This window comes from Dasypus novemcinctus, chromosome 3 (assembly GCF_030445035.2).
Source record: "Dasypus novemcinctus isolate mDasNov1 chromosome 3, mDasNov1.1.hap2, whole genome shotgun sequence".
Taxonomy (NCBI): Eukaryota; Metazoa; Chordata; class Mammalia; order Cingulata; family Dasypodidae; genus Dasypus; species Dasypus novemcinctus.
In genome coordinates, this window is record NC_080675.1 from 92367579 (window position 1) to 92508212 (window position 140634).

The 140634-nt window shown below is 47.2% G+C and overlaps 5 protein-coding genes and 1 pseudogene across 21 annotated transcripts; 3 read left to right on the plus strand and 3 right to left on the minus strand.

Annotated features, from left to right (window-relative positions):
- Nucleotides 1-5798: 5798 nt before the first annotated feature.
- Nucleotides 5799-6432, minus strand: LOC101436549 (large ribosomal subunit protein uL16-like; annotated as a pseudogene).
- A 16225-nt stretch (nt 6433-22657) lies between these two features.
- JPH4 (junctophilin 4) lies at nt 22658-32553 on the plus strand. 2 transcript variants are annotated; one of them, XM_004456354.5, is made up of 6 exons: nt 22658-23282; nt 23793-24342; nt 25217-25988; nt 28993-29111; nt 29434-29966; nt 30928-32553. In XM_004456354.5, the coding sequence occupies exons 2-6, from the start codon at nt 23964-23966 to the stop codon at nt 31009-31011; spliced, it is 1887 nt and encodes a 628-aa protein (XP_004456411.2). In that variant the 5' UTR covers nt 22658-23282; nt 23793-23963; the 3' UTR covers nt 31012-32553. The 2 variants fall into 2 exon arrangements, with proteins under 2 accessions (XP_004456411.2, XP_058149684.1); XM_058293701.2 differs by having other exon boundaries at nt 23187-23282; nt 23432-24342.
- Nucleotides 32554-32820: 267 nt separating this feature from the next.
- AP1G2 (adaptor related protein complex 1 subunit gamma 2) lies at nt 32821-40537 on the plus strand. Of its 2 annotated transcripts, XM_023588198.3 has the most exons (22): nt 32889-32999; nt 33294-33498; nt 33893-34017; nt 34166-34307; nt 34428-34524; nt 34700-34776; nt 34892-34987; nt 35382-35462; nt 35785-35883; nt 36060-36115; nt 36277-36390; nt 36563-36703; nt 36788-36842; nt 36930-37052; nt 37710-37799; nt 37888-38015; nt 38250-38354; nt 38635-38755; nt 38834-38969; nt 39661-39824; nt 40043-40141; nt 40228-40537. In XM_023588198.3, exons 1-22 carry the CDS (start codon nt 32977-32979, stop codon nt 40327-40329), a joined length of 2379 nt encoding a protein of 792 aa, XP_023443966.2. In that variant the 5' UTR covers nt 32889-32976; the 3' UTR covers nt 40330-40537. The 2 variants fall into 2 exon arrangements, with proteins under 2 accessions (XP_058149683.1, XP_023443966.2); XM_058293700.2 differs by lacking the exons at nt 32889-32999; nt 33294-33498; nt 33893-34017 and adding an exon at nt 32821-32877.
- On the minus strand, nt 37334-83117 carry THTPA (thiamine triphosphatase). 9 transcript variants are annotated; one of them, XM_071214011.1, is made up of 8 exons: nt 82835-83078; nt 81263-82491; nt 79741-79825; nt 59257-59635; nt 57424-57473; nt 56137-56211; nt 42399-42947; nt 37334-41319 (listed from the first exon to the last, which is right to left on the minus strand). In XM_071214011.1, exons 7-8 carry the CDS (start codon nt 42940-42942, stop codon nt 41174-41176), a joined length of 690 nt encoding a protein of 229 aa, XP_071070112.1. In that variant the 5' UTR covers nt 42943-42947; nt 56137-56211; nt 57424-57473; nt 59257-59635; nt 79741-79825; nt 81263-82491; nt 82835-83078; the 3' UTR covers nt 37334-41173. The 9 variants fall into 9 exon arrangements, with proteins under 9 accessions (XP_071070112.1, XP_058149686.1, XP_058149687.1 ...); XM_058293703.2 differs by lacking the exon at nt 57424-57473 and having other exon boundaries at nt 82835-83084; XM_058293704.2 differs by lacking the exon at nt 57424-57473 and having other exon boundaries at nt 82825-83056.
- On the plus strand, nt 46186-74972 carry ZFHX2 (zinc finger homeobox 2). 6 transcript variants are annotated; one of them, XM_012524373.3, is made up of 10 exons: nt 46204-46511; nt 61202-63291; nt 63512-64029; nt 64591-64831; nt 66112-66186; nt 66594-66652; nt 68229-68429; nt 68930-69056; nt 69195-72665; nt 72928-74972. In XM_012524373.3, the coding sequence occupies exons 2-10, from the start codon at nt 61251-61253 to the stop codon at nt 73905-73907; spliced, it is 7713 nt and encodes a 2570-aa protein (XP_012379827.2). In that variant the 5' UTR covers nt 46204-46511; nt 61202-61250; the 3' UTR covers nt 73908-74972. The 6 variants fall into 6 exon arrangements, with proteins under 6 accessions (XP_058149681.1, XP_012379827.2, XP_058149680.1 ...); XM_058293697.2 differs by lacking the exon at nt 46204-46511 and adding an exon at nt 49450-49532; XM_071214009.1 differs by lacking the exon at nt 46204-46511 and adding an exon at nt 49450-49532 and having other exon boundaries at nt 64666-64831.
- A 27848-nt stretch (nt 83118-110965) lies between the features above and the next one.
- On the minus strand, nt 110966-118923 carry NGDN (neuroguidin). Of its 2 annotated transcripts, none has more exons than XM_004456353.5 (11): nt 118847-118923; nt 118441-118500; nt 117713-117784; nt 113772-113909; nt 113445-113529; nt 113309-113361; nt 112938-113061; nt 112682-112850; nt 111734-111890; nt 111546-111603; nt 110966-111150 (listed from the first exon to the last, which is right to left on the minus strand). In XM_004456353.5, exons 1-11 carry the CDS (start codon nt 118856-118858, stop codon nt 111131-111133), a joined length of 948 nt encoding a protein of 315 aa, XP_004456410.1. In that variant the 5' UTR covers nt 118859-118923; the 3' UTR covers nt 110966-111130. The 2 variants fall into 2 exon arrangements, with proteins under 2 accessions (XP_004456410.1, XP_004456409.1); XM_004456352.5 differs by having other exon boundaries at nt 118592-118880.
- Nucleotides 118924-140634: the final 21711 nt, after the last annotated feature.

Here is a 140634-nt window from a genome sequence, read left to right on the forward strand (position 1 = left end):
AAACAGTGGGGTGGGAGAGAAGGGGAAAAAAAGCCCATTGTATTAATCAGCAAAAGGGTGCTGATGCAAAATACCAGAAATTGGTTGGTTTTTATAAAGGGTATTTATTTGGGGTAGGAGCTTACAGATACCAGGCCATAAAGCATACTTTACTTCCCTCACCAAAGTCTATTTTCATGTGTTAGAGCAAGAGGACTGCGGACGTCTGCAAGGGTTCAGGCTTCCTGGGTTCCTCTGGGCTCAGCTCCTCTGTTTTCTCCACAAGATCAGCTGTAGACTATCAGGCGAATGTCTCAGTCTCTCTCCCCGGGGCTCCAGCTTAGACCAGCATCAATCTCCAACGTCAAAACTCCAACCAACATTAAGAATCCCCAACTCTGTCCTTTGCCATGCCTTTTATCTGTGAGTCCATACCCACTAAGGGGCGGGTACTCAATGCCATACTGACACAAGAGGTTTACTTAAGTAATCAAGTAAACCTCTGAATCCAATATAATCTCATATGCCCAGAGGAAAAGACCAGTTTACAAACATAATACAATATTTCTTTTTGGAATTCATCAATAATATCAAACTGCTTCCCTGGTTTGAAGGGCTTCCATCTTCACTAAAGTTTTAGTGCCTGAAACTTCCCAAACTCACTCCCCACCAACCTTCCTGCCCCTTGCCATCAAGATCTGAAGAGCCTGTTCTGCAACCTGGGGGACAGAGAAGGAGGCTCTATACTTCCCCGGGGAACATCCAGGGCTGGACACCCCACACAGAGGAGGACAAATGGCCAGGTCGCTTGGCAGAGCTTTCCTTAGATTCCTGTCAGCCAGTTCCTGTGTCAGGAGAAATTACTCAGAGTGCAGGCTCCCCAAACAGCCACCTACCTCCTCCCATGGGATAAAGCTCCACCCTCCAGGAGATGGTATCCTGAGGGTCTATCAATCCCTGCCTGCCCACAAGACCTCACCAGGTGAGTACAGGTCAGGCTCCTGGAAATTACCATGGAAAGATTGATGGCATGCCCTCCAAGGCTGGTATAACAAGTACCCTCAGAAGCTGTTCACCCTATTCCCTTCTTCCCTGCTAATATAGTCCCCTGTCAATCCCAGCTTTTGACACAATAAGCCATTGTCAGGTCATAAATTATTTAGTTAAAACCACTCTGCTGCTCCCTCCAACATTCCCAGCTCCAGGTGTGTTGATTAAGTCAACCTTGACCTACACCTCACAACATATACAGAAAGTACCTCAAAATGGAGGACACACTCTCTTAGCCAAACTCAGCATGTAAATGTATTACCTTCCCCCCAGCATGGGACATGACTCCCAGGGACAAGCCTCCCTGGTGCCAAGGGATTACTACCAAGCACCAGCTGGTGATGCAAATAGAAAAAGACCTTGAATAAAAAGGTCAACTCAGACCAACAGAATATCTAGCCCACATGTAGGATCATGTGTTGAAAACTGCTTTTTGACCTTGAATAAAAGGAGAAAATGGCAAAGGCAAATGAGTTTATATAGCTAAGAGCCTTCAAAAAAGAGTCAGGAGGTCATCAGAGGGGTCACGCTTATGTACTCCTCAGGAGGACCCCAGAAACAGCCAAAGTGGACAACCCCAGGTACTGGTTCTCCTGAGGGCTACAGAGGCCCACAGGGATATGGTCATGGCAGATAGCTCTGGAGCTCAGTACCACGTCAGTGGGCCCTACTTTGGAATTTGTGTCCCTGAGTGTGATAGAGTTAGACTCAGATGTGACCTTTCTACACATGCCTCTTCTGTCACTTTTATTGAACCTTTGGTTGGCACTAGCATTGGTGTAGACTCAGGAGACTTGAATCTTTAGACTGTCCATGTGCCAACTGGGTGCTGAGCCTCAGCAGAGTTGCAACTTCTACTCTCTGGTTCATTGGACTTATGCAGGTCAGCTAACAGGGAGATGAAGATGGTCAATCACCAAACCAGGGAACTGAGAGTGCCTATGACAGCAAGCAGGAGAATTGCATTCATCATCCAAGTAGAATCTAAGCCCCCTCTAGATACAGAGGTGGAGTGGACATCACCATCCAAGGGCCCACAGAATGGAGGAATAAAATATGGATTAGAGTGGACTTACTGATATTCTACTACAAAACTTTTGTGACTACTCATAGAAGAAATTATATCATTGACAGGGAGAAAGTGGCCACAGTAGTTGCTGAGGGCAGGGAGTGGGAAGAAGAGATGTGATGAGGGGGCATTTTTGGGACTTTGGAGTCATCCTAAATGATATTGCAGGGTCGGATGCTGGATATTATATATCCTGCCATAATCCACTGAATGTACTGGGGGAGAGGTGTGAACTACAGAATAAACTATTATCCACATGGTGCAGCAGTGCCCCAAAATGTGTTCGCTGCGTGCGACGAGTGTGCCACAATGGTGGGGACATTGTTGGTGTGGGAGGAGTGGGGTAGGGAAATGGGGACTGTACAGGAACCTTTTATGTTTTTTTTAATGTAAACTTTTTTGTGATGTATGTATCTTCAAAAAAATACAATTTACAAAAATGATGGGGGTGGGGGGTGGGGTGTAGGTTATATGGGAACCTCTTATATATTTTTTTTCAAGATTTATTATTTTTTTTTATTTCTCTCCCCTTCCTCCCACCCCCTTGTCTGCTCTCTGTGTCCATTTGCTGTATGTTCTTCCATAACCATTTCTATCCTTATCAGCGGCACTGGGAATCTGTGTTTCTTTTTGTTGCGTCATCTTGCTGTGTCAGCTTTCCATGTCTGTAGCGCCATTCTTGGGCAGGCTGCACTCTTTTTCGTGCTGGGCAGCTCTCGTTATGGGGCGCACTCCTTGCACATGGGGCTCCCCTACACGGGGGACACCCCCGTGTGGCAGGGCACTCCTTGTGCGCATCAGCACTGCGCATGGGCCAGCTCCACACGGGTCAAGGAGGCCTGGGGTTTGAACCGGGGACCTCCCATGAGGTAGGTGGATGCCCTATCCATTGGGCCAAGTCCACTTCCCTCTTATGTTTTTTTAATGTAACATTCTATGTGATCTATTAACTTTAACAGATCTATTAACTTTAATTTTAAAAAATGGAGGACAGACTTAAACGTAAAACAAAACTATAAAACTTTTAGAAGAAAACATAAACAAATCTTCTTTAACCTGTGAATATAGTGGATTACATTAATTGATTTTTTTAAAGATTTATTTTTTTGTTTATTTATTTAGGCCCTGGGCATCAAATCCTGGACCTCCTATATAGTAGATGGGAGCCCAATTGCTTGAACCACGTCCGCTTCCTTGATTGATTTTTAAGTATTGAATGAACCTTGTGTCCCTGGAATAAACCTCACTGGGTCATAGTGCATAGTGTATGGTTATTTTTATATATCACTGAATTCTATTTGCTAACATTTTGTAAGGATTTTTGCATCAGTATTCATGAAGGATATTGGTCTTGTTTCTTCTTCCTCTTTTTTTTTGCTTTCCCTGGCTTTAGTATCAGGTGTTACTGACTTCATAAAATGAATTGGGAAGTGTTCTCTCCTTTTCCATTTTTTGGAAGAAAATGTATAAAATTGGGAAAATCTATCTAGGATAATCAGAGGGAATAGGTGTTTGTTTAACAATGGTTAACACTTATCCTGAAGAGACTAATCAATTTTTTAATATAAGATTCAATTCTACCCGATTGTGGGCCAGGCACTGTTCTAAGCATTTTGTCAATGTTAAATGGTTTAACCTCATACAAGTCATATAGCTTGTAAGTGGCAGTAGAGATTTAAACCCAATCATCTTTTCCCTCAAACACATGTTCTTCTGCTTGTGAGAACATTATTATTGTTCTCATCCTCTATATGAGGAAACTGAAGCTCAGAGAGCTGAAGTAATGGTCCCAACCGAACATAGGCTAAAGTAGAATTCTTTTTTTTTTTTTGTTTTACCTATTATATATATATATATATATATATTTAATTAGATAAGTTGTGGTTACAGAAATATCAGGAATAAAATACAGGGTTCCCATATACCACTCTATTATTAACACCTTTCATTGGTGTGGTACATTAGTTACAATTGATGGAAGCATATTTTTATAACTGTCCATGATTTAACATAAGAGTTCATGGTGTTATGCAGTCCCAAGGATTTTTAAATCCCAAGGATAATACAAGTATAATCCCAAGGATTATATGACCTAAAATTTTTCCTTTTTAGCCACAGTCAAATACATTTTTCTAATGCTGTCATATCAGTGAAATCATATAATATTTGTCCTTTTGTGTCTGGCTTGTTTCACTCAACATGATGTCTCAAGATTCATCCATGTTATATGTACCAGTTTCATTTCTTCTCACTGTAATATAGTATTCCATCACATGTATCTATGAAATTTTGTTTACCCATTCATTGGTTGATAGGCACTTGGGTTGCTTCCACCTTTGGGTAATTGGGAATAATTCCACTGTCAACCAATAAAAGCCCAGGACCAGATGGTTTCACAGAGGAATTCTACCAAGCATTCTAAGAAAACAACTCAAATGTTGTTCAAACTCTTCCAAAAAATCAAAGAGGAAAGAACACCCCTTAATTTATTCTCTAAGGCCAGCATCACCCTAATACCAAAATCGGATGAAGATATCGCAATAAAAGAAAACTGCAATACCTATGGGTATATACCTAGAAGTGGAATTGCCAGGTAATATGGTAATTCTATGGTTAACTTTCTGAGGAATTACCAAACTGTCTCCACAGCAGTTGCACCATTTTCACATTCCCACCAGCAATGAATAAATATTCTGATTTCTCCACATCCACTCCAGTACTTATGTTTTTTCTTTCTTTCTTCTTTTAACAGTAACCTCTCTAATAAGTTTGGAAAGATGTCTCATTATGGTTTTGATTTGTATTTCCCTAATGGCTAATGATGTTGAGCATCTTTTCATATGCTTTTTGGCCATTTGTGTATCTTTGGAGAAATGTGTATTCAAGTCTTTTGCCAATTTTTAAATTGGGTTGTTCATCTTTTTGTTATTAAGTTGAAGGATTTCTTTATATACTCTGGATATTAAACCCTTATTAGATATGTGGTTTCCAAATATCTTCTCCCATTTGGTAGGTTATTGTTTTACTTTCATGATAAAGTCCTTTGATGCACAAAAATTTTTAATTTTGATGAGGTCCCTTTATTTTTTCTTTTGTTGCTTGTGCTTTGGGTTTAAATTCTAAGAAACCATTGCCTAACACAAGATCCTGAAGACACTTCCCTATATTTTTTATAGGATTTTATAGTCCTAGTTTTTATATTTAGGTATTTGATCCATTTTGAGTTGATTTTATGTAAGGTGTGAGGTAGGGTTCACCTTCATTCTTTTGCAAATGGAAATCCAGTTTTCCCAGCACCATTTGTTGAAGAGACTATTCTTTATACCTTGTCAAAAATCAGTTGGCCATAAATGTGAGGGTTGATTCCTAAATTTTCAATTCAATTCCATTTGTCTATATGTCTGTCCTCCTGCCAGTACCATATTGGGGTTTTTTTAAACAAAACAATTTTATTGATACATATTAATAAAGCATACAGTTCATCCACAGCGTATAATCACTGGTATTTATAGGTATAATGACATAGTTGTGCATTCATCACCTCAATCATCATTAGAGTATTTTCGTTATTTCAATAATAATAATAATAACAAAAAAACAGAAAAGCAAGGAAATTCTTCACCTCTTTTTTTTTTCCAGGCAGGCAGGAAGTCATTTATTGGAGAGCACGAGTTGGGCAAGGGCAGTGCTGGCAAAGCCCTCACAAGTGCAGGGCCTGCCACTTGTCCAAGGGGTCACGGTTGGGGATGTATTTCACCCCACAGCCTTCCAGGATGAGGTGCTTCTTGGCCACCATGTCTTCAAATTCGTCAGCATTGAAATTCGTGAAGCACAATTTCTTGGAGATGTGGATTTTCGGGTGGCCAGGGACCTTGAACTTGGCCCTGCGCAGCACCTCAATCACATGCTCCTTGTTCTGCAGATTGGTGCAGATGGACATGATGACCTGGCCAATGTGGACCCGGGCCACTGTCCCCCGAGGCTTTCCAAAGGCACCTCGCATACCCGCCTGGAGCCTGTCAGCCCCAGCACAGGACAACATCTTGTTGATGGGGATGACATGGAAGGGGTGGAACTGCACTCGGATGTGAAAGCCACCTTTGCCACAACTTTTCACCATGCACTTGTTGGCACAAATATGGGCAGCCTCCAGGATTCAGCTCATATTCGTCTGACACCATGTGGCCCCAGAGTGGGAACTCATCCACTTCGGCCTTCTTCCAATCCAGGTCAAAAATGCGGGTCTTGGCATCAGGGACACCTGGGCAGAAGCGAGACTTTGAGTAGAGCTTGTTCTTACACTACCGGTAACACTGGGCAGGGCGGCAGCCCATAGCAACACCAGGATCTTCTCCCGTGTCATGCGCCTAAAGGAAAGTGCGAAATTCTTCACCTCTTGATCTCTCTGTTTCCCCTGCTGTACATAGCTGCTATTTCTGGTATTCTTGCACAATTATTTATTTATTTATTAAGCAGTTTTATTGAGATATATATCATATGCCATATGATCTATCCAAACTGTATAATCAATGGCTTTTTTAAAAGATTTATTTCTTTATTCCCCACCCCTCATTGTTTTGAGCTCACTGCTTTCTGTGTCCATTTGCTGTGTATTCTTCTTTGTCTGCTTGTCTTCTCTTTAGGCAATACCAGGGACTGATCTTGGGACCTTCCAGAGTGGGAGAGAGTGGCTCAATCTCTTGTGCCACCTCAGCTCCCTGGTGTGCTACATCTCTTACTGTCTCTCCTCTGTGCCTCATTTTGTTGCACCATCTTGCTCACCAGTTCTCTGTGTGGACCAGGACTCCACATGGACCAGCTTGCCTTCACCAGGAGGCCCTGGGAATTGAACCCTGGACCTCCTATATGGTAGACAGAAGCCTAATTGCTTGAGCCACATCTGCTTCCCATCAAAGGCTTTTAGTAAGATCAAAGTATTGTGTATTCATAACCACAAAAAATTTTAGAACAATTTCATTACTCCAAAAAGAAAAACTCCACACCCCTTAGCAGTTCTTCCTCAACCCTACATACCCACTAATCTACTTTTGTCTTTATAAATATGTAGTACTTCGTGTCTGGTTTCTTTCACTAATATAATGTGGTTTCTTTTCTCATATTAACGTTTTTTAGTATTTACATACATTCATTCAGCTTCAAAGAAAAATGGTCTTATCCATGCTGTTTGTTTGTTTTTTGTTTTTAAGAGGTACCAGAGATTGAACCTGGGACCTCATGCATATAAAGCAGACATTCAATCACTGAGCTATACCCGCTCCCTACCATGCTGTTTTTGATTACTATGGCTTTGTAATAAGTTTTAAGATCAGGAAGTGTGAGTCCTCCAACTTCATTCTTCTTTTTCAAGATGGCTTTGGCTATTTGGGGCTCCTTGTTCTTCCATATAAATTTGATGATTGACTTTTTCATTTATACAAAGAAGGCTGTTGGATTTTCATTGGAACAGTGTTGAATCTGTAAATCACTTTGGGTAGAATTGACATTTTAACAATATTTAGTCTTCCAATCCATAACCATGGAATTACCTTCCATTTATTTGTCTTCTTCGATTTCTTTTAGCATGTTTTGTAGTTTTCTGTGTACAAGTTCTTTACATCCTGGTTATATTTTTTCCTAGATATTTGATTCTTTTAGTTGCTACTGTAAAATGGAATTTTTTCTTTGATTTCTTCTTCTGATTATTCTTTGCTAATTTATAGAAGCCCTACTAACTTTTCGGTGTTGATCTTGTACTATGACTTTGCTGAATTCATAATTCATTTATTAGCTCTTGGAGCTTTGTTGTGGATTTGTCAGAATTTTCTGTATATGGGATCATGTCATCTGCAAATAGACAAAGTTTTACTTCTTCCTTTCCAATTTGGATGGCTTTTATTTCTTTTTCTTGCCTAATTGCTCTGGCTAGAATTTCCAGAACAATGTTGAATAACTGTGACAGTGGGCATCCTTGGATTGTTCCCAGTCTTAGAGGGAGAGTTTTCAGTCTTTCACCATTAAGTATGATGTTAGTTGTGGGGTTTTTCACTTATGCCTTTTATCATGTTGAGGAATTTTCCTTCCATTCCCAATTTTCTAAGTCCTTTCATCAAGATGGGGTGCTGGATTTTGTCAAGTGCCTTTTCTGTGTCAGTTAAGATGATCATGTGTTTGTCTGTTTTTTCCTTCCCCTTTGTTAATATGGCATATGACATTAATTGATTTTCTTATGTTGAACCAACCTTATACATTTGGGGTAATTCCCACTTGATCATGGTATATAATTCTTTCAATGTGCTGTTGGAGTCTATTTTGTTGATGATTTTTTGTATCTATGTTCATAAGAACTATTGATCTGAAATTTTCTTTTCTTGGAGTAACTTTATCTCACTTTGGTATGAGGGTAAAGGAGACCTTGTAGAATGAATTAAGAGAGTTCTATCCAATTTTTTGGAAGATTTTGAGCAGGATTCGTGTTAATTCTGGAATGTTTGGTAAATTCTTAGTTATTGGTTTGTTGACATCTTCTATTTCTCCTTGAGTCAGTGTAGAAAGTTCGTGTGTTCCTAGGAATTTGTCCATTTCTTCAAGATTATCTAATTTGTCGGCATCCAGTTGTTTATAGCATCCTCTTACATTTCTTTAAATTTCAGTAGGGTTGGTAGTAATGTTCCCCTTTTCATTTCTGGTTTTTATTATTTGTGTCCTCTCTCTTTTTTCTTCATCAGTCTAACTAAAGGCTTGTCAATTTTATTAATCATTTCAAAGAACCAAGTTTTGATTTTGTTGATTCTCTTTATTGTTTTTATTTTCTATTTCATTTATCTCAGTCCATCTTTGTAATTGCTTTCCTTCTGTTTGTTTTGTCTTTAGTTTGCTCTTCTTTTCTTAGTTCTTCTAGTTTTGAGATTAGGTATCCTATTTGAAATCTTTCTTCTTTTTAATGTCAGCATTTAGAGCTATAAATTTCCCTCTCAGCGCAGCTTTTGCTGCAGCCAATAAGTTTTGGTATGCTATATCCACCTCAAGATATTTCCTAATTTCCCTTGTGATTTCCTCCTTGGCCCATTAATTGTTTAATTTCCACAGACCTGTGAATTTTCCATTTGTCAGTTTGTTAGTGATTTCTTTTCTTTTTTTTTTAGGTGCCAGGGAATGAACTTGGGACTTTGTATGTGGGAAGCCATCACTCAATCACTGAGCCACATCAGGCTCTATGAGTTGTTGTTTATTTTCTTGTTCGTTTTGCTTGTTGTTTTTGTTTTTTGAGGAGGCACCAGGAACCAAACCTGGGACCTCCCATGTGAGAGATGGGTGCTCAATTGCTTGAGCCTCATCCACTCCCTTTATTGACTTCTAGCTTCATTCCATTGTGATTGGAGAAGATACACTGTATGATTTTCAATTTTATTGAGACTTGTTTTATGACCTAAGATATGGTCTATCCTGGAGAATGATCCATGTGTACTTGCAAGGAATGTGTAATCTGTTATTGTTGGGCAAAGAATTTATATATGTCTGTTAGGTCTAGTTGGTTTAGAGCAGGGGTTCTTAACAAGGGGCTCATGAACTTGAATTGAAATTCAAAAAAACACATTATTCTTGTGGAAACATGTTGGTGCAGATGTGATATATTTATTAAATAATACACTGTATAGTGTGGACTTAGTAAGGGATCCATGGTTTTCACCTGACTGGCAAAGTGGTCTGTGGAACAAAAAAGGTTTTTTAGGAAACCCTGGTTTAGAGTTTTGTTCAAATCTTTTCATTCTTTATTGATCTTTCTAGATGTTCTCTCCATTATTGAAAGTCATGTATTAAGTCCCCTACTACTAATGTAGAATCGTCTATTTTCTCCTTCATTTCTGTCAGTATTTGTTTACATTTTGGGGGGGTTCTCCTGTTTGGTGCACATATATTTATAATTGTTACTTCTTGTTGATTATCATATGTAATGATCGTCTTTGTCTCTCAATTCTAAAGTAGACTTCTTGATTCACGGTCACCCCAAAACCCATCTTTCCATGTCTCCCCATCTCAGGAAAGAGTTCAAAACAAAAACTGGGGAGTTTCCCGTGTGTTTTCTCTTAATTTGACTTCCTGCCTCCAATCTATCAGCAAGTCCTATTAGTTTTTCCTACAAAACATCTATCAAATTCTCCACTTCCCTCCATCTCTATCAACATCTCTATCATCCATTCCTCTGTTAAACCCTCAAAAGACATTCTCCCTCTACCTTGCATTTAAAATCGTAAATCTCTTCTGCTTACAACCCTCCAGTGGCTTCCACCACACTTAGAATCAAATCTAAATTCTTTCCCTGGTTAACGAAGTCCCACAAGACCTGACCCCCATGTCTCTCCCAGACCATCTCACATGTGTGCCTTCTCCACATGCTCCAGCTGAGGCTTCTTTCTGCCTCACACTGGCCTAGTCACACCTTTGCCTTCACAGCCTTTGTGTTTCTTTGCATTTGCAGTTTCCTTGAAAACTCTTTTCCCATTTATTTCATGGCTGTCTCCTTCTTGTCCTTCAGGTCTCTGTTTAACATCACCTCCTCAGAGAGACTTTCCCTGGCCCCCTGGTACGAGGTGACTCCTCAGCCATACTCCCTCCTGTTGTCCTCTTTTGTTTTCTTCCTAACACTTACGACTGCATTTATCACATAAACTTTATTTATGGACAACAGTGTTTAAAATTTCTTATAATTTTCACATCACAAGGTATTATTTTCCACCACCACCACCCCAACCATTTAGAAATATAAAAAACATTTTAGCTCATGGACCACACAAAAAGAGATGACAGGCAGATTTGGCCTGTGGTCTGTAATTTGCCAACCACTGCTCTAGTCCCTCACCCCACCCCTTAGGCACTGCCAGCACTGGCCAGAATTCTCAGGATTAGGGAATGAACAATGGACTAGAGTTGACTTACTGGTATTCTGGTATAGACTTATTGTGATTCTAGCAATGTAAGACCTTATATAATTGATGTGGAGGCAGTGGTCTCTGGAGATTCTGAGGGCAGGGAGAGGGAAAAATAGGTGTAATATGGGGGCATTTTGGGGACTTGGAAATTGTCCTGAATGACATTGCAATGACAGATATAGGCCATTATATAGCTTGTCATAACCTACAAAACTGTGAGGGAGAGAATGTAAACTACAATGTAAACTATAATCCATGCTCAGTGGCAGTGTTCCAAAATGCATTCATCAATTGTAACAAATGTACCACACCAATGAAGGGTATTGTCAATGTGGGAAAATGTTGAAGGTGTGGGGAGCAGGGCATATGAGAATTCCCTCTATTTTTTTTTTAAGATTTATTTTTATTTATTTATTTCCCCTCTCCCTTGCCACTTGCTTGCTGTGTGCTCTCTGTGTCCATTCACTGCACATTCTTCTGTGTCTGCTTGTCTTCCTTTGTTGCATCATCTTCTGCGCCAGCTCTCCACGGGTGCTGGCCGTCAGCCTCCGGGGCACGGGCCGTCAGGTCTCCGCGGACACAGGCCAGCTTGCCTTCACAAGGAGGTCCTGAGAAGCGAACCCAGGGCCTCCCATATGGTAGACAGGAGCCCAATCAATTGAGCCACATCCGCTTCCCATCCCCTCTATTTTTTTATGTAACATTTAGGTAATCTAAATATCTTTAAAAATATATACATATATATTTTTTTAAAAAGAGGGTCAGAAAGTTGAACCCCATAAATATAGGCCGGGTGCTCAACTGGCTGGATATGAGAAAACAGAAGAAAAGCTGTGAATCAGAATTGGCCACAACCAAAACTCCAATCAGTAGGGTCATGCCTTGGGAAAAACCCTAAAGCCAGACAACCCTGGAAGAGATCAATAGGTGTCTGACACACAAAGACCAGGGCACTGACTTTTTGCCATGTTTGGCATCTATGGGGCTCCCTGCCATGCCATTGCCTTATGTGTGCAGTGCTTCCCACAGGCCCATGCAGGCCAGGCTGCAACAGGCCTTTTTCACTCCAGAAATCCTTTATCTCTGTGTTTTTCCTTCTCTTCTGGCTGTGCCATCCATGCTGCTCATTCATTCAGCAACTACCATGTGTAAAACGTAATGAAGAGGGCCATAGAAGAGTCTCTGGTAAGTGCTTAAAGCTTGACTCCTTTGTTAATTGAGCCTAGATAGTTATGTGTGCTGTTGGCACAAATCTATTTTGTTAGCCTCTTCTGGCTTATCCATGAAATGAGGGTTGTTCTCCATCCCTCACAGCTGCACTCTGGGTGAATCTCCCTATTTGTAAGGCTGCGTGGAACATGCGCCTGCCAACAAAGGTCTTCTCTAGAGCTCACTGGGCTCGGTCTGGGTCTGGAGCCACAGCCTAGCCTCGGTCTGTACACAGATAAAGATGACTGGGGCTAGGGTTAGGCAAAATTGTGCATGGAAAAGTGTGTCCAAGCAAGCTGGAGGCCTACAAGGAGCAGAACAAGGCCAAAGCTTGAGGGATCAGCAGCAAAGTCCACCCCATCCCTTCCCCCATTCCCAGCCTGGGTCCAGAAAGAATGAAACGTTGAAGCTGAAGCTTTTAAGTGGCCGAGTCAGGGGAGGGGGCCAGGGCTGAGCCAGGTTCCCATCCTGAGGGGAGATTGCCAGGTGCCCCTCTCCCTCCTGAGCTTTGAGGATCCCAAGGGCTCTGCATACAGTCCCCTGTTCAGAGGCCCAGGCAGAGTCCAGGAAGCCACCAGCTGAAGGCTCTGAGAGACGGCAGGGGCTAGGCATCAAGGCTCCTGCCCAGCCATTTGGCCAGAGCCTCCAACTACCTGACGCTGGAGGAAAGGATGCAGAGGAAGGCCAAGTGCAAGAACTGCAGGACCTGGTGGAACACACTCTAGCCAGGCACTTTCCTATGTTTGCAGTTTAATTCTCTTAACCTGTGATGCATGACTGTGCCCATTTTAAAAGGTAAGAAAACTGAGCCTTGGAGAGGTTTCACAACTTCCCCCAAAACATCCAAGCTAAAGCCTGGCAGACACCTGCCTGACTCCAGACGCTGCTCAAACATGCCATGCAGCCTGGGAAGAACCCTCTGCAGCTCCTTCAGAGCCCCCGCTGCCAGCCAGGAGCCAGTGGGAAGATTCAGGCCGAACATCGAGGTCCTGTTTACAGAGAGAGGCTACTGTGCAGAGGAAAAGATGAATTGCGAAAAAAAAAAACAAAAAAAAAAGTTGGAAGTTAATTGGTTCTCACTCTTGCTTCCCTCTCCTTCATGTGACCCGGACCTTCTGACCTTCCCACCCTGAGGCCCACCAAATCCAAAACCCACCTGAGGTTGCTACTTAATTAGCACAAATGGGGCTGCCAGGGGCCTCTTTGCTGGTAACTGCTGGAGCCTGAAGCTCTGGGTTCCCCACTTGTCCCAGTCCCTGGTGCTTGGGCCTCTCTGGCCCCACCCACCAATGTTTCCTCTCCTTTCTGCATCCAGTTTCCCATCACCAGAGCCAGCAGAGGAACCATTTGTCAGCACCCACCACCATTCTGCAGGCTCCCCACAGCCCACCTCCCCTCTCCCTGCCTTCTCCACCCCTCCCAGGGTGGTGATTTGGCTGGAGAAGCTTGAGCTCTGAATCTCAGAATGAATCCAGAAAACCAGGGTTAGTGCCGTACACTTGGACTTGGGCAGCCCAAATGGGGCCTGGGGAGGAGACTGGAGCCCCAGGGGCCTGTGACAGCCTTTGGCTTCTTGCTCTTCTCTGTCAAGCGTTGCTTAGCATCGGGAGTCAGGCTCCTTCCCTCTAGGACCTGGACCAGGAAGGGGAGGAGGGTGGACAGCACAACCACAGACCACACAATGTAAGAAACTCCAGAGCTGCCGAAAGGAGCTGAGTCCTATGGAATTCCAGAGAAGAGAACAGCTAGTTATGCTTGGATGGGGGACAGTGATCCAGACCCTGATGGGAATGTGATGGGGCAGTGTTCGCAGGTCAGCTCCTGGACACGAAAGACCAGAAATCAAATCTGAACCAAGGGCAAGGGTCATGCAGCTGAGGTGAAAACTCTCAGAAGTTTTTCCAAAGTCCTGCAGGAGGCTCCCGGGTAGGGTTTGGGACCCTTCCCACTGCTGTCAACCCTGAAACAATCCTTCCTGTCCAGAATCTGAGGTCATCACTGCCACTGATGTCTGAAGGCCAGAAATAGAAATGAGTCACTTGGCCTTCAAACATGCTTAATCTAATGCTTAATTTATTAAAGATGAAACCGAGGCTTTTTGCAGTGGGAGACTTACTAGGCACTGGAGCTGCTGGATGTGGTGTCTGGAGTCCAGCATTTGTATTACCCCTACACGATGCTTTCTGCTTTCTGCTCTCCCTCCACCCCAAGACTTTGCTCTGGCAGGAGAGGGGCAATATTAGTGCAATGAAAGTTACCTTATGCTCCTTTTCTTGTAGCTTATCAGCAATGGGACAAAATGGTGATTGGAGGTGAAGGCAAACTCATCTCCAAGGATAGGATTATGACTTTGGAAATGTACCCCTGGGGGATGAATGCCCATAGTCACTCAGAACATATTCAGGACAGCTCCTCTCCCAGCATAAACAGGCTGTTGGTCCAAGCAGAAGGGGCCTCCCAAGATATCACCAAGCAGGAGGTCAGTACCAGAGACGTCTGGCTGGTGTTGATGTCAGGGGGCCAGCTGTTGAAGCCTGGCATCAGGGGCAGGATCCTAGTTGCTCTGTGGTCCAGGGCAGGAAGCCGAAAGGTCATACCTTGGAAGCGCAGAGGAGCCCGGAAGCAGCAGGGTCACCTCGCAGCAGCCAAGCTAGCAAATTGCCACTGTCAGCCCCTCCCACTTGCTGGGTAGGACCTGCAGGCCTCTGAGACTAAAGAGTCACAAAATTGAAGGCAGAGGAGACCGTGGAGTGGTATTAGGAAGATATTCCTGATTGAAGGACAGAGCCACACAGAAAGAGAGCCTGCAGGCTAGGACAGGTCTTTACAGTGGAGAGAAGGCTCTGGGTGTGATTAGGGTGGGTTGGGTGAGCCTAGCTGCCTGCTTCACCTAGTTCATTCCCCCATGGACTGCAGGATTTAAGGGAATCTCCAAGGAAAAGTCTACAAGAAATGGTGTGTGCAGGGCTTTGAAAAAAACATACTTAGGATAAAAAAAGAATTGCTGTAAAGTCATGGCTCCCCACTTAGTATGGAAGGGCCTAAGACAGTGGTTCTCATAGTTTGATCCCTGGTCCAGCAGCAGCCCTGCTATTGGGGACTTCTTAAAATGTAAATTCTCAGGTCCCACCCCAGGCTGCTGAATCACACTCAGTAGTGGGTGGGGCAAGATAACCAGATCTTAACTAGCCCTCCAGGTGATTCTGTTGCATGCTGAAGTTTGAGAACCACTGACCTAGGACATGGCTTCCAACCACTCGAATTGACAGTGTGCTCTCATCTATAAAATGAAGATAATAATAGTGCTAACCTCTTAGGGTTATTGTGAAGATTAAGTGATATACTGTGAGTACAAATTAGCACAGGACTTGGTACATAGTCAGCCCTCGGTGAATGTCAGTTATTATTATTATTTTATCCCGTATTTAATCTGCAATAGGAAGAATCCAGGGCCTAGCGGTGCCCTCTTCCTCTGCCTCTTTACCAGTGTCATTTGTCAAGCACCCTATAGCACTGACCTACAGGACACCTGGTGCACCCACCTTGCCTGTCCCCAACTCTCCCACCTCTACTTGCACAGCATTCATGGTGCATTGAGAGAGTGAGTGCTGCTGGGAGGTGCGCTGGTTCAGGGCCCAGCTCTGGAGCTACCAGCTGGGTGAAGCAAGACCTATCAGGTGTCATAACTCAGTTGTACAGCTGCCCTTTGTATTTCCCACAAGACTGAACATGAGACATACTGGCTGCTCAGTCCTTGCAGAATAGTGAAATTGACCTTGATTCCTCCATGCTTCACAGCCTGCAGACACCACCTATTCCTATGTATTAGAAAGAGACATAATCAAAAACAGAAATTGAAAAGGCAAATATGCAAGTATAAAAAAAGACTTCCCTAGGGAAGTGTGTGGATGGGGGCTAACCTCATGGTGTGAACACCCTTATTCTCCCACCTAACACTTGTGCAAGGGTAAATTCCGGTCTCTATGGTTTCCAGGAGTGGCCTTACCAGGAGGACCTGGAGAATAAACAGCAGGAACTGAGTCAGTGGCTGCCATGTCCCATAAGAACAAAAGGGAGGAAAGAGGTGGGGCACCTGCTGATTACATGGGACAAAAGGAAGAGTCTCTTTACCTTGGAGACAGATTTCACAGACACAGAAATCTCCCCCAAATTTATTTTTTATTAGAGAAGTTGTAGGTTACAGAAAAATCATGTCCGAAATGCAGAGTTCCCATATACTACCCTATTATGAATACCTTGCATTCATGTGGTACATTTGTGACAATTTATGAAAGACATTTTTATAAATGTACTATTAACTGTAGCCCATTTGTTTACAATAGGGTTGACTGTGTTGTATTACCCTATGATTTTTTTTCATTCTGGTAATGTATATACAACCTAAAATTCCCCCCTTTTAACCACATTTAAATATACAATTCAGTGTTGTTAATTATGTTCACAATGTTGTGCCACTGTCACCTCCATCTTCCCTGCATTCATTCTTGGCATACAACAGTTCAGACAGTTGTTCCCCTTTGCCTTCAAAGATGTCCCATCTCAAGTATTTTTTCAATTTTTCTATTTTCATAAGAAAGGGTCAACCAGATGTTAACCTGTCTTTAACACTTATTAATTTCCCTTTTAATAAGAGTTCTGGAAGCAGATGTGGCTCAAACCATTGAACACCTGCTTCCCACATGGGAGGTCCCAGGTTCGGTTCCTGGTGCCTCCTTAATAAAACAAAAAAAGAAACAAAAGAAACATGGGAAGTGGATGTGGCTCAAGCAATTGGGCTCCCATCTACCATATGGGAGGCCCGGATTCAATTCCCAAGCCCTCCTGGTGAAGGCAAGCTGGCCCACACCAGGGAGAGCTGACAGCCCACACTGTGGAGAGCTGGCACAGCAAGATGACACAACAAAGGGAGACACAGAGGAGAGACAGTGAGACACGCTGCAGACTAAGGAGATGAGGTAGCACAGAGAATGGACACAGAGAACAGACAGCAAGCACAAAAACAACAAGGGGGGAGGGAATAAAGTAGAGTAAAAAAAAAACTTTAAAAAAAGAGAGAAAAAATCAACTCAGGCTAGTGAATGTGGCTCAGTGGCTGAGCACTAGCTTCCCACATACAAGGTCCCAGGTTCAATCCTCAGCCCTGGTACCTCAAAAAATAAAAATAAAATAATAATAAGAGTTCTGAAAGAAGTGGCAGTTGTAGCAGAAAGAGAAAAAAAAATCCACCTAAGAAATAAGTTGGGTGAACAACTGAGTCCAGAGTACACATCAGAAACTTAAGAATCCTAAAAGAGAACTTTCTGTATTCACACATGTATGCCTCTTCCTCCTCATGCAGCCACCAAGCAGGGATTTGGGTGATGATCACAATTTACTGTATCCTCAGGCTCTCTTTTGTATACCTATAAGCCATTATTATGAGACAAAATGGGGCACTTGGATGGGATTTAGGAATCATCAGGTTTTTGTCTTCACGTCTGATATGCTGGGTGGCTCTGCCCTTGACCATTTTCCTCTCGACCACCCCAGCTCCTGCCATAGGACAATCCTACATTGTTCTGAGACTCTCATGGCTCTGGCCCCACCTCTACGCAGACATACACATGGATTAAGACTTAAAAGGAAGTTGTGCTGAAAATAAGACTTAGAGCAGTATCCGAGTAGAGATCTTCCTGGCTGGTTTCTCTACTTCTTGGACAAAATGCCCCTGCCACCATCCAGGACTCAGAGGGAGGTACTGGCTCCAAGGACCCCTGGCCTGGGACTCAGCCTTCCTTCCCCTGATCATCTGCTCCCCACGCCCAGTCATCAGAAGCACACAAACACACGCACCTCAGTGTGCGGCAGGGCACCGCGACTGCCCGTGTGGTTAGAGCAGTGCCCACATTCCCTTTCCCACCCCACCCAGCCCAGGGCAAATGCAGGCTCTTCTTCTCAGTTCCACTGAGCAATGCAGAAGGTCCAACTCCTTGACCCAAGACCACACCTGTTTCCAGCATAAAGCTGCTCCTGTTACAGCCACTCAGGGAGCAAATGGGTTAAGAAGGGAAGGTGGGGAGGGCAGGAGTGTCAGAAGATGCTGGATTGGGGAGGCATGGGTCCCCCTTTCAGAATCTCACAAAAGCTACTCTTCCTCATTTGCTTGATTTCTGGGGGCTCACAGTCCCTGAGGACCATCCTTGGGTCCCTCAGTTCAGGGACCTTGGGTTAAAAAATCCCTGCTCCACAGTTAACCCATTCCCATAGAGACAAGTAGAGAAGGAAGCAGAAGCGCTAAAGCCCTTCCCCTTTTCAGCAAGCAAAACCTAGGAGCAGTGAGAGGCTAGTGGTGGTCAGACAGGAAAGGACAGCCATGCAGAACGCTGTGGAATTATGATCTGAGGAGACCTGGGAGGTTGTGTGTCCAGCTGGCAGTGGCCAGACAGGAAATGCAGTGTCTGGCTGCTGGCCAGGCTTACCTTCTCCCTGCATCAGGATCTCTAGCCACATCCTGACCCCTGGTGGCTGGCCATGGGATGAGAACGGAGTTTCCCAAGTTCCTCCTTGCCCTGGGAGGAGCAGCTGGGGGGTGGGGGTGGGTAGCTGGTCCCAGCATAGCTGGAAAGATGTATCCCAAGCCCAAAGGCTCTGGCTGGGGTCCACAGGAGGGGTCCTGCCCAAGGGTTTGCTCCATTGGAGTCACTAGGTGCCCTCTCAATGTAAGCCCAGCAAGGAATCAAACAAAAGCGAAAAAAGACAGCATTTTTCACCTGTCAGATTGGCAAAAGGTGCGTGTGTGTGTGTGTGTTATAGCTAAAGGTCAGTGCTGATCAGGGTGCAATTTCACACTTGGTGGGAGTGTAAATTAATACGACCTTTCTGGAACTGATTCTGGCAAAATAAATCCAAAATCTTAAAAAGTGTTTCTCTCCTCTGGCCCAATAACTACTTTTAAGAGTCCAACTTCAAGAAATCAGTAGACTGAAATAACATATACCTGGAAATTGAAATAATGGAAAAGGAACCAAGACTAGCCAAGAGTGATAACTGCTGAAGCTGGGTGATTGGTAGATGGGCGTTCTTTATTTTATTTTGTGGACTTTTCTGAAAATTTTCCATAATAATAAACATTTGTTAAAGAAATCATCATAGATACAAAGACATATATACAAAGTTGTTAATTTTTAGTAGCAAATAAAATTACAAACAACATAGGGTGGGTTGGGGGAAAATACGACAAATGTAAGATATGGACTATAGTTAGTAGTAATATTTTGATGGTATTCTTTCATAATTTGTAACAAATGTTTCAATGCAAGGTGTTGGTGGTGGGGTGATGTATGGGACCCGTGTAAAATGTTATGCATGTTTGTTTTGTAAGTTCACAATTTTTACTATACAACTATTGTTTATGTCTGTTCATGTATGTATGATATACTTCAATAAAATTTTTTTAAAATTACAAACAATATAAAATTGCCATGCTAGAATGGTTAAATAAGTGATGGTACATCCAAACAGTGGAATATCGTGAAACCATTAAAAATTCAAGGGTATTTTAATGACGTGGTAAAACGCTTACAGTGCAAGGCTAAGTAAATAGTGGGTTGGAAAACTGTATATGCAGCATTTAACTAATTATGTGAACTAAAAAGTGCATAGAAAAGAAGACTATATGAAAATATACTAAAATGTTTGTTCCTGTGAGATTATTTTTATTTTATTTCTTAATACTGTGCTGTATTTTCCTAATTCTGTTTTACTTTTATAAACAAGCAAAAAATGCATTTGTTAAAAGCATGCTAATTTATGAGTCTGGTATATATTCAAATCCAGGGACTACCACTAGCTGTGCAACACTTAGAAAATTAATTAATTTCCAGATCTCAGATTCCTCACCTATAAAACTGGCATAATACCAACTTACTTTCAAGCTACCATTTTTGGGGTACTTACTATGTACTGGGCATTACGTCAAGAATTTTTCCCCTATATTTTATCAAACATATCATTCATACATGATCATTTCAACCCTCAAAATAAGCTATGGAGTAGGTTCTTTAATTCCCATTTTAGAGATACACAAACAGGCTCAGAAAAGTTAGGCAATGTGCTCAGATCTACCAAGTTAGTAAGAGTAAAGTCAGAATTCAAACCTAGGGCTGTCCATCTTGGGAAGCCCAGCTCGCTCGTGGCCTCCATCCTGGATGGCTCACCCTGGATGGCTCACAGAGCTGCTCCACTTAAGGTTAGCTCCCTTTCTGAGGCACCCAAAAATTGGTAGATTGTGGCAAAATGAACCAGCTCATCCAAGGAAAAAAGGTTTCCCTGCCTGAAAGGACAATGGGATATAAGAGGACAGACCAGAAAGGCCTGGAAGGCTTGCTCACCCAATGAGGGCTAGAAACATGTGTCCTACATGTTCCAGGGCAGCTCTGTCCATAGTATCTTCAGGACTTCTTCAGACCCTACACTCTAATGTGCAGTTCAGAATATAGAATCACTCTATCAACTAGGTATCTCTCACCCTCTTTCTGTTTTCCTGACACCCTGTCTCCCTAAAGAAAAAAGTGCAGTCTCCCCAGGCCCCTAGGTCTTTCCTTTTGTTTTCCCTCTTTCTTGGAGAAAAGGGGAATTTCATGGGCTGTGTGGGACAGAGCACCATGTGGAAAAGGAAGGATTAGATGAGCGATGTGGTTGGGCCTGCCCCAGAACTTCCTTCTGGATTCATCTTAATTGCCTCTTTCTTTGGGAAGCCAGCCTAAGTTAGGTTCCATCATTAATTCTCTATTTCCAACCCAATGAACCTGTCAAGGTACTAACCGCACTAGAATTTATTTACTCTGTCTTATTCACTAGATAGTAAGCTCCATGAGGGAACATGTAGCTGGCAATATGCCTGCTACACAGTAACTATGTAAACACTTGTGGAATGGAGAAATGGATGGATGGATGGATGAACTCACTACCAATAGTCATATCCAAAGTGGACTCCAAAGTGTCACCCACAGCTACCCTGCCCTGTGCTAGGTACTCAGAAAGCTTAATATGATGTTGACCAAACTTTAGGAAAACACAATGCATGGGAAATCCCTGCTTATTACAAATCTCATGCTCTTCATTTTACCAAAATACTCAAAATGGAGCTCCTGAGTCCAAGGGAAGTTTCCAAGTACATGGAATCCTGGGAAGAGCAGCAAAGGGGCTCAAAAGGTCTGGAGTGTAATGTTCTAATCCCGGTTTACTACCTCTGCTTTGTGATCTTTGGGTCTCAGTTCTCTTCTCTGTAAAATGAAGGGGATGGGCCAGACCATGGATGAAAATAAAAGCAAATGAACGTTTTTGACACTATCAAGTGTGTATAACTGGACAGAGCACCTTCCTCCCTAAATCCTTAGGAGCAGGGATAGAATGAGACATAGTCTGAGTAAGCTGAATGGGTAGGAGAACAGTGTGTGCCTGCTTCTGTAAACAGTAAGGCCAGGATGCGCTGCCCCTCTAGTGAGTGGTCAGGGAGGAGTGGTGAGCTGGAGAAGGCCTTGCCACAATAAGGACCCACCCAATCCTATCTGGTTATTTTTGTCTCTAGGTTTGCAAAGGGGAAAAAAAGGCTCCCAAACCCTGGGATTTTCATGGCACCACCAAACATGAACCCAGTTCCCCATTCAAAAGCAATACACCCCTCGTCTCACCCCTTTCCCTTCAGAGAGGGGGATCCCAGGGAGAAATAGTGGAGGGGGGGGAGTGGAGGGGTGATGTGTATGGTAAGGACTTGAAAAGCATTGGTGGGGACAGGGTTCCTGACAGGACCCCATTTCAGGCTTCCTCAGAAAGCCAAGCAGGTGAGCCTCTTGCCCTACCCCTTCCCCCGCCCCCCCAGCCCCCGCCCCCTGCTGCTTTCTTAGGGAGCACAGTGCACTGTGGACACAGGCATCCATCCCCAAAGGCATCCTGGCTTCAGTCCAAGCAGCTGGCAGGGCTCAAGCCCTAGGTTCCTCTTTCCTCCCCAGCACCCCATAAACGCCAAGTCCAGCCCTCCTGTCTGGATTTCTCTACCCACTCCTGCCCTTCTGCACGCAGAGCTGTCTCCCTCCCTTCGCAACTCTTATTTCGCCCTTTCGGTCTCCATATCTATTTCTTTTCCCGGACCGTTCCTCCTCCCCTGCTCCTCTCCTCCTTGCCCTCCCTTGCCAGCCCCAGAATGGCTCTCCCTCCCTTCTTCCCTCTGCCACTGTATCTCCCTGCTCCTTAGCTCTCACCCCTGCACCTCTTTCTTTGTATTCCTCACGCCCTCTCCCGGTCCCGCCAGCATCTCTCCTCCTCCGCCTGGCTTCGGCCTCCCCCTGCCTCCCCATCTTCAGCTCACTCCTCCCCCTTGCTCCTTTCAGCTTCACCCCCTCCCTGCCCCCATTCCAGGGTTTCTTTTCCACCCCAGGGGTCTCTGTGCCTCTCAATCCCCTCTTCTACCTGCCTCCTCCCTCTCTGCAGGGTTAGCGAACACCCATCTTTTTGTGCTTGGGTATCCCCCCACCCCGCCCCCATCATCGCCACAGACTCCTCTTCATCCATATCCTCTCCTCTCCTCTCTTCTCCCGGCCCCTTTAAATCTGCCTGGCCCAGCCTCCCCCGTGATGCTGGGATGGAGCAAACATTGATTTGTGCTGGGATGGAATCGGAATTTTGATATATTTTTTTCCTCCCCCAACCATAAGAAGAAAAAAAAAATAAAAACACCCCCTCTTGATTGCCCCCTCCCCCTTCCCATCTAGCTCCCAGCTCCTCTTCCCTATCTCCATCCAAGGCAGATTTTTTTCCCCTACACTATTCTCATCTCCCCCCACCACTACCCCACCCCGCCCCCCACCAGCCTGCTCCTGGAGCTGGGAAGAGAGGGGACTCGCGCGCGCGGCTCCCCCACCTTAGCTCTCAGGGTTGGAGCAGTCTCTCCGGAAGGGGAGAGGGCTTGGCTTGTCCGGGGTGAGGTGGGAGTGGAGGTATCCTGCCATGGATGCTGTGCCTGGGAAACAGCCTGAGCCCCAGCCCATCTGGTGAGTAGCCTGCTCTCTCCATCCGCCTGTCTGCCCATCCCCACCCTCGCCTTTCCCCTGCAGAGCCTCCCCAACCTTTCCCCACCAAACCCTCTGCCCACCTTGCTCCAATCCCTCCCCCGCCCTCCACCCCATTCTCTAATCCCCAGGGAAGCCAAAGAACCAGGACCGGGGGGCCCTGGCAGGAGCCAGGAAAGGGGGTGGTCTCTAGCCCCGCCCAGCCGCCTCTCGGGACCCCGCGAACTGCCATCCACTGTCGGCACCTTGGGCTTTTGGGTTCGAGAAACGGGGTTCTAGCTTGGCATTGAGGCCCAGTCCTGGGAGGGGCCCTCAACCAGGAGGGAGAGGTGGGGGAGCCCCCAAAGCTTGAGAGCTGCTGGAAGAAGCTGCTGGGGAGGGGGAGGCGGGTGTTTCGCTGATGCTGGGAGCCACCCGGCCAGCAAGCGGCGGACAAAGAGGAGGGGCCTCGCTCGCCACTTTTCCTCCCCACCCCCTCCCCTTTCTCCGCAGCCACTCAGGATGAGGGTCCGGCCCTGCCTGCCCGCCCTGGGGCTCTCCCGCCCGGCCCCGATCTAACTGCCCCCGCCCCCAGGCCTCGCCCGGCTCCCAGGCCCCCAGCCGGCTCCCCAGCCCCAGGATGCGTTGAGCCGCCGGGGGGCTGAGGCCGCGCCAACTACATGCATGTCCCCCGGGGGCAAGTTCGACTTTGACGACGGGGGCTGCTACGTGGGGGGCTGGGAGGCGGGGCGGGCACATGGCTACGGCGTGTGCACGGGGCCCGGCGCCCAGGGCGAGTACAGCGGCTGCTGGGCGCACGGCTTCGAATCACTCGGCGTCTTCACGGGGCCCGGCGGACACAGCTACCAGGGCCACTGGCAGCAGGGCAAGCGCGAAGGGCTGGGCGTGGAACGCAAGAGCCGCTGGACATACCGCGGCGAGTGGCTGGGCGGGCTGAAGGGGCGCAGCGGCGTGTGGGAGAGCGTGTCCGGCCTGCGCTACGCCGGGCTCTGGAAGGACGGCTTCCAGGACGGCTACGGCACCGAGACCTACTCCGACGGAGGTGCGAGGCACGGCCCACTGTCTGTCTGCCCGTCCGCGCCTCCCCGTCGGCCCTTCCGCGAGTCCCTTCCCCATCGTTGTGTCCCCGAGTCCCTGTCTGTCCCCCATATGCCTCTCCCAACGATATGCCCCCCAGCCCCCACCTTTCGGCCCCCCCACACACATGCCTTCCTCATTTGTCTGTCCCCAGGCCGCCTGCTTTTCTGTCTCCCCCATCGGCCTGTCCCCACCCCTTCCCTGCCTGCCTGTCCCTCACTCTTTCCTGTCTGCCTATCCATCATCCCCTGTCTGCCTGTTCCCCCTTCCCCGTCTGCCTGTCCCTCATCATCCCAGTCTCTCAGTCCCTTACCCCTCTGCTTGTCCACTCACACTTCCTCAGCCAGCTTGCCCCTCCTGGTCAGTCCTGTTTGCCTGCCACCTGCTTATATTATACACCACTGCCTGTGCCTCCCACCTCTGGCTTGCCTCTCTGCCTCTCTTTTTCGACAGCCTGGCACTCCCACTTCGCCTCTGTATCCCTCACACCTCTGTTTGCTGGCCTTGTGTGCCACTATCTGCCCAGTCCATGGCTCTCCTGGCTGCCTGCCCCTTACCCCCCTGGGGCTGCCTGTTCTTCACACACCCTAACCTGCCTGTCCCTTCCCTTTCCCCTGTCTACCCTCTCTGCCCCAATCCACTCATCTCCTGCTGCCTGCCTGTCTCCACTCGGCTCTTTCTCACACACCTTCAGATCCAGCCTGGCCTGTCCCCAGCTCCTACTGCCTTCCCCTGACCTCCCGCACCTAACACACTGGCTTCCGGGGACTCTTGGGGCCTGGAGTGCAGGGAGGGGCAGGTCCGTCCTGACTCTTTCTCCCACCCCACCCCGCCCGCAGGCACCTACCAGGGCCAGTGGCAGTCCGGGAAGCGCCACGGCTACGGGGTGCGCCAGAGTGTGCCCTACCATCAGGCGGCGCTGCTGCGCTCGCCCCGCCGCACCTCCCTGGACTCCGGCCACAGCGACCCCCCGACGCCGCCTCCGCCCCTGCCGCTGCCGGGCGACGAGGGCGGCAGCCCGGCCTCGGGCTCCCGGGGCGGCTTCGTGCTGGCGGGACCCGGGGACGCTGACGGCGCGACCTCCCGAAAGCGCACCGCCGCGGCCGGCGGGTTCTTCCGTCGCTCGTTGCTGCTCAGCGGGCTCCGGGCGGGCGGGCGCCGCAGCTCCCTGGGCAGCAAGCGGGGCTCCCTGCGCAGCGAGGTGAGCAGCGAAGTGGGCAGCACCGGGCCCCCGGGCTCCGAGGCCAGCGGGCCCCCGGCTCCAGCGCCGCCCGCCCTCATCGAGGGCTCGGCCACTGAGGTGTACGCGGGCGAATGGCGCGCAGACCGGCGCAGCGGCTACGGCGTGAGCCAGCGCTCCAACGGGCTGCGCTACGAGGGCGAGTGGCTAGGCAACCGACGGCACGGCTACGGGCGCACCACCCGCCCCGACGGCTCCCGCGAGGAGGGCAAGTACAAGCGCAACCGGCTGGTGCACGGGGGCCGCGTCCGCAGCCTCCTGCCTCTGGCCCTTCGGCGGGGCAAAGTCAAGGAGAAGGTGGACCGGGCTGTCGAGGGCGCCCGTCGAGCCGTGAGCGCTGCCCGCCAGCGCCAAGAGATCGCCGCTGCCAGGTGGGCGTCAGGGAGTGTGCAGAGGCCAAGGCTGCGCTGAGGGGAGAGGGAAGGCCGGGGCGGGGCTAAAGAAGGTCCTACACCCAAGGCCTAGGTCCGGGTGAGAAAGATCAGGCCTAGGGGCTTTGGTATTCGGAGGCCACAGGTGGATGTGGGTGTAACTGTGGGTGGCTGGGTATTTGAGGCAGTATGTGTCTCATTGTCTTTTATGGTGATGCTTGTCTTTGGAATCCACTTGTGTGGGAATAGCTGCCTTGGGTAGGCCCATAAATCTCTTAAAAAATAGGGACATGTCATTAGTCTTCCTCCTCTTGCACCTGATCGGCCTCCAGGCCTTAGGCTGGGAGCAACAGCCCTGTAGAAGCATCAACCAGGTGGAGGCGGAGCCAGGGCGTCCATTCCTAACCAGGTCCCAGCCTGATACCATTTGGGCCTTGGGCCTGGACTGGGTCTAGCTTGCATAGCTGATCTACCCAATTAAAAGATAGTCCCTTCCACCTTGCCTCTTCTACCTCCCTTTACCCAACTGATAAGATTCCTGGAAATCTGCTTGTAAAAGAAATTCCCTTTTTGTAGATCAGATGTCCATGCACCAAGAGCCTTGCTATCTAAAGCAGTGCTGCCCAAAAGAAACATAATGTGAGCCAATTATGTCAGTTTAAATCTTCTAGTAGCCACTAAAAGAAACAGTGAAATTAATTTTAATATTATAATTTTATTTCAGCCATAATATCCAAATGATTATTATTTCAACATGTAATCAATATATACTTATTAATGAGATAGTTTACATTCATGTGGGTTTTTTGCACTATATCTTTGAAATCTGGTGTGCATTTTACCCTCATAGCACATCACCTCAATTCAGAGTAGCCACATTTCAGATGCTTAATAGACGCATATAGCTAGTGACTACTGAATTAAGCAGTGCAGATCTAAAAGAAGCCAGAACTCCATTTGTAATGACATTCACAAGCCCCTGATTAATATTTACATTTGGATTTTTATATATTGGATTTTCTTTTTAAAAAGGGAGAGGGAACAGTTGAGGGATTTTGTGTTTAAATTTGAGACTGTTTCAGAGGGCTTGGGTCAAGATACATACAAATGTGCTTCAGTGAGTTTGTGTAATGGGTGACAGTGTGTGTGTGCGCACGCATGCAAGTGTGTGCATGTCTGTCTGTCCGTCTGAATATGAACATGCAAATCCAAAGTATGCACTTGAGCTAGAAAATGTACATCTGTAGATGTATTTGAGAATCTGAGTGGTTAGAATCCAGGGCCTTAAGCCAGGAAAGGGAGGGGGAGGCAGAGCACCAGGGAACACTTTAGGCTAGAAGGGAGGGGGTGTGTACAGGAAGAACTGATTTCAGTAGCTAGAGGCTCAGGCAGTAGGAGGAGGCTGTTTGGTCTCCCCAGCATCAGGCCTGGCAATGCTGATTGGCTGCTGGCTGCCATAGAAACAGCAGAGCCTCAGCAGCAGGTGCCTCTGCCAGGTAGCCAGAGCCTGGCTGGATGCTGGAGCACAGACTAAGTCTAATGCCTAGGACTTGACCATCCAACCCCTCTCTACACAAAAATACAGGTCCTTGTCCATGCACCAGTTTCATGGCCTCCAGGAGAACACAGTGCAACCCAAGACTATGATCTTTGTACCCTGACCCAAACTCTGAGGCCAACTCAATTTCAGGGCAAGCCTAGTCATATAGCATCTGAAAGCCCTAAGAGAGAACAGGATCACCTGAAGTCCCTTAACCCAGAGGAAACTGACCGTGTCTCCCCAAGGCACATAAATAAGAGGTGGCCCTAAGACTACAATGGACATCACCACCCCTCCTCCCATACCTAAGCCTACCTTCCCAAGCCAGAAGAAGCAGGTCTGGAACCAGAGGGGTTCATGGGCCTTAATCCATTCAAGCCCATGGCAAGCACATGTGATTCCCTCTATCTCTGCTCCTTTGTGCCCCGCCTTCATTTAGAATAACAGAACTAATTTAATAATTACATGGTATCTAGGATCAATAGTAGAGGGTGAAAGGGAAGGGGAAATCAAGGAAGCATCTGACATCAGAGAGAGAGGGGAGAAACAGCAATGGGGAGCTAAGAGCTTCCCCAGAAGGTATAATCACAATGGTGAGAAAGCATGCGTATTAGCAGGGAGAGGGGATAGCAGAAAAGGGAGAACCACTCTTTCTTCAGCCTCAGAGCTTAGAAAAGAATGAAATGGAGCGGGGCGGGGTGGGGAGGGGTGCAGTGGCAGTGATGGAGTGGGGAGAACAATGTGGTAACAGAAGAGACTGAAGAAAAGCAAGATGTGAAATTCTCATGTCAGGAAATCTGCACTGGAAGAGGCAGGCTTGAATAATGAGGGATGGCAGAGGTAAGGGGATGGGAGGCAAAGGCTCCTTCCACAGGGAAGAGGGTGATCCCGAGCAAAGGGGATGAGGGAAGGGCAAAGCTGCCAGGAGGGCCAGGTACAGGAAGATGTTCTGGACCCCACAGAGAGGTATGTGATCCCAAAGGGTCATGAGAGGAGTTGATAGCAACAGGAGGTACCGGCAGCCAAGAGGTCACCAAGCAGTTTGTGAGCACCAAGCAGGTGCGACTGCAGAAGGATGTGCTAAGAGAGTGAGGTCTCAGTTGTCCGTGAGAAGGAAACAAGACAGGATTAGAATAACAGAGGTGCGGCAAGGGCCTGGCCCCAGCAGCTAGAAGAAGTGTTACTACAGGATGCAATGGAAGAGGGGTGTGAGGGGAGCAGGAGGGTGTGAGGACAGACGGCACAGCCCAGGTTCAGGACAGGAAGCCAAAGGGAACTTGCCCTGGCCAGCCAGGGAAGGGGAGTGGCTGGCAGAGTATGAGGCAGGGTAAGGGCTCCAGAGGTGAGCTCAGATTATGAGAATGAGATGTGGTGGGGATGTGGGAGATGGGGCTAAGGCATCGGACCGGGGGTAAGTTGCAGTGGGGAAAAGTCTGCTAAGTTCCCATCCCTGGGACCCAACAGGGCAGCAGACGCCCTCCTAAAAGCGGTGGCAGCCAGCAGTGTCGCGGAGAAGGCTGTGGAGGCAGCGCGAATGGCCAAACTGATAGCCCAGGACCTGCAACCCATGTTAGATGTCCCAGGTGAGGTGTGGGCAGCCTTGGGAGGCGTTGGGGAGAGGCTCAGAAGTGGGGAAGGAGGTTACGGATCCCTCCAGGAGAACCGGGGATAGGAAAAACCAAGGTTTTGAGAGTCCAAGGGGACAGAGGGTAGGGGTCAAGCCTGGTTTGGGGAATGGAGCTAGGGATTTGTAAAAAAGGATAATAAGGACTGGGGGGATTAGTGAGAGGCTCTAGGCCTGGGAATAACAAAGTCCTGGGAGGTACCCAGTCAGGGGGATAAAGCTGTAGCTTCTCCAGCCCAAGGCCAGGTAGCCCCTCTGATTCTCAGCTCTTCCTGCCCCAGGCCGCAGACCCAGGCAGGATTCAGAAGGTTCCGACACAGAGCCTTTGGATGACGACAGCCCTGGGGTGTACGAGAATGGACTGACCCCCTCAGAGGGCTCCCCCGAATTGCCCAGCAGTCCTGCCTCCTCCCATCAACCCTGGCGACCCCCGGCCTGCCGGAGCCCACTGACCCCTGGAGGGGACCTGGGTCCATTCTCCAGCCCCAAAGCTTGGCCCGAGGAGTGGGGGGGGCCAGGTGAACAGGCAGAGGAACTAGCTGGCTATGAGGCTGAGGACGAGGCTGGGATGCAGGGACCAGGGCCCAGAGACGGTTCCCCACTCCTCGGGGGCTGCAGTGACAGTTCAGGGAGTCTTCGAGAGGAGGAAGGGGAAGATGAAGAGCCCTCGCCCCAGCTGAGAGCCCCAGGAGGTTGCGAGCCTGAGCCCACAGCCACTCCAGTCCTGAGAGGCACGTCCTTGAGGAGTCCCGAGGCTGGGCACCTGACAGAAGACCTCGAGGATCCTGCTGCCACTGAGAGGCCTGCCCAGCCGGTGAGACATCCTCTGTCACTGCTTTGTGAGCTTGAGTCTCAGCTCCCTTCTAGCCTCTCTCCTCCCGAAAGCCTTCCCTCCCAACCTTTCTGGACCTCTGTCTGATCCCCTGAGGGGCTTGAATTTGGACTCAGCTTCCTCTATGCCTGCCCTAGTCTTGGACCATAGGCCCACCTCAGAAAAAAATAGAGAGCGTTCAAGCTGGAAGAAACCTAGAGACCTTCAAGTCCAACTCCCTCATGTGAAAGAGGGGGAAACTGAGGCCCAGAGCACTTAAAGTAACTTATAGAAAGCTAACAAATTAATAACAGTAGCACCAGAACATCTTTCCCTGTTCTCCTTTCATACCATTTCCAGCTCCCAATTTCCTACTCCACCCCCACCCCCACCTCCGCACTTTCTCTCTTTGGTGTCCAGAAATAAAAAAGGAAAAGACTGTTCCCTCCCTACCATGATTCTCCCTCCCTCTCCTGGGAAGAAGGGAAATAGGAAAGAAGGCAGAAAACCAGGTGGGGTGGGGTTTCCCCAGAACTCTCTACTCTGATTGGACCCCAGGCCTGCTGCTGTTTCCTAGCAACCAGATCCTCACCCCTTCCTCCCTGTCTGCCTTACTGCAGTAAAGGCTGCGGCTGCCTGTGTCTGCTACTAGGGCCAGGCGCCTCCTGCCTAGGCCACGTGACCGTGAGGAGGGGGGCGTTGTGAGGGAGGAAAAGCTGTCCCTGCCTCGAGGGTGCCAGAGGGAAAGTGGCACCCTGCCCAGGAGAAGAGGGGGTGTTTTGCAATCCAAAATAAAGGCTGGAGGTCCCTCTGCTTTTGGCCTCTGGAGGAGGGACATGCTGCTTGGGACCCTTCAGCTTTGCCACCTCAGCCAGGGCCCTTGGGCTGACCAGCTTTACCCCCAGGAAGGTAGGACCTGGTTCCGAGGGACTGAGCCTGCTTCTCTCTCCCTCTGTCTCTCTAGGGAGCTGCCAACCCTCTGGTGGTGGGAGCCGTGGCCCTCCTGGACCTCAGCCTGGCGTTCCTGTTCTCCCAGCTCCTCACCTGAGGCTACTTCCTGGCCTAGTTCTGCCTTTGGTTGCTGCCTCTTCCCCCTTTGACCTGCCTTTTTCTCTTTTCCTCCTCCTGGTTGTTTTTTCTTTCTTTCTCTCCTCCCTTTCTTTTCTGTCCCCCTTTGTTTTTGTCTCTTGCTTTTTCTTTGTCCCTCTCTTCTTTCAGATTATCTCATTTATTCTGGATCTGTCTCTGTCTTCCTCACTCCCTTCCCCATCCAACCCCTCTCTTTCTCTAGATTGTTTACATATGAAGGGCTTTTCTCTCTCAGAGTTGTTCTCTCTGAGATACACAAATCTAAGTCAGACCATTGCCCCCATGCCCTCCCCACCTCTTCTTCAGACCTTAACTTCACTGAAGGTGGGAGTTTGGTGCCCTGAGGAGTTTCCTGGAAACTGAATTGAAAGGAGAAAGAAAGTAGAGAGTGACTGAATGTTGGGCCAGACCCTGGCTGGGCTGCTGTCACTCCCTGACCCAAGGGGCCTGGTGTCCCTCTGAGATCTAGTGAAAACCTGGAGGAGGTGCGGCCTCCACCACCTACCTTGGAGGATCTTATGTCCCCTTCAAGCGTTGAGTTAGGTTCTTAACTGGATCCTTCCCGGAAAGAGATACAGGAAGTGAAAACTAGAATGACTCCCTAGCATCTTCCTCTTTTTTTCCTCAATAGCCAGCCCGTCCTCCAACCCCACATTGCCAAGAACAATGTGTAAAGGAACAAAAAACATCCAATGCAACAAAGTTCACCCCCTCTCAAACTTTACCACTGGTGTTTCCCATTCTTCTATCCCCTAAAAGTTTATTTGGTTGGTCTGGACTCACTTGTGGCCTTTGATTAAATTCCTAAGGGGCCTGATGAAGGCACTTGTACTGCAGAGGGTGAGAGGCACTTGAGCAAGGGCTCCCCCACTCTGGTGGTAGGGGAGGGGCATTTCTGGGGGAGGGAACCAGTCAAAATAGCATGGAGCTCACAGGGCAGCAGAAGCTGTGACGCGTTTCATAGTCTCAAAATGGGTTACAGCCCTTCCCCCAGCACATCAGAATCTTGTGAAATGGGAAAAGAGGAGGGGACCAAAGGAAGCCAACCCCTCACATGCTTTCCACGCAGGGCAGAGATTGGAGTCAAACTCAGGGTCCCAGGTGGGAGAGCCCTGTTTGAGGCTGTGACTGATCCCTGGTACTAGCTTTTCCCCTGGGGGCCTGAAGACCTAGGAAGAGGGGACTGTAGGGTTCCCAGGGGATCTTTTCCTCCCTACCCTGCATGAGGCAGAGGCAAGCTGCCTGCCAACCCCCACCCTCAAGGAATGGCCTTGCCTGGGAATGCCCACCACACACCCCTCTTCTTTTTTCTAGTCAAACTATGTTTACTCCTTGGCCTGCCTCCTTCCTTCCTTCCTTCTCAATCTTTACTTCTAATTTCTATTTCATGGAATTTGGGATTGAAGTTAAAATACAACAGTGCCGCCAACAACAAGTCTTGCAGGAAAAAAAAATAAAAATAAATTTAACAAAAAAATATATTAATAAAAAAGTTCAAAAAGGGGGGTATTGTCATCTCCTTTGGGGTGCAATGGCTTCAAACCCAAGCTCTCTGAGGCTCTCCAGGCGGTGAGGATGTACGAGGGTCCTTCCTGGGACATCTTCGGCCTATTATAAGCCTCTATGTGGATGAGAGATTTTTCTCCTAAACTCCGAAGCCAGAGCCAGGTCAGGGGATTCAAGCAGCTTCTGCAGGCAGCCCTGGAGGGCGGGGTCCCGTGGTGGGGGCGGGGTGAGGAAGGAGCCGCTCAAAGCACCGCCCCCAGGCCGGCCCAGGACCAGGAAGCGCTGGATGGGAGAGGAACGGAGTTAGGAAAGGATTAAGGTGAGGCTGGCGTTGGGGCTGGCGTCCAAGGGTGGGGAAGCTAAGGCCGCCTGATATGGGAATGGGGTTGGGATCCCGCAGAAGAAAAAGCGCACGGCCATGGAGGGAAAGGAAAGGCTGAGGTAGGAATGAGAAACCAGGTGTGCAGGCGGTGAGGTGGGGGCAGGAATAGGCGGGCTTTGGCTCGTGCGCAGTAGAAACAAGACCCGGAGCGCATGCGTAGTGGATATCCCCTCGCGCGGTAGGAAAAGGGCGGAATCTGGATCCCCAAGAGGCGAAGTCTGAGTGTGGTGGATAGGGAAGCTGTGAAACCCGGGCCCTCAGAATCCTGGCCACGGGCGAGCCTGTCAGAAAGGCCAGGCACGCTCGGCCAGAGAGTGTTAAAAGCTCTCTCCTTTTCCGGGCTCTGCCCCCAGAATGGCGATAACTTCGCTGAAGCTTCAGGACCTAATCGAGGAGATTCGCGGGGCTAAGACCCAGGCCCAGGAGCGGGAGGTGATCCAGAAGGAGTGTGCCCATATCCGGGCCTCCTTCCGCGATGGGGATCCTCTGCACAGGCACCGACAGCTGGCCAAATTGCTCTACGTCCACATGCTGGGCTACCCCGCCCACTTTGGACAGGTACTGGGCAGGGACACCTCCCGCCTGAGTTTGATGAGGACGGCTAGTGGGGCAGGGTCTCAGACCGCCGTGACCTATCTGCCCCCTATTTTTTTTATTCTACAAAGAATTTCTGAGCCCTCACAGCCGACCCCGCAACCTTCCTGTTGGGCTGGTCTGAATCCTTCATTCTTTAGCCAGCGGCATTCAGGGCATCTCCTCCTCTCCCATCCTTCACTACTACCCACTAACGCCTGAATCTCCTAAGCCTCTGCTCTTGTTGAAGGGAGGGTGATGGGTTTTGGTGCCGCCCACGCACCCACCCACCCCTTAGTCTGGTGTTAAGAAGGAAGATGGAACTGGAGATGTTCTGGTTTCACCCCTGCCCCTTCCTGGTCTGCCCCCTTCCCTACAGATGGAGTGCCTGAAACTGATCGCCTCCCCCAGATTCACAGACAAGAGGGTGGGCTACCTGGGGGCAATGCTTCTACTGGATGAGAGGCAGGATGCCCACCTGCTCATTACAAACAGCATCAAGAAGTGAGAGAGCTGGGAGTGGTTCTGGGAAGCACTTGGAATCAGGGAGATGGGAAAATGGGGAACTGGGAAATCCTAGGGGGCTGCCTGGTATAGGTATTGAAGGACTGTTTCCTCAAAGGCCTGATTGAACCTTCTCCCAAACCTGCAGTGACCTGAGCCAGGGCATTCAGCCAGTACAAGGCCTGGCCCTGTGCACTCTGAGTACTGTGGGCTCCGCCGAGATGTGCCGGGACCTGGCCACTGAGGTGGAAAAACTGCTCTTGCAGCCCAGTCCCTACGTGCGCAAGAAGGTGAGGCAGCAGGACCTAGGCAGTTGGCCCTCCCGGAAACTGCACCCCATTTGCCATGTGGTAGAGGTGGGGGTCCATCCTGGTGGGCCTCTGCCCCCCTTAGCTCCATGACCTCTATAGGCTGTTCTAACTGCAGTACACATGATCCGGAAGGTTCCTGAGCTCTCCAACATCTTCCTCCCACCCTGTGCCCAACTGCTTCATGAGCGTCACCACGGTAAGGCCACAGGGCCCCCCATCCCCTGCCTCGGCCCTGGCTATGGGCCAAAGAGGTGAAAATTGGAACAGGAGCACCAGCTCGTAGGAGAAGGGTAGTGCATGCACGCACATGCAGTAGGCTGTCCCCTGCCCCTGCACTAGCCCACCATTCACTTCCCCAACCCTGACCCCAGGCGTCCTGCTGGGCACCATCACACTGATCACGGAGCTCTGCGATCGAAGCCCTGCAGCCCTCAGGCACTTTCGAAAGGTGGGCTGGTGAAGGGGCAGGCCCTGGGTCAGGAAAAGGAGCAGTGAGGGAGGGATGGGGTGGAGGTTGAGAAAACAAGGAAGAATGCCCAGTCAAGACTGTGCCATCCCCTCAGGTGGTACCCCAGCTGGTGCAGATCCTCCAGACTCTAGTGACGTTTGGATACTCCACAGAACACAGCATATCTGGAGTCGGTGACCCTTTCCTGCAGGTGGGCTGACCCTTCTCTGCTGCAGCCCTGAGACACAGCGAGCTTAGAAGTAAGACCATAGCCAGAGGCCATCTCCCAGAGAACACTTTGGCTCACACAGTGTTTTGGGCAGGAAGATGGCAGGCATAGGATTGCCCAGGTCATCCCAGGATGTTGGGGAAGGCATGCTGAAGGTCAGGAAATTCCATTTGGAAACAATAAATAAAGCCTGTCCCAAGCTCCCTGGACCTCACCCACCTCTGATCCCCTCTCAGCACCCAAGGGAACTGTGGAAGTAAGAGGGTGAGCAGGGAATTGAGAGGGAACTGGCCTGACCCCTCACAGTGCTCCCCTCAGACTCACAACTCCTTACCCTGTGAACCCCTCCACCTTTCACTCTTTAACCCAACCTCAGGTCCAGATACTTCGTCTGCTTCGGATTCTGGGCCGGAACCATGATGAGAGCAGTGACACCATGAATGACTTGCTGGCTCAGGTGGGGAGTTGGGGAGGGGGCAGTGGTTAGGTGTACAGTCCTGTGATCCTACCGGCCTCAATGGCCCTCCCTGACCACTCACCATGCTTCACTATCACAGCTCTATTCTCCCCTGGACTGTGAATTCCCTGAGTGCAGGGACAGAAGCTTTCCTATTCCGTTTACAGCCCTGGTGCTCACTTGGGGCCTGGCACATAATGGGGGCCCCAGGAACCTTAGTGGATGGTTGCGGCATGGGTGGAAGATATGGTGGGGACCTTTCAGAGCGCCCAAGGAGAGGAAAGACGCTGTGTACATGCATCTCTTTTCTCTGTCCACTCAGGTGGCCACTAACACAGACACCAGCCGAAATGCAGGCAATGCAGTCCTGTTTGAGACAGTGCTCACCATCATGGACATTCGCTCTGCTGCTGGCCTCCGGGTATCAGTCCATATGCCTCTTCCACCATGGCCCAACCCACCACCCCAGCTAGGCAGACAGCTCCTGTTCTCTGGTTTCTCCCCACTTGCATCCCATCATCCTAGGTCGTGTGGTCCCCAAGCCTGGGTGAGCAGGTAACTCCTTCCTTGACTGTCCCCAACCTCTGCCTCTCATAGGTTTTAGCTGTCAATATTCTTGGCCGCTTCCTGCTCAACAGTGACAAGAACATTAGGTAATAGTCCCTGGTGTCTGGCTGGGTATGTGCCACTGAGTCCCTGGCCCTCCTTCTCCTACAGCTCCTGATCTACCTACCTCTTACCCCTCTACCCAGGGCTGGCCAGGGCTGGGGGCTGATGGCCATGGGTGTCACAGGGTCTCTCCCACCCCAACCAGATACGTAGCACTGACATCATTGCTGCGGCTGGTGCAGTCTGATCACAGCGCTGTGCAGAGGCACCGGCCCACTGTGCTGGAATGTCTGCGGGAACCTGATGCCTCCCTTAGCCGGTGAGCAGGGCTAGATGAAGGAACAGGGCAGAGGGCCCAGCATGAAGTGGCCAAGACTGAAGCCATCTTTGAGTACCTAGAGCAAGGTGGCTAAGGGGCAGGTGTCTGGGAAAGGGGAGGGCCTGAGTTATGAAGTGGGGTGACCTAGGCTGCCCTGTATTTCTCCTGCCAGGCGGGCCCTGGAATTGAGCCTGGCTCTGGTGAATAGCTCCAATGTCCGAGCCATGACACAGGAGCTACAGGGTTTTCTGGAGTCCTGCCCCACTGAGCTACGGGCTGACTGTGCCTCGGGCATCCTTTTGGCTGCAGAGAGGTGAGGGGACAGGTGCCCAGGAGGCAGAGGGGGTGGAATTTGGGGAGAGTCAGTGCCAGGACTGATGAGCCGTATGTTCCCCAGGTTTGCCGCAACTAAACGGTGGCACATAGACACTATCCTGCGTGTGCTGACAACGGTGAGGCAGGGGCTGTTTTGAGGAGAGCTTGGTGGGAGTGGGCAGGGTTCACCACACTGACTTGGCCATGTCCACCCCTCAACCCAGGCAGGTACCCACGTGCGGGATGATGCAGTAGCCAACTTGACCCAGCTGATTGGGGGAGCCCAGGAACTCCACGCCTATTCTGTGCGTCGCCTCTACAGCGCCCTGGCAGAGGACATCTCCCAAGTACGGTTCCCCCCGCCCACCCATCACGGTCTACCTACTCTCTATATCTGATCCATAACTACTTTTCCCTCGCAGTCACAGCTATCTCCTGGGTGAAGGAGAAATAACTCTAGGACAGAGCCTTGTTTTTAGTTAGAACACCTGGGCTTCTGTCCTGGCTCTGGTACGTACTGGTCAGGGAACCACCGATAACTAGTTTAACTTTATGTTTGGTGTACTCAGCTATCTACCCTGCAGTTCCCAGAGCTGTTGTGAGAATCAAATGAGATAGATAAAAGTTCTTTCTGTATGAATTGGGTTTTATTACCTTGAATGCTGAGTTAACAGATGCCAGCCATTATCTGTAGCCCCTTTTCCTTATTAAGTAGGGTGCGGAGAAACCATTCACCCCTTTCTCAACCTAGGGTCCTGGAAAACTGCTTACACCCTAGTGAGTAGGCCTTGTAGTTTTGATACTTGTCCACCAGAGGGCAGTGGGAGCCCAGTCACCAGGAGAGAACCCAGTAACAGAACTGGTTGTTTCCTATACAAAGGCCCTTCTTTTTCCCCACTTCTCCAATTCCCACTATCTCTGCACTGCCTAAAGGGATGTCACAGGGTCTCAAGGTGGGGAGAGACCCCAGGCACTGACCGAGTGGTGTTTCCTCTCCCATGCAGCAACCACTGGTGCAGGTAGCTGCCTGGTGCATCGGGGAGTACGGAGACCTCCTGCTGGGGGGGAGCTACGAAGAAACTGAGCCCCTTCAGGTGAGGCCTGCATTGGGGGTGTACTGAGGAGGGTCTCCTCAGGGGAGTAGGGTTGGACCTTAGGGTCACTGCTTGTGTCCAACCCGAGGTGGAGGAAGAGGAAGTGTTGGCACTGCTGGAAAAGGTGCTGCAGTCCCATATGTCCTTGCCGGCCACTAGATGCTATGCCCTCACAGCCCTCATGAAGCTCAGCACCCGGCTCCGTGGGGACAACAAGTAAGAAGGGGTCCCAGACCCCTGCTTGGAGCCCCTAGTGACAGATGCCCCCTCCCAGTGCCCACCAGTTTCTCAGGCACACTCATCCCTACTCCTCCCAATCCTTAGGTTTTTGTTTCTAAGCCAAGTGTCTTAGGTCTCTCCCTGCTCTCTGGGACCTGTGCTTGCTGTGCCCTGTCCTGGGAGCTGAAGGGCCAGGCTCCCACCATACTCACACACCGTTCTGCGGTCCAGCCGCATCCGCCAGGTGGTGTCCATCTATGGGAGCTGTCTGGATGTGGAGCTGCAGCAGCGGGCTGTGGAGTACCACACCCTCTTCCGGAAGTATGACCACATGAGGTGTGTTCAGCACTCTGCCAGTGTAGGACCCAAATCCCCTTTATGGGTACAAGGTTCTCATCTTTGCCTGTGTCCTTCCTCATCCATTGACGCCAAGCTGGTTTCCACTCCTTGCTCCTCTGAAAACCAGCCAAGTGTCCCATCTTAGGAAACCAGATGGGTTTCCCTTCCAACCCACCATGTGCCCAGGCTCTCCATGTTCTTACTCCTCCACCCAGATGTCTCTAGTGAAAAGTCCAGGGTTCACAAAGAGGGACACCCCTGCCTTCCATCCTCTCAGAGCTGCTATCCTTGAAAAGATGCCTCTTATGGAACAAGGTGGACCTCAGATTGAAGAGGCAAAAGCAAGCAAAGCAACAGCCCAGTTTCCAGAAGCAGCCCATGTCCCTGCAGAGCCCCAGGTAAGAAGGCTGGAAGCCCTGGTGTGACTTTGGTCTGCTTCCATATCTAGCCCTGACTGTTCTGCCCTCTGCCCCTAGGCCTCAAAGCTCTTGAATCTATTAGATCTCCTGGATGGTACTTCTGAGGATGACCAACATCCTCCCCCTCTGGAGCCCTCCCCAGGAGGTGCCGTAGTACACCTCCTTGACCTTCCCTGCTCTCCTCCGGCCCTGGGTAAGCCTCAGCAAGGGGAAGATGTCTGAAAAGGCTGGATCTTAGAGAAGGTGGGATGGAAAGGTGTTGCTGCTTCCTAGCCATGGACTAAGTTTCATGTACCCTCTTCCCTCCTGTATGCCCCCCATCCCATCCCTACCCCAGTTGATAAAAGGGTTAATTTGCCCATGCCATTCCCCTCCTGGATACCCTTCAATGTCTTCTGTTTATTCCAAACTCCTTACCTTGGCCTACAGGGCCCTGCTGCTTCCCCAGCCTCACCTCACCCCTCTCCGCTGGCCCCTCAGCTCCTCAAATCCTCACCTCAAGCCCTTGGCATTTCAAGTTCTTTTCACATGGAATAGTCCTTCCCTACATATCACATGACCAGCTCATTCTTAGTCTCCAGGCCTCAACTAAAACATCAAATGCCTTTCCCCACCACCCCCATCTAAATTAGTTCTTTCCGGTTACTCTGGCATAATTTATTTCCTTCAAAGCACCTAATGCAGTCTGCTGGTCTTGTTTTCTTGTTTATTGTCTCCCTTTCCCCTCCTGCCCCCAGTAGGGTAGGGACCTCATCATCTTTCCATTTTGTCACTAGCCTGTTGAGTAGTGCCTTGCCACCGAATAAGTGCTCAACTGACTTGTTAAATAATGAGCTTGTTATCTGCAGCCTGAACACTGAGCTGCCTGTCTCTCCCTATTCTAGTTCCCATCCCAAATCTCAAAGTGTTTGAGCGTGAGGGACTACAGCTGAATCTGTCCTTCCTTCGACCTCCTGGAACCCCTGCTTTGCTCTTAATCACTGCCACTGTCACCAACTCTTCAGGGGATGATGTTACCCACTTCATCTGCCAGGCCGCTGTGCCCAAGGTTTGTATAAGAGCAGAGCTCAGAGGTGACCTGGGTACTTCAGAAGAGACCACTAAGTAAAAGAGGTGGGCAGGAGAGAGAATGAGATAGGAAGAGTGGTGTGCAGACACAAGCACTTGGGGGGTTAGGGGAAAAGGGTCTCTAACTGTTGGGTATGGAGGGTTGTCTGAATCCACCCAGCTGCCTCACTGTGTTCTGCCCTAACCTCCTATGTCTAGAGTTTCCAACTGCAGCTAGAGGCCCCCAGTGGGGACACAGTTCCAGCTCGGGGTGGCCTGCCCATCACTCAGCTCCTCAGAATCCTCAATCCTAACAAGGTGAGCTCCAGGATCCCCCATGGATAAGTCCCAAGGGAAGGGAGAAGGCCTGGATCTAACCCTGGTCTCTGCTCTCCTATTCCTAGGCCCCGCTGCGGTTAAAGCTGCGCCTCACCTACAGCCACTTTGGCCAGTCAGTGCAGGAGATCTTTGAGGTGAACAACTTGCCTGTGGAAACATGGCAGTAATGGGCTCAGGGGCTCAGCGGCTCAGCCTCCACGCACAGCTTCAAGTCCTCTGACCCAGGGCCAGGGACCCCAACAATTTGGAGCCTATGCCTGAGGGCTACCAGCAGGTGGCACCCTGACCCTGTGCCTCCCACTGCCAAAATGGTGGGGGCTTCTCACCCTTTCCTACAAACGATGAAAGCCCAATAAAACCTAAGGGAAGGAAGCATATTTGGGTATATTGGAGGTAGAAAACGTACATGAATGCATTCTTAAACAGTATGTATCTTCCCCTGTTCAACAAGGAGGATTTTCTTTCTCCCCATCTCTAGCCTTGGGAGCAAATTTACCCCTAAACTTCCACAGGACACATTTCTACCCTTTGTGGACAGAACGGCACAGCAGCAAAATCAAACCAGGGATTCCCACCCATTTCCTGAACTTGCTGCTATTTTCTATACCCAAAGGCAAGGAAATCCCTGCTGCCTCCCCTCATCTCTAACTCAGCTGTAAGGCGGGTTAGGAGCCGCTGGCAGAATCAATGGCATCGACCAAGGGATGGGGGGGTGGGGCGGCAAGGGATTTTCCTGTGCTTAACTACTGATCACGGCTAAGTGGAAATCCTATAAACAAGAGCGGAAATCAATGGAGCCTGCTTAGCAGCCAGGGGAGAGGGGTGGCCCACAGATTGCATCTGACGGATGAGGGAAAGAAGGCAGCCAAGGAGGGCTTGAGGAAGGGTGGCCGAGGGTAAGTGAAGGAACAGGCAGAGCTGGAGAAGGACAAGAGTCACTGTTGGAAAGGAAGCCTGGGTAAGAGGCACAGTGAGCCCAGAGCTCTGATCCATCTCTCTCAAGTGTCACCCCTAGCTCAGGCTACTGTCCGAATGTTTAGTCCCCCGTGGCCTCTCTTCAGAGTGGTTCGCTTCTAGCAGGTGCTGATAATCCTGGGGCCGGAAGCGCTGTAGGTACACAATCAGCTTGGAAGGTGCCTTCTCCTGCTCCGACACACCTATAGGCAAAAGGACAGTGAGGGACAAGCCAGAGAGCTGCAGATATTTTGACTCTGCTCCTGCCCACGAGCCAGACCCCGAAGTTCTTTGCAGGGCAGCACTGGGATTCCAAGTGCCACCCAACCAGCTGCTACCAGCCCACTCCATTACAGACCTATGGAAGTGGGGCCTAAAAGGGCCATTTCAGGCAAGGGTAGGGCTGGGAAGCCAAGTATGATCCTCTACTCCAACAAGGAGAAATGGTGGAGAGGCATCCAGGGTTCCAGGAAGACAGGATGCCTCAACAACAACTCATTTCAGTTACTCTTTTTCCCTCTTACTCCCCCAGCAAGATTAAAGTCCATATAGGCAGACCAGAGCTTATTAGTGTGGTAATGAAGCACATGCAGAGAAACCAAGAGAAAGAAGGCAAGAAAAGCAGCAGTAGCCATGGGAGGGATCCATGTAGAATTCTGGCCGCCAGCTGATATATAGAGTTGCCCATTGCCCAGTGGCTGGCGGATGCTGGGCCTATGGCAGGGAACTAAACATGTGCCTACTGAGGAGGTGAGAACAGCATTCCAGGGCTGTGAAGTCCCATGGGATGCACGACCCCATATTTCTGTGGATGAACTGTCTATAAGGGAGCTAAGACTGGGAGCAGAAAAATCTGCCAAAGCTTACACCATTGGCATATTAAATACAACGTTCTTAGCTTTTACTCAAAGCCAACAGGACAAATTAAATGAGGTAGTTGCAAAAACAAGAGAATGTGGGTTAGGAAGAAGGATTGAAACAGGAACAGACATATAGAGACCTTAAAAATGGAATTGAAGGACGTCTGAAGTATCTAAAGATATGAGATGGAGAGCCAAATGAAGCAAAACGGGATAAATGTTAAGAGACACATGGAAGGACTAAATCCTTAAGAGGAAACAGATTTGAGAGCTCTAAGCAAACGATATCCTCTAGAACATGGTAAAATAATTCCTATTACAGAAATAACCCAGAGGTCCTCCCTCATTATATGGTCTAATGGGGGCATCCAGAAGAAGAAAGTGGGGAACAGAGATACCATGGCAGGACCTGTCTCCCTCACCAAGCAAGCTGCTGAGACTGTGGATCTTCTCCAGGACAGTTGGCACTTCAGCCTCATCATGTACCAGGGCCTCCACCTCACCCACAGCATAGCCAAAGTCAGCTGTGTCCAGGTCTATCCTGAGCAGCAGCTCCTCTTCAGGACCAAAGAGCACCAGCTTCCAGGAACTTCGTGTAGTCACAAAACTAGCGACTTCCTCCAGGCCCAGTGGTCCCAGCATAGCAGCTACACCTCCAGCCCACAGATCCTCAGTGCCCAGCACCTCACAGACCTGGGCCACAACTGCACGTTCCACTGTGAGTTCCATGTATTCAGTGTGGGGTCCTGAGACAAGTGTTGCTCTAGGACATTTGAGTTCCCATCCACTACCTTCTCGCTGTCGCAGCCAGTAGTCAGCCCTCATGAGGCTCAGCTCAGGGGTGTCATAGTAGCTGTCTCGGAAGGTGACCTGGTGCTCCAGGATGCCCCCCAATTCTTGCAGCCGTTCCTCTGTGCCAGGCTTTGGGACGAACTTTCGCTCTACCTCAATCAAGCCTTGGGCCATGCTACCTGCAATCAGTCAATCAACAAACATTTGCTGAGTTCCCAAGTATGCAACTCCTCACTGACCCTGGCCCTGGAATAATTTCTGACGTACCTACCCTGTGTCCCAGAGCTCTTTGCTGGAGCTACAGCCCTCTTCCCCTGCTCAGTGATGGGCGTCCCAGTCCCTGATCTTTTAAGGCACGACAGTAACGACAGATCTCCAGTTAAATCCCTTTCACTCCTGATGCTGCCTTCAATTCAAAAGGCTCTCTAGAAAGCGGGCCGTGAAGAGGTGTGCTCTCAACGCCAGCCCTCTACCCCTCGCTACCCCAGGGAGCCGGTAGCTCACCGCGGCAGGACCACGCCCTTTCCCTCCACAGTACCCGCCAGCGGAGCCTCGGGTCTCACCTCAAAGGCCAGGACCTCTCTCGCGCGGGACCAGGAGATGGGGGAAGGGAGCCCACGCCACGCGAGGCATGCCGGGAGTAGTCCCTGGTTCCGGACTTCGGCCTGGCTCTCCACTCACCCGGCCGGTCCCAGCACGAGCGGCCATGTTTAGGCCCGCTGTGGCGGCGCCGCAGGCAGGCCGGAGCTCAAGAAGCCTGATAGGTTACGCAGGGCAAAGAACCCCGCGGTGGTGGGGAGCGAGGTCGCCACGCCGGTGCTCTGCTTTTTATCCCCGAACCCTCCTAACCCCGGGGGTGTCGGTCTGAGTCGCAGGCCTCAGGCTGAGTTTAGGCGCCCTGGGGGGCCCAGGTGCATGATGGGAGATGTAGTTCGAAAGGGAGACTTGGCCTGCTCTCCCCACCCGTCGCTATGGTGACAGGAAAGCTGCAATTCCTTCCCGCGGGGCAATACCTAACACTGAGGGTGGGACTGCTGGGCAGTGTAGGGCGAGTCCGGTGCTAGGAGCTGAGGCCCAGTCCCGCCTCCAAGTCCCATCACTCCCCAGGCAGATGGGTCTGGACTAAAAGCCATTCAGACGCTAACCTGTCCAACAGACAGTGACCCACTAAGTGCAGTCCAATGGCAATAGGCTGAAAAATAAGGATAAATTAGACCAATTCAGCTGATGAGGAGTTTTAGAGGGGATTTACTACATCCAGGCATGGGAAAGGAGGAAGAGACGTTCTTCAAGACGAAGTATTATTTTTGGATGGGAACTAAAGACACGATGGGATTTCAACATTTAGAGACTCAAATGGAGAAGGGAACAGCCAGAGCGCACCTGGTCAGTGTGTAAGTAGAGAGAGATAAGGCCTTGTGCGCCAGACTGAAAAGGTTGTCACTAATGCCAGCAGTCCCTGAGCAGTCTGTGTTGGGAGTATGAGAAATATTCATATTCATTTAAAATACAGTTGGCTCCCTCTACCTAGAGGAGCCCCCACCAAATCTTGGTGTGTATTTCCATCTTCTCCCATTTCTCAGCAAGTTCTGTTCTTTCCCCCATTTCCCAATAAATCCTTTTTACTGGCCTAACTAAAAAAAAAACTAATGGGGAGTAGGCGTAGCTCAGTGACTGAACGCCTGCTTCCCATGTACAAGGTCCCGCGTTCAGTCCTTCATACTTCCTTAAAAAATAAAATAAAATTAAGATGTGGAGGTTGTCCTTTGACTGCTGTGGAAAACAAAACAGAGAAGACATCTCCTTTCTTCCTCTAAGGAATATGGTTGCCTAGAGACCTTAACTGTATGTCTCACCCTCCAGGTGAGGTAGCTTGCTCAGGAACAGGAGCTCTTGTAATTCCCTGGGCTCCCCCCTATCATGGGTGAGAAATGCTAAGTTCTCAACACCTACCCTCTCTCCAGTATGTTTCTGGAAAACTGTCAACAAGTGGGAAGCACTGTGGGGAGAAAGACACTGGTTTACAGTCATGGTATCTTTAACTTGGGATATCTTGGATGCATCCCTCCTCCCACTTCATGACAAGCTCCACTGGACAGGGAGGGAAAGGCCTCCAGCCTCTGACTTCTCTCATTGGCCTGATTTTTTTCCTCCAGCCTTTGCTTTTCAGTTTTGTTGCCCTGGGAAGACAACGTTCCCTGAGTTATAAGGGCTGATCCAGCAGCTTAATTCCAGGCAGCAGCTTAATGGAATGGAAGGATGACAGACCTGGGGTTCACTCCCAGCTCCACTTTCCTTACGCTTGGCCTTGGGCAAGCTACTCCATCTTTCTAAATCTCTGTAAAATGTGGAGTTCCTCACAGAGTTATTTGCAAGAACTCAAATGACAAACTACCTAGCACATAGTAAAGACCCAAGATGTGAGTTTCTTTTTCCTTCCTTTTTTTTTCCCCTCTGAACTGCAGGGTCTTTCTTTCTTTTCCTTTATTTATATTTTTTAGAGAAGTAGACTGTAGCAGCTACTGTGGGCCCTGGAGCCAGACCATCAAAGTTTAAATCATGGCCCTGTCACTTTTTGGCTGTTGTGACCATGGGCCAGTTAACTAACTTGATTGTGCCTTGGTTTTCTCAACTGTAAATGGGGACTAATAATATCCACCTCTTAGGGATGGGAGGATTAAATAAATTAGTATATGTAGAAGCACTTGGAGCTGTGCCTGTATAAATCTTAACAATTACTGTTATTAGACCGAAAGAGCATATAAAGTAATAAACAGAAGATGAGTATCAGAAGCCAGAATCCAAACCCTGCTCTGGGGATTACATGAACAAGTGGAGGAGACAGAAGCTTCTGGAGACTTCAGAGTAATTGCTGTGTAGAAGGTTCTAGTCCCCAATCAGAAGGGAGGGGGAATAATACGGCAAGAAGAAGGCTATGAAAAAAGTGAGAGGCCTCTGGCGGCTCTGAGAGCGTGATAGAAGCCAAGGCTTATTCTAGCGCTGATTTAAAACAAAACAGAACACACGAATGGTTTCTGTAGGCAAGAGGATGAGAAGACGGGAAAGAGGGGGAAAGAGCCTGTCCTCCTTACAGCACTGGCTTGAGCCTAGAGCCAGAGTCGCCGAAGCAGTCGGGCCCGCAGGCCGGACCGCGCTCGCCCGCTCCCCGCGCGGGTCCCGCGAGATGACGGCTCCTCGCCGGGCGGGCGGACAGGGCGCTCCGGGCCGGCGGCGGGGCCTGGCGGACTACAGCTCCCGGCTGGCGCTGCGGCGGGCGGGCCGCTGCACCTGCTCAGTGGGGCCGCCCCGGGCGCCTGGGTATTGATTATTCCATTGTGTGGGACGCTTCGGCTTCAGCCAGTGAATGAGGCGGAGGAGTGAGGGCGAGGAGGAGGAGGAGGAGGGTGAGGAGGAGGAGGAGGAGGAGGAGGAGGCAGGGAGCGAGAGAGTGCCCAGGGTGAATCAATGGAAACCCCCTCACGAAGCCGGGAAAACACTTCGGCCGCAGCCAAATAGCATTGATTATTTTCCTTCACTTCCCTCACCGCCGTGAATTTATTTATTTATTTTTTTCCTTCTCCGTCCCCGACGCCCCGGAGCGAGCGCTGGAGGGAGGGAGGAGGAGGGGAAAAAAAGGAATCAACACATCGGAGAAGTCCTTTCCAAGAGCCGCCCCCTCCCCTCCCCGCCTCGCGCTGCTCGGCGGCCGCGGTTCGACTCCCGTCCCTGCTTCCAGCTGAGGTGTAAGTGCATCGATTTCCGATGCTACTGGGTTGGTTTTTTTCTCCTTTCCCTCTCTCTCTTCTTTCCTTCCTTGCTCTTTGGAAGCTCGAAACGGAGGGGAAAGGAAGCGCTCCAGATTGCCGCTGGATGGGGACTGAGAGGGACGAGAAGGGGCTGGGGGAGGGGGAACGGACGGATGGACAGACGGGCAGACCCAGAACCCGGGATAAGGAGGGGCAGGGGTGTGGGAGGAAGGGGGCGTGCGGGCGGGGATGGAGGGAAGAGAGATGCAGGGGTGGAGAGAAAGATGGGAAAGGAAAAGGCATCGAGGCTGGACTAGGAGCCAGCTGGACAGAACGAGGGTACCGAAAGCCTAGACGGACCGCGCTGAGCTGTGCGGGGAGCGGGGGTCCCGGAGGGAAGGGGAGGCCGGGTGAGTGCCGGGGCTCGGAGCTGTCAGGCCCTTAGGGCCTGGGTCTCGGCGGCCCCCCGCCGGCAGCGGGATGGGGGAGGAACCGCGGAGGGCGGACTGATAGACGGGCTAGCACGCTGGGGGCGGGGGCGGGGGGGGGGGGAGGGGGTTGATTATGGGGGTAAGGAGGATGTGGATACCCTCAATCTTCGTTTTTGCATGAAGTTGAGGTTTTTTGTGGTTTTTTTTTATTTTTGGAAGGGTGCGAGTAGGAGAGGGGAGGCCACAGCCCCACTCAAGATGAAGCATGTCTGTGCAGCCCCCCATCCCCACCCCCAACTCTCCATCCACTCTCGCTTCTCGTCTCTGGGTAGCGCTATCATTTTTGAGCACTCAACCACGCTACTCCCTGGCTATTGGTTTTCCCATTCTTCACGCATCCATCTCCTGGTCTGTGTGTCACTCACTGTCTCTGTGTAACCTTCCCATCCGAGTAATCCTCTCCGTGTGTCCCTGTCACTGTGTCACTCCTTGACTGCTTGACTGTTCTGCCCTTCTAGGACTCCGTGCTCTCTCCTGCGGGGTCCATATGTATGTCTTTGGCCCTTTTAGGCTACTTTGGAATTAGGCACCAAGACAGTGGTAGTCACTGGTCTGGGGCCAGGAAGAGTAGGGGGAGAGAGTAGAAGTGTTTCCCTCAAGGACTCCCATGCTCTTTCAGCACAGCCAGGACAGCTTCCTCTTTCACCACCACCGAGGAAGCTTTGGAACTTCCTAGCATTGTTGACTGTCCCTTTGCCGTGTGCCTGTCTCCCCCATCAGGACCTCACCTTCTGATCTCTGTCATCTGCCTCTCCAGGAGCTTCCCAGCACAGCCCTTTTCCTTGCTGACTTAATTTTCCTCCCTTCCCCCACTTTATCTTGTCCCTTTTCTCATTTCCCATTTTCTTTTACCTCTTTTTTCCCCACCCCTCTCTCCCATAATCTCTCCTGCTTATTCTCCATCTTTGTTCCCGTTATCTGCCCTCTTCCTACCAGTCCTCTTTGGTCACCCCAAGTTCCTTTTCTCCCTTATCCTCTTACCTAGCAGTTTAACCCCAGCATCAGAAGGTGCCAGAGAGCAAGGGGCTGGGGGAGTATGATTTGTGAAGGCATATAAACAGGCCAAGAAATCAATTTAATGGGCTTCCAGGGGCGGATAACCCCTTCATCAGTCAGCATCATTATGTCAGTTAACTGTCAACTTTGATTTTGTAAAGGAACATTCTCTAGGACTCTGAGCTCCACCCTGGCTGGTCTCTTTTAATCCTTCAATTCATTCTAGATTTCAGCGGCTTTTTCTTCACTTTCCAGTTCATCTTCCTGGGTCCATCCTCTCCTTAGGCTGGCACTTTCATATTTGGATTCAGCACAGTTCTTTAGACAAATTTGTTTAGTGTCATAGAAGCTATATTATGCAGGGGATCAGTCTTATTTAGCCTAAAGAATGGTAAAGGTGGATAAAGGGTCTTGAGAGTTTACTTTGGTTTTAAGCCCATCCATCTCCTTAAAAGGGTAAAAGGAGGAGGTAGCAATGCACAGAAGATGGAAGATTTCAAAGATGAACAGAATTAAAGAAAGGAAGGGGAGGATGTGTACAATAAGCTTACGGGGCAGAGAAATGCATGAGAACATGCAAAGGAAGGGAAGAAAATATGCAGAATGGAGGACAGGGGAGGAACTGAGGGCTGATTAATGAAAAATTGGGAAAATGAAATAAAACACGAGTTGATAACTATACAGAGAGAAAGAGGGAGAGAAATGCTAAAAGATTCTTAGGTCAGAAAAAGCAAAATGAAAGAAAGGGAACTGATGAATAAGATGAGATGGGAAAAGAGTATGGTACAAAGCAGTAAATGGATGGCAAGAGGAGGAGTGCTGAAGCAGATCAGAGCAGCACTGAGCATGGTAGGGGGAAAGAGGAGAGGATGAGATATCAAAGGAAACAAATGCCTCTGGTGTGAGAAGGACACAGCGTGATGGATGCAAAGAGAGAGCTGTGGGAGGGGCGATTTGGAAAAAGGGCATAGCAGGAATACCACCAAGCAAGGCCCCAAAAGAGAGCCAAGCAAAAGGGAGAGAGAGCACAGAGGCAATGGGGTGAAGGGAGAGGGGAGAGAGAACCTCATGAGCATTCATTCCATTGGTCTAAGCACTCACTACACCACCAGAGGCCTTTGCATTTCATTCCCAAGCCAGGAGAATGTGAGCAAAGAAACAAAAAAAAAGTAGAATTCCCATTTATTTTAGCTGGCAGGAATGTGAATCTTCCTAGCCCCCTGAGAACCAAAGACCTCAAGCCTCTGATGTCATAAATTGTTGGTGTTGCCTTGGCAACCTGACAGTTCCTCCTTCCATGACATCAGAAACAGCGGGTGTTACCTTGAAACCCATACAGGAACAACTTGCTGCTTTGCTGGGGAGCTGTAGCTCACTTATGGGCCCCAGGTCTAAGTCAAATATGGAGGATTTCTGGTTCTGATAGCTTCACCTTGCCTCTCTGGTGCTCTTCGGCACTCAATTGAGGTCCTGTTTGTGAGTTCACTAGCACCTAAATAGAGCAAGAGGAACAGAATTCAGGAGACAGGAGGTATTAAGGATGGGATGGTAGGACCAAAAGGCAGGCAACAAAGGAAGGGGAGGACGGGAAATGGTACCTACAGAATATGACAGGAGACTGGCTTTGTGAACAGGGAGGAGGGTTATTGAGGAGGTAAGATGAATCTGGCCTGGGTTTAGGAATGGAGGCTAAAACTGGAAATGCAGAAGAGGGGATCAGAGCTGTTTGGGAGTATAAACTGATGCAGGGATAGAGAAAAGGGAAGGGTTCTGAAGTGCTGGAGGATACAATGGCATTTGGCTATAAAGGAAAAAAGAGACTTGGAGTTGGAGAGATTAAGCTGGTGGGTGAGAGATCCAGGGCAAGTCATGATGGCCCTATGAACGGAGCCTGTCTGGTTTACGGTTGTTTCCCGGCATCTAGTACAGTGTCTGTCACATAGAAGATGCTTAATAAATATCTATTGATTAAATGTTGAATTAATAGGAAAAGAGTTGCCCACCTTTTTCTCTTTCTTCTCTCTAGGTCTAAGTTTGCTTAAATGGACAGGCTGGGAAATCAGAAACTAGAGGAAAGGGCTGGAGTTAACCCAGTGACAGTGAGATCTGAGGTAGGGAGAGGAGAGACTCTGGGTTGGGGGCACTCTTGGAGGCTGCCAGGGCTGACTCTCGGGGCTGATCTAAGACAGTATTTGAAGAGATAATAGGAGGAAAACATGAATGAACAGTCTTGGGGAAGATGCGGAGGAGGGTAGAGAAAGGAGGTTTCCAGAAAAGGTTGAGAATTGTTTCCAAAGAGAGAGAGTTGACAGATTTGAGTTGGAAGTAGCATCCCTATCCCATTCTCAGTCATGAAACCACAATTGAACCGGTCATACCCATATATACACTGGTCACAAATAAGAGTTGAAAAATCAATACCAGGCCCATCCTAAACATGCTCTCCATACCCCAGTAATTACAAGGAAGTCAACATTTTATCTACTGGGCCAAAAGTCAGAGGGAGGCAAGTTACTGCTGCCCAGACTTTGAGGTAAGGAAGCCTGCCTGTGGGCGATGGCCTAGATGGTAGACTGCCTGTTGTTCAATGATCCCAGAGGTATCTAGGAGAAGAGGGGAGGCAAGAGATGCAGAGCTCACCACAACTCTGCGTGAAATCTGCAGTGAGAGAGGTCTAAATATACAGAGGTCATCAAGGAGAAAGATGAACCAAATCCAGGATTATATAGTCAGATCTATGTGAAAAGCCAAAAATCCCTGAAAGGGTTGAGAAATCTGGGAAAGAAGACATGGAGGAAAGAGCAGAGGGACCTAGGGGAGGGTCTGGCTATAATGAGAAAGGCCAGGTCAGCTAGAGAAGGTGCTAGCGGGATGGGGCCTAAAGGGAGAACAGTGGCAGCTGGATGCACTGTCAGCTGCCGCCATGGACTTGGGCAGCTCATATTTTGCAGCAGGCGACAGGCTGTCGACACGGCAGTCCTTTACCTCACCGTTAGAAACTCATTTCATTGATTTTTCCATCTTTCTTCTCTGGCTTCTCATACTGAGCTCAAGTCAGCCCACCACCCACTTTCCCAGAGCCCCTTGCCTCTCTGGGGAAAGCCCCAGAGTACTGTCCACCCCCTCCTCCCTCACAAGCTGGTGAGACAGGGGTCAAAGATTTTGAGATACCTTCCAGCACTCTGAGGTAATCCCCACTGGCATCCCTTCATGTAGAAACTGGTCCAGAGCCTAGGCCCTCTCGTTGTTCAGGGTGCCTAGTTAAGTGGTGATAGGGCTGAGGCCCACCTGCTCTCCTGTCAGCAAGTGGTGCCACTGGCATGTGGGCTGCGTATACCTGTAGGAAGACATCTTTTTCTAATTCTGAGACCACTCAGCATCCCTCAAAAATTGTTTTCAAAGTCTATTTTTGACTGCTTATATTTGCCTGGAGAGGGTCAAATGAGAGAACAGAGAGATTAGGAGTCCTCCTCTCTTTGGGCAGTTATATGGGATTACCTTGAAGCTAAGTCTCTAGCCTTGGGATTCACAGTAGATGGTGGCATAGCAGGGCCGTCCACTGGAACAATACATGCATGGTGGTCTGCACGATTAGGAGGACATGATTGTGCAAGAGCTCCCAGCAGGGAGGAAAGGGTATGTCTGTAGTGCCTGATCCTGTCAAGAATGTATGCAAAATCGGTGGGGCAGGATGAATGTGAGGCAGAAAATTTTATTTCACGTGTGGACGTTTCCCTAGTGCCTTCTCCAGTCACAGCCAACTACCTCAGCCTCTTCCTTTACGGTTGGGATTGGGCTAAAGGTCAAGAGTCAACTGTCAGTCATTTGGCTTCACAGTGAAAGAAGGCAGAGAGTGGGATGGGAGGGTGGAATGTTTCCTGAGAATCTGGTGGGGTCAACATTTTCATCCTTAAATTTTTCATTCCTTGTTTTATCAATGACCCCCTGCCTCTGGTCTCAAGCCCAAGGCCCTCTGGCTCTGTCTTCCTTTTCCTCTGGGGCCCAAATGTGTCTTGGGTCTTGGGTGTCTGAGTCTAGATTTTGCCACTTCCTGTGTCCTTTTGGCATGCCATCTCCTCCATCACAGTCAATTCCCTTTTCTACCCAGCCATCTCCCCCTTGAGGCCCAAATGCCTTTCTTCTTCCATTCTCCAGCTTTTTCAGTCTATGTGGTTTCCAAAACTTAGAGACAAATTGTTCCTGGTGCTTTAGGAAAAGAAGCACATTAGATTAGGAAAAGAGAAAATCAGGAAAGGCAAGAAAGAGGTTTGGAATAGATTGGAATGGGAGGAGTGGGGAGAAGAGGATACAGACTGAGTCTGACAGAGATAGAGGGAGGCAAAGGTAAAAAACAAACAAACAAAAAAAAAATGTGACTTTAGGGATGGGAGAGAACCCAGAGAAACGGCCACAAATTAAATGAAATAGGGCTATAGGCAGTAAGGACTAAAAAAGAAATTGGAGAGGAAACAGGGAGCCTGGCCCCCTGCAGGGAAATGGCAGGCAGCTGAGGAGGGAGGAAGAATGGTTTGTATGAGAAGCTGCAGACAGAAAAGCCAGGCTGTGTCTCAGCCTCCACGACAGTCCTGAGTTCAAGCCATGCTGGCTTAGACCCTTGTGGGAGGAACTGAAGTGGCAAATTAACAACGATAATGAAGTCACTGCTCCTTGTTTGTCTTTGCTGGTTTCCCCTTGAGATTTGTCCTTTGGCCAGACTGGGCAATGTGTGGGGGAGGGGAGGGGGTGCAGAAAAGAGGAGAGAGATGGAGATTTGGAGGACAAATAGACATGAAGAAGTAGAAGGGAGAGTACACAGGAATGGCCGAGGGGAGAGAGAAGGGAGATATGAAAAGACAAGGAAAGAGAGAGAAGCAAGACAACAGATAAAGAAAAGAACAATGGAAACAGAAGGAAACCTGGAAGGAGGAGCAGAAAAAAAGGTGGAAGAAGGAGAGGTAGAACAGGGAAACAGTGAGCCAGAGGAAAAGAACGTGGCCAAGGATGAAAAAGCTGCAGCTGTCGGGCCAGTGGGCGGGGCCTCATCTCCATCTCTAATGGCTGTGAAATGAGGTTAGCTCCATTAGAGGCGGCGAGAGTGTAACGAGATCACACTCATTAGGGCTGGGCCATCCCAGTAATTACCACCACCCCAAACACACCCACACCAGCCAGGCCAATGAGCACATATGGGCACACAGCAATGCACCCACACAGGACACCCTGCTGCCGAACAGGAAGTCCAGGGCCCTCACAGGTGTAAACAGAGGGCCTCAGGGAAACCCAGCCAGTGGCCCAAGAATGAGCACCATCACCAATCCAAAAGAAGCACCGTGATAAGGTGACACCTGGGCCCTCAATCACAGACACAGGCAATCAAAAAGCAATAAGCATACACATGCACCCCAACTCAGGAAATAAGGCACATGGAGGAGTAATTATCCTTCCCGTTTATTTATTGTAAGTGTACAATGTGCCAATCTTAATATCAATCATTTCAATTGACAGCTCCCTGAGGATACTATTCCCCATTCTAAAGATAAAGAAACTGAGGCTTAGAGAATTTAAGTGACCCACCTGCAGTCATTTACATATTAGGGAATTGAACTAGAATGTGATTCCAGGTCTATCTGACTCTAAAAGCTATATTTTAAAAATAATACCCTACTGCCAATCTGATGAAGTTCATATGCTAATATGGATATATTTGTGTAGACTTTCAACTTTAAGAGACATTATCACAAATGGGCACACACGTCATCAAAAAACCCTTCCTATGCATGCTTGTCCTCTCCCTCTGTCTCCCTCTCCCGCCTCCTCACTCACACACACACACACACACCCCTACAGAATGGACGGCGGAGACCACTGCAGAGACTGCAGTGTGAATGGCGCCCCCTGGAGGTGCACAAAGCATGGGTTTTGTTCCGGCCTTTTTTTCTTTTCCTTTTTTGACTTAACCAGTGGGAATTTATTGGGTCACAGATTTAAGGCTAGGCAAATTCAAGTTTGAGGCATCAGCAAAATGATGTTTTCTCCCTGAAGCCTGTAGCATTCTGGGGCTGGCTGCCAGCAATCTTTCAGTCTTTGGTTTTCATGTGGCAATACACATCTGGCCCATCTTATACTAAGAAACAAACTATCTGGGAGAGACCCATCTAGCACCTTCAAGTTCTAGGAGGAGCATGACAGTACATATACTCAAAGTGACACTATAGAGACAGAGTAGCACACTCAAACTCAAAGACCTCATTCTAATTGCAGACCAGCAGTCTGAGTACCTGCTTCACATGTATGAGATCCCGGGTTCAATCCCTGGTACCTCCTTTAAAAAAAAAAAAGCAAACCAGCCACAGTCCAGAATCTTACAAATTACCCCAAGAACAAACAAAGACACTAGATTCAGGCTACCTAAGTTCCAATCTCAACTCTACTTCTTTCTAAGTGGGAGACTTTAAAAATTATTTTACCATTCTAAGTCCATTTCCACATTTGTAAAATGGGGATGAAGAGCTGTACCTGTCTTGTCAGATTGTTGTGAGCCATTAGGTGATGTGATATTTGCAGAGGGTTCTGCACATGGTAAGCATTCAAAAGATGGTAGCTATTATTATTACTATTATTAGTTGTGCTGATGTAATATTTAAATGGAGTCATTACATCACATAGGTTCACACAGAATCAAAGAAACCACAAAGATTTGTTATATACAGTCACTGACAATAGTATCCTTCTGAACTATTATAGAAGAATTGCGTATGATTTCTTCCAAGCTCAGGGATAGCAAAGGTCTTCTACAGAGGTTGCCCCATGCTAGGATTAGATGTGATCCTGAATCTGAATTCAAGGGTACAACTCCCTGTCCCCTCACTCCCTAGTACTCTTATGGAAGAAGGGTTCAGAGCTGGCTTCGTGTGTTTGTCTAAAATCGAGATATGTAGAACATGAGACCTTTGTCAAATCTCTCCAGTGCACCCACAAAATACTTCTATTCATGATTGCATAAATCCATGCAACAGAACAACTCCACACAGCTGTCCTAACAGAGTCTTCCGAGGAAGCTACATGGGCAGAGTCTCCTCACTGGGACACCACCCCACCAGCAGTACACACCCTGCAGCACACGCCACAAATCCATGCAAATGTGAATGTATGTGCAATATGCTGGTTGTGGTCTTCTACCCCTGCCTACTCCCTACCCACCACCTTCTTCTTCTGTCTCCTTTTCTCCTGACACAGTTCCCTCCCACCTATTGTAAGGTATAATACACAACCTTCTTGCTTCATCCCTCTCACTGGGGACAGGCCACCTGCTGAGTGGTGCCAGAGCTGGGTAGCCTTGATGAGATGAAATATTTTCATATGCAGATCAAGGTCTAGCTTCTTTGCCCTCTCCTTGCTCCTGTACCTGTCCCTCCCTTTTTCCCTCTTCTTTGCCTTGTGGATATCTCTTTTTTTGCCCTCTATGACACTCTTCCTCCCCAGTGTCTGTCTATCTCCATAAGTACTCTTTCCCTGCCATACTCATTGTCTCTTTTGAGCAAAATTTGCACAAAGTAAGCACTCTCTCCATATTTGTAGGAGAGATAGGTAGAATAAAAATTGAAGAATAGTATAAATGGGTGTTTTTGTTTTTGTTTTTTTGTGGGTTTTTTTCTTTTGCTTTCTTTTAAGTATCGGAGATGAGATTTAGAGACAGAAAACAATAGCTTTAAAGGCAGAGAGAGGACATAATAGTTTTGACTCAGTTGTTTCTGTGCTCAGTCCAAGTGTGAGTCTGGGCAGTGTCCATTCTCTGCTCTGGGATAGGGTTTTCTCTAGGCCTAGCAATCAGGGCCAAATGAGTTAAGAACTCCCTGCTAGGTAGACTAGATTTAAATCAAGTCTGCCCTCTATTGAAAGAGCGGAAATTAGAGAATGAGTCCCAGCCAAGGAAGGGGCAAGGCAGAAAGAGTTACCAGCCTGTGTGCCCTATTGGAGGAAAGAGCCAAGAGAGAAGAAAAGAACCTCAGTGAACACCTAGTATGTACACTTTTTACACATTACATCACCTGTTGTCATCTTCACAACACCCCAGTAAGGGAGGTTTCATTCCCATTTTTACAGATAAGGAAACTGAGGTGCAGTAAGTAACTTACCATGGGTATACAGCTAGTGAGTGGTGGAGCCAGACTCTGGGTCTACATGAATCAAAGCCCATGTTCTTCCAATGCCTGAAAACAACAAAAACAACAACAAAGCATTCATTAGTTAGAATCTGTTTGCTGTTTATACAAACAATCCCCCTTGAGTAGGGGCACACACACACTCCATCCTTTCTGTATCTCTTCCCATTCTCTCCCAGGTTGCCACCTCTTGAAAGCCGCAGGTTGAGACAAAATGGGGAGAAAGACCACGGCAAAGTGAGTGGGGAGGAGAACAGTGCCTTAGGCAAGAATTTCAGAGGAAAGAAAAGGGCCTAATATTTGGGAGTACGGGAAAGAAGGTAGATGGGACAATTAGAAAAGTGAAAGGCAAAAATGTTTAGAAGGCTCTGAGGTGAAAATCATTGTATGCAAATTTTCAGCAAACCGGATGATGCTCAGGGATGATGCCCTCTGGCAGCCTTTGCTGTGACTTTGGGTTTGGAGAAAAGGAGGGAGGGGGATTGTTTTTTCGAAGGGGAAGCAGGGAGGAAAGAGCCAATTTGTCCCCCACAAGGCCTTCGGTCCTTCGTGATGTCCCTTCTATGACCACTAGGGCGCAGTAGTGTTTCTTTGTTTCTCCTAGCCTGCAGGAGGTGGCAGGAGGACTGGGCCTCAGGGGAGCCCTGGTCTTGCTGGTGCTGGTTTTGCCTCAGGTTCTACCAGCTAATCTCAATCCACATCTGGCCCCTCCTCAGTGAGGGAAAGAATTCTATCCTTCTTCAGGTCTCATTTTTTGGGGGTCCTTTCTTTCCCCTTGCCCCTTTGGACTCTTGTAATTCTCTAGATTTTCAGGTCTCACTGTTGTTTCCCTTGTCTTGCTTGGCCTCAGAGTCTGCATTTCCAGCTTTCCACCCCTGTTTCTGCAACATGACATCTCAGTCTTTCTCGCAACTTGACATCTCAGTTTTTCTCTCTACCTCATGACATCTCTTTCTGGGTCCTAGTGAATGTCTTGGTGCCTCCATGCTCCCCAGTTTCTTCCTGTTCTAAGTACACTCTGGCCCCTAAACAGGGAGTGTGCTTCAAGAGTTATGAATTCTTGTCCAGCTATTTACGGGGTACCTTTCTGCCCATCTCCCATGGGAGAATATTTGTAGTTTCATAATTATGACTCATTTGTATGACAAGAGCTCTCTAGCTGAGGAAAGCAGAACTTCCATCTTTACCTTATCATCTTTAGGAATAATTAGAGATCCAGGTCTGGCTGGAGGAAGAGGGCAGTACCAAAAAATCTCTCACCTATTTCTCCATAGCTTTCTTTCCATCTTCCCCCTTTTCCTCTTCTCAACCTTGCAAAGTAACAGAGCATTAGGGAAGGGGGTTGGAATGAAGGGGAAGCAAAGGAGCTTTCGAGACTGAGGGCCCTTTTGGAGCTGGAAGATTCATCTGAGGGGATAGCTACACCCTTAGAGCTCTCCACCTCCCTTGGCTCCAGGCCTCCTTCCCCCCCCCCCCAGCCCCCTCGGTGGCAGCAGCCGCCGTGTAATTTAAAGCTCTCTCTGTCGCCTCTAATGTGATCCTCTCGTTTTATTGACTCTCTCTGCCGTCTGTGGCGCCCCTTCACATCAATCTCCTCTCTAATCACACTGCCGCCACTGCCTTCTCTGAATCCCCCAACCCCTTCTCCTTCTCTTAGGCCCCCAGCCCTGGCCTCTACCCAGGTCTTTCCTTCTGTGTCCCCAACCCCACTCTACTCCTAAAATTGCCTTCTTCCTCCTCACCTCCTCTAGTGGTGGGAGTGTCAGGGCCTTTGTGGGGGCAGGGGTCCCCTTCTCCCTTTACTCATGTCTAAGGTGCACCCCAAGGGAGAGAAGATGCTCCTAAGTAAAGCCAGGAACTAAAAGGAGGAATGGTAATGAATCTGAGGGACAACAAGAATCCTGTCCTGGGGGGTGGGGGGAGCAGGACTTTAAGCCTGTCATCTGTTTCTGCATCATCTCCGGAAAGAAATGAAAATGGCATTGAAGGGAGGAAGGGCAAAGAAAGTGACAGATTCAGAGAGGGAAGGAAGACAAAAATTGAGGAGGAGGGAAATGGAAGGAGGAAAAAAGCGAAAAAATAATTGCTGCAGCTAAAGGTTTGCAATAAATAGTAGGTGATGGGAGAAGCACCGCAAAGAGGAAAGGGGGAGGGGGAATTGGTGGCAGTGGGGTGAAGGGGGGGGATGCACTAAGGCAGAGATAAATTTGCAATTGAAATTCTTTCCTGGAGAGGAGGATGGGTAGGTTGGGAGGTGAGGAAGAGATTTGCAATTTTAAACAGCTGCAGACCTACCCTCACCCCAACCTCGGTCACACCCACAAGCTGGCCAAAAGCTTTGTTCCTTTGGTTTCTAGCTGGGAATCAGATGGGTCTTTTACCAGTCCTGGAAAGTAGACGCTTTGGAGAGAGAATCTGGAAGGTACTGCAGGATTTGGGGCTTGGTTCTACCTAGCCCTCCTTTGAAGTTTTCCTCTAGAGTTCTTGAGAGTTGGGAGCCAAGGAGGAGGAGCAACTGAAGGAGGCAGCGCCGACCCAATTGCTTGGGCTAGTGGGGAGAGAGCACCTGCCCTCAAGTTCAGCCTTCATCTACAGGGCTGAAGAGAGGTCCCTTTTGCCCAGTCCTCAGTTCTTCCCACCAGGTGGAGCAGTGGTACCCACTTCCCCTTTGAAGGATTCTACGCTCCCTAGGGGGAATATCTTTCTCCCAGAACTTTAGGGCTTCTGCTCTCTACTTATCTAGGAATAAGCTTTCCTCCATCCAATTCCTTCACTTCCCTTTGGGTTCTCTAACTACCCCTGTTCCCCTGCCTCCCCATTCTTCTCCATCCCCTCCACCCTAGCCATCCCCTTTCCTTTCCCAGGTGCTGATTTGCATTTTTATTAGCATGCTAATCCAGCCCCACTAGGATCTCCTTAATGGCTCTGACTTCACGCCTGGCTAGCACCCCAGGAGCAGAAGGGAAGCTGGAATGGGGGATACAGGCCAGGCAGGGGCAGATCAAGATCCCACCCTAAATAATCTGGAGGTGAGGCTTAGGAGAAAGGTTATATCCCTCACCACCCTCTTCAGCTTTCCCAAAGCATTCACACCTGATTTCTGCGGGTTCAGTCATTAGAGATCCACTGCTATTCAGAACTGGAGAGAATGTAGCTGGAACGCTGGGAGAAATATGGGATGGTGGGATGTGGGATATTGAATTTGAGGGGAGGCTCTAGATTAGGCTATTGGGAGCAGTGTGGGAGCCTTGGTGCTTCTAGTCAGCTGAAGGCAGTCCAGGAATCCTGATTTCTAGTCTTTTGGGGGCTCATTTTGCCTATACCATGTCTGAGGGACAATCCAGCTCCACAGAGCTTTGAGGTACAGCTCTGTCATGAGTGCTCAGCCAGTCCTTCTGTAGTTTCACCACCGTGCAGCTGTGTGATCAGCAGTACGTTACTCAACCTCTGTTTCCTCATCTGTAAAATAAGGCTGTAAGATTAAATGAGATAATTAATGTAAAGTGTGTAGCATGGTACCAGGACCATGGTATGTGTACTATAATAGCTATTAATAATAATGTTATTATTTTATCTCTTTGATGGGAAGGAAGCTAATCACATATAAGCTGTTGTCATTCAACTGTCCAGGGACGCTCCTACCTATTCCATATGGCTTGTAACCAGAGATGGATCTGGAAGGCATCAGAGAGCAACACAGCCCACATACCAGTGAAAATCAGTTTTGGCCTATTCCTGGCAAGAAGATTTTGAGTTCAAAGAATTTACCTCTTCAGGGCATGGAAAATCTTAGGGTCTTTTCATAGTTCCTTCATTCAGCAGACATTTATCAAGTGTGTGGCAGGCATCATTCTAAGTGCTAATGACAGAGCAATAAATAAATCAGACTAAGATGCTGCTCTCCTAGAACTTGCCTTCTAGAAGGGGATAATAAATAAATAATTTCATCCAGGAAATATCATGCAGTTGCCATATCGATGAAGAAAGTAACTGTCCCGCCCGCCTTGGGGCCCTTTTAGCTCTGGTGAAAGGGAAGGCCAGTTGGAGGTGATATTTATTTAAGCAGAGACCTGAATGACAAGCAGCCAACAATCCAGAGATTTGGGGAAGAACATTCCAGACTGAGGAAACAGCTTGGGCAAAGGCTGGAAGGTGGGAATGAACTCCGTGTGTTTGAACAGCAGAAAAGCCAGTGGGCTGGAGGCTGCTGGTGAGGCAGGGTGGAGAGTAATGAAGATGCCCTCGAAGGTAGGCAGGAGTAGATCAGATAGGACCATCTGTAGATCAGGGAATGTTTGGATTTTATTCATAGTGCAGTGAGAAATCATTGATAAATTTCAAGCAGAAAAGTGTACGATTTACATTTTTAAAAGATGCCTGACATTTGCTTCAAAACAATATAGGGAAGAGGGGAAGTAGGTAAGGATAGAGATGAAACAATACGAATTCAAGATGGGTGATGAACACATAGGACTTCTTTTTACTATTTGCCCTATTTTTATATGTTAAGCTTTTTTTTTTTGTAATTGAGAATTAGATAAAAGATCATTCTGATTGCTGGATGGAGAATAGATTGTCAGGGAACAGTAGTGGAAGCAGGAGGCCAATTTGGAGACTCTTGTATTAGTTCAGGAAAGAAATAACAATGGCTTGGATCAGGATGGTATAAGTAGAGATGGAGAGGAGTGGAGGAATTTGACACATGTTTTAGAGGTTGCTCCTGAATTAGTTATGGGGTGAGGGCAAAAGGGACATTTTAGGTTTGTAGCCTAAGCAATTGGGTAAACAGTGGTGCCAATTTTTGGGACAGAAAGATAGGGAGGAGCAAATTCAAGGGAGAAATAAAGAGTTCTGATTTTGGATATGTTAAGTTCTGAAGCCTGCTAGACATTAAGTGAAGCTGTCAAGTTGGCAAATGGGTGTGTGAGTCAGGTGTTCAGGAAAGAGGATAGGGCTGGAGTGGCCAGAGATTTGAATGCCTAGTTGTTTGTCTCCCCTGCAACCTGACAGCACTGCTCTTTTCATGTTTCCCCTGCAGGGTACCAGCTGTCACGCTGAAATGAACCCCCAGCACTCCTCCGTCTACCATGGCCACCCTTAGCTCACCCGGCACTGCTAGCACCATCCCCTCCCCTGGGCAAGATGCCCCGTCCCCGCCTCCGGACATCTCCTCCTCTGGCAACCCCCCTGATCCTGTCACCAAAGATCCCCCTGCTGCCTCCTTCAGCCCTGAGAACATGAGGCCCTCAGAGCCAGGGGGACAGTCCCTGGAGTCAGGCTGTGGTCTCATCCCACCAAAGGAGATAGGGGAACCCCAAGAAGAGCCTGGCTGTGGTCTCTTCCCACCAAAGGATCTGGGGGTGGAAGAGGACAAGGAATGGGAGGAGGAAGAAGGGCTCCCTCCCATGGATCTAAGCAACCACTTAGTCTTCACTGGTGGCGAGGCTTACCTAGTGGCCAAGCTGTCCCTGCCAGGTGGCAGTGAACTCCTGTTACCAAAGGGCTTCCCCTGGGGTGAGGCAGGCATCAAGGAAGAGCCTAGCCTGCCCCTCTTGGCCCACCCACCCCTCGCACACCTCACTGCCCTTCACATCCAACATGGCTTTGACCCAATCCAAGGCTTTAGCTCTTCTGACCAAATTCTGTCCCATGATACCTCAGTGCCACCTCCGGCCACCTGTGAGGGAAGGGATGGAGCCTTCTGGAGCTACCAGCTGGCTCCAAATCCATCCGGAGATTCCAAAGATGGGCCCATGGGGAGCAGTCAGGGAGGGCACAGGTCACTGTTCTGGCTCTGCCTCCTGTGCCGCCTGGGTTTCAGCAGGCCCCGGGCCTTTATGGGCCACACACAGTCTCATGGGGTAACGTTAACTCCTGCTCAACACCAGGGCCTGCTGGGCAGCCCAGCCGTGCTCCAGGAGGGGGGCGAGGGCTCTGTGGCCCTCATGAGCTTTCTAGAACCAAAAGCCCCTGCTTATCCCCCTTTTGAAAAACTCCCTGACAGTAGCAGCACAGTAAATATGGAGGTGAATGTAGCCCAGACCGAGGATGGCCCCCCTGAGGCAGAAGTCCAGGTCCTTGTCCTGCCCCCTGAAGAAGTCATGACCCTCAGCCCACCCTCCCCACCCACAACCCTAACCACCTGGGACCCCAGCCCAACCCAAGCCAAAGAATCGCCAATGGCAGCAGGTGAGGCAGGGCCAGATTGGTTCCCTGAGGGGCAAGAAGAGGATGGAGGGCTCTGCCCCCCACTCAACCAAAGCTCACCCACCTCCAAGGAGGGGGGCACTCTCCCCACCCTGGTAGGCTCCCCTGAAGACCCCAGTGACCCACCACAGCCCTACCGCCTGGCTGATGACTACACCCCGGCCCCTGCAGCCTTCCAGGGCCTCAGCCTATCCAGCCACATGTCTCTGCTACACTCACGTAACTCCTGCAAGACACTCAAGTGTCCCAAGTGCAACTGGCACTACAAATACCAGCAGACCCTGGATGTGCACATGCGGGAGAAGCACCCTGAGAGCAACAGTCACTGCAGCTACTGCAGTGCTGGAGGAGCCCATCCCCGCCTGGCCCGAGGAGAGAGTTACAACTGTGGCTACAAGCCCTACCGCTGCGATGTCTGCAACTACTCCACTACCACCAAGGGCAACCTCAGCATCCACATGCAGTCTGACAAGCACCTGGCCAACCTGCAGGGCTTCCAGGCGGGGCCCGGGGGGCAGGGCAGTCCCCCAGAGGCCTCACTTCCACCCTCCACTGGGGACAAAGAGCCCAAGACCAAATCGTCCTGGCAGTGCAAGGTGTGCAGCTACGAGACAAACATCTCCCGCAACCTGCGCATCCATATGACCTCCGAGAAGCACATGCAGAATGTCCTAATGCTGCACCAGGGGCTGCCACTGGGCCTGCCCCCTGGGCTGGTGGGGCCTGGTGCCCCTCCCCCACCAGGGGCTGCTCCCACCAACCCCCCTGAGCTCTTCCAGTACTTCGGGCCCCAGGCCCTAGGGCAGCCTCAGGCTCCCTTGCCTGGTGCCGGGCTGAGGCCAGACAAGCCCCTGGAAGCCCAGCTGCTTATCAACGGTTATCACCACCTTACAGCACCTGCCGGCAAGTTCCCCACACCTGGTAAGGCTCCCTGGGCACTGCTCCTCATACCCCTCCTCCTCCCCTCTCCAGGGCCACCCTCTATTCCCTGCTTTCTCCTGACAGCCAGCTCCCCACTTAGGTCATCATAACTCCCTCTGAGCATGGTCCTCCTCGTTAACCCACCTCCCCACATTCCCACAGAGCAAACCGATCCTGCCACGTTTCTTCTTTGGGCCACCAATCTGTCTCTGTCCCCTAGCCCCCGGCAGCCTCTCCCCGGATGCCCACCTGCCTCCTAGTCAGCTCCTGGGCTCCTCGCCCGATGGCCTGCCCACCTCACCACCCCCAGATGACAGCCCATCCCTGAAGGTGTTCCGCTGCCTTGTGTGCCAGACCTTCAGCACAGACAGCCTGGAGCTGCTGCTCTACCACTGCAGTGTGGGCAGAAGCCTCCCAGAAGCCGAATGGAAGGAGGTGGCCGGTGACACCCACCGCTGCAAGCTCTGCTGCTATGGGACCCAGCTCAAGGCCAACTTCCAACTCCACCTCAAGACTGACAAACATGCCCAGAAGTATCAGCTGGCAGCCCACCTGCGGGAGGGGGGTGGGGCCATGAGCACCCCCTCCCCAATGTCCCTGGGAGATGGGGCTCCTTATGGGTCAGTCTCCCCTCTGCACCTACGCTGCAACATCTGCGACTTTGAGTCCAACAGCAAGGAGAAGATGCAGCTGCATGCCCGGGGTGCAGCCCATGAAGAAAACAACCAAGTCTATAAGGTGAGGGTGGGGCTGGGAAGCACTGGGATTTAAAGGGCCTGGTGCAGAGCCTAAGGGAGTAGGGATTGAGGGAAGGGATGCAAAGTGGGGAAGTGACAGAAAAATCCAGGGTGGCAGAAATGAAGAAAAAGGGAAGTATATACCAAATAATAAACTATATGGAGACAGATGTGGAAAAAGAGACCAATGCACAGTGGATGCTGAAGGAGTAAAACTTCTAATTTATTCACCTCTTCTGATTTTTGGAGTTGGAGGGAGGGGTCCGTGTCAGCTTAGTTCATCATGTCACCACAAGTTCAAAAGCATGGAACCAGATTCCATTCACACTGTAGGAGGGAGTCTAGGAATGGCAAGAAGAAGAGAAGAAAGAGATTGGGGAGGACAAAAAGCAGTAATCCTCAGGTGGCCATAGGAGGGAAAAGGGGTGGGTGCTCAAGGGGTTGGAAGGGATGGGTGGGGAGAAGATGTTGCTAGTCCAGCTCCCTTGGGGGAGGCAAAGGAGTCCCATGAGATTAGGGGTACTCCGTCTAGGCCTGACCCAGCCTCTTCCCATGCTTCTAGTTTCTGCTAGAGATGGAGGGAGCAGAGGCGGGGGCAGAACTGGGGCTATACCGCTGCCTTTTGTGCACGTGGGAGACACCGTCTCGACTGGCTGTCTTGCAACACCTGCGCGCACCTGCCCACCGCGATGCCCAGGCCCAGCGGCGTCTGCAGCGGCTACAGAATGGCCCGACAGCTGAGGAAGGACACTCAGCTCTTCAGAGCATCCTGAGCTTCAGCCATGGGCATCTCCAGACTCCCGGTGAGGAAGAATGGGACTGGGCAGGGAGGGCAGCCAGTGCTGGGGAGTTGGGCTGATCAGAAAGGGTGCAATAAAAAGAAGGAAGAATGGGTCTTTGGACAATTGATATCAAATGGAAAGAGACCTGTGAAGGGATAATCTGAGAGAATGGCAGTTTCAGTAGGGTTGCCAAGCAAGGAAGGGGAGCAAGAGGTTATTGGAGGCGAGGCAGAGGAAAGCAGAGATTTGCTGAGTGTAGAAGAGGAAGAGGAAAAGGAATCACCTAGTGATTCTAAGTAGTGACTATGTACCAGCAATGCTGGGGGTGGGGTGAGGCAGGCTAGAGTTGGTCGGGAGGGAGAGAGAGAGAAGGTAGAAAAACAAAGAAAAGGATGGAATCCATTTTGTGCTGGACCAAAACCTATTGGGAGGAGATGAGAACTGTGGGGATGGTACAAAGGTATTGGGGATGGGAAGAGACCCCTGAACAAGCTTCCCAGCCTCTACCGATCTCCTAGGGGGTCTTCAGCCTTGAGGCTGGACTTAGGGTCCCCCACAGGCACACAAGCAGAGGCCAAGAACAGCCAGACAGCCTGCCATTGATCAAGAGAGTGCAGAAGAAGGGCCTGAGAGGGGCTGTCAGAGGGGGACACGGGCATCCGGTTTTGTAGAGGCGGGGGGTGGGCAAGGGTGAGGGCCCTGGCAGCAGGAACAGGGAACAGGCAGCATTGACTGGTACTAATTGAATTGCCAATATGCTGGCTGGAGTTAAGTGCCGGAGGGGCCCAGATCAATAGCTAACGATCCTGGCGCAAGGCTGAATGGAGTTAAGGAACTTTAACACTTTAATTAGGCCGCCACAGAAAATAAATTCCTACACATCTGTCAATTCTTACTTGAGTGGTAATCTCCTTTCCCAGCTAGCGCAGCTGCTTCCATTCAGCCTCCCATTTCCTTCTTTCCTGCCCTTCCCACTAAATTTCTGTGGTTTCCTGTTTCTAGAGTAGGTTAGGACAGTTTGGTCCTTATTTCTGTTGCCTAGTGTTGGGCTTGTTTCCTCATCTGAAAAATGAGAGGCTGGACTTGCACAAGATGTTCTCTTAGGCCCTACCACTTCTAACACGTCATTTTTCCCTCACCCTCTGCATGAGTATTTCTTGTTAGTCTTTTTGTCCTCTCCTGTCTGCTGATGCATCCACCTGCTCCTAATCTCATTGATTGGCAGCTTGGCCTGCCTGCTCTGCCCCACTTCCTTCCCTGCCACTTCATCTCTAAAGCTGAGTCTCCTCCAACCTCCACAGGGAAAGCTTCTGACACCCCCATAGCTGAGCCACTTAACCCTGAAAAAGATGCCCAGAGCAAGACAGAACCAATGGGTGAGTTGCTCATCTGGTCAATTTTCCCTCCATCCCTTCTGAATCCCACTCCCCAGCAAGCGTTATACATTCTGAGATACTCAGGGGACCTTAATAGTAATTTAGGTACCCAGCAAGGTCTCTGGTACAGAAGGAGCAAAACCCTAATCAAAGAAGGGGTTCATCAGAGGGAAAGGAGGCCAAGCCACAGAAGGCTTGGAGCCTCTGTCCTCTTGCTAACCTGGAGGCAGCCCCTCCCGCATCTGTACTAAGAGGATAGCTCTGGAGTTTCCTGCCTTTTCTTGCTTTCCGATCTTTTACCCTGGAAGCTCTCTGCTACAAATCAGGTCATCATGAGGGCTGAGGGTCTGGGAAAGGAAGAGGAAGAGCTGTCAAAATCTCTCAATGTCCTCTCATTTCATCCTTAGCTTCTGAAGAGGCAGAGAACAAGACTGGCCCTTCGGGAGACAAAGCCAACCAGACCATGGTCAGAACTGGGGTAACTGGGAAGAGCTGAGGGGGGTCCGCCTTTACTATGATCTCATATTCTAAAGACAGAAATTTCAGACTAATAGCAGACTTAATTTTGTCATGCCTGTGACTAACTTTACTCAGAATACCAAACTTAGATTCCACCTGGGTCCAGTTACATATGTTCAGCACCATATAAACAAAAGAGCAGGCTCCAAGGGGTGGCACATAGAGGCGGAGATGACAGGGAGGGGTGGAAGGAGTTTGAAGGAAAAGTGAAGAGAGAAACTGTTGAGGGTAAGAAAGATTGGAGGTAGGTGAAAGGGGAGGGAAGGAAAGAAGCAATGAACTGAAAAGATAAAGGGGGGAAAATTACTGCTATCCCAGCTCTATTCTTCTAGTTCTGTTGCTAGAAGCAGACAGACAGCTAACTAGACACAGATGTTCAATTCCTACAGGAAGCCCTGGGCCCAGGGGGTACTGTCTGGTACCTCCTCCCTCCTTCCTGGAGGAATCCAGGGGGTAGAGGCACCACCCCCAGATGATTCACCCAGACAGCAAGCCCCACAGGTCTCCGAATCCCTAGGACTCAGGCCTCTGCTTGACCCAGACAGGACCTGTGAATAGTTCATTTCTCTGGACTTAGTGTTGGTTCTGAGGGATTCCCAGTCTCTGGTCTTGAGATGCCATCCTGGGCCTTGCAGCTCTACAAATTGGACTTGGGCAGGTCTGCATTTCAAGGGTCTCTGCAGTAATGGCTCATGTCCTCAGGTTCCCTTCTTCCTAACTCCTATTCCCTCCAGCAGCCCTACTCCAGATGTCTGCTCCTGGGTTTAGGTTAAATGAGCATCTGGATCCCTTTTTTCCCTTTATGGCCTTCCACTCCTTGACTTGCAGACCGAGAAGGAAACCAGGCCTGGACCAACAGCATGGGCTATAGGAAAGGAAGCCAGCCAGGGCTAGAAGCCTGAGCCAAGGTGGCAGCAAAATGCAGGCTGGAGGTCAGGCAAGGAGGGCCTCTTGTGGCTGCACCCTAGTTTCCCCATCCCACCCCTCTGGAGGCATGGGAATGAATGAGAGAGAGCCAGGACAAAATTTTCCTGGGCCACTGGGGGAGCTGTAACAGTTGTTTACTTTTTAAAAGAAAGAAAAAAGGGGGCGGGGGGAGAAAGAAAGTAGGAAAGTAGGAGCTACTGAGCCTCAGAGAGACAAGAGTGAGCCAGAACAAAGGAGCTTCTGGGTCCAGAAAGTGCCCAGAGGCAGCAGAGCCCATTCATAGAGAAGATACAGGCAAAATGGGGGTAGGTAAGAGAAGAAAACCAAACCCAGAGAGGAGATAGGTACAGGGCCATCCAGTCAGCTGGAGAATGGATGTAGGGCAGCAGAGATGGGAAGAAAAAAGCAAGAATGGAAGGAAGCAAGCAAGGTGGCAGCCTAGCCAATCCAAGGGCTGGGCCTTCTGTGAGGCCTCCCTTTCAGTCTTGTTCTTCTTAAATTGGGAATGGGGGACAGTGCTGCATTCAAGAACCCAAAGGGTTGGGTGGGTTCCACCCTTCCCTGACATTTCCTCCACCACCCCTATGTGTCCCCAGGTATATTGCTGCCCATACTGCAGGTTCATGAGCCCAGAGTCCGACCAGGTGAGGGTTCATGCACACTCCCAGCATGCAGTGCAGCCCAAGTACAGGTGTCCATTGTGCCAGGAGCAGCTGGTGGGCCGGCCTGCCCTGCACTTCCACTTTAGCCACCTTCACAACGTTGTACCTGAGTGTGTTGAGAAGCTGCTACTTGTGGTGAGTATAGGCTGGGTGAGGACCTATTCAACAGGCCCTGTCAGTGCCATGCAGGAGGGTAGGAAGAGGCAGGGGGTATCCAGGCAAGTGTATGAACAAGGGGAAAGGTGTTGGTGATGAAAGTTGCATTTTGCAGATGTGAACTTGAATTTTAGAGTTGAAGGGAAACAGGACTTTTCTAGCTACCTCTACTCATGGATCAGGAAATAGCCTTTCTTCCACTTCCATTAAGTCCTGAGAAGAGCTGCTCAACAGCAAGCAAGGGCCTGGGGGTGATCACCCCTCCTTCACAGGCATGGGAAAGAGGGAGCCAGATAGGAGAGGCAGCAACCTGGGCCCTCTCACCTGTGAGGGAAGCAGATATTAGGTGGGAGAACTGTCGAGAGGAGGCTGGATATGTGGAAAGCAAGCTGGGCACAGGTACAGGTATGAAGCAGAGGGGTCAGGAGAGCCCAGGGAAAGGAGTGGTGGTTGAATTGTTGGGATTTCTTCCATTACAGGCCACAACTGTAGAGATGACCTTTCCAACCAAAGTACTGCGTGGGCGCACTCTGAGCTCTCTAGGGGATGGCCCGGAACCCATGACTCCTGGGACAGAGTTTGCACCCAGCAGAAACCAGGCATCAGGTAAGGAAGGGGATAGAAAGCCTTACAAGGCTAGGAAAGAAGAACTGGACTCCATGAACCAAAGTCTGGATTTTGAGTGGGTGGCATCTAGCATAAATAAAGTCCCTTTCTCATTGTAGCCCTTTCTCTTTCCCCTAGGAGAAGGCCCTAACTCAGCCCCAGAAGTCAGTCCAGAGTCTTTCCCTGAGCCTCCCCTACCCTCATCTGAGGCCCCAGACAAGCCCATGGGAAGCCCTGACCAACCCTCTTCTCCAGCTCCATCTCCAGTCCCTCGCCCTGAAGCTCACCTTGAAGAAATGCCTCCCCCACCCACCATGGCTGAGGAGGAAGAGGGGACTGTTGGGGAGTCCCGTCCTGCAGAGCCAGCTCCAACTGACTCTCGCCACCCTCTGACTTATCGGAAGACCACCAACTTTGCCCTGGACAAGTTTCTTGACCCTGCTCGGCCCTATAAGTGCACTGTGTGTAAGGAGTCCTTTACCCAGAAGAATATCCTCCTGGTTCATTATAATTCCGTGTCTCACCTTCATAAGATGAAGAAGGCTGCCATTGACCCCTCTGGCCCTGCCCGGGGAGAGGTTGGTGCCCCACCTACTACCACTGCTGCCACAGACAAGCCCTTTAAATGCACTGTCTGCCGCGTCTCCTACAACCAGAGCTCCACCCTGGAGATCCACATGCGATCAGTTCTGCATCAGACTCGCTCTAGGGGGGCCAAGACCGATGCCAAGGCTGAGGGGCCAGAGCGCAACCAAGAAGAGCCCAAGGAAGGCGAGACCGAGGGGGAGGTGGGCACTGAGAAGAAGGGCCCTGACCCTGGTGGCTTCATATCTGGGTTGCCCTTTCTGTCCCCTCCTCCCCCACCTTTGGACCTCCACCGATTCCCAACCCCTCTCTTCACCCCTCCAGTCCTGCCCCCTTTCCCTTTAGTACCTGAATCACTGCTTAAGCTCCAGCAGCAGCAACTGTTCCTGCCCTTCTATCTCCATGACCTCAAGGTGGGGCCCAAGCTGGCACTGGCTGGGCCTGCACCCGTGCTGTCTCTGCCAGCTGTTAACCCTCCTCCCCCACCCCCTCCCTCCAAAGCCGAGCTGGCTGAGCGGGAATGGGAGCGGACCCCTGTGGTCGAAGAGGGGAATGAGGCAGGGCCCTCTTCACCACCCCACCCAACACCCAGTGAGGCAGCCCGCACAGCGGCCAAAGCCCTTCTAGAAAACTTCGGCTTTGAGCTGGTGATCCAGTACAATGAAGGGAAGCAGGCTGTACACCCTCCCTTGACTCCACCCCCACCTGAGACTCTGGGGGGTGGAGACAAGCTGGCCTGTGGGGCCTGTGGGAAACTCTTCTCCAATATGCTTATTCTCAAAACTCATGAGGAGCATGTCCACCGCCGTTTTCTGCCCTTTGAGGCCCTGAGCCGTTATGCTGCTCAGTTTCGAAAAAGCTATGATAGCCTATACCCACCCCCTGCAGAGCCCTCCAAACCTCCTGACAGGCCTCTGGACACACCTGTGCCCCAATTGGGCCCACCCTTCCTGACCCCAGAGCCTGAGGCTGGGGGGACCCATCCCCCTGAGGAGAGAAGCCGGGCAGGAGGACGCTGGCCCTCAGAGGAAGAAGAAAGCTCCAGAGGGAATCTTCCTCCCCTGGTGCCTGCAGGCCGCCGGTTCTCCAGAACCAAGTTCACAGAGTTTCAGACTCAAGCCCTGCAATCTTTCTTTGAGACCAGTGCCTACCCCAAGGATGGCGAGGTGGAGCGGCTGGCAAGTCTCTTGGGCCTAGCCAGCCGTGTGGTGGTAGTTTGGTTCCAGAATGCCCGCCAGAAAGCGCGCAAAAATGCCAGTGAGGGCGGCCCTGTGTCAATCGGAGGAGGGACTGGGGGAGTCTCTGGCTGCAGGCGCTGCCATTCAACCTTCTCCTGTGTTTTCGAGTTGGTGCGGCACCTCAAGAAATGCTATGATGACCAGCCCCCTGAAGAGGAGATGGAAGAGGCAGAGAGAGGAGAAGAGGAGGAAGAAGAGGTGGAGGAGGAAGAAGCAGAGGAGGAACAGGGCCTTGAACTCCCAGCAGCGCTTGAGGGTCCATCACCAGAACCTCCAGGCAGGGAGGAGCTGAGCCCAGCAGAGGCAACAAAGCCAGGAGGCAGAGAGCCTGAAGGGAAGGCTCCTCCCTCACCTGCCCCAGCCCACACCTGTGACCAGTGTGCCACGTCTTTCCCCAGCCAGGAGCTCCTGACCAATCACCGGAGACTCCATTTCCTGCCATCTGTGCAGCCCAGTGCTCCTCCCCACCTCCTAGATCTGCCCTTACTGGTGTTTGGGGAGCGTAATCCCTTGGTGGCAGGTGCTCCACCAATGCCAGGGCCACCCCTCAAACGGAAGCATGAGGATGGAAGCCTGTCCCCCACAGGCAGTGAGGCAGGGGGTGGGGGGGAGGGCGACCCCCCCAGGGACAAGCGCCTACGCACCACCATCCTGCCTGAGCAGCTGGAGATCCTGTACCGCTGGTACATGCAGGACTCCAACCCAACGCGCAAGATGCTTGACTGCATTTCCGAGGAGGTGGGGCTCAAAAAGCGAGTGGTACAAGTTTGGTTCCAGAATACCAGGGCCCGGGAGAGAAAAGGCCAGTTTCGAAGCACCCCTGGGGGGGTACCCAGTCCAGCAGTCAGACCCCCTGTCCCACCCACACCAGCACCCTTCCCCAAGTTCAACCTCTTGTTAAGCAAGGTCGATGATGGGACTGGGAGGGAGGCCCCAAAGAGGGAAGCACCTGCTTTTCCCTATCTTGCTCCTGGGCCCCTGCCTTTCATAACACCAGGGAAAGAGGCCACAACCCCAACACCAGAGCCACCTCTACCTCTCCCACTTTCCCTTCTACCCAGCGAGGATGAAGGCCCAGAGGAACCCTCTAAAGCTTCTCCAGAGAGTGAGGCTTGCAGTCCATCTGCAGGGGATCTAAGCGACTCATCTGCTTCCAGCTTGGCTGAACCAGAATCCCCTGGGGCTGCAGGGACCAGTGGGGGACCAGGAGCTGGGCCTGGGCTTCCAGATGGAATGGGACAGCGACGCTACAGGACACAGATGAGCAGCCTGCAGTTGAAGATAATGAAGGCCTGCTATGAAGCGTACCGCACTCCTACCATGCAGGAATGCGAGGTGTTGGGGGAGGAGATTGGGCTGCCCAAGAGGGTCATCCAAGTCTGGTTCCAGAATGCCCGTGCCAAGGAAAAGAAGGCCAAACTGCAGGGGGCAGCAGCCGGGGGGGCTGGGGGCAGCAGTGAGGGCCCCTTGGGAGCCCAGCGCACAGACTGTCCCTACTGTGATGTCAAATATGATTTCTATGTCTCCTGCCGAGGCCATCTCTTTTCCCGTCAGCATCTTGCCAAGCTCAAGGAGGCAGTCCGAGCCCAGCTGAAGAATGAAAGCAAGTGTTACGACTTGGCCCCAGCACCTGAGGCACCCCCAGCCCCCAAGGCCCCGCCAGCCTCCACACCTGCTTCCATGCCCCTCGGGGCTGCCCCAGCCCTGCCTCGTCTGGCCCCGGTCCTCTTGTCTGGCCAAGCTCTGGCCCAACCCCCACTGGGCAGCTTAGCTCCTTTCAATTCAGGTGAGTGAGGAGGTTGTGGGGGACTGAACTTCAGAGAGCATCTCCCTTCTAATGACCTGCTCTCCTTTTCCTTCTTGCTTTTCTCGTCTCCAATTTTCTGTGGCTTCCTCTTGCTTCAAGCTCTTGGGGTGTTGGGGGGGTGGGGGCAGGGGAAGCCAGGTGGTGGGAGTGGGTGAGTGTGTGGCTGGTGGTGGCCTATAGCAGGAAGGATGATGGGGCAGGAGGTGGCTAATCTATCGCATATTTCATTTCATCTTCCTAGGCCCTGCAGCCTCCTCAGGCCTCCTTGGCCTTGCCACTTCGGTCCTGCCTGCTACCACAGTGGTCCAGACTGCTGGTCCAGGTCACCCCTTACCTCAGAGACCCGTGCCCGACCAAACCAACACCTCAACAGCAGGCACCAGTGATCTGATCCTGGGCCCACCTACTGAGCCCACAGGGGACAAGGGATCTGGTGAGCGAAAGCCAGTTGCAGCCCCCACCAACTCCTCCACTGACGCCCTCAAGAACCTCAAAGCATTGAAGGCCACTGTCCCGGCCCTGTTGGGGGGCCAATTCCTGCCCTTCCCACTGCCCCCTACAGGGGGGGCAGCACCACCAGCTGTCTTTGGCCCCCAGTTACAGGGGGCCTACTTCCAACAGCTCTATGGTATGAAGAAGGGGCTATTTCCCATGAACCCCGTGATACCTCAGACCCTCATTGGGCTGCTCCCCAATGCCCTTCTCCAGTCACCACCCCAGCCCCCCGAGCCCACAGCCACAGCACCTCCAAAGCCTCCTGAACTGCCCGCTCCAGGGGAGGGGGAGGCTGGTGAGACCGATGAGCTGCTGACAGGCAGCACTGGCATCTCCACCGTTGACGTCACACACCGCTACCTGTGCCGCCAGTGCAAGATGGCATTTGATGGGGAGGCCCCGGCCTCCGCCCACCAGAGATCCTTCTGCTTCTATGGGCGGGGCCCCGGGGCTTCCGTGCCTCCCCCACTGCGGGTGCCCATCTGTACCTACCACTGCCTGGCGTGTGAGGTGCTGCTGAGTGGACGTGAAGCCCTGGCCTCCCACCTGCGCTCCTCGGCCCATAGGCGCAAGGCAGCCCCGCCCCCAGGGGGCCCACCCATCACCGTCACCAACGCTGTCACTGCTGCCACGGCTGCTGTGGCTTTTGCCAAAGAGGAAGCAAGATTACCTCACACGGACTCCAACCCAAAAACTACTACTACCTCTACACTTCTAGCTTTATAAACAGATAAACCAAGATGGGGGGACAGGGGAGGGCCTCATGGCTCCCTCTCTTACCCCAAGGGATGTCTGGTGGGAACTCAAATCCCTCACCCCAGCCCTTGGCTCTGCCCACCTCATGGGAATCCTTCAGTTCCCACCCTCAGTGGGCTTCACACACCCCACTTCCAGCAGAGTCCCACCTCCTCCCCCTTACCCACAGACACACTCTGATCCTCACCCTCAACTTCTTGCAGATGTACCCGTTGCCCCTCCCTGTATCTTCATAGACACACACACCCATCTTGTCCTGATTATTTGTACATGTCTGTCCTGCCCACCCCACTACACATAATCTGTCCTTGGTTCCATCTTCCTCCATCTTTTCTCTGCTGATTCCCAGCTGTCCTTCCCCAGCTCCTGTAAACACATACATACATACATATACATGTTATCCCATGCTATTCCACTAACTGAAACACCAAAAGAAGAAAGGAAACAGACAAAGAACAGGGAAGGAAAATAAACCTTGCCACACTCCCTTCCCCTTCCTTGTCTAGAGCACCATATCGCTCACAAACTTTCCAAATACCCAGTTGGCTGCCAAGTTTGGAGCCTGGGATGGGCAGGGAGCCCATAAAACTCTAACCAAACTGGAGAGTGGCAGGGGGAGAAGTGCTCCCAGTTCACTCTCCCTGCTAACCCTCTCCTCGCCTGACAGCAGGGGAACCTATGGCCTGGACTCTAGGGGGAGCCGCCTCCAGGAACCCCTCTGCCAACCCCCACCCTGCACCCTGGGACTGCAGTAACTTATTCTCAAAGGCTTTAAACACAGAGATCCTCTCAGCAGCCGTGGGCCCGCCCCCTGTCCCAGCCCTGCCACTTGGGGGTCTAGCCTCCAGAACCCGGCGATGCCCACCAACGGCAAATCCAAAGTTCTTTAAAAAAAAAAAAAAAAACTGAAACACACAACCAAAAAAACGAGAGCGCGCACGAGAGCACATGTGCGCACAAGAGAGAGATGGAGAGACCAGAGGAATGAACTAAAGAAAAACTTGGAAAAACAACAAAAAAACAACAACGAAAGCTCTCCCATCAAACAAGTGGTTTTTTTTCCTATTTGTGTCATTTCTCCCCTCCCTCCCTCACCCCATTCTAAGGGTTTCTTTAAACCACCTCATCTCTGGAAGATACCAAATGGCTTTAACTCCTTGCCATGGGTATGGTGATCCTCGTGGGACTGAAAGCAGAGCAACCCTCCCCCTGGCACTGCCCAGTTGCAGAGGCAGGAGCTGGTAATGGGAGAAGAGCCTGGAGACTGGGGAGAGACACGTCCCTGCCCCTTGAATTGAGTATTTAAAAGGACAGGTAACATCCCCTTATTCCCAGCTGTGACTTTTTTAAAAAGTCAGTGTCACCGGAAGTATCTCAGCAGTCCCAGGAGGAAAGCGATGGATGGAGCAGTTTGGGTTCTGCATCCTGGGCCTGTTTCCCTTTCACCTGTTGCTATTTCCTCTCATTTATTTCTTTCACAAACCCCTACTCCAATTTCCCTTCCTAGTGACCCTTCACATTTCTGGCCACTTGTTGAACTTCCTTTACCTTTGTTGGGCCCCTTGTTTCCCATCTGTTTTACTTCCCCTTCATCCTCTGCTCCCACTCTTGCCCTTACTTCCCATCCTGTCACAGACCAGCTCCTCCTATAAGCAGCAGCTGTTGGAGGCACCCCAGAATTAGGCTCATGGAGGTCTGATGTTAGCTGAGGAGTGGATGGGCAAAGAGATGACTGAAGATCACAGTGGATCTTTGATAGGGTGATATCACCAAGGGAACTAACAGAAGGTAACCTAGGAGAGGGGTCCCCACTCCCAACCTGATAGTTTCTGTAACCATCAAGTGATAATTTTGGCAACACCCAAGCCCAGCTAAAGTGGCAGAGAAGGAGGAGCAGGTGTTTTACTTTGGCAAAGAAAAGCCTGCAAAATATTTCCATGTCCTCCAGGCAGTTTCTACTTCCCACACCCCCGAGGCCTCCCCTTTCCAGGCATTTTCCTATCATTTTTCCTTCCATTCTCTTTCTTCCCTTCAAGCTGCTTCTACTACCATTATCCCATTTAATCCACACAAATTCAACCAGCCCTAGGATCTAGGTTTTCTGGTCTGTCAGTCACTCCACTCTGTGAACATGTTAATACTGAAACAGTAGCTTGTGTGCAGAAAAGATGGGAGGGGAGAGAGAGGGGGAGAGAAAATTCTGCTTAGCCCCTAGTCCCCATATATGCTGTGAATCTCACTTCCAGCCCATTCACTTCTAAAAGTTAAAAACTACAACTCCTGCAAATCGGGGGTGGGGTGAAATTATTGTGATGATGCCCAAAACGCCACTTTCAAAAGGAGGCAAAAGAGAGAAACTGCCCACAGTGGTCTTGCTCTTGCTGCCATTTTTCCTGCCTCTCAACCTCTCTCTTGCTCCCCTCCCTCCCTAATCCTTTCTCTCTCCTGCTGAAATTCTGTGTATAAAACTATTTTCTTAGCAGCATGTATATGAGGAAAGAGGCTTTTTCACTCTGTGCTTTCTGGGAATGTGACTTGTGTATAAAGATTGAAAACAAAAAATTAGAAAAAAAGGAAACATTTTAAAGAAAACTTTGGCAAATACCTGGTATTAGGTTGGCTTTAGTTTGAACTATACTTATTTTTCACCAGGAGCTAATTTAGCCAGAAATCCCCCTTCCCCTTGCCCTCCAACACATTCTCTTATACCCAAATGCGCTGACCTGAAGAAACAATGTACATTTGTATTAGTAGACCGGGGCTGACTCTAAGCAACTGTACTTACCAGAAACCCTATAAATTGGAGGGCAAAAGACAGCCTGGCTGAATCTGCTGAGTTAGGTAAATCAACATGTTTCTAAAAGGTGCATCGTTCTAACCCATTTCTCATACCAGAAATCCTTAGCAGCAGCATTCCTACCCCAGAAAGATACACACTTTGGTGGGTAGAAGGCTGTTAGTCCAGCCTAATGCAGAAAGCTAGCAGTAAATGTCAAGTCACCAGGATTATATTGTGTTGCTTCTCCTGTGGAGTAATAGACTCAACTCAAGAGTTTGACACATCAACAACCTATCTTAGAGCACCACCAACACCAACACCCAAAAAGTGAGCCTGAATTGATGGCTCATAAGAGCAGTATTCCATGGCCTGGGGCAAAGTCCTAGGGTTTCTGACATACCTGAGTCCTAAAGAAGCATCCAAATTTTGGTCCACCTGACTTATAACAAGGGTCAGTATAGTAAGGCAGGAGGTGAAAATGATCTGGGCTGCCTTTGCTCTAAAGCAGAGTGGGTGGGAGAATGGCTTGGGATTCCAGTCCTCAACTAAGGAACAAAAATCAAAGTCTATTGGAAAATAAAGGAAAATCTGAAGCTTTTGTAGTCAAGTAGATTAGAGTCTGCAACAAGACCATAAAAAGAAACCTGTTCTTCCCCTGCCCATCTACTTCAAGAAGCATGCACAAGAACCAACTATTCCAGATATGGTAACACTGACATCTTAATTCCTTCTATTTGTTCCTTAGCCATTTTCAGGGTTTACAGACCTGACCACTGATTTCCCAAACACCCACCACCCTGGTCTTCACCTTTGTTTTAAGACACATCATCTTAAGTATTCATCCCTATGTAAATATTCATACCTGAAATACAGAATATTTGTGTATAGAGCAGCACCAAAGAAACAAGCATGCATACCCTCAGAATTAGCAGCAGAACCAAGAGAGAGCTACAGGATTTCACACAAATGCCAGCAAGGATGGGGACCCATGGACATATAGGCACAAGGGACATGCCCCCAGACCCATCACCTACACTCCCTTTGAGTAAAAACACCTTCTAGTACATACCAATTTTCCTCACATTACAGTAAGTAGGGGAAGCTTATAAATAGAAAAAGTCAGAGGAAGGTATAACCTTAGGAAGTATTAGGAAGGATGACCAAATGTTGAAAATTAACCCATGTGCAAAGGACCTTAAATTTTTCCAGAGTATGATACTGTAGCTAGTAAGAGGAGAGAGGCAGAAGGGAAGTCAGGAGGAAACCTGTGGGAAAACATATATATCACCCTGAAACACACAGGAAAACTGGGCTAGAACCCCATGTAACCAGAAGGACTAGGTACTTGGTGGTGGTGGGAGGTGCATTTCTCTCTAAGTTATGGTAGAAAGCTCAAACTGACTAGTTAGGAGCAATTAGTAAGAAACTTGTAAGCCATGAGGGTATCAGTTTTAGAGGCCTGAGTTAGGAAGAAATACCCTGATACTAAACAAGCTGCTGTTAGCATGAGAAACCTGTACCAACATGAGAAAGGCCTATAGATCCAGCCTTGGGGTCTACAGGATTATAGTGTGGGTACACTGTGAAAAGACCATGGCTAACTAAGCTGGGGAAAGATGGGACGTGATCCCCAGGGAAATCCTTTCTTAGGAGAGACTACATTTTATAGGAAGAACATAAAATTGGGTGAGGACCCATCTCATCACTCTTCTTAGTAAAGGGGACTGAGACAGCCTTCCACACAAAAGATAAACAAGGGGTAAATATTCTTCCCTTGTCAATAGTCTGAGCCCAGTGTTTCTTGTGGCTCCCCAGCCAGGAGAGGAATCTGGCTAGAAGCTAGTGGGGCAGCAGTTTGAGTGATTGTAAATGGACCAGAAAAGTGAACAAGGTCCAGGGAGAGGGGGAAAGGTACCACAGCACCTGGAGTCAACTCATAGCCCTACCCAACCGTACATACATTCTTACACAAACAATGACTAAAATTGTGAAACAAGTCATCAGCAGGGGTTCAGCAATGCCAACATCTACAGTCCCTCCCTGCACAACCAGACTTGAAGAGTAACCTATCCTGTGCTCGTTTCTGTATTCACACCATGTGCTCAAACAACAGCATCATCTGCAATATGCTAAGTGTTTCTGCAGTAGATTGGTCTTGTATTCTGCTGACCGTTACTTCCACTACCCAGGACCCTGGCCTGCCTCCTGGAAGAAGGATGACTAGGATCCATCCTGTACCTAGCCACAAAATCCATACAAATCTGACTGAACCATAGAGAACAATCTAGCAACACTCCTAACCTAGTGGTTCTCAATGGTGAGGTTTTAGAAACACATGGGGAGCCAGACATCAGAATATGGGGGTAAAGGGAGGAATACATTTTGAAAATGCTTCCAAAGGGATTTTACTGTGACTTCTGCTGCCATAGAGAATTACAGTTCTACCAAGTTATATTTGCCTTGATGGACCTCACAATCGTTCCTTTTCCTCTGCTGCCTCCACCCAAAACACATTCACATATCCCATAACACATATGTCACAAGGATGACAGCATAGAGACATGACTATGGCTGGGGAGGAAGTAAGAATATGCAAAAAGCATGGGAAATCCAGACTAGATCAAATGCCCTAGAAGGTGACCACCATCTCTTAGAATAGGGTTTCTTGAAGTTGCATCTATGAACCACTGACAAGTTATTTAAAATGCATATTCCTGGACCACATCTCAGACCAACCGAATCAGAAACTCCCGGAGTGATTCTACGTTCTCTGGAGTATGAGAACCTCTGACCTAGAGAGATCAGCCCCATACATATCCATGACCTGCCCCCAACTCCCCTGTACCTGGGACCCAACCCTGCTGTGTCATAAGCTACCACATAGGGACCTATCATCACCTCAGATTTGTCTTTTTCATTATCCTAACATGAGCCCCTCCCTACAATATACTAAATCTGACTATGTCTTCTGTTTGCATTGGCCATTCTTGAACAGGAGAAAAGATATAAACATTGTCCACTCACCCCCTTGGCTGAGCACCTCACTGCATTCTCCTTTGTGTAGAAACCACCTTGCTGCTTCTGAATCTGTCATCCACTTCCAGAGAGGCTGAAATCAGAAATCTCCCAGTCCCAAGCAGCTCGGCTCATGGTGGGCAATGTCTTTATGTCCCTCTGGGCAGGTCCTAACTTCCATCTGAGATACCCAGCCTCCCCCCAGCATCACCCACTGCCATCTCCTCCACCCAAAGATCTTCCTAGTCACTGACCCACAGCCTCAGGCTACCCAAGATGCAGGGAAAACCCAATCTGCTCAAGTTCTTCCAGATGGGGGTGCAAGGTCCAGTTTTGTGGCACTGCCAATGGCACTGCCCCTGGAGGTATAGGTCTGGTTGGTCTTTGTCACCTAGATGCTGTGGATTCTCCTACAGGACTTCCCATCTATAAGGGCTCATTGCTGACCCTTGGTCTCTCTTCCAGGGGTAGATTTCAAAGATATGGAAATTCCTTTAATTCCAAGGAGAATGCCATTGGTGGTGGTGGTGGTGGGGCAGGTTTCCTAAATGCATTATCTCCTCAAACAGTCAGGACCCAGGTGCCTTTGTCTTCCTAACACCTGCCTACCTCTCTAGGCCTAGAGTACCTCTCCATCTTTCTAGGACTGTGATTGAATATGGACCTTTTAACAAAGGGAAAAGAACTGGTTCATCTCAACCACAGCTCAGCTGACCACAAGGCACCAGGCAGAATGAAATATATACAGGTGCAAACCACACCACTAGCCAACAGCAAGGCCTTCTTCCCTTCTCTATCTCTTCTGGTTTCATCATTGCTGCCTGGCCTCTCTCCAGGCTCTCATTTTGCCCTCATAGGGTTTTTCTGTCTTAACTGCCCAGAGACATGGACAGTTCTCTGGCTTGGAACCTTGGGTGTGGCAGTAGCCTGTGCCCTTTTTCCTCTGTGCTCCACTTTCCCTTTGTACAGCTGCTCCAACTCTGAGTATGGTACCATCTAATCACCTTCCTAGGGGACAGTGAGGGTAGGAACAAGGGAGGTGGGTGCCTAGTTGGGAGGAAGGTAGAGCTGGGATTGGCTGGAGAGCGCTGATTCAACCCAGCTCTCAGGGCATCCTCTCCTGTCCTTTCCCAGAACGGAGCCCCACCCAATGCTTGACACTCCTGCATGCACTGCCCCCTCTCACTGCCGCCAAGTGGCAGTCGTGAGCATGTTTGGTGGCTTTGGGTTTCCTGCAGTACCAGGATCTGAGACACTGTTCATGTGCCAGTGCAGCACTGCCAAGCATGGTGGCATCCAGTTGGTTGGGTGCCAAGCAGTAGAACCCAGGTGGTGATAGAGAGAGGGAAGAGGAGTGGGGTAAATTGAGGGGGAGGAGATGAAGGCAGCAGGGAGAAAATCCAACACTTCACTTGTTAAGAGTCCAGTCCAAATGGGATTTGTAGAAAGGTGCCCTTCCCAGTCTAGATCCCTGCTCAGCAAGCCAGTGCTTCCCACCCCTGCCGTGCCCACAACACTGATATATACAGACCAGGCAAGAGGATTTGGCCATCGTCAGCAAGGAACTGGCTGGGGGCCAGCAGGACTGCCAGCCGCTCTGCATCCTTCTTCCTTGGGGTCCTAGAAATGGCGCACTTCCTTCTTTGGGTCCTCACGCCTCTCTCCGCCTGTTGCTCCTTTTCCCGAGTCTCAGAAGGAATGGGAAGGAGGTCCTGGCAGAAAAAAACTCTCTTCTCCCAAACAACAGCAACAACAACAACACACACACACAACATCTTTCCTCCTTCCTTCTCACTCCTGGCACTACCCACTCAACCAGGTTGGAAAGAGGCACTGCCACCCTCCCTTACTCCACACAGTGCCAGAGTTGGTGCCGGGCTCCAAGAGCAGTGCCAGTATGCACCCACCTCACACCCCAGTCACCTTGCTGTCCCCTTCAGTGTTCACACAAAAGGCCAGATTGCCAGCCCAAATGAGTTCTCCCTGGGTAGCAGTGGTGCAATGCCTCCTCCCTGGCTCTTAGGCTCTTTTTGGCACTTCCTTGGGTATTCTCCCCACCATTTTACTTTCCTAGGCTGGAAGAAAGGTAACAACCTCAGAGTCCAACCATTCCTGAGCTGAGCTTCTAGAGGAACAGCAACATCAGCAACACACCCTGCTCCTCCTCCCTGCCTCCGGGGTGCCCTCATTTCCCATTGCCCTGGCTCTGGGCACCAGCCTGACAGATGTGATGCCAACAGCTCCCATGTACCGAGCCCCCCTCCCAGAGTGCCAGGGCTCCTGCCGCCACCGCCCTCATTTGCCCCTCCCATCTCCGCGGGCACAAGGGTGGCAGCTGCTGTGCCAGTGCCTGCAAGCAGGCAGCAGGAAACAACTGATGCACCCTCTTCTCCCCTCCCAGGCCCCAAACCTCTTCCCTCCTTCTTCCACTCCATCCCTCTGTCCTTCTGGTTGGACACTGGATTGGCAACTGCAATGCCAACCCCCAGCCCATGCCCAGGAGGCTCACATACAGCACGCACTTACGCGTACATGTACGCGCGCACACACACACACATACACACAGCCCCATGAGTGCCAGGCAGCGGTGGCAGACACACAGCAATGCATGGTGACTGGTACCCGAGGAGGCAGCCGGATTCGGCACCTGATCCAGCACCCGTTTGGGATTGGGTGGGTAGGCGGGCGGGCGGGCGGGCAGGCGGGCGGGCGGAGGGGTGATGGAGGCAGACGATGGCCCTAGGTTGGCAGCCGATGGAGCTGGGAGAATGGAGGGAACAGATGCTCTTTGCCCAGCCTCCCTCCCTCTCTCTCCCCGAGATCAGTGCCAAGCTGGGGGGATGGGGAGAGGGGAGAATGGGGGAAGGGTGGCATTTGGAGAGCTGGCAGGCGGGGGGAGCTGGGTCCGCCCAGGCTGGGCAGTGCCGGCACTGGCTACTGCCTCTCCACTCTGCCATCTGTCTCGCCTCTCCCCACCCCTTTTTCTCTCTTTCTCCCTCTCCCCTTCATCCACAGCCAAACGAAAAACAGGGTCCTCAACCCGCCCACCCCCAACCGCTGCCAGACCCCCCTCTCTTCCTCCCCACAACTCACCACACCATACCATCACCAAGCCATCTGTGCTCTCTCTCCTCCTGGCTCAGTCACCTTCCTTCGCTTGCCTTCACCCTCACACCAAAACGGGTGCAATTTAAAATGTGTGTGTGTGTGTGTATATATATATACACACACACACACACACATACATACATACATATACATATATATGTATTTTTAAAGCAAACTTGAAAGAAAACTATTTTCTTTGGGAATGTCCTGTCCTTCTGCATCTGGTCCTCGGTGCCAACGTTTACGGCAGGCAGAGGGAGGGGACCCTGTCCTCAGCTGGTGCCCATGAATCCCATGCCAGGGAGGAGGGGTGGCTGGGGTGGGGTGGGGGTAGGGTGGGGTATCGGGAGAGCGCTCTTCTCTCTGCGCCTGTAGTTGTTTCTTTTTTTTTTTTTTCTCCTCTTCCACTTCCGGAGCAGATTCAAATTGATCTAGAGTCTTCCCCACCCCCAGCCCCGGTTCCAGGGCCCCTGTGCCCTTCTCTCCCTGCTGCTGCTGATTTTATTCCTCGATCACCCTTTCCTTTTTCCTGTGTGTGTACGTGTGCTTGCGCGTGAGCGTGTTTGCATCCATGGCGGTGGGCACCGTGCCAGCCACCGCACAGCCATCTGCGGTGCCTTCTGCAGCATCCGCTATTTCTCTCTGCCACCTCCAGCCCCCAACCCCCTGCACTCCAATTCCCCACCCCCAGTGCCCAATCATTAATTAGCTACTGAATTAATTAAATCGTGAATGCTAATTAACATTCCTACAGGGCAGGCTGCCAGGCTGGAGGGTAGAGGGGGTGTGAAGAGAAGTGGAGATTGGGATGGAGAGGAGGGGGGAGAGCCCGTCTGCTCAGAAGAACAGGAGGGAGATGGAAGGAACCCAAAAGGAGGAAGGAGAAAGAAGAAAGAGGGCAGAATGACGATGGGCAGGCCGAGGTTGGGGCTGAGAGGGAGAAAACAGCATAGAAAATGGGGCGTGGAAACTGTCTGGAGTTCAACTGAGAGCAACTGAGCCTCTCCTGCCCAAATAAGATACAGCCTAGCCCATATTCCCCAAGCTTACCTTCTGCCCCAGCCCTGCCCAGGGATCAGAGTCCTGGCATGGCCTGGAGAAGTATAAATTCCTAGGGTGGGCAGCTCTAGCAGCTTTTTTCCTGTCCCTTATAAAAATACCAGTCCCAAACCAGAGAGTTAGCAGGTACTAGCCACCAATCCAGCCACACCGACCCCCAGGCCAGCTCAGAGAGGGCTTGGGTTCAGAGGAACCCATGTTGACTTGCCTTTCTCTATCTCTCTGTCAAGGTAAAGGGGTACTCTATGAGCATACGAGCATCCATGTCAGAGAGACAAGGGGGATTGATCTGGGGAAGTAGGAGGAGGTGTCAAGTCAATGGGGATTCAACAGCAGCAGAGAATCACTGGCACTGCCTTCAAGGCTGATGGAGGGAAACCATGACATAAGACTCTCTGCCTTTGGGGTTCCAGGGAAGGAAAAGTGGACACTCCTACCCATCTTGAAAGTCATGAACTTGGAAATAGGTGAGCAAGGACTGTCTAAATTTTGAGTTGTTGTTCTTGGTTTTAACGAAAGAGAGGGTTGCCAGTATACCAAACTTCTTTCTGGGGCTGCTGAATGGAACACTAATTTGGTAAGAGGCTCCTCAAAAAAAGTGTCTCATGATCAAACTAATTTGGGAAATACTGCGTGTTCCTCCTCTTAAGAGATTCACAATGCAAACTGGTATGTTAAAGGCGCTAAGAAGTCTTGTAAAAAATGGTTGAACACTGGTTAGCCAATTCATTCTCAAAACTCATTTGGCCACAGAAAGCCTACTTTTAATTTTTAAATTAATTTTAAAAATTTATTCCCACAGAAGCAGTGTGGGAATAAAACTTTCCCCGAAGTGTCCGCTTTGGGGAAAGTGCTGTTATCATGTAATCAAGGGTGGTTCTGACGTGGAAGCTGGCAGTTGGATTAGCCATCCCCAAGTTGTCTGATTCTAGCATTCCATGAACAAAGGAACAAGAAGACTCTGGTCTCCCAGGTGTAGTGCAGGAAGGCACTCAGCCAGCTCATGGTGGAGATATATCAATTTTCAGAATCACAAACCAAAACTTTTAGACTAGAGACTTCCTGAATTTCAGTTAAAGCAACTGCAGCTCAGAGAAATGAAGTGATTTGTCCCAGATCACAAAGCCATGAGGTGACAGCACTGAATTGAGGACCAAGATGTTCTGACCTCTAGCCTAGCAAGTTTGCTCTGCTTTCTTTTGCTGAAACTCTGGGAAAAGGGCAACACAGGAGGAATCAGTCAGATGCAACTCTTAAAAAGCCTCATCCAGATGGTCTCCCTCTGTTGACTAAAGCCTGAGCCAGGTCTTTTCCACTCCTGCCCTTTGCCTTCTCCCCACCTTTGGAAACGTATAGCCTCTAGAGTGTCTTCTATATCCCTGTGGGGGTAGGGACAGGAATGTGTGTTTTACCAAGTCTCTGCAACTGTTTCTGATATCCTGGATTAGGAACTTCAGTTCTAAGCCTTCTCTGCCCTCTTTTCTAGGACACCCTGCCACCCACACTAGATACCACAGGTATTGAACCAAAGCGTCCACTCCCCACACAACCTCAATCCCATTCTGGTCAGGAAATCCAAAATGTTTGTGGGACAATCCTGTTGTATTCCTAGCACTTTTCCTTTTCCTGACCCTCTCACTTTGGCAGCTGGGGCCAGGCCACTCAGCCTCTCCATTAAGCCCTCAAGAGGAAAGGCAACTGTGTTTTGAACCTGCAGGATACATGATTCACTGGAGTGAGGTGACAACGGAGCCAACCTTGGGAACCTACTGGAGCCCAAGCCTCCCTGAGTTTCTGAACATCTACCTTCATAATGGCCCAACTTTTGCCCTGCCACAGTGTAAGCCCATCTTTTCTTGGTTGGCCCTTTGTTAAGCTGGTGAACAAGGGAAATAGGTGGAGACTAGTTCATTTCAAAGGCTGAAGAGTGTGAAGAGCATTACTAAATTGTTTTTGTTTCTGGGTCCTATTGTGATGACTCTCTTGACAAGATAATTCACCATGACAATTTAAACAGAGAATAACTCTGAAACACAGTTTTTATTTGCCAAAAAGAGATCTACATCCAGGTTTCCAGGAATGATGAGGTCCCTTCTAGCTCTGAAACTCTGTGAAAGTTGCCTAACCCCAACTCCTGCTTCCTGCCATAAAGCTTTTTTTTTTAAAGATTTATTTTTTATTTATATCTCCGCCCCCCCCCCCCCATTGGCTCTCTGAGTCCATTCGCTGTGTGGTCTTCTGCGACAGCTTCTATCCTTATCAGGGGTACTGGGAATCTGTGTTTCTTTTTCTTCCGTCATCTTGTTGTGTTGGCTCTCTGTGTGGGTGGGGACATTCTTAGGCAGGCTGCACTTTCTTTCGCGCTGGGCAGCTCTCCTTACGGGGTACGCTCCTTGAGCTTGGGGCTCCCCTATTCAGGGGACACCCCTGCATGGCAGGGCACTCCTTGTGCACATCAGCACTGCACATGGGCCAGCTCCACTTGGGTCCAGGAGGCCCGGGGTTTGAACCGTGGACCTCCCATGTGGCAGGCAGATGCCCTATCCATTGGGCCAAGTCCACTACCCTATAAAGCTTCTCGTAGAGCCCTTTGTCCTTGACAGGGGAGCTCTTTGGCTTTGGGCTGATAGGGCCACTTCAGAGTAGTGACCCACTGTCTACCTGCTAATTACTCCTCTAGCTGAGGAACCATATCGTAAGGGGAGACAAAGCTGATTCAACCTGAGAGCAAGAGGTAAAACCTAAAATTTTCATTGGACATGTTTTTTTAAAGAAAGCATTTCAGGGCTGCTTTTATCCTAGGTGGCACCTTTGCTAAATTATCCCCTCTTAGTGGTCAGTGAGAGAGGCCAAAGTACAGCTTTCCAGTATCTTGGATTCCAACCTGGTTCACTTCCCTTTCTAGCACCCCAGTTTTCTCTTTCCAACACCCAGGCATGCTACTGTCAGTAGCAGAGGCACTGTAGAACTATGATATAGATGATGATTATTGTATCAAATAACAAATAACACCGCCAAGCCTGGCCGGCTCCCTACAATGGTGGCGGCAGAAGCAAGTAACAGAATTCAATATTGATAAATTGTATATTGTCTTCTGGAACTATTACTCTTCCTGACATCCATACTCCAAGCCTCCCCCCATTAGCAGCAAAGAAGGGGGAGATCCTGGCTAGTACTGGCCCCTGTAGGCAGGGAGGCCAGGCAGAAGGAAAATCAGAGAAAGCTGGGAAACCTTGTGGAAGATGAAGTCCTCAGCACCCACCACTTCTACAGCCCCCCACCATGAACCAGCCTTCCGTGGCCCTTCAGACTGTGCCATGCCCCTGTCCCTCTGGAAGGTTTATCTCAAACACAGCTGCCCAGACAAATCTTACACTAGTGAGCAGGAATGGGGCCTATGGTCTGGTCCCATCTCTGCCACTAAGTGCTGTGAAACTTTCAGCGTGACATTTGATTTCCCTGAATTCCTGGCATTTCTGTTAAAAAAGAAGGTGATGTGTCTAAGGTTCCTCTCAGAGCTAACATTCTCTCATTCTGTGGCTTGGCATACCTCTTCCAGGACCACTGTCAGACTTCTTGTAGGTCTTGAGCACTAAAAGAAATAGGGTCTTGTTAGTATTCTAGAGAAATGGTTTAAGATCTTCAACCCCAGACTGAATGACAGGCCAGATCTGCCCCCCACCTTAGGACCTCTGTTCTAATTGTCCTCTCTACCCAGATAACTGCAGGGCAGCTCCCTGTCCTCCTCCTGCACTTTGCTCAAAGTTTTCCTGCTCCTAAAATAAACACCATACAATGGGTTGGCTTAACAACAAGAATTATTGGCTCACAGTTTCAGAGGCTTGCTTCCTCCCAGGATCTGAATCTTCCAGCTGGAGAGTAGTCCTTGAGGTTCCTTGGCTTTTCCATCAAATGGCAAAGCACACGGCAGTATGTTCTCCTTTCTTATCTGATTTTTGCTGACTTCCAGTTCCTGGCTGCTTCCCTTGGCTTCCTTCTTCCATTTTCTTTGCTTATAAGGACTTCAATCATATTGGACTAAGACCCACCTTCATTCGGTTTAGGCACTCCTCAACTAATAACATCTTCAAAGGTCCTATTTACAAATGGGATCACACCCACAGGAACAGGTTGGGACCTGAACATGCCTTCTGTGGGGGACATGATTCAATACCCAACACAGGCCTATCCTGACCACCCTATTTAATACCGCAACTTGCCCCCCACTCCATCCATACACAGCCCATTCCCCTTACCCTGCTCTTTTTCTTTTCTCCATTGCATTTATCACCATCTAGCGTACTGCATCATTTACTTGATATGTTCATTGTTTATTTTCTATTTCCGACCCCAGGTATCTCTGTTTTATTCATTGGTAATGTATCCTAAGCACCGATAAGAGTGAGTGTCTACAGGAAGCAGATGTGGCTCACGCGATTGGGTTCCCATCTACCATATAGGAGATCCAGGGTTCAAGTCCCAGGTCCTCCTGGTGAAGGCAAGCTGGCCCAAGCAGAAAGCTGGTCCACACAGAGGGCTGACCTGCATGGAAAGCTGGTGCAGCAAGATGATGCAACAAAGAGACACAGAGGAGAGACCACAAGAGAGACAGCAAACCAGGGAGATGGGGTGATATAAGAGATTGAGTGCCTGTGTGTCCCAGGATTGGTTCCCGGTGCCACCTAAAGAGAAGACAAGCAGGGAAGTGGACATGGCTCAACTGATAGCACGTCTGCCTACCATATGGGAGGTCCAGGGTTCAAACCCAGGGCCTCCTGGCCTGTGTAGTGAGCTGGCCCATGCATAGTGCTGCCGTGCGCAAGGAGTGCTGTGTCACGCGGGGGTGTCCCCTGCGCAGGGGAGCCCCACGTGCAAGGAATGCGCCCCACATTGAGCTGCCCAGCGAGAGAAAAGCACAGCCTGCTCAAGAGTGCCGCCGCACACATGGAGAGCTGACGCAGCAAGATGAGGCAACCAAAAAGAGACACAGATCCCTGGTGCCACTGAGAATACAAATGGACACAGAAAAACACACAACAATGGGGGGGGGGAGGGGGAAGGGAAGAGAAATAAATAAATAAATATTTTTTTAAAAGAGCAAAACAACATTGGGAGAATGGGGAGGATAAATAAATAAATCTTTAAAAAAAAAAAAAGAGTGCCTGACATGTAGTAGATGCTCAAATATTTGTTGAAAGAATGAAGCTAAGATTAGAAAATCACATGCTAGGTCAGACCCATTTGATTAATTCCATCATTTGGGACTAGGAGCAGGGAGAGATTGGTCATCATTTCATTGTTTTCTACCTTCAGAGAAGATGACTAGTGAATGTCCCAGGTAGACAGCAAGGATTTCCTGGAAATGCAATTCCATCTCCTTCCTTTTTCTCCATCACAGCCTCAAATCCATGCCAGTCCAGAAACCCAGATTTTTAACTGAGATGTTTTCTGCTGAATCCCAAGCATCTTCCCAAATTGCACTCAATGAAATCCCCTACTCTAGATCATCCCGGCCTTCAAAAAACAATCTCTAAAGTCATGGTTCTCCAATAAAAATCACCTGATGAGCTTGTTTACAAGTTTATCCCCAGCCTACCTTCAGAAACTGATTCAGTAGGGCAGGGGAAAGGTCCAGAAATGTGCATTTTAAAAACTCCCTCCTCTCTTCCCCAGTGACTGTGCAAGGTAGGTCGTACCTTGAGGAACTTTGGTGCACATGGATAGGGTGGTGACTTATCCTTAAGTAAACTTTACTGCTGTTTTTCTTATCTCAGTCTGCCTAGTTCTAGTATGGGCCTCTGCCCAGGATTAGTACCAGAAGGAGAAATGGACCTCAGGAGTAGGTTTGCCATTTTCTTTTCCACCAGGATGCAAAAATTAAAACACCATTTGGAGAAACATGGAAAGAAATTGAGGAAGTAGAGGAGGGCAGCATTACAGAGCTAAGGTATAAAACAGCTCATGGCTAAGGTCATATCCTCAGAGTGACTTGACTCTGCATCTTGTACCATTTTTTAATAGCCTTCTTTTAGCAATTAGGCAAGAAGTTTAAACATCTCATCTTAGAAAGTAAGCAGATAAAAATGAACGCATCTAGAATGATGGAAGTGTCTGTCCATTTTATATGGGGAAATCCAGCATAAGCCAGGGGGGCATCCTGGGCCTAAGCTTGGCTGCAGTGATTCCAAGTGCCAGCCCCAACAAAGATTTCTGCCCAAACATTCTAATGGACAAAATTGAAGGAGCCCAACTTTCCAGTCAATGAGGGCACTACCCCTTAGGGCTACTCTTCCTTTCCAAGAAGGGCTACTATTAAGCAGATATTCACAAGACGATGGCACGATGATCATCAATCAGTCCCCAGTCAAGAAGTTCCTGGATTCCCTAATATAGAGGCCTGAGAGGACAGAAACAAGCCAGAGGCAATAAGGGTTATATAGGCTGACTCAGGGTCCCAGGAGCAGCATGAGGGCTCTGGGAGCCTGAAGGTGAAGGAGGAAGATGCAGAAGGGATGAGGAATACCCCATCAGGTCTTCTTTCACCTCTGGTTTTCTTCTTTGGTACCTCTACTCTTCAGGAAATTGCTAAGGGCAGGCATTATTCCTGCCCATTCCTCAGTGAGGGACAACTGAGGCACTCAGATGTAATATAGCTAGCTCAGAACCCAGGACTAGAGATTGACTAGGAGCCCAGGTTCCCTACCTCCACTAGGTAACCTCATAATTGTCTGTCACCTGGAGATCTCCCAAGGTAAACTATGTTCCTTTAATAACAAGAGCAAGAATAATAGCAAACAACATTTACTCAGTGTTTCCTCTATATCAGATGCTATATTAACTCAGTGAATTCAACGGCTCTGTAAGACAGGAACTTTTACACCCAGTTTACAGATGGAGAAACTGAGATAACTAATGAAAGGAGCAACCAGGGTTCCAACCAGGCAGCCTTGTTCCAGAGCCCACTTTCTTAACTGTACTGCTTATGCATTGGCTCTGGACCCAGAGATGGGATGTGAGTTGCCCAAAGTGACCGATCCAAGAGTAGATCTAAGTCTCCCGAATCCCAAGACAGTACTGGGACTCAAGTGCCCCACCAAAGAATCAAGAGCAGAAAATAATTTTATAAAGTCAGTAGGCTCTACACATGTCCTCAGTTAGTGGAGTTTTTAGGCTCTCTTGGTAAATAGGTTCCCTAATATCCTATTCTAGATCTGAAAGATCTGTACCTGGGATACATCTAGTCCAGTGTGTCTCATATTTATATATCTATCTTCCAAGATATTACTAATGAGCATTGGCTCTATCCCAAGAACTGTGCTAGGCCTGCAAAAGAATAATGATGAACAGAAAGAACTATGAGCAGATTGTTGCTGTGGACCATAAAGTATGAGGCAAAGATATACAGGAGATAGATTAGAAAGGGCCTTATGTGTATGCTACATTAAAGAGTCTAAATGTTACTAAGAAGGCTATCTAGAACAACAGAAGGATTTTAAGCAAAGGATTGTGGTAAGATTTATGCTCAGATTATTCTGACTAACTGGAGGGTGGATTCAAATAGGGACAAAACTCTACAGGCAGAAGTAACAGGAGACGGTGACTACTTGAGATTAGAGATTATGTGGAAATAAACACAAACAGTAGTAATAAGAGCAGAAAGTAATAGCAGCTTTCCTTAACTGATGGTATATAGGGATGAGTGGGGGAAAAAAATTCCACAACAATGCTCAGGTTCCGTGCTTTTGGGTGATCAGGAAGATGGAACCACCTATCAGAGAAGTGTAAAAATGAAATAACTTGATGGGAAAATGATGGAGTTGGCTTTACAAATGTTAAAAGCTTGTTTTGATCATCTAGATAGAAGTACTCATCAAACAAATGAATATTGGAGTTGGAAGCACAAGAAAGAAGTCTGGGCTGAAGAGAGATATTTAAGAATTATTAGGAAATTGATGTTGTTAAAACCTGGGAGTGAATGACATCACCTAGAAGAGAGAAAATGCAGAAAGAGAAATGAAGAGGAGGACAGACTACTTAAGAGATCTGACCATTAAAGGGGTGGGATAAGGTGCCCCCAAGAAGGAACAGAGAAATATAAAGACAAATGGGAGGGAGTATGTCACAGAAGCCAGGGGAGAAGAGTTTCAAGAAGGCAAAAGGTCAAATGCTGAGGTTCATTGGATTTGGGCAAAACCAAAGATCCTGTAACCACCCTATGCTATCCCATCCAGGCTGCTGACAAAGAACATTGCTTAGGACTGCTGTGCTTAATGATCCCCATTTTAACACCACCGAATGAGAGAAACTATTTATTTATGCTGAAGCTCAGAGAGAATTGTGCCAGGACAGGCAGCAGTGCCATAAGAGGGCTGCCAGGCGGGTCACCTGTAAGTCTCTTGTGGGCCAAGACCCATATCCTAGGAAAGCACCTGAGCAATAGATCCACAACCCTGGAAAAGTCACTGACTCTCTGAGGACAAATCTTCCTGAGCCTCAGTCCCGTCATCTGTAAAATGGTTATAAAGTAGTCCAAGTGGTTGAGAAGCTTAAATGAGCTCATTTTCCTGATGTAAACATCTTGTATTATGGCTGGCACTTAGGGGTCTGTGATGGTTAGACTGATGTGTCAACTCAGCCAGGTAATTGTGCATAGTTGTTTGGTCAAGCAAGCACTGGGCTACCTACACTACAAGGATATCTAAGGATTTCAGTCTCCAGTGAGTTTCTGTATAGATAGCTAATCAATCAGGGAGATTGCCATCAGCAACGAGTGATGCTTTATCCAATCAGCTGAATGCCTTAAAAGGGGTAGTGATTTCAGCATTCAGAGAGAATTTCCCAACTTGTCTTTGGATGGCCAACGTCTCCGGGAAACTCACCAAGGACCTTCACTGGACTTTCATTGGAGCCCCTGGTTGGAGCCTGCCTGCGGAACCTGGACTTGTGCATCCTCACGGTCACATGAGAGAATCTTACAAAACCTTTTACTATTGACAGATATCTCCTGTTGATTCTGTTTCCCTAGAGAACCCTGACTAATACAGAGTCACTCAATAAATGCTACTTGTTTCCTTCCTTCCTTTGTAGGGTTGAGAGACTTTTCAATGTATGATCTCACATGATTCTTACAACCTAGAGAGAAATGGGGAACTCCAGCTTTAGAGAAGTTAAGTGCCTTACCAAAGGTCATGCAGAAAATTAGCTGTAAAGCCAAGACTGGAACCCAGGACTTTAAAGTCTTGGTCCAGGGCTTTTCCTCCCTGGCATATAAATGCTCTGAATCCTTTTAGAAGTAAATAGTCCTACTTTTATTAACCATTATATTTTGAGTAAATATGAATTTTTATTATCATAGGCTTATTCATAACTAGACAAACCTATAGGAAAATTCACTTTATAGAAACTGAATCTTCTTGGCCTCCGCCACTACAACAGAGCCATTGACCGAGCATAATAGCAAAGGAACTCAAGAGTCCTATTTCTCAGGTCTCTTCTTCTAAACATTAATTACTACTAACTCTGTCTTTGACTTTAGAAGCTGAACCCAGGTAAATGGACTTCGAAGATTCTTTTACTTGGCAGGATTCCTTCTCAGCTAGAAGACAAGGCCCCTGCTTCTGAAATCCCAAACTAAAATGTACCAGAGGACACTATTCAATAACAAGATGGTGCTAAGCCTACAGAGAAATAAAAAAGCAGGAGTAAGGGGTTGAGGTGTAGACAGACGGAGGAGCAAGGTACGCTTTTTTAAATAGAGTGGTCACAGAAAAGATGGCCTTTGAGTAAAGATCTTTCTCTGAAACAAAGAGAGGATCAGCTCAAAACATAATCCGCAAGTCATTTAGTCTTCCTAGGCCTCAATTACTTCACCTGTAAGGTAGGGACACTTGAGGACCTGCCTGAAGGCACAGAGCTGAATGCCCACGACTCTGAAGAAGGTGTTTTTGTGAATAAGAGCACATTGTACTTTAAGCTTTGTTTTGGAAATTTCTTGTTCTGTATATTAATAATATGGGGTGGATATAATTCCCTCTTTATAGATGAGGCAACTGAAGTTTAAATAGGTTGACTCCCCCAAATTCATCCTGTTGGTAAATGGCAGAAGTGGGAGCGGAATCCACATCTTCTGACACTTTCCTATACACCATGCGGCCTGGACTGAAGCCATAGGTAGCTGACATCTCATAACAGGATAAGGGCTCCCAATGGCATGGGCCAGACTAAAGACAGCATTCTACATGGAATTCAGAATCTCCCTCCAAGGATTTTAAAGCACATAAACACCTTTAATAACCAAGAGAGTTTTATTTCCTCAAGTGCTGTAACATCTTTTCACCAAGGCCCTGAGAAATGGCTTTCCTTTCATTGGCAAATCTTAGTCAGTCAACTAGTATATATCAAGGGCTTGCTGAGTACTAGTTCCAGGCAAGGAGCTTTAGAGTACCTATTAAAAAAAGACGAAAACTAAATTGTTTTAATAGTAATTACAAAGCCACCTATCCTTCCTCCTTTCTCTAAGCTCCTGTAAGCTTTGCCCTGAACCATGACCAGGGGTTCTTGAGGTCAGGGAAGGTGTTCTATATATCAGGTACCCATTCTACTTTTGCACATGGCAGGTGCTCAATAGTGTTACTGATTATCTGATCCAGCTCTAGGTAAATAACTGGAACTTGAGCCTCAATCTTATTATTCCCAAGTCAGGGTTCTTACCACTTCATCACACCAGAACTGGAGGAAAGCATGTGAAGAGTGTCCCTATCCCCAGGGTATGACTAAAAAATGTTATCAAGACTTCTGCTCCACCAATAAAATTCCTCTTAGACAGAAGCTGTTTGTGGCAACATGAACTCCCTTCCAGACTTCTGCCTCCACCATAGCACTAGGGTTCCATATGACCCTGAGTCTGTAGATACTATCCACCACTACCACCCACAGCTGACCTGAAGCTCCAAATCACCCTGACATGTCCTATGGATCCATTCAAAGCTGACCTTACATAGTATCCTACACAAATGTCCATTCCAAAGCATACCCTTTATTGTAATGACCTATATGAACATGCCTGACTCCCTTCCAAACTATAAACTCCTCCAGGAGAGTTCGTGCCTTTTCCCAGCACCTAGCACAGTGCCTAATACAAAGCAGTACTCAGAAAGAGTTAGCGATGCCCAGCAAAGGCTACCCGTTGGAGAAATCTTATTGCCTAAATACCCAGGCCTACCCTACAATCATTCCTGTAGGGCAGGGCTTCTTAACAAGGGGTCCGTGAGCTTGAATTTAAATGAAAAAAAAAAAACAACATTTTTCTTGTGGGGACTTGTTGGTGTGGGTGTGATATATTTATTAAATAATACACAGTATAGTGTGGACTTAGTAAGGGGTCTATGGTTTTCACGTGACTGGCAAAGGGGTCTGTGGAATAAAAAAGGTTAAGAACGCCTGCCTTAGGGTCTTCTACAGACAGATGTGTTTCTCTTATGTACATTAAGGCTTTATATCACCTGGGAAGGATACCATGAGCAATCAAACTAATTAGCAGTAATTACCTGATTTCAGTTATTCACTGTCTCCCAACAGAAAACAAGACCCTTTGGGAATGGGAATAAGAAAAGATAAAATATGATAAAGAAAGGCAGGTAAAGGTCCAGAGCATAGGGTCCACCATGAAGAGAGATCGGCAGCTGTACTGGTCAGCACAGGACACAACAGTCCCTACAGGAAGCTCTGGAAGGAGAATGCATGAGTGTTGCCAACTTCAGCCACCCAAAACAACCTCTGCACAGAATTTAGCGATAAGGGAGCCAAGGATTCCCAGAGATAATTGCATCCTCTTGCTGACACCACCCACACACTCATTTTTGGACCTTCCAGTTTCACCACCTCTTCCCTATTTCCCTCTGCAAATTGCAGGGGAAAAAATTCCCAAAGGCCTACCAGCCATCTTCCTTACTCAGCAGCATTTGGTTAGGAGAAAAGCGTTAGCCAATAGGATACTAGCTCAAATCAGCTTCATCCATTTGGAAATCCTGGCCAACCAGCGCTTGTAAGCACAGTAGGAAAGAAGAGGGAGGGAGTGGAGGTGCAGAAAAACATTCCTCACTGACTATGGCCAGAGCTGGATCCAGGATTACTGGTTTACTGCCAGTTTTGCAAGATGTTTTGATAAGCTGGTCAGTTTAGTCTCACAAATGAATACCTCCTCCTATCCTGTACATCCACCTCTGTGGTGTTCAACTATCTCCCTGTACGTAAAGGATATGATGTGCATTTATGTGTGGAGGGAGGAAGCACAGCATGTTTTCTTTCCTTCTTTTTTTTTTTTCAAAAGAAAGAATGAAAAAAAAGGCTGCAATGCAGGGTGGTAGAAAGGAAACTGGGCTAAAGGAAACTCTGCACCTCACAAGTTCTATAGCCTAGGGCTACCTGCTTCTTCTCTCTGAATATGTTTCCTCATCCAAATGAGGGTGCAGGCCATGATGCTAACCATCATGAACTGAGTACCCTCCATGTGCTGGGTGTTATGAAGAACGCTTTGCACCTATTTCTATTTCTCATAAAAATCCTATGACGTAGGTATTGTTTTCATTTGCAAGTGAAGAAACTGAGGCTCAAAGTATAGATAACTTGCCAAGAGCTGCACAGCTAGGAAGTGGCCAAGTTTCAAGCTCAGTCTGTTCAGACCCTAAAACTCATTAACTATATGCCATTGTTGAATGAGCTTTCAACTCTAACACTCGGAAATTTCTTGCATGACCCCTCCCTCAGTTTTCCTTCAGTGATCACCTCACAGGGTCAAGATCTAGAAAATTAATCGCCCAACTTGCACTTGCTATGGCCACAGAGGCGAACACTCCAAATTATTCGAGAAGCCTAGATCCCTGGGCCTGGAAAAGGCCCTTGCTCCCCCCTTCACATTTACTTTTCCACTACTCACACAGGAGAAAAATCAAGGAAGACCTTATGGAATAGAAGGCTTTCCAAATTCATATACGTCCCTTATTTTTTCTACAGTAACTTAAAGGCATCTGAGCTTGCTAATGGGGCAAACAATGTTTATTTCTTCTGATTTTTAGTATTATTCGTTTGTTTTTCTTTGTGTGTGTGATCCACAAGTCAGTAGGGCTTGAAGTTGCCTGTGCGTCTTATCTTTAGGGCAGGCCCATTTTAACTGTGCTAGCAAATACTGCCCGGTAATCGACAGGCCTCTTAAGGAGCTGATGAGCACACAAATGCACCTGGAATCCATCCTTCAGTTGCTTCTACTCCAGTGCAACCCAACTCACATATTCTAAACAGATCACCAATAGGACAAAATGAAAATTACAAAACAAAGTGTTAAAAACAGAATATATGCAATTTGTTATAACAAAATGTTATGTAATTCTCCAACTTTCCTTTCCAATTTTATCAATAGGTAACTAAGTTATTCTCCTGACTCTAAGCAGGATTATGCTTAAAACATCCCAGGCATGGGAGCAATGGCAAAAGGGAGATGCAGACAGGCATGAAGACATCCCAGAAAAAATAAAACACAAGATTTGGACACATGGTCTCTGAAAAAAAGCCTACGTATCTCAGAGAATAGGCCCGGAACTGGGGTCAGAAATAATAGATGAAAAGTTACCCCAGAGCTTAATCAAAAGAGATCTGTCAATATTTGGCTTGTACTGCAAGAGACCATCCAGAAGAAGCAATTAACATAGAGCAAATTCAGGTGACGAACCACAGCTTGTCCCAAGATGGCAAGGGAACTGGCATTCTCATAGACTGCTGCTAGTGCAAGTATAAAGTGGTTTAGCCTTTTCTGGAGGGCAACTTTAGTCTCCATCAACATTTAAAACTTATATCCAGCAAATCCACTGGTAGACATATATTAGAGAAATAATTCACAATTGTCTATAGTAACTCCCATCATTAGGGAAATAGTTTAACTATAGTCGCTATGTAGCGTTAAAAAAATTTGAGGAAGATCTTTAGGTAGGAACATGGATTTTCAAAATATATTATTAAGAGAAAAAAGAAAGTTGCAAAACCCTATGTTTAGTGTGTTTCCACTTGTGTAAAAATTAAATAACTATGAAATACTCATAAAACCATATATTTCTGTACATACATAATTGCACGGAAAAGGGCCCAGAAAGATACACATAATCTGATAATGGTGGTTACATGAATTTGGGGAATGAGGATCAAGGGAATCTTCTCTTTTCTGTATTGTTGGAAATATGTTTTAGAAATGTATTCATGTGTAATGAAAATATACAAATAAAATTAAAGAATGAACTAAAATATAAGGGCTACCTTTGTATATGAAATTGAAGCTGTTCAAGGTATGTGTTTAAATGAAAAATGCAGGTTGCTGCCAAATGCCAGGGATAGTATAATCTCATGGCAAGAGATGGTGGGGAGAGTGGAATGAACATTACTTTGCAGGAAGAGACATGAGTTCAAATCCTTGCTCTGCCACTTACTGGTCACATGACACAGCAAGCTGTTTAATCTTTCTAGGCCTAGGTTTAAGAATTATCTAGTTCATAGGGGGTTATGGGGTTTCAGCGAGAATGTACAAATTACTTTCTACAGAGCCTAGCACAGATTAGAATTCAATGAGTGGTAACCATTATGTGTATTAATAATAATAATAGGGGAGCAGATGTGGCTCAAGCAGTTGAGCACCTGATTCCCACATGGGAGGTCCCAGGTTTGGTCCCTGGTGACTCCTAAAAACAAAAACAAACTAAAAAAACCAACTCAGGGGAGCTGATGTGGCTCATTGGTTGAGTGCTGGCTTCCCACATACGGAGTCCCAGGTTCAATACCCCACCCCAGTACCTAAATAATAACAACAACAACATATTCAGTATTAAAAGCTGGATAATAATAACAACATATTCAGTATTAAAAGAGCTGGACTGCTGAGATCATTTCAAAGACAAACCTTTTTTAAAAAAATATTTATTTCTCTCCCCTTCCCCCCACCCCCGTTGTCTGCTCTTAGTGTCCATTCGCTGTGTGTTCTTCTGTGTTCGCCTGTAGTCTCATCAGCTGGCACTGGGGATCTATGTCTCTTTTTGTTGCGTCATCTTGCTGCGTCAGCTCTCTGTGTGTGTGGCACCACTCCTGGGCGGGCTGTGGTTTTGCGTGGGATGATTCTCCTTGCACAGGAGCCACTCCATGTGTGGGGGACACCCTTATGCCAGGGCATCCCTGCATGGGCCGGCACTCCTTGTGCACATCAGCACTGCATAAGGGCCAGCTCACCACACGAGCCTGGAGGCCCTGGGTATCGAACCCTTGGACCTCCTATATGGTAGGCAGACGCTCTATCTGTTGAGCCACATCCACTTTCCTCAAAGAGAAACCTTATGATACCTGATTATGATTGTTAGTCTCTATATGAATCATCATTATTTTTTAGATTGCCAATTCAGTAAGTTTAAATCATTAAACTTTAGCGCTGGAAAGGATCCCAAGAGTTTATCTAACCTAGAGACTTCCAAATCTGGCAGCACACTAGAATTACCTAGAAATCTTTAGGAAAAAAAAAAAGATGATATTCTAAGACTCTATCCACTTCAGACTGGATTCAAATTTCTGCAAGATGGTAACAAATGATACCTAGTTCTAAAAATCTTCTCTATCTATACATGTGCTTCTCCAGACATAGAACACCTTTTAGGAGGGGAAATGAGGGTAAGGATGAAGGGAAATTTCATTGTATTTCCTTTACCTATTCAAAAAATAAATCCCTTTTAACAATTAAACAATAACAAACTTCCCTACATGACTCTAATTCAGTTAATCCACAGATTAGAATGGGGGTCTTTAACCTTTACCACAGAAATTCACCTTCAGAAAATTGCAAAGATTTATGTATAAAAGATGCAGGTGTCTATCATAGAAGGGAAAGCAGGAAGGAAACAAATATAAAACTCTGGAAATATCCTAAATGTCTAACAAGAAATAGTTTTACAGATCATGTTACATCCATAATGGAATAGTACATGATAATTATTTTTTTTAAACCTGACTTTTTAATAACAGGAAAATATGCACAATGTTAAGTGAACATGATTGTGTACAAACAGTCTAATCACAATTTTAGGGAGGGAAGATGGTGGGAAATGTCTACAAAAAAGTGAAGGGAAATACAGTACATACAAACACAGGCCTATGCCTTTTCCTATACACTTGGCTTCCTCTCCTTAGCCTTGCCCCGCTTTAGGAACTGGCTTTGAATCCAGTTCCTAATTTAGGAGCCTAAGCAATTTATTATACTGTTTAATTACTTATCTTACTAAACATATAAAAAATTTTACCTACTGCTCTTTGTAATTTTCAAAAATATGATCTCCCTTGAGAAAATAAAAATTTGCCACAACTAGGAATATTATAGAATCTAAAGCAACTATTATTACACCTTAATATAAGGCTCAATATTAAGATTTACTGAATAAGTGCTAAGGTAAGGCTTTAGGCTAGATGCTATTTGTGCCCCCACTCCAAACACAAGGGTTTCTGCTCTCAAGAAGCTACCCACCCCTGTGGACATATAAGACACATATATAAGAAAAAATAAGTAGCAATTTAAGACAATACAAAAGCAGCACAGGAAACAAGTACTATAGGAATTCACTTACATGTGTAAATATACACACAAAGTGAATTACTGAACTCTATTGTGTACACTTTTTATTTTTACCTGAACTGAAACATAAAGCTCTCATATTTATAGTTTTAATCTCATTCCTTATTATTTCTTAATCTAGCATGTCTGGCAGATAGTAGGCACTTAATACAAGTTTCTTAAATTAATGATACTTTATGCTCTGCACAGTTAATATGCCAAGATTTTTGGAGTGAGTTAATTATTACAGTAAGAATAATGGTGAGAAGGCTATCTGAGTAAGCAAATGGTGCCAGAGGAGTACTAAGACAGTATTTGCCCTTGGTGTGTTTCAGACTTAAAAAGGGTGGGCTACACTGGGGCAGCTGCTGCCAGAAGACACTGCTAATCTGCTGGATCTTTCCAAACTTCAGTTCTGGGAGGGAGAAAAAGGGAGAACAGGCAGGGAAGGGTTAGAGCTGGACCAAACACTTTACCTTTCAGAGGAGAAAAGCAATAACAAGCAATCTGTTCCTTGTTTTTTTCATATTTGGCCATAGTAGTGACCTTAGGGGAATCCTCTATGCCAGCCATACCCTTGTCAATCCACACCTCAAGCTACCTTTTTCCAGCCCCATATGAATCTCCAGTCATTCTTCTCCACCCCTTAGCCAAGGTAGAATCCAGGCTACCCATCAGTCATCTTTCTGAAATCCTAGCTAGGAAGCAGTGCTCTAAACCTCTCAGAGAAGCAATTACTTGATTCCAAGAGAAGGTTCATCCCTAAAAGAGTGATAGAACCACAGACAACAAATCAAAGTTTACCCTGGGATACAAGGAAGCAAAGGAACTGAACTGAGATTGAATCTTAAACTTTCCCATCCTGGATTTTCTTGGCTCTCCAGGACAAAATATATACTTCACAATTAGTATTTCTCTATATAGGAAAAAACTTCTAAGGTTTACCCTCTCCCTGGGCTTTGGGCAAACTTTAACCATTCTGGTCAGATAAGAATTTACCTACCAAAGAGCTTCTTGAGCAGAGCATCACACTGCCTTGTAAGGAGGAAGTCATCCTTCATTTCTAACCCAAAGCACTTCTTTTAAAATGGAAACTTCTTTCTTTAGAAGACATTCAAGACAACACATTAGTAACTTCTGTATCATTATTTCTCCTGTTATGCATGCTTGCTAATGTTTGAGACCCAGCTCTACCTCCTAACCTTAAGAGGCTTCCAGATCCTTTCATTTCTCCAATGTTAACAATTCTAATTGTTTCCCTTTTTAACAGGTTTCACTTTCCATTATTTTCTTTCTCTGTCTCTTCATACCTCTCAGGTTTCTCTCCACTCTTAAGATTGTTCCTTCCTCATCAACTCCTTTATTTCCCTTTCCCCCACCTTCCCATCCCCAAATCTCCTATCCTAAATGAACAGAAACCTTGCTTTACTCACCACCACCGCCTTCCCCCACTTTTCTGACCTGGCATTCTGCCCTGTAGGAATGTTAATTAGCATGTGGGATTTAATTAATTCAGCAGCTAATTAAAAATGGAGGAGGAAGAGTGGGAGAGGAGGAGGGTGGGAGGGAGAGAACAAACCCCGCTTCAATGCAGAAGGCACTGCAGATGGTTCTGGGTTGGCTGGCACCATGCCACCGCCCTCCAATCCCCCTACAACAGCACGCACAGCGAAGGGGGAGGGGCAGAAGTGAGGGGCACAGGCTGGCAAAGCCTCCATACAGACTCATTCAGTTCTGCTGCTGCTTTGTGCTGGAGAAAGACAGAGGGAGAAAAGAGAAAGGAAGGGAGACACGGATCCCACACTCAGGAAAAGGAAAAAGGGACATCCGAATTGAATGACTCCTCTGCTCTTCAACACTGGAAGAAGCCAAGAGCAGTACTTGTCCATCTCAAGAGAGAGTCAGCATCTTGGGCTTCCCCCGCTCCTAAGGACCCGTGAGGACAAGATGGAAAAATATAGCCACTGATCCTCTGGCTACCAGGGACCCACTCTGCTGCCATTCTTCCCATCCTAGGCTGTTTCCTCAGTCTGAGCAGGCGATGATGAAGATAACTATTGAAAGTGAAAGTGTGGGGGGGGCGGCACACAGATGGGCGACAATGAGCAAACGGACAGGAAGGAGATTTAAAGGGAAAAGAATGGAGGGTATACATAAAAAGGGAAGGGAGGAATGAGGGCAGGCGAAGGAAAATAAATAATGGAGGAGAAAGAAGTGGAGGAAGTCAGGGGCACAGCCATGCTGTTTGCCTTCATGAATAAAGAGAGACGGAATGTATGTGCAGAGGACTTCCATGTATTGATCCTGCCCAGCCTAGGCCAGGCAGAGGGGGAATGGCAGCACCGCAGGCAGAGGGCCAGAGCTGATCTTTCTGAGGGTCGACTTAGGTGCCGGTGACAGGGAACCCATCCTACAGGATCTTCCTATATACTGGATATTTCTGCCAAATCAGGAATTTTTCAAAGGTAATGGAGAAAAGCTTCCAAATGAACAGAAAAAGAGGCTAGGATGACAGGAGGCTGCAGAACCTGATTCCAGGAGCTCCAGCAGGGAGATGGGTGAGGAATGGGATTTTTAGCAGTATCCAGCTGGCTCTCTCGGGGTGTCATCTGATACTCTAAGGGGAAATAAATCCTATTAGGGTAATAATTTGAAGAATGAGAGAGGAAAGGCTGGGTCTCAGAAACCACCCCTTTGGTGGGAGGCATCTAGGAAATTTTGGGGCTTAAAATCTTGGGAGGAAATAAAGAAGGGCAAGAAGGAGGTCTGCCATTAGTGACAGATTACTTAAGAATCAACTGAAGGAAACTGAGGAGGGTTTGAAGCCAGATGAAGGTTTTCTGGTATTAACTGCCATAGAGCTGAGTGCAGCGGCAGAGAAGGGTCACTAGAACTAAGAGACAAGGTATTCCTGGCTAGGAATTCTGATTTGATCTCTTTACCACCTAGAGCTTACTGCAAGAGTGAGCGGTGAGTGAATCAAAACTGGGAAAGAAGAAGTAGAAACTCAGGGGCTTTCTATTCTCCAGAGCCCACCCATGGAGCTAAACTCGAGGCTGGTAGATGAAACAAAGCAGTTCTCAGTTAGTTGCTACAGGCTTAGTCAAAGTGGAGATATGTGAATGCTTTCTAAGGATATTTTATATACTAGATTTTAATTAACAATAAAAATTGTAACAACATTTATTAACATAGCCATAATGATGGCTTTACACTGGAGAGAAATTCTGTAAGACCAAGAGTTGTCAGTATTATTAGAAAGAAAGAGGTGGTCCAGGGAGTCTTTTGTTAAAATTTCAGTGTTCCTAGGACTGAAGAGTTTGTTGCAAATGAGCCACAAGGAGAGATGAGACCATGACTCCAGAATTTCCAGCATCCACCACCATGTGCCATCCAGTCCCATGGTATTTTTGAAGGGGAGGAAAGCATAGCGAAGGGTTATAATATTCAGCAGTAAGGTTGAATTAAATCTCGACTGGGAAACAGAAGCCAGGGCTTTGGAAATTCCCGACCTTGGCACTATCAAGGCCTCTCGGACAGGCTGGACTGTGTAATGCCTGAAGGGAAAGCTGGCCCCTTTCCAGGGAGTCAGGTGCCTTGTATGGCCTGCAAACCCTAGCTCTCCCAGCTGCTCATGTGTTCCCTCGGCAGGTCAACCACGGCTAGGTAAGACAAAAAACCTGATCATGCTGCTGGCTTCAAGGCTGTCAGTGATTCTGGGGATGAAATGGAAACACTAGTTTCCAAAAGATAGTAAATGAAAAGTCAAACTTATATGTCAGAGGAATACAGGTTCTAACGCCAGTTCTGCTAATGATTTATTTGTATAGTATTGGACAAATCACTTCCCCCTAACAGAGTCTATGAGTGGAAGAAAAATAAATCAACCAATTTTAGTTGTAGTACCTTAAGCACATAGAATAGTTAAAACTTAATTTATATTACTCTTCTAGAAAATTCTCAAACTGAAGTCTATATTCACAAGTGTTTATTGAGCATTGCTTTTATTCACAAGTATTTATTGAGCATTGCTTTTATGACAGGATCCTTATCAGGGATCATCTTCTATGGTACATGAAATCGTGTCGCCTGAATTGGATAAGAGGTCTCTGAGAAGTAGGTAAAAGAGACAGGTTTCCATAGGCACCTCTAGCTCAGGTAATAAAATAAAGGTATGGTGCCATGCCCCTATTTTTCACTGTGGCTCTTTCCAGGGCTCTGCTGGGCAGGCAAACTCAGCTCCTTTCCATAATCCAGGAGTCAGCCTTAACTCACACATGCTGAGGAAATGAAAGCCAGTCATTCTGAGGCTGCCATTTAAGCTAAGAAAGATCTCCTCTCCCTGTCTTCCTCTCTAATACACACCCAGGGAAGGAAGGAAAGAGTCTGGATTGTCCACATTTTGGACAATTGTTAGAGCATACACAAAGCAAAGACCCAGTACTACTATCCAGGATGCTACTAATTCATGAAGAATAATTCAATAGAAGGAATATTAGCTCTCCTAGAAATTGGCTAATTTTACAATCAACACTGTTGAGTTTTAGCTGAGGGGTCTGAGGTACTAGTGGTCACACAAGGAGAAGTCTCCAGATAAAGCAAAGAGGCAAGGTGAGGCAAGAGTTGGTCATAATAGTCTGATGAGCCTGGGCTGTATCCTGGAAAGGTTAAACAATAAAGGGAGCAGTGAGCTGAGCTGAGTGGGGCAATTGTGTACATTCAGCTGAGCTAAAGGAGAGATGCAAAATGACAGAAGGAAGAAACAGGCTAGAACAGCGAGCTGAGTTCCTGCAGCCAGCACTGTGCTCAGCAATCACCAGACACCCAGGCGCCCACCAGGCAGGCATCACAGCTGCCCTGATAAGGACCTTCTGAGGACTCAAATCAATGACAGGACACCTCCCGAGAGAGCACAGAACAGGTTTTAGAGCATAATTTTCCTCCAGAGTCTTCAAAATACAGTATATCAAAAGTACAACTGTCCTTAAAAATCTAAATAAAAAGTTTTTAGAGGAAACCCTGATTATTCAAATTCTTGCTACTCCCTATTCCGCATTTTCCTAGCACACGGAAGCAAATACCACAGATCCAAATAACACACTATCCCCGAACTTTGACTATCCGAACCCAGGAAATGAAGGGATTTGGACAGCGAGGTATATCTTACTTTCCCATCACTCGTTCCTTTTACAAAGCCTTGTCCTTCTCTTGACCTAGCCTTCAACACTGACCCTTCAGTTCCCTGACTCTATTCTGGTCTAAGCCAGTCTCATCTGCAGCCCACTTCAGTAGGAGAGTCATCTGTGAGATGCCAACAGGAGAAGAGAAAGAATGAAGGGGGTAAGGAAGAGCACAGATTTTAGATAGAGGAGATGGAGATCCTGCAGAGAGAGAGAGAAATAGAGAAAGAAAGCAAGAGAGCTGGAGCAGGGGGAGGGGAGGAAGATGGCATTGTGGAAAAAAGAGCGCCACAAAATTAATTTGAGGAAGGGAACAGTAGAGGAGACGTTGGTGGAATAACAATCAGGCAGTGGAGGGCTGGGGAAAGGGGGGAGCTTGACAGGGGTGGGGAGAGCAGCGGTGCCAGAGAGGAAGGCCTTGCAAGTGGAGCAACAGCAGCACCACCTACGGGTGCGGTGAAGGGTCATAGACTGCAACAAAAGAGACCCCTGCCTGGGCACAGGAGTCTGGGGTGCAGGTGGGGAGGGAGAAGCCATGGCTTCTGCCCTTCAAACCCCTCAGTAACACAACACACAGGCTAGAAGAATAAATTCTGGATGGCTCTCCTGGGAAGAAGAGGACTTAACGAGGTAAGGGAGGGAGGAGAGAGAACTCCTGGCTTTTTCCATTCCAAGGGAGTTTCTCCTCAGAATTCAGGCAGTAGAAAAGGATGTGAAAGGAGAGGAATACCAGGTACTGAAAAGAATGTGAGAGCCTGCTTCTCCTTTCATTAGCTGGAGAAAGGATTTTATCTTCATTTCCAAGTGATTTCCTTTCCCCACTGGATGTCTAAGAGAACAGCTCCCTCCCTGGGGCAATGGATGCCCCTCACTCTTCAGCTTCCTCCCAGCATTGCCTCACAACTCCCAACCATCATTAGAAAACCCCGGGGAGCCATGAGAAGCTCAGAAATAAGGAAAGGAAGGGAAGGGTCCCCCACCAGTCAAACAGACCAAGAGGGGGGGTGAAGTAGGGTAGAGAGAATGAAAGAGAGAATGCAAAAAGCTCTGCAGAGGGAGGGGAGAGGGAAATGGATCAGTGGTATTTGTTGTGCTTCCAGGGAGGAAGGATCCGTCACATTTTTAATAATAATAAATACATGAAGACAGATTTTCCAGCACTGCTCTGGCTCCTTGGGATGTGGGGGGAGGGGAGCCAATGCAGCTGCAGCACAGACCAACACCTCCCCTCCCCTCCCCCATCAGACAGGCCCAGTATTGCAGCAGCCTCCCCCTCCCCCTCTAACCGCAGTCCTCCCCTACACAACCCACCCTTCCAAGGTCCCTTCACGCAGCCCTGCCCCTCCAACCCCACCTCTCTCCCCTCTCCCTTCCTCTCCTCTCTACAAACCTCTCTACAAACAGGCTCCATCCTTTCAGCCCTGGTCTTCATTTAATAGTCTCACTCTGGCTTCCAAGAGCCGTAGCACCCACATCTTCTATCTACTCCCTTCATGCTCCCCCAATCCTGAGACCCTACATTTTCCTAGCAGTGCCTTTCACTAGATGACAGTAATCTCCCCCCAAACAACACTCCCAGCACACTTTGGTATTTTCTGGATTCAACCAAAAGGAATTGCTTTCCTCCCCATTTTTATTTCAATGTGACCTCTTTTCTCACTACCCTAAACATAATGGCCATCAAATATGCTGGTGTTAAGGAGATGCCAGGGTGTAGGGACTAGGTAACTACTGCCACCTATTGACCCAAATTTGTTCAAGATAGACCTTTAATACACTTCTCACACAGCGACGCACTGTTATTTCAAAAGCATCAATAGCTTAAACATGCAAAGGCATGGCTCTTGAGGCTTCCTTGAGACCCTCTGAACAATGAGATCAAAGAAACACAAAAGCAAGACTGGGCAGAGAGCCAGGGCAGTGATGCTTTTCTCCGTGCACAGACAGAAAGAGGATGAGCGCAAGGAATGAAAAAGCAACTTTAAGTCTCCTGAAGAGTCTGTAAGCAAAGAAGGCAGGGGACAGAGAGTTTCTCTCGAGAGAAAAAAACTTGTGCATTGCAACAAGAATCATGTTACCAATGAAGCAGAAGACAAATTTTCACTCATATGCCTCCCTCAAACTGGTAAGTCTAAACACGAATCTGTAGTTTACAGACCTAATAGATCCCAGGGAGGATGGGGGAATCTCAGGACCACTGCTGACTCTCACTCAATCCATAGCAATCAGAACTGGAGGTGTGGACAGATAAACTGGACTCGGTAAGAGAGTAGACGATACAGCCCCACGGACTGATTTAACCATGCATGTATCTTCCACCAACCTCAGGCAAGGAATGAGATGGAAAAACCGAACTCTCCATGGTGCTGAATCTGATGTAACCAGGTCACCTTAAGAAACACACAGTATTTCCCTAATAAGGTGTCCATGAAGACTGCTGTGAAGTCCTAACCGACATTTCCCAAGTCTTCAGAACAAAACATAAAATCAGAACAAAAACAAAAAGCTTTTAAAGACCTTGGTCAAAACCTGTTTCCCAACCCTCAAGATGAAAAACCTAAGGCAGAGATCCTAAATTACTTGCCCAAAATAAAACCAGAACTCTCTATCAAGTGATAAAATTGTTAACAGGTGCTCATGTACATGAAAGACAGACATGGGAGTGAACAATGGAAATGTTCTGTTTTCACCATTCCACTGAAGAAATTTGATCAGAAAAATGATCAGAAAACTCAATCTATGAGTAGGAATAAGGGAAAGAAGCAAATTAACAGCCATAAAGAAACCTTGAAATTCTAATTCTTACTCTATTGCAGTAAGAGTGGTGTTCAAACTACATTCCATGAAGTCCTAAAGGTTCCCTGGAGTGCTTCAGGAATCGGGGAGATCTAGGACCCCTCATCCCTTCAACCAAAGTAACCCCAATTCTGCCTGTTTTACATAATAGGGAATCCACAGAAAAATTCATCAAGCAAGGTTCTCAAACTAAAATTTGGTGCAAATATTCTCAGAAATAATTCAACTACTTTTTGTTAGAAATCTCTTGAAAATAAATGCCTGCCATACAGGAGGCCAGAGAGAAGCAAGCCATCATGGTATTAAAGACTAGATTTAATTAATATAAGCTCCACAGAAGCAGAGATTTTGGTCTGTTCTGTTCAGTGCCGTACCACTAAAAGGCCAGAACAGTGTCTGGAACTTGTCGTTTTTCTGAAGGCAAGGCCTCTAATAGAAACGGGACAGGAAGGAGGGGGAGCAAGAGATTATAAACTACCTACAAATATCTAAAAACAAACAAAAAAAAGGGGGGCAGGGGGGATCTGAAGACTCACGAACCCAATACTTGTCCTCTATCCTGTGTGCCCCAAGCACTGGTTCTTCACTTACCAACCACATGACATGAAGCAAATTGCTAAGCCTAAGTGTCTCAGTTGTTTTCTCACTAGTAAAATGGAGATGGCAAATATTTTGTAAGGATTAAGTGTAAAGCACATAGCTCAGAGTCACAGAGCAAGCTTTTTCAAAAAGAAAACTGTACCTCTTCCTTCGGCAGTTCTAATACCTAATAACCAAGAGGCAAACAGTGGTCCTAACTAAAGTGTTTTCTTTTAGGAGGTATCAGAAATTGAATCCAGGACCTCATACAGGGGAAGCAAGTTCTCAACCACTGAGCCACATCTGCTCCCCAATGAGAGTTGGTTTTCTCATTTTTGTTGCTGGAGGTACAGGGGAATTAAGCTGGGACCCCGTACATGGGAAGCAGGCGCTCAACCACCTAAGCTACATCTGCTTCCCACTAAAGCATTCTTGAGCTGAACATTATGTGTGGTTAGTTCAGTCAGAAAAGAAAAAGAATCTCTAAATATGTTCTTGTATTCAGTCAAGGAAAGAAAAAGTATGAGGACACTTGCATAATGACATGCTCATCTGTTAACTCTAGAATGCAAATGGATGGTCCATGTCAGGCTTCCCAAGATCTGCCAGAGACCAAAAAGTTAAGAGGCCTCAGAACTACGCCCATCTTGGCGTGATTCACAAGAAACAGCTCTAGGCTTTCTGATTTGTCTAATATATTCATCTTAAAGCTGAGGAAAATTAAAGTCCAGAGATGTGATGTGATTTGCCCAAGACTGCAGTTAGCTTAAGACAGTACTAGATCCAATCCACTCTCCCAACTTCTTTGTACCAGCCTACAGAAGACTGAAAACAGATCCTCCCCACCCCACACCCCTGCCCCAATCAGCCAAATCAGTGTTAATCCAAATCCATAGGATTCAGTACCAACAAGGTTTTAATGATATAATGACCCAAATTATTATATTCCTTTTCCTGATACTGCCCAGGAATGCCAGATACTAAAATCATCTGTTCATGAATTCCAAAGTCCTAAAAAAAAAACCTGAATGAATTACTTCTAGAGGCTATCTCCATTTTTTTCACTATCTTAGTGAAGGCCTGCTAAGAAAAATACCAATTACGGAAAACCATGTGTGGCTCTTACAAGATTGGGCTTTGCAAGATTTTTCTCTCCAACAGTAGTCATTCTCTGGATGGAATACAAGGTCTCAGATATGTGAATCCGACCAGTCTTCCGGCTTGGGTTTAGATGATTATCTCTATGAGATTTTCAATCTTTTGAACTACAAGCTAGGAATGTTCTGTCTTCCTGCTGGCTGGCATTCTTTTGCAAGTTCTTTGTAAAAAGCTGGCCTTTACTGACTAGTAAACTGAGGCCTTAGCTGAAGGTGGGTCAAAGAGGCTGAAAAACACAAAACTAGATTAGTTCTTCACATGCCAGCTTTCTCAATCACTCTAGTATTCTCTCCAGACAAATTCTTTAACTCATATTAAAAATCAGCTCTGTATTTATACTATTTTAGAAAGGAAAAAAATTCAAAAAAGTCAGTAAGTTTTGAAGGGGAAAGGTTCTAGCTTGCTTTCAATATCATAGTCCAGTGCCAAAGAAGTTTCCTGAACCATAATGCCACCTGGTGGCCAGTAAATTATATTAATAAAACTTGAAATCTATGTATTTCATGTATCAACACAATAATAAATCCTAAAGGAAATTGGGGTAACATGGGTTGGAAGAATCAATTATGCTACTCTAATATCTCAATATTTTTCGGTAAAGTAATTTCCAAAAAATTTCTAGTCTCTGGGAAAAATATATTTTCAAAGAAATATATATAAAGCCAAATTTTAACTCACCATACACTCACCAAAAAATGTCCCACATTCAGTGACTCCACTCAGACAATGTAGTTGCAAAAGGGGCTTTAATTTGTAAGTAAAATTAATTTTATTAAGGTCTTTCCACATGTCTAATGTATACAATTAATGAATTCCAAGAACAAAAACCTACATACAGTAAAATTAGATGCATCCCAGGATGACAAATACATATAAATAGGTACACCCATAATCACCGCCGCCTCCGAAAACCTGAAAGGAAGGGAAACCAAGAATGAGGCAGTTGGAAAAGCTGAAGAACAGATAAAACATCTAGAGAAAAGGGATCAACAGGAGTGGGTCCCCCGGACAGTATTTTCTTTATCCTCCTAGGACAAATGCTAGAAGTAGCAATCAAACTGAAATGGGACAATGGTTCCAAGTGACCCTTTTATAGTTCTATTCAAGGAAGTCTCAACAGGAGCAGTGGCACCTTAGGGGTAGAATCCAGAAATCCCTTTTGTGAGTAATGGTGATTTCCAGACTGGGGAAGGGCAGGGAGTGGGGGAGCTAAAGAAATGCCCAGGATGACAAACCCAGAGACTTGGCACCGTCATCACAACTCCCCACCTTGCACCTGATCACCTAAGCCCTAGCCTTTCACTGACCTTTCTTCTTCCGACCTGTTTTAGGCAACTTCTTCCTCTTCTTAATAAGATTCTGATCCTGGAGACAGTGAAGTAGTAGTATGACAATGTGCTTCTCATGATGAGCATCCTTTCCCAAGTTCCTTGTGGTACAAAGTCCCACATAAATTTGGGTACAAGCATTCCTCCCACCACTATACCAGTCTCACCTCATCAAGATGGGGGGTTCCTCCTGTCAAAGCACTGATGTCACTGAAGTGTGTGAGGGAGTGAAGTTGTGAGCTCATGACACGTGCTCGTTTTTGCCGCCCTTTCTCGCGCTTACTGACACTTAAACGCACCATCATGCTCTCTTCATAGTTAATCCTGCCAGAAAAAGACATTGTTTCCAGCAGGTTCAGATTATGGAAACAGTAAACTGCACACTAGAACCTGGCCCCAGAGATTAATTCACTCCCTGTTTAGACACTTCTCAAGAAATTTCACAGTTATGTCCTTAGTAGTTAGTAAGGACGTTCTCAGCGCTCAGTACTGTGCTTCCTCATAGAAATGTTTGCTGTGTTAGGACTTCCCTCCTCCCTGCAGATGAACCCACAGCCCATCTGCAGGAATTTTAAAATGCTGTTTTAAAATACTCCAGTTCTATAAACTCAGGAACCCCTAAATGGGCCTTTCATTCAAATCTACCAACCACAGAGACTGCCATCTGAGCAAAGATGATGAGTCTGTAGTCAAGTTACAACTGCTTTTCTACTTTTCTTCCCTGAACTAGTTATTTAGCATTCTCAATGCCATTATAAAACCTGCCTTTATTTCCTTCTGCACAAAAGTGAGAGCTGTGACAGTGAAGTACAAAATTTTAAAGCCCTACTAGATAGAACTGAATATATTCCATACATTCCTCTTCATATAGCATTTGCTTCAGAATGTGGCACCTCAGCCTGAACAGTTAGGGAAAAAACAACAACAATATTTTTCTAGTTTCTATACTGTATTTTAACCCCCTATTTATTGCTTAAAAACTACTATACTAAGCTTTTCACTCCATTTTCTATGATAACTTTGGTTCTTCTGGTATCAGGCTTTTTATATTCATCCAAAGCATGAGGAAAGTTCTCCACAGTATAAAAATAATTTCTAATTGCAAGGACTCAGACCTGTGTTGGTCCTCCTGACTCTGGCGAGTAACATGAGGATGCCGAGCATCACGGATTTCCTCTGGAGCATCTGAGTACTGCTCCTTAAGTTCACGAATGACAGAACTACTCAATGCCCGTTTCTTGGCTCGTTCCAGACGCTTCTTTTCCCGCTCAGTTTCTGTTTCATCTATTTGATAAAAACTGGCAGGAGTTATTCCAGAACAGAGAAGAAAAATTCAATTCAAGCTGAGGAAGCAGCAGCCAAAGTTCATACCATAATGTACAGGAACCAAACGCGGTGGGACATATTTCTTAGATATTCCTTTTACAGATTTCTTCCCTGAATCCTCAGATTGGCCTTTCTCTACTTCATCTTCCTCTTCATCTGTAGAGCTCAACTACAAAAGGAACATAACATCCACAGACTCAGGAAATGTTAGACAGGTAAGAAGAAAAACCACAGCTGGAGTACCCTGGGGAAGTGTGGATATAAATAAAAGGGAGGAAAGGGAATCTCACACCCAACCATCTAAGGCCTAAGCTGGGAATTAACAGTAATAAGAGAATCCCAGGAGATCCAGGGTCATCATGGGCTATTTCAGTTTAGATTCTTCAGAGAAATCAGGAGGATATGCAACCCCCTACCTTGCTCATCATATTGCTGGGATGAGGTTTAAAACGAAGTGGGTCATTTGCACCTGAAATAAAAAATCCATGAGGTTTTACAAAATTTGGAACTCTATGATGGTCCCACTGTACTCTGTAGCCTTCCCCCACTTACTGAGGCTGCCTGTCATTGCAGTCTTGACCAATTTGTCAATTTGATACTTCAGTTTTTGGTCCAAAGGACGAAGCTTTTCCAAAACCTACAACATGGTAGTTTAACAGGATTACGTTCCATTCCCAAAATGAGCATTCCCCACGGTCCCTATATTAGACTGCCAGATAAACAGCTTAAATAGAGCAAATGAGGTGATGTAATTTTTTTTCACTTGGTTTCCTTAAACATGAGTACACCCCCTTAAATGAGAGGGATTATGTCAGTCCTGGAGTTCCTGGAGTTCAGGATTTTGAAATCTAGAACTCCAAGATGCCAAACACATCATACCGTGCGAATTTCCACCAGTCTCAAAACTGCAGCATGTCCCTGAAGAGATCCTCCTGAGGCTTTGTCCAGGATGAGGTGGCTTAAATCCATAAGGTACATGAGCAGCAGCTGGTCTTTTACTTCCAAGAAACTGAGACCCTGAGTTGAATAAAAGAATAAGAGCTTTAACTAGAGAACAGGAGAAGAGCCTAGGGCAAATAGTAAATTATTTCTTGAAATTCAAACTTTACCCAATCAGTTCATATAAGGTATATGGAGTATCAGTGAAGTAGCCATACTTAAAGATGACCAACATGGAAAATTATGCTAACACAAGAGAAGCAAGGTTTAAAGATTTACTGGAAGATGGGAAGGGCAAGAAAATCAATAAAGAATCCCAAAAAATACTAGAACAGGGTTTCTCTACCTTGGGGCTACTGACATTTGGGGCCAGATAATTCTTTGTTGTGGGGGACTGTGCTAAGCATTTTAAGACGTTCAGCAGCATCTGATGTCTCCCACTCCAGGTGTGACAACCAAAAATGTCTCCATATATTGCCTATATTTTAAATTAAATTAATCAAAACCACTGATTTTATCTCCATACAATGAAGTTATGATTTGATACAGTTAAAAACAATGCTCTAAAGGAAATGATGTAGAATTAAGTCCACATCAGTGCAGTTTGCACAAAATGTGTATAATATAGTTCTTCAATCTTGGTGGGGGGGGAGGGAAGATGCACATTTTTATACACATATAAACAATGTCTAGAGATGATATACAACTAACAATTGCTATTTCTGGGGAACAGATGAGGAAAATAAAGAAATGGGATGCTTGTGTTATGAACAAATGTTTTTACCTCAAGCATCCTTTACTTTTAAAATAAAAATATCTCTTAAAAAGATTTTTAATTTTGTTTCTGCGTTAATGCATCTTTTTAATTTTGTTTGTGCTTTAACGCATCTTCCAAAATTTCTAAAATTAAAAAAAAGTATTACATTTACAGGCAGAAATTTCAAGCAAGTGTTATACAAGTTTATTTTTAAAAATAAAAGTATCATGAGTGAGCACTAACTTAAGCTGTAGTTATTAAATATATATTTGAATATGGTTAAAAAGGGAAAATTTAGGTTGCATAAGTGACTAGATTTAAAAAAAAACAAAACAAAAACAATGACCTCCAATGTAAATTATGGATTATAATTAATAGCACAATTACAATAATATTCTTTTATCAATTGTGACACAGGTACTACACTAATGCAATGTATAACAATAGGGGGAAATATGGGAATGCTGTGTTTTCTGCATGATTCTTCTATAAACATATTCTAATAAAGAAAAATTTATATATTTTAAAAAGAATAACATAAGCCATCATAGAAAAAAATAAAACAAGTCATTCCACGACTGCATAAAATGAAAGTTGACAAACTCCACAGCCCTGGGAAGATCTATTTCAGACAGCTTAAATTCCTTGTCCAATATTACACTGTCAATAGAACTGGGATTTAAATTCAGTCTGACTTCAACTCCTAAGCCCTGCACATCTTTAAACCAACATTCTAGACTCTTGAAATCAGCACTATATAGCATGGTAAAGGAGAATGAGCAAAGGATTTAAAGTTTAAAGTTTTGAATTAGGCAGCTAGTAGTCAAATATTTAATAAGTCACTTAACTTTGTGACCCCAGTCTCATCTGTAAAATATGTATGTTATTTCCTTCTTGCCTTGAAGAGTTATTACGAGGCTCAAATAAGATGTGAAAACACTTTGTAGTTAGTAAATAGCTGTTCAACGAATAAACAAATTTATAGTGATTCACTCCATCTCAAAAAGGAATTGAGAATCCAGAACCCAGAAGAGAAAGCAGAAGACAGAAGAGGCCACCATGTGCACTGCCATGTGACAGAAAAGCCAAGGACCAAGGATCACTGGCACTCAGACCAAGATTGCCAGTCTTCTGGGAGTAAGCATTGCCTTGTTGATGCCTTGGACTTTTCCTATCCTCAAAAGCAACACATTAGAGAATGTGCTCTATTAGAACAAGAAAGAGGAAGGCACAGGATTCAGAAAACAGGGAATCCAACATTCAACACAAGCGAATGAAGGAACTTCCCAGGATGATGGTGCATGGAGATCTAGGATGACATCTGTGCACCTGACTAGAGGGCAATCAGTTCAGACCAAGAGATAGATATGCTGAGCACTTTTACCACCAAAATCTATGAGGTCATGGTAACACATATTTAAACCCAAGACACTGTTTGAGTGAGTCTGGTCCAGACTGCTATCTGTACTTGGCTTTTCCAGACCATACGCTGGAGAAGTACTAGCTTTACCTATGTGTTCTGGTCCACGTCAGCTAGGATTCAATTCATACTACTGAAGGATGCTCCTGCAAGCAGAAGGGCCATGACAGGCTTAGAAACAAAAGATATAATCACTCCCTTTGGCCATATCTCTGTTAAACATTTAGTTTCCGACTATACAACATTCATGACAAATGCCTGAGGAAGGTAAGTCATATAATCCCAGACTCTCTGCCCACCAACCTCTCCAGATCTGGACCTGGAGATTATGTTCTGTTTATATTCTCTTGTGACTCTCCATTTAATAAGAACAGTTATATTGCTTTCTCTTCACAGATAAATCTCTGCCTTGATGCTCAGTTTTTCAAAACTAAGAAATAATTATTTAGGAATAAACGCATAGGTGGTGAATAAATTTTTTTTAAATGCTAGGGAAAGAGTAATAGAAAAGTTAAGAGAGTGGTTACTTCAGGGAAAGAGGGTTGAAATGCAATTGGGAAAGGGGCATATGGAGGAAAGAGGGGCTTTCTAAGTACTGTTAACATTACATTTTCTCAGCCTAAGTAGTGGATGCATGGGTGTTTCATTATTACCATGTATACATTAGTTACATTTTAATATTTTCCTGTATGAATGATACATTTCAAAATAAACGTTATCCATAATTAAAATGAAAATTATGGTAAAACCCAACTTACATATTTTTATGTGTTTGCATGTATAAAAGAGATGTGTGAAATGACAGTCATCAAATGTTAATGGTAGATCTCTAAGAACAGTAAAATTTCAGATGGGTTTTGGTTCGATTTTTGTCATTTTTTTCTGCACTGTATTAGTATTATGTAATTTATATAATCAAAGAAATCAGTAGCTATTTTTATTGTAAACCAGAAAGAAACATAACTCCTGTGCATAAAAGTTATTAAATGGAAAAAAAAAAGGAATTGGAAAGGATCAAAACATGGTACCCAGGACAAAGACAGTTAAGAATCTGAGAAGGAGGTTCTCCTGACATGCGTGGGCATGTCAAGTTCGAATTGGGTTTCAGCACATGAGAGAAAAACAAGGAAGGAAGATTAAAAAATCAGGAATATTAAAAATAGTAGGGGGGGGGGCGGACTTGGCCCAGTGGTTAGAGCATCCATCTACCACATGGGAGGTCCGTGGTTCAAACCCCAGGCCTCCTTGACCCATGTGGAGCTGGCCCATGCGCAGTGCTGATGCACACAAGGAGTGCCGTGCCACGCAGGGGTGTCACTCCAACCACATTGACTTACCTTTCCCAAAGTATCACTATGTTTTAAGGCCTTTGTACCTTTGCATATGCTCTTCCCTCCTGTCCTTCTAACTCCTATTTATTCTTTAAAATCCTGTTACCTCTTCTGAGAAGCCTTCCCTGACTCTGCTCATCTGGCAGTTAATCAATCTCTACCCTCAGCTCACAGAGCACATGTTATGGCTAACATGACTGCTACTGCTTATATCAACATCTGCCCCACTAGACTCAAGAATTGAGTCTGGAATAAGATCACAGGAATGTATCTTTGAAGGTCTAGCATTTAGGACATATAAGATAATAAATCTATGATGAAGGAACTAATGAAAACATGAAGTCGGGGATACTTACTCTTCAGGTATCCTTACCTTTTCTGTAGGATAAGCTCCAGTTTGAACTTTTTTTGTTAGGGCTTGCACTTGTGCAGTTACAGCCATCACCTGAAATTAGCCCAAATAAAACAGGTGACTAGAAAACATTGTCATCTCTGTGACGAGCTGTGAAGGGCAGAAACTAAACGTCACCTAACATATATTTAAAATACTGCCTACAGTACAGTATTTTCTTCTTGGTTCTGGAATACTACAGGAGAAATGGTTTGACAATTCTTCAAAGGGTAGGAAAAAACTTCGTCTTATAGAGAAAAAGCTTAAGGCTACAGGATAGACTATGTTTACCAAAGGAAGTTACGGGAAGAAATAGAGAATGGAACAGTGGTGATTGGGGGGGAAGTGGGGAGAAAAGTCTGTACTGGTTGAACTCACAAGATAGGAGGAATATATAACTGTATATTAGCTAGGCACCTAAGGGGCAAATCATGTCACTTTTCCCAGCATCCATTTACTTAGGTATAAAAAAGGGAAATTGACTCATGATTTCTGAGGGTCCTTTTGAAATTTCCAGTATTCCTCTGGATTCAGAAATCAGTTACTTTGAATTCTGGCCTGAAAAGGTTTTCACGAAGTAATTTTACTCTTATGTATTTAGTAGTATTCAAGTATCTGCCCCCAAATCGCCAACCCTTGGGCGTGAGACACACAAAGTCAAAGTCAACCTGTGACTGACTAATCTACCCCTAAAGAGTGACGCTACTCACCTGCTCCTGGAGGTTTTTCAAAAGCGTCACGGCGCTTGGCAAATCGGCTTCCAGTACCTCCTGAAGAAAGGAGAGAGAAATTTTCTCAGGATTATGAGTAGTCAGGGTATCTGGAACAAAAAAACTCCCTTCTACCCTCCAGACGCCCCACCTGGGGTCTCGCGCCCCGGGTGCACACGCAGCCTCTCCACATAGCCGGTCAGTCCCTCAAGTTACTAGAGAGGAGCGGAAAGTAGTCCCAACTCTCCCTATAGCTGGTTTTGCCCGGCTATACCAGGAAAGCCTTCTCCCTGAATCTACTTTCTTCACCACTCTTTCTTCACGCAAGTTTGCTCTGACGTGTCTCGAGCCCCCGGGGAGAAAAGTACACAATAAGGGCACTAAAAAAGAAACCCACGACACTGACCGGCGCCGCCATCTTCACGAAGCCCGCCTCTTCCGGTGCTGTACTTCCCGACAGCTGACGCGATCTCGATAGCCTTGATAGACAACCACAGCTTGCAAATCTAAGCCAATAGGAACAGGGACTTTCTCACTTCCTTCCCGAACAGGATGGACGAGAGGAGGGGCCGGTTCCCGCCAATGGAATAAAGGAACTGATTAAATACGTCCGACTCAGAAGGGGATATAATGACGAAAACATGCTCTCGGAAAAAGCGTGTGATTTGCAGATTGAGAAGAATGATGGAAAAATAAACCAATAAAAACTGGGGAAATAGTTGATTGATAGTTCAAATGGCCCAATGGAAAAGGAGTTGGCTGAGAGAACTGAAAACGGATTGGCTCGCAGATGCCGCAGTAACCGGTCTTTTTCACTTCGCCTTCCCTGCGTTGCCCGAACAGGCCGCTAGGTGACAGGCCAAGTTCTTGCTCTGAGGTGGCGAAGTAGCGAAGGCACCTTACCTGGCTGCGCGCACCGCGCGAGATTCCTTACGGACCCTGTGGCCCTTGGATCGATTCTATTACACGACTGCTGGGTGATCATGGACAACTCACTCAACTCTCTGAGCATCTTCACCTGAGAATGAGCGTTGGGCCAGAGAAGCCGGGATACTGGCCTTCATAGTGTGCTCCGAAGAGTCGCTGTAGACAGGTTTCCAAAAGCGTCCCCCAAACACCCCCTACCAGTTTGCGGGCATGAAAGGGAATACGTTTTACCAATGAGGAAATCAGTTCAAATTTATATGACTTGCTCATGGTCACACAAGTCCTCAGCAGAACTTGGTTCAAAGCCAGATTATGCTTATTTCACTATGCCACGCTTCATCGTTTCTCAGTACTTTAGAAAATATCAGCACACCGGAGCTTCTCATAGCCTGTTTGATGGGTATTAAATGTTTCTGTGATCTACCTTAGAAAATAAGGACCCAGATCCAAAGGTAGAGCTGGAACTAGAAATCCTCTATAGTTTCAATATAACTTTTCTGTAATCTAAAACTTTTTTAAAAGCTAAAAAAAAAAAAGAGAAAAAAAGAAAAGAAAGCAAATTAAGCAAAGAGGCTTAGCAACTGGGAGGAGGCAAAGGGGGGGTAGTCTCCACACCTCTAACATTTGCTGCTTCAGGCCTAGCTTGGATGTTCAGGATCCTATGACAGCCTACGCAGGCAATCAACCAATATTCTACAGTTTATCAGGATTCTTATTATAAAAATTTCTATTTCAACAAATTTTCATACCTGTCTAGGTGATAAATATGCTTTTCCTTTCCTTGGAACATCAAATTTAGGTTGATTATTTGCATCGTGATAACAGTGAAAAAACTGATTACGCTGTCTTTTTTTGTTTTTTTTTTGGTTATTAAACACTTGTCAACCAATCTTTTTTTACAAGAAAATCTTGGAGTTAAAATACAGTAAATCTTTGTGAATTTCTTCCATGACTCAGCTCACGAGCATAGACAAAGAAGACTATAATTTAATGTATTGTCTTCTATTACTTTCAAGAGTTCCATAAACTGGCTATTATTCATAGCATTTGCACATATATACTAAACACATTTTTAGCAGCTTTATTGAGATTTAATACACATACCATGTAATTCACCCATTTAAAGGATATAATGCAATGGTTTTTAGTGTGCAGGTATTACCACGACCAATGCGAAAGAAACCCTGTACCCATTAGCAGTCATTCTACCTTTCCGCCCAAAACCATGACCTACCTGCTTCCAGCCATAGGTGACCACTAATCTACTTTGCGTCCTTATAGATTTCCTACTCTGGACATTTCATAAATACGGAATCATACAAGATGTAGTCTCTTGTAACTGACTGCTTTTACTTAACATAATCTTTGCCAGGTTCATCCATGTTGTAGCATGTATCAGTACTTTATTCCTTTCTATTCCTGAATATTTTGTTGTATTTTGTTTATCCACATTTTGTTTATCCGTTCATCAGTTGATGGGTATTTGGGTTGTTTCCACTTTTGGGCTATTACAAATAATACCGCTATGGACATTTTTTTTTTTAAGATTTTATTTATTTATTTATTTATTTCTCTCCCCGCCCCGCCCCGGTTGTCTGTTCTCTGTGTCTATTTGCTGTGTTTTCTTCTTTGTCCACTTCTGTTGGTGTCAGCGGCGCAGGAATCTGTGTTTCTTTTTGTTGCATCCCCCTATGCGTGGCATGGCACTCCTTGCACACATCAGCACTGCGCATGGGCCAGCTCCACATGGGTCAAGGAGGCCTGGGGTTTGAACCACGGACCTCCCATGTGGTAGACAGATGCTCTAACCACTGGGCCAAGTCTGCTTCCCTGCTATGAACATTTATATGAAGTTTTGTATGAACATATGTTTCATTTCCCTTGGGTATATACCTAGGAGTGTAGCTGTTGAATTATATGGTGACTCTGTGTTTACCTGTTTCCCAGACTGTTTTCCAAAGCAGTTGTGCCATTTTACGTTCCCACCAACAATGAATGAGGGTTCCTATTTCTCCACATTCCCAAAAACACTTGTTATTGTCCACTTTTTTATTATAGCCATCCTAGTAAGTGTGAAGTTGTATCTCATTGTGGTGTTGATTTGCTTTACCCTAATGACTAATGATGTTGAACAACTTTCTATGTGCTAACTGGCTACTTATACATTTTCTTTGGAGAAATGACTATTCAAATATATTGTCCACTTTTAAACTGGATTGTCTTTTTTTGTTGAGTTGTAAGAGTTCTTCACATATTCTGAATACTAGGCCTTATAAGACATTTGATTGTAAATATTTTCTCCCATTCTGTGGGTTGTCTTTTCACTTTCTTGAGAGTAGCCTTTGAATTTTTGTGAAATTCATCTTTTTTTCCTTTTGTTGCTTGTGCTATTGGTATAATATATATTTAAAATAGTAGGCAATTGATTTTTAAAGATTTGTGCGCCATTCAATGTTTGTTATGTACTGAGGTTCTTTGGTTGTCAAAGGGTACTGTATTCAACTGAATTTATATATAGAACAACTCTGATTTTGGAACACCAGTGAAAAAGAATCTATAAAATGTTTCAAAAAGTAACTTAGAGCAGAGTTTAACATGTTGAAGCTTAAAATAAATTGATTCTGAAATGTTAAAGGGCAAATACCAACACTGTTAAATATTTTAAGCAAAATTTGCCTAAAATCTAGCTATAAACATAGCACACTGGTGCTAAAAATGTCAAGTGTTCTTAATTTGACCAATCTTTCAAGAGCTAGGCTCATGAATTTATTTCAAGGAAATAAGTGAAATATTCAGAATTATTTGGGTTATGATCTTATTTTTAAAACCTACCAATGGTAGCTTTTGGGAGGAATGTGTTTTTGTTTTTTAAAAAGATTTATGTATTTATTTTCCCCCCTCTCCATTGTTGTTTTGTGCTCGCTGTCTGCTTTCCGTGTCCATTTGCTGTGTGTACTTCTGTGTCTGCTTGTCTTCTCTTTAGGCAGCACCAGGAACTGATCTGGGACCTTCTGGAGTGGGAGAGAGGTGCTCAATCTCTTACACCACCTCCGCTCTCTAATCTACTGTGTCTCTTACTGTCTCTCCTCTATGTCTCTTTTTGTTGCATCATCTTGATGCGCCAGCTCTCCACATGGGCCAGCACTCCTGTGCAGGCCAGCTTGCCTTCACCAGGAGGCCCCAGGAATCAAACCCTGGACCTCTAGATCGGAGCCCAATCATTTGAGCCACATTCACTTCCTTAGGAGGAATGTGTTTTACAGATGTTCAATCCTCACTAGAAGAGCTTCCAAGAAGAGTTTGTGGAAATCAAGTTTAATTTTGTTGGCTGGAAATTTCCATATAAATACTCTAGCTTTATTCCATTAATTTATGCCATTTTCTCCTCATGTCTTAAAAGCTATTTTTCCCCCTTTTTGTATATCTAGGTATGGGGAGAAAGGTGCAAAGTTGTTATTGAAGCAACTTGTGCTTTGTTGCATCTTCTACACCAACCAGGAAAAACACGTTCTGACTAGAAAACAGGCTTATTAGTGACATTATCACATCATCTGAATAAATGTTTTCCCTTCTTAAAAGAAGTAGGGGAGATATTAATTTTGAAAGTTTGTATGAGCAGTTTATGATTTATCAGTTGGGCAGTATCCAAACCTCACTTGAAAGGAGCTCCACCAAGGCGGGCGGGGGTGGGGGGTAGGTGGAAAGAAGAAACAAACACAGAAGCAAGTGAGGAGATGTTTTGATTGGCTGATGTTAAATTTCTATTCTACATGGAAGAACCTTACAAATCTGGGAGCAGATGGACATTGATTAATATGGTATGTTTGTCCATTCTGATAAGCTGTGTCTACTGGACCAAAACTGGCTTATCACCAGGAATTGTTTATCTGCAATGCTGTAGGGTACATTCCCTTGTTCGGTTTTCTAAGAAATCCCCTGCAGGTCAATTGTTTTTGTCTTCTGGAAAATCCTTTCTGGGTAAGGGGTCCCTCCTGGCAATGCCCAATGCAAGAGGCCATTTTATGTTTCTTTTTTTTTTTAAGATTCATTTATTTATTTCTCTCCCCTTCCCCCAACCCCAGTTGTCTGTTCTCTGTGTCTGTTTGCTGCGTCTTCTTTGTCCGCTTCTGTTGTCAGCGACATGGGAATCTGTGTGTCTTCTGTTGCGTCATCTTGTTGTGTCAGCTCTCCGTGTGTGTGGCACCATTCCTGGGCAGGCTGCACTTTCTTTCGCGCTGGGCGGCTCTCCTTACGGGGCGCACTCCTTGCGTGTGGGCTCCCCTACACAGGGGACACCCCTGCGTGGCGCGGCACTCCTTGCGCACATGGCGCTGCGCATGGGCCAGCCCCATACGGGTCAAGGAGGCCCGGGGTTTGAACCGCGGACCTCCCATGTGGTAGACGGACGCCCTAACCACTGGGCCAAGTCCGTTTCCCCATTTTATGTTTCTTAAAGAGTCCCTCCTTTTGGTCATTTTCCCAACTAGTCTCACTGGAAACTTGACCAAAACATTCCTGTCACCACCACTGATTTCTTTTTTTTTTCTTTTTTTTTTTTTTAATTAAAATTATTTATTTATTTTTAAAAATTACATTAAAAAAATATGAGGTCCCAATCAACCCCACCGCCCCCACCCCCCACTCCCCCCACAGCAACACTCTCTCCCATCATCATGACACATCCATTGCACCCGGTAAGTACATCTCTGAACATCACTGTACCCCGTAGTCAATGGTCCACATCATAGCCCACACTCTCCCACGTTCCATCCAGTGGGCCCTGGGGGGATCTACAATGTCCCGTAATTGTCCGTGAAGCACCACCCAGGACAACTCCACGTCCCGAAAACGCCTCCACATCTCATCTCTTCCTCACATTCTCCAAACCCAGCAGCCACCATGGCTACCCTTCCCACACCCATTCCTCATTTTCTCTGTGGACATTGGATTGGTTGTGTCCACCACTGATTTCTTGTCAGGTGGTTGAATAGGCTTGGTCAGTCATTTTATTCCTTTTTTACTTTTCATTTTTTTGGTGTTAGTTCCATTTCTTGATTCAGCTGAGGTTGGTGTTAGTTCCATTTCTTGATTCAGCTGAGGTTCGCTGGATAGCTGCTCAACTACATTTAAGACCCCTGGATTGGGGTCAGGATTCCTATTATTTTTATTTTCAATTTCAGTCCACTAGCGGCAATCCCATTTCTATTTCGTTTTCATTTCTATTAGCTATTTTAAGAGCAACAATCTGTCTTCAGGGTGACAAGGAATTTGAACAGAATCTTTTATTTTTTTAATTCATTTTTAAAATATTACATTAAAAAAATATGAGGTCCCCATATACCCCACACCCCCCTCACCCCACTACTCCCCCCATAGCAACATTCTCCTCCATCATCATGACACATTCATTGCATTTGACGTCTCTGAGCACCGCTGCACCTCATGGTCAATGGTCCACATCATAGCCCATACTCTCCCACGTTGAACAGAATCTTGAAATGTGGTTTGTGCAATATGAAATAAAAACACATAGACTGGGGTGGGTGGGATGGGGGTATATGAGGACTTTATATTTTTTTAATGTAACATTTAAAAGAAAATAAAGAATTAAAAAAACATATAGACTGATAAGCACAATTAAAAGCATATATCCAAAGCATACTAGTTGTTCCCATATTCCATTAAACCAAGAATCTAGGTCAGGAAATAGGTGTGACCATTGAAATGTTTGACCATGACTGATATCCTGAAACACCTTAACTTGGTCCTTTAGAATATTTAGGCTTATTGACATAAATGACACTTTGATCATGGGCAGTGCAGGGTATCTAGAGCCCATCTGTTTCCTAAGACCCCTGATGCTAAGCTATCAACTTCAGCCTGGAGGGCCTGAATAGCTTTCGGGGTGGTATTAAAGCTCTGTTTCATAACCTTAGATATATTTATAACTGCTCACTCCAGTTCTAATGTTCCTAGGGAGGGTATGGTGGTGTGCATGAAAGAGTGGACCATTTATTATGATAGAACAAGAGATTGGGGAATTGACTCTCATATTGGTTTGAGGCCTGATGTACAAAAGATCCTAAGTTAGCTTTCAGACTGGCATTTGGGTAAACAATATATGCAGTATCACAGGATCTAGTCTAATTTATAGGTAAGTAACAAAACTATGCAGTTACCTGCAGTTTACAAAGGTGATGCAAAATATAATAGTCCAGACAATGAACAGGAGCAGAATCTGATAAGTCACAGGAACATACTATAGTTATCTATTGAAATAAAATTTCTCTCTATAGTTACCCTCCTTTTGATAAAAGACATCTTCAAGAAAGATTATTCTTGATCATAAAATAAGGCTGGTTTCATTAGATTTGGCCTGATAATTCACACAGGTGCAGCAAGAATGGTGATTTACCAAACAGGACTTTTAAGTTTGCTTTGTTGTAATTTTCCTGTGGAATCCCAGGTTGGACTTTGAAAAACCTCTCGAGGCTGGGAAGCTAAGCCCAATACTGGACACCAGATTTCACTTGCAGTGCCTGTAGGTTTGGGTGAATTTCTCTTTCTTGAGGTCCAAAAAGTATCATATGGTTCCTTTGTCTGCCAGAAAATTACCTTCCTTACTGTCCTATAAAGCTGGTGTTTTATTTTCACTTTTTTTACTATTACAAATAATTCTACTATGAATATTTGTGCACAATTTTTTGTGTGAACATAGCTTTTTTAAAAAAGATTTATTTTTTTAAATTTATTTCTCTCCCCTTCCTACCCCCCCCCCCAACTCCCCTGTTGTCTGCTCTCTGTGCCCATTTACTGTGTGTTCTGTTTTGTCTGCTTCTTTTGTCAGTGGTACGGGAATCTGTGTTTCTTTTTGTTGCGTCATCTTGTGTCAGCTCTCCGTGTGGGCGGTGCCATTCCTGGGCAGGCTGCACTTTCTTTCGCACTGGGTGGCTCTCCTTATGGGGTGCACTCCTTGTGCATGGGGATTCCCTAAACAGGGACACACCTGTGTGGCAGGGCACACCTTGTGCACATCAGCATCGCACGTGGGCCAGCTGCACACAGGTCAAGGAGGCCCGAGGTTTGAACCGCGGACCTCCCATGTGGTAGATGGATGCCCTAACCACTGGGCCAAGTCTGCTTCCCTAAAGCTGGTGTTTTAGTTTGCCAAAGGGCTGCCAATGCAAAGTACCAGAAATTTGTTGACTTTTATAAAGGGATTTATTTGGGGTAAAAGCTTACCGTTCCAAGGTCATGAAAAGTCCAAACTGAGGCACCACTCAGGTATGCTTTCTCACCAAAGTCAGCTACTGTTGATCCTGGTGTGTTGATGTCTGGTGAAGCAAGATGGCCGCCAATCTCTGCCCAGATTTCAGCTTTCCCCTGGTGAGTTCTGTGAGCCCCTTGATACTTTGCACTTAAGTGATCTTGTAGTCCTCTCTATATTAGTCTTGGCTTTTCTGCTCTCTTCCCAATTTCATCTGTTAGCTCTCAAGCAAATGGCTCATCTCTCCCCAGGGCCTCAAGTGATGAACTTCACCACATGGCAAGATCAAAAATGGCAGAGCTTTCTCTTCCTGTGCTTGTCTTAGTGTCCATTTATACCAAACTCAGTAAGGGGCAGGGACTCAACTTGAGTCCTTCCTCACAGGATATAGTCCAATAAAAAGCCTACAGCAATCTTAACAGGTAATCTAATCAAAGGTCCCTCAGCTGAATTTAATGCAATCAAAAGGTATCACACCCAGAGGAACAGATTAGTTTACAAACATAATATTTCTCTTTTTCGAATTCATGAAATAATCTCAAACTGCCACAGCTGGGAACCCTGGACCAGGTACAAGACCACTCTTTCTAAGAGAGTTTTGTAAGCATTGCCTCCACAAAGTCAACCTCAGGTCCTTAAAAATCTCTGGTCATGTTTAATTAAATGTGCACCATTCTCAAACATGACATTCTGTGGGAGGAGGGGCACCCGGCTTGCCTCAGTGGCAAACAGTGCGGCAAGAGGTGACACCGCCTCTGCCCACTGGGCCTAGACAAGGTGACCACGCCTGACTAGGCCTTTGCTGCTAACGGCTAGCCGGCACTGCCCTCCCCCTTCCTATCTCCCGCCTAGCCCAGCTCTCACTTCCCCTCCCCCCTCCCTTAAACCTAATCTCTTAGTACGCTGTTTGCCCAGCAACAGCTTACAACCACCTATCAGCTTAGTAACAGTGTCAGCCTATCAAGAGTTAGCACATACTCTACTGGCCAATCACTAGCCCAATGCCAGAACATTGCCTTATATGGAAACAGCATTTGCCCTAGCCAATCAGAACCCGCCACACCACTCCCCAATCCTATAAATCTGCATCCCCTTCCGCAATAAACCAGACTTGTGCCATCAGCCTGTCTCCGCGACTTCTTCCTGGGTCGTGCGCCCTCCACGCCTTCGGAGCCCCCGAGGGAAGCCTCAGCGGCCGTACGAGGCTTTCTTCCCCACGCCAGGGACCCCTCTCGTCCCACAACGGGACCCCACTCATCCCACAACGGGACCCCACTCGTCCTGCAACAGGGACCCCGCTTGTCCCATAACAGGGAACCCGTTTCGTCCCTCAACTGGCGCCCAACGTGGGGCCAAAGCAACCCCACCACTGCACTGCTCCGAGGGTAAGGGCCCCGAGAACCTCCGCCGCCTCACTCCATAACCTGGCGCCCCCCCCCCTCTTCTCACCCCTTTCTTTTCACTCTGCATTGCTGCTCCTGAACCTTGGCGACCTCATACGATCCACGGCGGTCTGGGAGAATCGCTGGATGGCTTTCTCCTTCCATGTCGGGGGCTTATACCGACCCGCTATGATCAAGAGGCACCAATAAAACTCTCAGGAGCGCGTGCCTGAGCACCTCCACCCCTGCCTTCACCTCTGCCTCCTCCCCTGTTCTCGTCACCTTTGTGTTCGTAGTCCTACTCTCTGCCTTTTGCCTTGCCGCTACTGCTCTGCCACGGGACGCTCATGAGCCCCAGCAACCTTTTCCCTTGACTCTCGTCCACTGGACTCTCGTCCATCCCTGGGATCTCTAATCACCCGGGGCAGGACTCTTGCCGTCCAACCATTTCAGGCCAGACTCACGTCCCCCTCTCGCTGAGGTGCGGACTCTCGCCGTCCGATTCTAGGAACCGGACTCTTCGCGTCTGCCCTCTGGGCTGGACTACGGCATGTCTTCCCCCTTCCCCTAGTCCTTACCTATCTCCGCTCCCGGCATGGGGTCCTCCATTTCCCGTAGCCTCTATGGCTCTGCTCCGCCCGGTTCCGCCCCCCCCCCGCTACTGCTTACGCTTGCGAGAAGGACGGCTCCGCTGCTCCTGACAACGACGAGGTCTCCCTCGTGTCGCAGGTTGACAGCCTCTTAGAAGAGACGCCCTCCGCCCGGTCGCCCCCGCCAGCTCCTAGCTTCCCTCCTTCCGCGCCTTCCGCGCCATCTGCCCCTGCTACTCAAGATGGCGGATTTCCTCCTTCTTCATGGTCTGCTCCCGCACCCCGAAATGGCGGATTTCCGCCTTCCTCTTGGCCTGAGCAGACCGCCGCCAAAAGTGGCAAGCTTCCGCCTTCCGCCGCTGCCGCGCCCCCGGCTGCCGGGCGTGAGCCCGCCCCCTGGCCCGGATTTGGGCCTCCTGGCCCTCCTCCCCCTCCTCCGGCATATAACGCTGCAACTGCCAACGCAGGCTCGGCCTGGGGGCTACCTAGTGCCCCTTGGACTTTGCACCCCCCCCCCCGCTAGTTCCCTCCCAGCCCCTCCTACCGACCTCCCAGTCGCCCTAATTCGCATGCAATGCCAGCAGATCTCTCGTGGAGCCCCCGCGCCTGGCACGAACCCCCAGTTATACCCGCTTAATCTTGCCCCCTCTCTGCAATGACCTCTTGCCTGGTACCAGCATGATGCCGATGATATTAAACGCCTCCGGAAGGCTATTAAGGAGGACGGTCTGAATAGCCCATATGCTCGACAGTTGATAGATGATCTGTCCGGTCACCTGAATCTTCCCTACGACTGGTTCTCGATGGCCCGCGCCATCCTTACTCCCGGCCAGTTCGTAGATTGGCGAGCGCACTACCAGGATCAGGCTGAGCAGCAGGCCGCCGCCAACAGGCAGCTTAATATTCCCTACCCGCTTGAGAGTTTCCTAAGCGCCGGCCCTTACGCCGACCCTGCGGCATACTATCAGGCCCCGCCCCAGTTCTGGGAACAAATCCACTCAGTCGCTTTGCGTGCCTTCCACAATTGTTCAGCCAGCAAGGCCGACAGCCTTGCCAAACTTATTCAGAAGGGGGATGAGGATTTCGCCTCCTTTGTCTCGTGGGTCCAAGAGGCTTGCGAGCGCAGGGTCGAGGACAGTCAGGCCCGGCGCGCCCTGGCCAGGGAGCTTATCCTTGAGGGGGCCAACTCGGTCTGTAAGCAGGCCCTGCTGCCCATCCGGGACAAGGAGCTCCACGACTGGATACTGGCATGCAGAGACTTAAACCCCTCTTCCCAGGCCCTGGCCGCCTCCTTAGGTCAGTCCCTTGCAACGGCCCTCGCCCTCAACACTGGCTGCTTCAAGTGCGGCGAGTCGGGACATTTTGCAAGCGACTGCACTAGCGGCCCCCTGCCTCCTGGCGGCGGCCACAGGCCAGACAGGCCCGCCACGCCCTGCCCTAGATGCGGGCACGGCTATCATTGGGCCAGAGATTGCCGGGTGCACCCCAGCAAGACAGGGAGGCCTTTAAACTTCCAAGGGGGCAAGCCTCAGCCCCACCACCAAGAGGTCACCTGCCCACTGCCAAAACCCTGATGTGGACGCTTCCAATAAGCAAGGACCGACCCTCCCTGGCATTAAGAATAGATGGGCATTGGTTTCGTGGTACATTGGACTCGGGGGCAGAAGTCTCCTGCTTCCCCATCTACTATGAAAGATACTGGAATCTGGTCGAGGGCCCCCCAGTGCAGGGCGCCACGGGAGCAGCGTCCTCCCAGCAGGTCAGGGACCCCCTAACTTGGGAAGATGAGGAAGGGCACATGGGCAGTTTCCGGCCCCTCCTCCTCCCTAACTTGCCCACCATCCTTTGGGGAAGAGATGTCCTCTCACAGAGCGGAGCTTTCATCGCCACGGCTCCCCCCCAATAGGATGGGCCATTGCTCGCGGCACTCAGCCAAAACCCGCTCCCCTGCAGTGGGACACAGAGGAGCCCATATGGGTTGAGCAATGGCCTTTACCGCCCCACAAACGCGAGGCCTTGTCGTTACTGGTACAGGAACAATTGGAAAACGGACATATAGAGCCTTCCACCAGCCCCTACAATTCGCCTGTCTTTGTCATTCACAAAAAATCCACAGGCAAATACCGGCTTTTACATGACCTCAGGGAAATTAACAAACACATTATTCCCATGGGCTCGGCACAGCCCGGCCTACCCCACCCATCAGCCATTCCTGCGCCAGCTCTCTCTTCAGAACTATAATATCACACACCACTTTGGCATCCCTTACAATCCACAGGGACAGGCCATGGTGGAGAATACCCACCACCGCCTAAAGGCATTAATACAAAAGGAGAGGGGTATACACCCCCAAAACTCTGCAGATGAGGTCATTACGGCATGTCTCATCCATCTTTAACCTCCTCACATTTGACAGCAAGGGCCTCTCGGCCACGCATAAACACTGGGGACCATCATACTTACCTACACCTATGCCTATGGTCTACTGGAAAGACCCAGAAACTAATGCCTGGAAAGGGCCCAGTCCCCTCCTCACCCAAGGGAGAGGGTTTGCTTGTGTCTTTCCAGAAAACGCCTCACAACCATTCTGGATCCCAGGCCGAAACATCAAACCTGCCACTGCAGCCGAAACTAGGGAGGAGGAAGCGCCACCGCCTGAAGGCCCTACAGCGTCGGGAACCCCACAAAATGCCTCCCAGCCGCTCTGGATCCCCGGGAGAAACATCAAATCCACCACCGGCCAGCAGCAGGTCCCAACGACGGATGATGAGAGCACTCGCCCATCGGATGGAGAGGCTGAACGTGGCCGTGGATCCAGTTCATGACACCCTCCTCCTTGGACAGCTAGTACAACTTGCTGTCCGCACCTTGGCTTCAATCAAGAACCCTAAAAATCTACGCTCTCTCCTGCTTTTCATGTTAGCCCTGTTCCCCTCCACATCCTCCCTCCCCCAACGTCGAGAGCCCCAGCATATTAAAAACAAAGGGGGAGATGTGGGAGGAGGGGCACCCGGCTTGCCTCAGTGGCAAACAGTGCGGCAAGAGGTGACACCGCCTCTGCCCACTGGGCCTAGACAAGGTGACCACGCCTGACTAGGCCTTTGCTGCTAACGGCTAGCCGGCACTGCCCTCCCCCTTCCTATCTCCCGCCTAGCCCAGCTCTCACTTCCCCTCCCCCCTCCCTTAAACCTAATCTCTTAGTACGCTGTTTGCCCAGCAACAGCTTACAACCACCTATCAGCTTAGTAACAGTGTCAGCCTATCAAGAGTTAGCACATACTCTACTGGCCAATCACTAGCCCAATGCCAGAACATTGCCTTATATGGAAACAGCATTTGCCCTAGCCAATCAGAACCCGCCACACCACTCCCCAATCCTATAAATCTGCATCCCCTTCCACAATAAACCAGACTTGTGCCATCAGCCTGTCTCCGCGACTTCTTCCTGGGTCGTGCGCCCTCCACGCCTTCGGAGCCCCCGAGGGAAGCCTCAGCGGCCGTACGAGGCTTTCTTCCCCACGCCAGGGATCCCTCTCGTCCCACAACGGGACCCCACTCATCCCACAACGGGACCCCACTCGTCCCGCAACAGGGACCCCCGCTCGTCCCATAACAGAGACCCCGTTTTGTCCCTCAACATTCCATATACCAGTTCCTCAAATTATGCCTTGTTAACAAGAAGGACAGATTCTGATTGAACCTATGTAAGGAGGACAGATTCTGATTGAACCTATGCAGATAATTATTTTGCCATGAAAGTGCGGTCACCCCTCGGGCTGAAGTGTGGTTTGCTGGCCTGGCGGGGGAGCAGCCGCGGTAGGCCAAGCCGCTGCCCCCATAATAGGGTGGCTGGTCGGACTCACCGCCACCCCTGAAGGGAGCTCGGCATGGGCACAGAGTGCCCTCGGGTCTCCCCTTCTCGGCAGCCATGCTTCCGCGGCCGCCCCTCCTCCCGGATGGCGCCACACGATGCCTGTGGGGCGGCACCCTTCTTCTTCTTTCTCCCTGCGCAGGCGCAGGGCGGAAAATTCCAGTCTGCCCTTTTCCCCTCCCCCGACAGCAGCAACAGCCAGGCGTGGGCGGAAAAATCCAGTCTGCCCTCCACCCCAGCAACAGCAGCCACCAATCACTAAACCCTGCCCCTTCCCCCAGCAACAGCAACAGCCAATCCCTAATCACCACCCCTCCCCCGTCCAGTACCGCCCACTGACCTTTCTCCGGCAACCAATCAGAACAGGGCATGGCTTCGACCAATCAGCCTTCCCCAGCCCCTATAAAACTGTTGCCTCTCCCTCAATAAAGTGGACTTGCGTGTTTACCTTGTCTCCGCAGTAGTTCTGCCGTGCGCCCTCCAGTCCTGAGAGCCCCCGACAAGGGCCTGGCCTCCCTTGTCCCCAGTTCGTCGCCTGCTTCTCCGGGCGACCCCTTCATCGCCTGCTTCTCCGGGTGACCCCTTCGTCGCCGGCTTTGCCGGGCGACCCTGTTAGCCGAACCGTGCAACCCCTGTGAGACCGATCCCTCGTCTGCTGCCGGACTGACCCCTCATCCCAAGTGGGACTGACCCCTCGTCCCAAGCGGGACTGACCCCTCGTCCCAAGCGGGACCAACCCCTCATCCGCAGCCAGACCCCACCTCTACCGACCGAGCAAACCGTCGCATGAAAGTAAGAATATTCAATGAGTTTCTGAATTCTGGAGGGATCAGGCAGGGAGGGAAAAAATAAACTTTTCATGAATTATATATAACTTAAGGGAAGAGAGTAAGGGATTTCTTTTATCTAGAAAATAGAACATTAAAATATCAGCAGTAATCCAAACAAAAGTTATAATCATTTACTAGCCCATTTAGCCCTAGGTAATTAATCCTTATTCAGCTGGATCTTGTGTTAGCAATCTCATGAACCCATCAGCTTCTCCACTAGAAATCTGGAATCTTGACCTAGTCCATTGGTGTGGACTCAGAGGTATTTAAGCAAACCTATGCCCTAGTATACCTGGCATAGTCCTTTCCATTGGTCTCTGAGACAGTCCTTTATATTGAAGATGAAGCACTCTGATTACAAAATGAGGCCTATATTTGATTATAAGTGTTTTCAGGGAAGCATCAAAAAACAATAACAAAATCCCAAACTATCTGTAGATGACAAAAGACTTAATATGGCCATGGTTAACTTGTTGTTTTACAAAAGTGAAAGTTCTGATAAGTATTCATTACAAAAATAATGCAATTGAAAAGGAAATTTGGTTGTTTCTGTAGCATGCAACATTTTTAAAGAACTGGAAATTTTTTACCAATAACACTACTTTTATATAATATCAGGCAGATACTTAAGAAGGCTATGCCTAATCCAAAGGTCATGAAGATTAATTTCTATAGTTTATTCTTAAGAGTTTTATATGTTTAGATCTTGCATTTAGGTCTATAATCCACTTTGAGTTAATTTTTATGCATGGTGTGAAGAAGGGGTCCAACTTCATTCTTTTGTATGTGGATATCCAGTTGTCCTAGTGCCATTTGCTGAAATGACTGTTCTTTTCCCCTTTGATTTGTCTTCACACCCTTGTCAAAAATAAATCAACCATGAATGTATGAGTTTATTTCTGAACTCTGAATTCACTCCATTGATCTATATGTCTATCCTTATTCCAGTACCATACTGTCTTAGTTACTATAACTGTGTAATAAGTTTTGAAATTGGGAAGGTTGTGTCTTCCAACTTTGTTCTTTTTCAAGATTGTTTTGTACATCTCTGTAAAAAAAAGCCTCCTGGGATTCTGATAGGGATCACATTGAATCATTGAATCTGTTGATCAGTTTGGGGAGTATTGCCATTTTTTTCTGTTTTGTATTTTTAAAAATTTATTTATTTATTGTTTTTTGAGGTACTGGAGGCTGGGGATTGAACTCAGGACCTCATATGTGGGAAGCTGATGCTCAACCACTGAGCCACATTGACTCCCTGGGTTGGTTTTTTCATTTGTTTTGCTTGTATTGTTTTATTTTGTTTTTGTTTTTAGGCTGCCACCAGACACCAAACCCAGGACTTCCCATGTGGGATGTAGGCATTTAACCACTTGAGCCATATCCTCTCCCCTATTTATTTTTAATTGTGGTAAAATTTAAATAACATAAAAATCATTTTAACCATTTTAAGTGGACAATTCTTAGATATTAAGTACACTGACAATACTGTGTAAATTCATCACTATCTATTTTTAGACTATTTTCATCATTCTAAACCAAAACTGGTATTCATTTAGCAGTAACTCCTGTTCCCCCTTTTCCCTACCCCTTGTAACCACTATTCTGCTTTTGGTCTCTATGAATTTGCTTATTCTAAGTATTTTATCTAAAAGAAATCTTATTTGTCCTTTTGTGTCTGACTTATTTCACACAATTTGATATCTTCAAGGCTCATTCATGATGTAGCATGTACCAGCACTTCACTTCCTTTTATGACTGATTAATATTCCATTGTGTGTATATACCACATTTTGTTTATCCATTCATCTGTTGGTGAACATGTGGGTCATTGCCACACTTTGACTATTGTGAATAATACTGTGATGAACACTGATGTACAAATATCTGTCCAAGTCCTTGCTTTCAATTCTTTTGGGCATATACCCAAGACTGGAATTGCTGGATCATATAGAAATATTGTTTAATTTTCTAAGGTACTGCAAAACTCTTTTCCACAGTGGTTGCACCTTTTTGCATTCATATGTAAGGGTTTCTATTTCTCCACATCCTCATCAACACGTTATTTCCAGTTTTTAAAAAATAATAGCCATCCTAGTGGGTGTGAAATGGAGCCTCAATGTAGTTTTAATTTGCATTTCTCTGATAGCTAATGATGTTAAGCGTCTTTTCATGTACTTATTAGCCGTGCAAATATCATCTTTAAAGAAATGTCTGCTTAAGTCCTTGGCTCCTTTTTTTTTTAGGGTAAGTAAGGGAGTAAATAGTTTATTAAGGAGCAAGAAAAGTAGATATGTGATAAGTACACAACCCAAGACATGGATTACAGGTATGCTACAGGGTGAGGTGCATACATGGGGCCCCAGGTTAGGACTTTTTAAAACCTTTCCTCCTCCCCCTTCCCCTTGTTGGGGAGGGGCCCCAGTTGTTTGCTATTCTGATTGGTTGCCTTATGATCCTCACCTGTTAGCTCTTAGGCAACCAATGGGAGATCTGTTTCTGGGGCTTCCCTTGACCCTGGAAAGAGTTCCAAATGACCTCATGGCCAGGGAATCAGCAGGGTCTTTCTTGCTTTGTTCTTTAGTAGTAGCCTTCCCCTCAGGACATTTCTTGGTGGGGTCTTGTGTCCATAGTCTCTGCTGAGTTCCAGCTGTGACTTGTCTTCCCTTTTCCCTATATTAACCTGCTTCAACTCCTCCCTCAGAGTGCTTATACCCTTATTCTTAAAGGGTATCTGAAGGATGATGGTCATTCTTCTGTGGCTGCTTCCTGATGGTTAGGGGCAGCAGTTTCTGCCTGATAGAGTATAAAACCCTCTGGCTATTTTATTGAGGTTGAGGGAAGACAGGTCTGGCACCAGATGATTAATACCTTGTTCTGGAAGGCATTGATTCTGGAAGAAATAAACTTAGTTAGAATTTCAGATACATAGTTCACTAAAAGGATAAAGAGGATGGTGGTAAGTGGGCCCCAAAAGGGGGCCAGTCATGACATCCTAGACCATGAGAGTGAGAAAGGCCAGGTGCCTTCAGATGCTTTTGGCTCATTTTTAAACTGGATTGCTTGTCTTTTTGCTGAGTCGTAGAAGTTCCATATATATCTAAATATTAAGTCTTACCAGAGCCATGTCTTCCAAATATTTTATCCCATTCTGTAGTTTGTCTTTTCACTTTCTTGCTAATATCCTTTGATGTACAAATTTTTACATTTTAATTAAGTAACATTAATCAATTTCTTTTGTTGCTTATGCTTTTATGTAAAATCTAAAATCCATTGCCTACTATAAGGTCCTGAAGACATTTCCCAAGTTTTCTTGTAAGAGTTTTAGGGTATTAAATATTTAGGTCTTTGATCCATTTTAAACAATTCTGACATCATGAAAGGATGTTGAATTTTGTCAAATGCCTTTTCTGCATCAATTGAGATGATCATGTGTTTTTTTTCCCTTCATTCTATTAATGTGCTATATTATGTGGGAAACAAACGCATGTTGTTTCCATGGAGGCAGGTTGCTTCCATGACCACTGAGTCAAACTGTCCCTTATGATTATTGGTGCGGATCACAGTCTTGGCTGGGAAAGCACACCTGCAGGCAGAACAATAACATATAGAACAGAACAACCTGAGTAACAAGATTTGTGAGCATAGTTACTGATTTTTATAATAATAGTTCCAGTAAAGTTTGTTGGTGTTCATCAATCACTAGTTAATATAGAATGAGGTAAGGGTAATAGGTAACTTGATTTTGTGCTGAATGTCATGTATGTTAGGGGTATATATACTAGCCCCTCGACTCAATAAAGTTGTCTGATGAGCTTGAGAGATCAATGCTCTCAGATCCCCTGAACCCAATCTTTCTTTGTCTTTCATTCCTGATACCTCGGGTCACCGACCAAGACTCTGACAGGTGGCGCCCAGACGTGGGGCCCGAGGCAGAGGATTCATCAAGACATGGCAGCGTAGGATCTTCCACCTCTGGATGGGGAACGCAGAGAGCTGAAAAGCCTTTTTTAAGGTAAGGAGTGTTGAAATTAATTAACCTGGGTAGATTGCTGCTTCATATTATTAAGTTTTGCTTTCTGCTAGCATCAGGGTATGGGTAATCAACCAGGACACTTGGAAGAATATTCACAGGTTTTGAAAACACTGTTGCACAGTGTAGGCGTCACAGTTAAGACTGCAGATTTGTTAGAATTGTTTGCTTTGGTTCAAAAGCATTGTTATTGGTTTCAACCACAAGGAAAGAATTTGATGACTGTTAAGCAGTGGAGGCAAGTAATGAAAGCATTGCGGAGAGCATATCAGAAAGGAGAGAATATACTTGTATCAGTTTGGGCCTTAGGACAGCATATTGCTGCTGCATTAGATCCTTTGCAGTCTGATGAAGAAGAAGAGATTGTTCTTTTCTCAAGGGAGGAAACAGCTATGAATGATACAGGTAAAGACAGGAACTTGGAGGAGGATCAGGAAGAAGAGGAGTTATTTGAAGTTAAAGACACAAATCCGTTCTTAACTAAATCCATGTTGGAACTAAATATTTCTAAGGCAAACATATATCCTAATTTGACTCATGGGGTTCCTTCTTCACCTCCAGAACCTGGAAAAGTACCTAGTGGACTTTTCTCTATGGACCTGCCTTATGTTCGTAGCAGCTTTAAGCCAAATCCTGTGCCTGTTACTCCATTAATGAGATGTCTTTTACTGGGATCTAGTCAAGGTGAGCCTCTGGCTATGCAAGCTGTAGCAGCTTTTCCTGTAACTATTCAACAAATTCCTCCTGATGCTCAACACCCACAAGGGGGTGTCAAGTTTCATCCTGAGCCAAAAACTTTTAAACTATTGAAAGATTTAAAACGGGCAAAGATACTAAATAATGTCCTTGTTAGTGAAATCAGGCTTGTAAGAAAACTCTCTGTTAAAGTGTTAACTAAGATAAGGAAACTATTCTCTCAGCAACTCTGCAAACCCCCTGCTGTCTACATGACAATGTAGCTGTGGACTAGTAGGGGTTAATAGAGTTAAGCCACTGAAAAAAGAGAAAAAAACATGGCAACATTGTGTTCTGTTTTATTTCCATGCTAATTCTAATTCGGCTTTTTTAACCAAGATAATACAATTAGTACATAATTTTTATCAAGGTTTAAAAAGGAATTTTCAGTTTTAAATCAATAGTTTACTCCTGAACTTCAAGTCTCAGAATTGTCTTACAGAGTAATAATCCAAAAATGTGTTAACAGTCTGTCTAAACTGCTAAATTAGAGTTTTAGCTACATTTATGCTGCTCAAGTTATTTTAACTAATTGCTGATAACTAATAAAAATGTTTCCAAGCACAAGCTTGCATGTTACAGGCAACATGGAATCCAGAAGTCTTAAGAAGTGATATTTAAAATTTGATATAATGGAGAACTTAAAAGCAGCTATACCAAGAAAGTAAGAATTATGAGTTAATTGTAAACTGTATGTTTCTGTTACTGTGTTGTTGATTGTTCTGTGTGTGTTCGTTCAATGTCAGTGTATATTTTGATACCTCCGGATGGTAATATAAATTAATAAAAATTTATAAAAGAGCTCTATTCAAATGCCCAAAAATTAAATAAGCACTTATATTAACACATAAGTTTAAATGTTAATAAGATCTCTACAATGATAAAAATTGTGAGTCTTGATTAACAAAATTACTATGTCTTTTTATAAAAGGTTGTTCTTGCCTAGATTGAAATGAATAGCTTATTTTTCTTCATAGGATAATATGAAGGATGTAAAACTTAAATGAATATTAAAAAGGTTAAAAGTTTGTGAGAATGCTAATTGAAATTTAATAAGTTTTTGCAAAAAAGTGACTCTTGGAACTTAAAAGCATGTGGCAAGTTATAGAAAGTATTGTGGTAACTTTAAGTAAAAAAAATGTGTTCTGTAAAAGTAAAATTTGTCTTAAAATAATATAATTATAGTCTATATGGTTATAAATAATTATAAAAAGTCTTATGAAGCATTGTTTAAAGTGTTTAAGTGGCTAATTCCAAAAGGTCATTATTAAACAAACCTGAATTAATAATAATAATAATAAAAAGTAATTTTATAACAGAAAAGCTTGGCTGCAGCCAGCCTCCTTTGACAACTTGCTTCTAGGAAACTGTTTCTGATATTGCATGCTACTAAGTATTAAAAGAAAGAAAAGTTTTATCTCTTTTAAAGGAACATAATGTTCAAAACTGCTTTCTCAAAATCAAGTCCTGAAAAGTAGCCTTTCATTCCAAACTAATTATAAAAGATATGTCTTTTTACCTTGAAAGACAAATTATAAGTTAAATAAAAGGTGTTTTAAAGTGTTATAAAATTAACAAGTTTTTCTTTCCTTTACCCTCTGTTAATTAAAGTTGTATGAGTAAAAGGTTTCTATAAATGCTTAAAAGTGTATAAAGTTACCAATATTTCAGCATAATATTAAAAAGAAAAGTACAATGTGGTTAATTATGGTTTTAATTATTATAAAAGAGTGTGTGTCACAGAAACAACCTCTTATCATAGATTAAAGTAACAACACTGTAGTATGCAGCAATCCCAAACACTGCTAGTTGCAAAAGTTAATGTCCAGCTGTGTTGCTATCACTTTGTTTTAAAACTTGCTGAGACTTTCTTTAGTATCTTCTTAGACAAATCAAGCCAGCTACATTCCTCTATCTGTAAAAAACCCAACAATAAACTTCTGCAGTGCTTTTCAGGGCTATGTGCATAGCCCAACTATCTTGTACAATATTTACTATAGTAATAGTAATAAAAAAGCAGCATACGTTACTTCTCGAAAAGAACAGGCTTGGCAGACTCCATTCACATCTGCTCAGCATACTGAACTTGCTGTCATCATTAAGGTATTAACAATATTTAAGAAACCTTTGAATATTGTCTCTGATTCTGAATATGTATGCCTTACTGTTAAGCATATTGAAACGGCTCATATCTTTGTTACTGATGAATTATCTCAACTTTTTGCTGATTTGCAACATCTCATTAGATTAAGACAGCATCCTATTTACATTACACATATACGTTCTCATACATCTTTGCCTGGTCCTATGACAGCAAGTAATGCTCGACCTGATTTATTAGTGGGGTGTTTACAAAGTGCTCGTGATTACCATGCTTTAACTCACATTAATGCTAAAGGCCTGTGAAATAAATATCAAAAGTTAACAAGACTACAAGCGCAGGAAATTATTCGTACTTATTCTACCTGTGGACCACTAACAGCAGTGCCTTTTCAGGCTGGAACTAATCCCAGAGGCCTGACTCCTAATCAGTTATGGCAGATGGATGTTACTCACATT

Bases quoted from the DNA above. Each gene is read 5' to 3' on its own strand.
- ZFHX2 (XM_012524373.3), top strand. From the start codon at position 61,251: ATGGCCACCCTTAGCTCACCCGGCACTGCTAGCACCATCCCCTCCCCT. The intron at 66,653-68,228 runs GTCAGAACTGGG...ATGTGTCCCCAG, and splicing joins ACAAAGCCAACCAGACCATG to GTATATTGCTGCCCATACTG. The intron at 72,666-72,927 runs GTGAGTGAGGAG...TCATCTTCCTAG, and splicing joins CTTAGCTCCTTTCAATTCAG to GCCCTGCAGCCTCCTCAGGC.
- THTPA (XM_004456357.5), bottom strand. From the start codon at position 42,942: ATGGCCCAAGGCTTGATTGAGGTAGAGCGAAAGTTCGTCCCAAAGCCT. The intron at 41,320-42,398 runs GTGAGGGAGACA...TTTTGCCTATAG, and splicing joins CAGTCTCAGCAGCTTGCTTG to GTGTGTCGGAGCAGGAGAAG.
- JPH4 (XM_004456354.5), top strand. From the start codon at position 23,964: ATGTCCCCCGGGGGCAAGTTCGACTTTGACGACGGGGGCTGCTACGTG. The intron at 25,989-28,992 runs GTGGGCGTCAGG...GGGACCCAACAG, and splicing joins CAAGAGATCGCCGCTGCCAG to GGCAGCAGACGCCCTCCTAA. The intron at 29,112-29,433 runs GTGAGGTGTGGG...TTCCTGCCCCAG, and splicing joins ACCCATGTTAGATGTCCCAG to GCCGCAGACCCAGGCAGGAT.
- AP1G2 (XM_023588198.3), top strand. From the start codon at position 32,977: ATGGAGGGAAAGGAAAGGCTGAG. The intron at 34,777-34,891 runs GTGGGCTGGTGA...CCATCCCCTCAG, and splicing joins CCCTCAGGCACTTTCGAAAG to GTGGTACCCCAGCTGGTGCA. The intron at 35,884-36,059 runs GTATCAGTCCAT...TGCCTCTCATAG, and splicing joins GCTCTGCTGCTGGCCTCCGG to GTTTTAGCTGTCAATATTCT.
- NGDN (XM_004456352.5), bottom strand. From the start codon at position 118,633: ATGTGGAGAGGCTGCGTGTGCACCCGGGGCGCGAGACCCCAG. The intron at 117,785-118,440 runs GTGAGTAGCGTC...GGCTAATTTCAG, and splicing joins TGAAAAACCTCCAGGAGCAG to GTGATGGCTGTAACTGCACA. The intron at 113,362-113,444 runs GTAAGTGGGGGA...TTTTTATTTCAG, and splicing joins TGCAATGACAGGCAGCCTCA to GTGCAAATGACCCACTTCGT.